Genomic DNA, 104,726 nt, shown 5'->3' on the forward strand with positions numbered 1-104,726 from the left:
GACACTTTTATACAAAGCGGTACACACAAATAATGGACAGAAGAATGAGTTATTCATCTTTTTCTTGAAGCAGACTAGCATTGTGCAGTCCAGAGTGCATGTGTATATTCCAACTTACAGTCCAGTCGCATACTTCATTTGTTTCAAACGTGTTTTTCAGACACTTACTAGAATGTCTGCCTCTTATCTATTTATGTTTACTAAACCCAGAGAGCAGAGAGAATGACCCCCCAGGGCTGTGGTATGGTCAGAGCTCTGTAGCCAGAGTTAGTAGAACTGGTTAGCCACAAGTGTCTTTCATAAGGATGAAAGTATGGTTCTCCTGTAACAGGATCTCTTTGGAGTTGCTGTCCCGGGGAAGAACAGCATGGACTTCACTTTAACTCGGGGGCAACGTTGCGATGGATAGGACCCTGACACGCGAGCTTAAATATGCAGACACACACATACGCACACACACACACTGATGTTACATGCTATTCCTTTTCAAATTCTTTTGTATGTATTTGTATTGTTTTGGCGTGGAGAACCAGGGAAGCACAGTTGCTCTGTGTCTTGAGTGTTCAAATAGTCCTGTCCCAGAGAACGAGGACACTAACCAGGAGGGCAGACAAGCCTCAGGATCAAAGACTGTTCCTTATCTATAGGTTCGCAGGTCTTAGTCTGTCCACAGTCAGAATGCAATGTCAGCGTGGCCTGCGAGGGATAGGGGTGAGATATAATGGGTTCACACGCACAAAGACACATAAAAATATGTATGTGTGTATGTGTCTAACCTATCACAGCCTGGCTCTCTCTCTCTCTCTTTCTCCCTATGCCCCCTGTGTCCCCATGGCAATGCGCCATCGCCATGTTAACACTGGTCCTGAGGAGGTCCGCAGGAGGCCATTGAGGTGCGGCGGGTGATAGAACTCGGCAGGGCCAGGGGTGAGAGGTGAGGGTCAGCGGTCAGCCGTATTCCAGCTGGCAGGCAGGGACTCAGTGGTATCCAGTGATGAGCTATTCACATACCAGATGAAAGGGGGGAAGAAAGGGGGGCTGGGGGGGGGGAAGTAAGGGAGAGAGAAAGAGGGGCGCTGTTTTTCTCCCTCCGTTCCTCTCGCTTTGTTTCTCGTCTTTCGGTTCTTCCGAAATGTTGCGCTCCTCGGACGCGATCGCCTCGCGATTCTTGTTCCACGGCCCTTCTGTCTGTCAGCCATGGGAACAGAGAGACCTCAGGCTCAAACAGACCTACGCCCACGGACAAATCATGCCAGGCCTCACGCAGAAAGAGTCGGATAGTGTTGGCTTCTCACTTAGATACTCACTTGGGATATCAGTCCATTCACCTCATTTAAGTGTACTACTAGTACTGGCTTAGAAAAAATGTACTATCCTTTATATTTGCCAGATGCACTGTTCCGTGTTGGCGGTTGAGTTTAAGTGCAGAACAGGATTGCCTGTAGTTCTCCCACTGCCCTGTGGAGGGCAGAGCTTCAGAGGGAGGGTCTTTCTCCTTACTGTATTCAAATTGAATTCCGTCACATCATTCCCCTAGTTCCCCTAGATTCCCCAATCCATGACACCCTCACACACCCCCACACACACACACACACACACACACACTGACATGTTCACCCTCACCCAGCAGAGTTGATGTTGGGCTTAGGTCATTACTGGAGATCACCTTCCTCACAGCTGCAGTGATCCATGCTATCATCTGTTTGTGTGCGTGTGTGCACATGTGGGTGTGTGAGTGAGTGAGCATGCTAAATGTTGGCATGATAACTAGTTCATTTAAGAGGGTTTTCTGAAACATTAGCAATCTCAGAGTGGAAAATGTGTTTTAATGAAAAGCCTAGAGAACACAGTAAATAGCTATTAAACTCACTTTAACTGCTGCCACATGTTTACTAAGTGTATGAGGGGAATGATTGAGAGAGGGAAGTGGGGCATTTATGAGTGTATATGTGCACGCGTGCGAGCGTCCATGCGTGTGTGTGTGTGTGTATGACGGAAAGGGAGAGAGAAAACGCGAGAGCGTGTCTGTGTCGGAGAGAGCGCTCCGAGTGTGAGAGAGACATGGAGCAGGAAATATACACCAGTTTCTTCCAACTATCCATCCATCTCTCCCCCTTGTCACGGCCCACCCCCCACCCTCCTTCTCTCATGTCTTGAGCTGATTCACAGACAGACATCCACCAGAGTGGTCCCTGTGTTCTTCAGTCTCATATCACATGGCTAATGCTGCTAATGCTGCTAGACTAATGCTCATCTCTCACACTGCCGCTAACAGATAGGGCGGATTAAGTCGGCTAGACAAAAGGGCCAATCACATTGCCTGGAGAGACGGGAGTAGGGAGGAAAGGTTTTGGGGGGGGGGGGGGCATGATCATCTCCCCTTCCTCTCCGTCTCCTCTCTCACACAAAGGCCTCCACATCCCCCGAGAGAAGTGGTCTGGGGTCTCCATTACATAACAGGCAGAGTGAAAGTTTCATAATTCCGTCTGGCTTCTGTGTTTGTCAGTACCGATCCTAGTTGGTACTCTTTCTCTCAACCGGACCTGTCATCAGGGTCATTGTTCCTGGGCTTATAAAATACAGGTCATTTAGCCCCCTCCCCCTTCTTCCTCGCTTAACATCCTTTCCCCTCCCCCTACTCCCTCGTCTCCAACCGCTACCTGGCATGGCTTGTGTTCTTTTCGAATTGTGTTGTAATAGTCTTCGTCATTCGTTTCATATGAGTGTGCGTGTGTACGCGTGCGTGTGTGCATTAGAATGCGTGTGTGTCTGTGCATGCACGCACTCTATGAATTATGACCAACTGTTGAGCAGATGTCAGACTAATTCCCTCTCGAGCAGCTCAATAACGCTGACAGCTTCCACCAAACATCAAAACAACACAAAGCAACATCACAACAACATTAAAGCAACATTACATTCACATCATCCCCAGTCCTTCAGGGAGGTCCCTGCAGCAAGCCTGTAATTCACGTGGTTGGGCTCCACTCTGAAGAAGTCTAATGTGTGTTTAATGGGTGTTGGTGAAATATCAATTATGTTAATTGTAGATCATTGAGTTAATTTTAGTTATTTAGAAAACCCCAGATTTCCTCAACGTTAGGAACTGAGGGGATTGTGGCGGATGAGCTGAGAGGGCGGTTAGGCTCAGATAGGCCTCCCTGCTTCGAGGCAACATCTTGACGAGTTATTAACCGAGCAACGACAATGAAGATGACGTCATCCCAATGTACTGTGTGCGTTCATTGCACACATCACACATCTCTGGTATCTACACTCTCAACAGTCAGCTAAACATAATCAGTTCAAACTAGTTTAAAGCCAGAGGGACCCAATTCCCCAGTCTGATTTGGTTCCTCTGTAGCTGGTTATTGTCTCTCCTCTATTTGTTTCTCCAACGACAAAAGAGGACATATACAGATGCAAGTTTGACTTTCATGCACAAACATGCCGACAGCATTCCTCTCTGGGTTGTTCTGACGGCTGGAGTAACGATCCTGTGCTGCTGTAGGGCAGGAGCCAGCAGAGTAGTTCCTGTGGTGGGACATCAATTACACTCAACCCGAATCTATACTCATCAACAAATGATGGGCGTCAGGATTCTTCTTATCTCTACTATCAAACTGAACACTGAGGCTCTGTTGCATAAACCACTGAAAGAGACACACAAGGAAAACAGATACACACTGGTACACACTAACAGACACACACTCAATGCACACATACTGTATAAGGTACACACTGACATACACACGCTCAAATACATATCAAGTACACACTGACAGACACACACTCAAATAAACACACACACTAAGGCTGTTGGAGAAACTTTTTTGGATTAGATGTATCATTCAGAACAGTTTGTTCTCTTAGATATGTTTCTAAAGATCCCCCTCACGTCACCCCGTTGAGCCATCTTCATCTGCATTGATAAATCGACAGAGCAAATGTGAATCTCACAGATGTGGACTCGCATTAAAACGTCTATTACCCGGCAAAATCAGCCCCTGCCACTGTTAGTCGTCCATCATTAGACAACAAACACAATAAATGTTGATGGCGAGGCCCACAGTCCACAGCCAATCATTATCCTGGCTTCCTCTGTCTGTGTGACTGACATCTGCTGAACAAATGTGGAGGACTGGAAGTTCTGCAGGCTGAACATGGCTCAGACTACAACATCACCCACACCCCTTTGGAGGGGTTGGGGTGGAATGCCAGTACAGAGCATGGAGTCCAATGGGTACAGGGCAAGTTTGCTACTGGTTTACCCCTCTATGCATAAAGAAACCTACATGTTTTTTTTTTATTCCCCAGGACCCAGCTGTCATCATTGGTGGTGTCAAGTCAGGTGACATCTTTCATTCAAATAAAAAAGTTTAAATTCTTCCAAAAAGATGTAAGGGGTGGGAGCCCACGAACACTTACAGTATACACATATTATCACACAAATACACACACATAAATCCAAGTGTGTAGCGGGCCCTTTTAGTCAAGTGTAACCATTTAATCCTACCATTCCGATATTGGAACCTATTCAAATATTCATCATGGTGGTTTTCCCCCATATAAGTTAAATTGCTCCAAGATGCACCACTTGGAGCATGTTCTCTCCAATAATGCCATATTTCTGGGAATAAATCACATCTTAATGCTGCACTTAAATACTTACAGACAGGCAATTTATTCTTGGCTTCCTATGCGCAATACCCTGGCCAGTTTGTAAGAGTGTGTGTGTGTGCGCGTGTCAAGGTTCATTGCCAACAGTCATTTTTTGCTGACAGCTCACAGTCACTCTAGTCTTTATTGTTCCCTTTACACGTTCTAAAACTCTCGACCCACACACACACACCCTCACACACACCGACACTTGCCCAGGCGTTAGCTTACCTCGGGGCAGTGGTATGGGAGGGGGAGAAGGGAGCTTAGTTGCTCATGTTTTGGCAGACTTCACCAAACTTCATACAGCTTCTAGGTGTCAGGGCACACCACATATCATAATCAAATTACCCTCCTATCAATCCCGGCCAAAAAGACAATTCCTTTTTTTTTTTTGGTGAACTTGTTTCTTAGGAACATTCCACCACTGAGGCCTGTGTTGTTTCCAAATCTTTGGAGAGAAAATAAGATGATGGTTGGGCTTAAGCTCTGTGTGCTAACACTGTTTGGAAGGACCCAGATAAACCTTTGACAAAATAACACTGTCCCAGAGTTAGTTCTTTAAAGACCCCCTTCAAGTGAGGGTTAGACACATTTTGCCTCAAATATTGACTTATTTGATTGTCCAGATCAGCTGTGTTTCCATTCGGTAGGTGTGCTTACTTTGGTGTGTTTATTTAGAGGGTTCAGAGAGGCCAGAACTTTTATCACATTTTATCACACCTTAATGTCACATTTTCATTTGAGCTTATTCAGTATCACAGTGAGGAGGTTTTCTTCAACCACAGACCACGATGTTGGCGTCGCGTTTGGTTTCAAAATCCACTGAATATCCTTCACCCTGTTGCATGACAGCCTAGATACCAGACCAACTTCCATCCTCAAACAGTTGATCATCCGTGGGTTTCCCCCAGTTTTGAACCCTCTCACCAATGGACTGACCAGAACACTAAGCAGGAAGGCCTAAGGCCAGCTCCTCACAGACCTGTTCTACCATAGAGACACATGTTCTGCTGCAGGACCTAATGGGGATCATTAGTGCCTGGGCGGAGATGGGGGCGCGGTGGTGAGTCACTGTGGTTTAGTGTTGGGCCACTCGGCTACAGATGAAAGTAACTGCTAGTGATTTATCTGCCTATCAGAGGGCTACTAGCCAACATGGCCACAAGAGGGATGGAGAGAGCGATGGAGGGAGAGTGGGTTTAGGTCAAGGCCCTTTCACACTTTATCCATCAGACTTCACTTTCAGGTCAGGAATTCCAGATTTTTTTTTCTTTTCTGCTTTGTGGTTTCTGGGAGAAATGAGGAACATTCCCACGATGACTCTCCACTTTTCTCTGGCAGACTGTGTGTAAGACCAGTGTGTCTTTAGACCAAGACAGACATCCAAACCCAGTCTATGCCTCTTCCTGTGGTGTGTGCATTGTTTTTCATATGTCTAATGAGTGGCATCTGTCTCTGGGAATCAATTATTTTCCCATCAGTTCACATAGTGTCCTGCAGGGGTCAGTGTGCCAGTCAGTCAGTGTGTGTCTGCAGGATTGAATAGAGGTAGTATGTAGTGCTCTCCTAGTACCAGCACATATGGATCTGATATAGAGGCCAGATAGCAGTAGACGCTATGGAGCCATCCCTCCAACAGGGCAGGAAGTGTGTGGTGTATGTCTGTCTGCCCTTGGTCTGTTCATACCCACTGCGTGAGAGAGGGAGGGGGAGTGTGTGCGTGAGCGAGAAAGTGTTTTGGGTTCTAGATGGGGTGGGGGGTTGGGGGGGGGGGGTGGTCATAATGTAGGAGCAGACTGAGATGATTCATTTGATACTCGACTTCTAATTGAGACAAGCTCACATTCTTGTTTCATGCGGCCAACCAAAATAACTGCATAAGAGTTGAGAGCAAAGGTGAGTTTCGGTTCTTCTTCTTTCACAGCAGACTTCCCCTAGGTATTTCATTTGGATTCACATCCATATCCATTGAATACTGATGAACCTTTTATATTCATAAACAATTCTATTTAAGTGTGAAATTGGGAGCTTGTGACTTAACAGAACTGTGAAAATAAGTTGTCTTTTCATAACTCCTTTATTTAATTATTGAATCACTGTCTCACTACTCTTTTCAGCTGTCCGTGGTTCATCCAGTTATAGACTTACAGCTTACTTAGTGAAAGTTCAAAGGTTCAAACAGAACATGGTTTATGAGCCTACCTTTGCCCTATGGTGCCGTGTGTCATGACTGGTATGTTTAAAAGAAGTCTGTGTGTCAGATCCACATACACTCCAAGACTCAACAAACACAATCACAATGTTCAGGTAAGATCATACTTCTTCGATTTGATTACACTAGTCTGACTGAATTGTATGTGGGTACAAATGAGTTCTGTGGTACAGGAAGGTGCCCGCTTTGACATACAGTAGGAATAATTTGTATGAAATATTTACAGGTTATCACTGTTGGTTTGTACCTCTCTACTATTGTATGGAATCACAGCAAAGCCATTCAAACTGTCTGTAAGTACGACACAGTAAAAGTTATAAGGCCCAAATTCTAATCTTGTAATAATCACGTTTACATGTTTTGATCTTGGTGTGTCAACCTAACCAACTCTCTATGTTTGACTGGTGCTGACAGGGTAAAGTGGCTGATGCAGCGTTCCAGGAAACTCTGATGTGAGTCATCTGTTTTCAGAGTAATAAACATCGATGAACATGGATCTGACAATGACGATATACTCATAAATAGTCATGATAAAACTGAGTCATTGAGTCGGTTGAGTCAAAACTGAGTCACATACAATGTGTTTGATATGTCTGGGATCCCCTTTTCACTTCCCCTCTTCTTCTCCCAGGGACTTGACTGAAGGGAAGATGCCTTTGGGACTGAGAGAGGTGGAGCCTCCAGAGGACATGGATGTCACTGACTATGACATTAACCCCGACATGGCCATCTGGAAGAACATGAGAGGCAATGGACAGGAGGAGAAATACCTGAAGGCCGAGAAGGACAGTGACGATCTCTACCACCCCTCCATGGAACAGAGCCAGATGGCAGACATCCTCGGAGCCTGGCCCCAGCCAGAGGACACCTTCTCCAGGGAGGATGTCCAGGCAGAACCCCTGGAGGAGGGAGACAACCTCGAGTACTACCAGGAAGCAGAGGTAGATCAAGACGCCATGTCACACACATTCTCAGACGAGGTGGACCCAAAGGAGCCTGAGGTAGACTGGGATGAGGTGTACCACCCTGGGACCAAGGAGGGGGGAGACGGAGCGTACCAAGTGGTTGTGCCTTTACAGGAAGAGCTCATCCCACGAGGTGGTGATTTCCATAGAGTTCATACTGTTCCAGAGGAAGATATGGATGACATTTATCATGGGGACAGGTCTACACATACCCAGGTGGACCTCCTTCCGAAGGCGGCAGAAGTCCAGGATCAAAGCAAGGTCATCAAGAACAAGCAACCGGAAGAGGACCGAGATGACATCTACCATGCCGACCCGCCTGCATCAGTTCCTCACCACAGGGTGGCTGACACTCCAGTAGCTGCTCTGCTGCCTTATGATCAGGCAGTACAGAGGAAGCACACCCAACCAGAGGAAGACCTGGATCACCTCTACCACCACTAACTGCCTTTGAGCTTCACCTTGATGTCTCACCCATCTCACACACATCCAGGTTGACAGCCCAACCATTCAAATCAGAGTAATTTGTTCTGTATGAACCTGTTTTTGAATGATGATCTATCTGTCTTCTGGAACAATAAAGACACAGTAAGGCTAACACAGAAAGGCTTAGCAGAAACAAAACGTATGTTGTCCTTTGGCATTTAGTAGTGTCATAAGGGCAATTACATTGTCTTGTAGAAAGGAACTTTGCAGGAACCCCTGTGGCTCAGTGGTGTAAGCATGTGTACCATCGAGTCAAACTTGGTACTCCTGGTTCAAATCTTGCTCTAACCAATGATAATTCATTTAACTGATATCAGTTAAGTAATATAAATGTTATTATTGAGCTGTAAGAAGATCCTTCAGACAGATTTGAACACACAACCCCTCACACGGTAGCCCACATCCTTAACCAATGAGCTATCAAGGATCATAACAATCTCCACTCAACATTTAAATTTGACATTGAACTATCTAGTTGTAACAACCTGCAGAGTTGGGGTGTCAGAAAACCAGAAGACAGTAGGGCTGTTAGCTCCCTGGGTTAGTGTGCATGCTTTTTCAGATGTGCTGGGGTACCGCAACAGCCTGGGTCCAAATTTTTAATTGTTTATTTTAACTTAAAAGTTACATTGTGGTCATGTGAGATGTGGGACTTCACCTTCACATAGTTTCATAAATGCAGCCAGCGTTTCTGGAAATTAATGAGGGTAAAACCATTTTTAGACCTAACTAAATGAAATTTAAGACCGGATGAAAAACTTTTTTTAAGACGTTTTAAGGCCTTAAATTTAAAGTTCAGAATTTTAGACTTTTTAAGACCCCGCGGGAACCCTGTTCTAAACATACTTGCACACTTTTCAGTCTCTAAGCCACAAACACAAGGAGAGAATCTTGCTTTTCAAATGCCCTTACTTACTACTTCATTGTTTAGAAGTGACCCAGTAAACAGAACAATTTACAGTATGTGTAAATTATGTAATTGACATGATTTACAAAAACTGCAATTTTTTGAAGTAACATAATTTAAGCAATTTACATAAATTATTAAAACAATTAGTTGACATTACTTAATTCACATAAGTGATTTGCATAAATTGTGCAATTTGTAAATTCTTTTAAATTGTGTAAGTTACATAATTCACAAACTAGGGAAAATTTAAACTGAAAAATGTCATATAGCAATACAAATTGAATAACATTACAAACAAAATTCAAAAATGTTTATTTACAAGCTGTAGATCTATGTATGAATTACTGATATACTACGTGAGTGTGTGCGTGTGTCTGTCACTGCAGTAGCTCAGCAGGGATGACCCCCTTCTTCAGTATCAGGTTCCCATACAGAGCCGTCTCCCTGTCAATAGAACCAAACAACCAACACTTACACAGTGGGGGTTGTGAAAACACACAATAACTATCACCAAGCACAGAGCAGCTCACACAGTGATACCGGATATGACGTTATGCAGGAGACCTAGACCTCCTAAAGCTGGTACATCTTACCCCGTAGCCACAACAGCAAAGGCTTTCTTTGCCCGTTCATAGAAGGCAAACCTCTCCACCTTTTCCAGAGGAGCCTATGTATAAACACAAATACACACTCAGCGGAGAAGTCAATCAGTATACACCTGGGCCTGTCTTCACCCCTGTACCTAGGCCCATAACCTAGGCCCAGCATCTGAGATTTGGTCCAACCAGAAGTGTAGAACATAGATCTGGGGCATTTTAAAATTTGTTTATTTTGCTCTGAGGTCCAAACATCAGGTTCCTCATATGTAGTTATGGCCATGCCTGTACCCCTGGTGTTTTAGGTCTCTCACTTGCAGTTGTTGGTAAGTGTACAGTATGTGTGTTTCTGTGTGTGAGTACCACCTTCCTCCCACCTGTGACCCTGCATCAGATAGAAGCTGTGTGAAGGTGTCCCATACAGGTACAGTCAGACCTTTCAGTTTGTCACTTGCCACAAGCTCCATCACGGCAGCCTACAACACCACAACCTCATTTCAAAAGGGGCTCCCATACAATAGTAGAAAACAAATATATTATCATATTAACACAATGTTTACATCCAGAATGAATCCAGCGTTACTCATTGTGTTGAGAGAAACAACTGTAAGTCACTTGTTTGACCTACCGCACTGTGGGTGTATGTATCCAAGGGAAATAACTTCAAAATGGCAGCCAAAAGCTCTGGGACCTGTAACCCTGCAGGACAGATGAAAATGTGATACCTGACAAGTGGTTTCAATCATGGCAGAAATGGCTATGGAAAGAATTGTTGGTAAAACATTTACAAACCATCAGCTCGAATCTCAGTAGGACCACAGGCACAAACAGAGGAAGTAGGAAAGTTTGCATCAGCAAGAACTGAAGGAGAAGTTTAATGACAAAGTTATCAACCTTCAGTTTGTACGTGGATTAATGCTGCTAACTGAGAGTTTGATTGTTGACCTCCATTTATCACTTTAGGTATCTTCACGAGACTAGTAAATATTATGCTACTGAAATGCATTTTATGTATTTTACTTTTTGTGTCGCTGTTTAATCCCATTAGTGCTGAAAGTGACGTGGCATAACGCAAAGCACGTTTGTTAGTTTCAAAATGTGATAGCTTTTAGCAGAGCTGGAGAAGATAAACAACAAGAACAATCTCGGCAACTGTATCCCGGCTGAACAGAGCCAGTCGAAAGAATCTTAAGAAACATACCCAGTTCATCTCCATGGCCCATTTTTGCTAGAGCATAAAGCAATTCTGGAGATAAAATATGGGGAATTCCTTTCAACACAACCATGGCTACAACCTCATCTCAGTTTATCTCAGCACACGGACGCAGTGCAAGAGTCAATAAGGAAGTGAGTCACGGGATCCAGTCAGCAGTTTGATTGGTCGAACAAAGAGAGCTCACACCTCACGCTCCTGTCTGCACACCAGACAAAGTTGCACCGGCCTGTGAGTAGTGAGTGAATAGATTAGAATATAATAAAATAGAATTCACTTTACTGCAACAGGAAATATTAGGAGATTATTCATTTGGATTTATGAGCTTTTTCATAAAATTTTAAAGTTTTTCTTGTCAGTTCATGACAAGAGACATTTACAGAAATATTAGCCTAATAGCCTACTAAAATGTTAAAGTAAACTACAATTATTGCATCTTCGTATTTTAAGTAATTATAATGAGTGTTTATTCGGTGCGTAATGCGTGCATAATAGGCTGCTCCGCTCTTTTTCATGTATAATTTTCTTTGAAAACCTACTGGATGGATACACTTATTAGCTTAATAGCAAATACCTGAATTCAAATAATTATGTTTTGGGACTTTATATGCTAAATATATAGACTCTGTAGACTCATTCGAAAACAACCATCAGTTGAGGGACTGCAATGGGACTGTGGTTGTCTTTGGATAGCCTACTCCTGCACTGTCGCCTAATCTCAACTAGTCCACACGCTCGTCATCATTAGGCTAACTTTTCATTTGACTTCTTCTCCACTCAGTCTATTCTCTGCTTCGAGTCATGCATCTGTTTCAAACTGAGCGCTGGAATCTGACCAGTCGTTTACTAAACAACCCTCCAGACTTATTACATTAGTTCAGCAGAGGGAATTTAGGCCCTATGTTGTTTCTGACACCCTCGGGTGGGCAAAATTCAAAGCAAAAACTTCTGAACGTGTTATTCCGACATGGCCATCGGTGCCAAGAATGCGAGATAATGAAAATATTTGTCAGATGAAAACCATTCCACCCTATAGCCGCGTTTCATCCGAACCACGGCAACCTTCAACCGGACCGCAAAACACCGAGGAAACTTCTGCATGGCTATCAGATATATCTTGCTCTGTATAAGCATGAGATCTGCATGAAAAAGCTTTTAGAGAGGGACCCAAAGCATCTCGCATAAATAAAGCTCGAGTCCGTGGTAAAGAATAACAGACCGAACGTGCAGCTGCTACTAATGTAGAGGTCGACTCTTTTTTGTCTTCCTCTTTTTCTCTCTCCAGATCAGGTTGTAATTTAGAGGAAATTTCTATTAGCGTGGTGTGAATGGGTGTGTGGAGGCTTCGCAGCTGGGAGAGGACAGAGAGGAGAGGAGAGAGAGACGGACGGAGACTGATGGGTAGAAGAAAAGGGCCTTCGCTGGAGCCAGGCCTGTCTGTTGGTTTGAAAGCTATTTTCTCTTTCTGTGGACTCATGCTGCTCCCTCTTTAGTTCGGCTTCTTTAAATGAGTTTATCACGCTATGAGGGACTGCGCTGCCAAAATGTAACGTTTTGCCCTCATTGTCTGCAAGGAGAGCCTCAATTGGGTCTACATTTATTATTTTGACCTTTCGGTAGCAGGGGAGAGACTTCAAAGGGGTGCTTCTTTTCGACTTTCTCTGCAAACCTTTGTGCGTCCCTGCGGTGTAAGGAGACGAGTTTTCTCTCTCCTTTTATAAGTTTTGTTCCAGGGGCTGACAAGAAAGCAAGCTCCAGGGGAATATTGAATGAAAATAAAAATCAATTAGGCCACGGCCTTGTGAAGATATGGGGCGCCGTCGTGTGAAGAAACCGAGATCAGAGACGTAAAGTGCCTTCAGATGATCGGAGAGTGACTAAAGAAAGTGCCCCATAATCGAATCTGTTCTGGTGTTTTCGTTACGTTTGAAGTGGAATGGTGCACGTTTTTTGTTTTTGGTTAAATTGTTTAATTAAATAAGCTGGATGAATATTCATACATAATGCTTCAACACAATAGCGTCTGATTTATTTCAAACCGTCGTAACAGGTTAACAGTTTTCATCACGATAGCCCATTTAAAGCGAACTAGGCATGCCTTTCTATTATTATATAGGCCTATAAGTAAAACAAAACATAACAATTAACCAACTTTTCCGTTTAAATCCACTAATTGTAGAGTTAGTTAATAATGCTAAAATATTATACTGGGGCAAAGACAGGTGGTCTATATGGAAAAGATGCTATCGTCACAAGCAACTGTTAGGCAGGGTATACCCGAAACTTTTTTACATTATGCTAGGCCTATAATTCTAATGGTAGGCTATTAGAAAAGTTTACAAGAATAGAAAAAATACTTGAGATTAATCCGGGAATCCATTTGAACGTTCCTGGAAAAAGAAAGAAATGTTCCAAACAAATCAAAAGATGTGCCTTAATTCATGTTGACTTAAAGGTAGGCTACACATGGCTATTTGGCTATTTCGGCAATGGAAACAAAGGACATTTGGAATTTCAATAAATTCGATAGCACATGCTATATTTTAACATACGGTTCATATCAGAAGAGAGGCACAAGTGACAAATAGGCTATTACAAACAAATGACATAAATTAAAATATAAAGCCCAACAGAGACGGCCACAGTTTCGTCCTGTCATCCATCGGCAACCTAGGTGTTTCTATTTGTAATTTGTTAAACTACATGCTCTTATGTTTCTTCCCATTGGCACTTATTTGCTTTTCACAATGTATGCTTTATGTTTTGGCTACCCGCAATGTTTTGGGGGCTATCTCGTTGTTTATGATCATTGACCTATGCGCTTTTGTAAAACTGTCACTGCAGTTTTACAAAAGTCTGCGTCTGCTAAATGAATACATGTAAAGTAATGGTAAATGTTCTAAACGGCTGTAAAACATTTTCCTGCTTTTTAATTCGATTTTTTCTCTCCATAAATGCACATTTAAAAAGGTCATTTTAACTCAGAAAATAATGGATTTCAAATAGGGCCTAACACAGAACAGGTCGCGTCTCATTCGGCAACTAGCAGAAATTTAAACAATGGTGTATTTGCCTCGCCTACTGGTGAAAAATAGAACTGTCACTTCGTACACTGAGGCCTCTTCTGAACTAATTCGTGTGTGAAGTGGCCTGGCCTGCACACAAGTCCATTAGTTATTTTCGCTGCCACGTTTCGTCAAATGAGCATGAACCATCGTCCATCTTACAACACTTGGGCACAGTTACATGAAACAAGAGTTCCGATGAACTGCCACAAAGACACACTTTAAGTAATCATCACCATCAACCCAGATATTTCTGTACTAGGTTATCACTGAGACTTCCATCTCCCATACATAGGAAACAGCAATTAGGGATAATTACTTTTAGACTAAGAGAATATCTCCTGCCATCTGTCACACTAAACCTCTAAAATACAGACATGTCTCTATGCCTAATTGACTTGAAACATAATCAACTTACATGATAACAGATGGATAGGTAGACACCTTCAAGCAAAAATAGGATATTATTGGAGTTTTCAAATGTTAAGAAATTTGGAATTCAAAATGTTTGACTACCAGAAAATACATACATCCGATAGTATAATTTTAAAGTAAAGCACAAATATGACAAGATCATGCATGCACCTTGATCAAGCTTTATTTGCAAAATGTACAGGGAAAACGTGTTTATCTAGAAAATGTGGATGTTCATTTGCAGTGAAAATCAAAGGCATGGTCAGGTGTTAGTGGTCGGTATAACGCTTCCTGTTCCATCATTCATCTCAACAGGACTAATCTTTTATGTAGAGACTCTACAGACTGTATGACTGTACGTAGTATAACTGTGTATGCACATAGCGTATAATCACACTACGCTGAATTCACACGCACACACTGTTTAGAAGTTGAAAAGGCATTACCACAGTCTAGCACTCAAACAGGGCACAAGTCAAACTTCTCATCCATGTGAGTTCATTGTTGTGGTTTCTTACATTTGTGCAGGATTTATGCAGAAATCCAAGTTTTCAGCACAGAGATTGGGATCATTGGGAACTTTGCATAAACAGGACTATGTGTGTGGTGGTTCTGCTTAGCTCTACTGGTCCTGAAAGCTGGCCTTCCTCTTCTCCACGAATGCAGTCATACCCTCCTTGCGATCACCCTGAGAACACAGACACGCGTAGGCACGACACACCCACATTTAGACACAGGCCTTGATGTGTAACAAACACAAAATGGACACAGAGCCCCTTCGAAAAATGACATTGTTTTACTCACAGTAGCAAAGGTAGAGTGGAACAACCGTTTCTCTAAACGATTTCCCTCAGCCAGAGTCAATTCATAAGCTGCAACCAGAGAGAGAAAGACATGGTAAAACCAGTCCGGTATTCATAACGAATAGCGTTTTACACTATTCCTGACGACAAAAAAAAAGGAGACAGACCTGCGTTGATGGCCTCTTTGGCCATGGCAGAGATTATCTTGGAATTGCCAGCAATCTTTTCTCCACATTTAATGGCTTCTGACACCAACTGGTCTACAGGATATACCTTACTCACCAGACCTGAGACACATACACACAGAATGAGCCATGAGTGGCCAATCTGAAATATTAGTCATACAAGGTTTGGAGTGAATATCTGTATTACCTGAATACCTAATTGCTTGGCCTCCTCTGTGAATGTGTGTGTGTGTTTGTACCTGATTGCTTTGCCTCTTGTGCATTTATCCTGTCTCCTGTTAATACCATCTCCATGGCCAAGGATTTCCCTACTGCACGGGTCAGTCGCTGAGTGCCACCCGCTCCTACAGACAAACATCCCATCAGTCAGTACCACTGACAAGCTAACACAAAAAGAATGATGGGCTGACAGACAGGCCATCATTTTTGACAGACAACATATGAAACAGGAGCGGAGTGGAAACAGTCGAGAAAAAAGAGAGATGGAGAAAAAGTTTGGAGATCATGTAAAGGGAGAGGAGGATGAAGAGGAAGGGGACGGAGAGGAAGAGGCGCACCAGGGATGGTTCCCAGCAGAATCTCCGGCTGGCCAAACTGAGCCTTCTCTCCAGCATAAATGATGTCACACATCATGGCTAGCTCACAACCCCCACCCAGCTGCGGATAGATGGACATAAAGAGGGAGAGAGACTTAAGCATACAACAAAGTTCCAGGAGCAAGTTACAACATACACACTGATCTATGTTTTCTCTCAAGCACAAATTGATTAACCCTTGTGTTATCTTCGGGTCATTCTGACCCATCAGTCATTGTGACCCACCGTCGTATTGCGACAACTTTACCGCATACAAAAACAAAGTGAAGCATTTTCTTTTAACCGTTGGGCTGTCTCAGACCCCCCACATTGCAAAGGTTAAAAGAAAATTATTTTAATTTGTTTTTGTATTGGGTAAAATTGGGTAAACACAATGATGGTTCATTATGAACCTTTGGGTCATGTGACCCGAAGGCAGCACAAGGGTTAAAGAGTAAGATACTCACTGCAAATCCGTTGACAGCTGCAATGACTGGCTTCCTAGCCGTGGACACCCTGTTCCAGTGGGCCAGGAAGTTACCGCTGTAACACTCCTGGAATGTTCGGTTTTGCATCTCCTTGATGTCTGCCCCCGCTGAAGACGCACATCGATGATGATGAATTGATTAATTTGTCATTCTGGTCAGTGGCACTCCCAACTTTCATTTATGGTAAGATTCGCATCTACTCAGATGAGATTTGAAGGTCATAGACATATCTTTAAGCCTACTTATGCAAATAACCCCCTCACACACACACACACACCACTGACCTGCAAAGGCTCTCTCACTGCCAGTGATGACAATGGCTCCCACCTGCCCATCAGCCTCGAAGGCATCCAGCGCACGGCCCAACTCCAGCATCAGACCGTCACACAGAGCGTTTAGAGCCTTGGGCCGGTTCAGCTGAATAAACCCAACATCTTCCTTCTCCCCACGCTTCTCCACTACAATGTATTCATACTGACCACCTGTAAGCATTCACACACACATAACTGTTAAGGACCTTGAAATGGTTCAAAAACTGCAAGTAAGTGAGGGTGTCTCAACAAAAGGCTGACCTGTGGCACTTAAAAACACTGTTATCACAATCTGCAGGCTTTGTGTCCTTGAAAAGATACGGAATAATTCAGTAGGGTAAAGGCTAAGTTTTGTTGCAGGTACAATATATTGTTGTGGATGAACTTCCGTTCTTAAATATAAATCATCAAATAGTATTTTCACCGTTAGATCGACTACGTTCCTGCGCAAATCCAGCAGCATTGGATTGACAGCCTTGTTTAATAGTGCTAGTCTAGTTACTAGATAGTTAGCAAGCTAACGTGCAGAATCCAAGATAGTCTAATCATTTTACCAATAACAAACTACAAACCTGTAGCTTGTATAGGCTGTCACTAATAAAGTATTTCTTATGCAGAGAAATGTAGTAGTTAAACTATGACTGGCAGGTTATGACGCTGATCACTCAGTGTCGTAGCCACTTTGGCTCACAGGCTGCAATTTGCAAAGAAGTTCCATGACATTGTGGAATTGGAAAGGACAATGTAGATTTCCTCCACAGTAAGAGTTATTTGACAATGTATCCTATACGTACCTACGCTGTACTGCCGTGCAACCGAGAGACTTGCAGTGAGTGACCTAGCTGGTATCAAGAGACGGGCAGCGGTTCTGCAGAACACAGCCATGACTGCGAGGACGAAGTAGTGCTACACTGCTAGCTAGGGGCTAGCCAACAGAGACACCAGACGCACGAGTTCTCAATACTTGATCGCGCGATATTTGACATTACAAGCCAACGAGGAAAATAAAGGTGCGATTCTGTGCGCGTCTCTGCCTCCACAAAATAAAAACAATTCCTTTATGTGAACTGGAAATGTGTCTGCATTGATAAATAATATATATATATCCTAAATAAAACACAGGCAAGATGCTTCATGTATCTGATAACCTAATCTGAAAATGCAAATCGGCCTGGAGCAGAGAAAATAGGCTAAAGGTAGGCTAATGATAAATTCAGGATAATAAACATTTTACAAATTGTACTACATTTGATCCCAGACCGAAAAGAAAACACGTTTCCAATTCTCTAGCACACAAGGTAATTCAAAGTCAAGGTAGTGTTTACTTCCACAGGTTATCCTGTATGCCCACATGAGTGAAGCCTTGATGGAGCACATCAGCCACAGAGCCAAACCCCCTGCCAGTCAATCCAGAGCGTACCACCCTCTACCATCATTGGGAAGCAATCTGAGGAAGTGGTTCTTATTAAATACCCTGACAATTAATCTTTCAAATAAGTGAGGAGAGAGGAGTCACAGACAGACTCGTGTCCGTTCTTCTGTCACCCCATGAGCGTGTAAGGGGAGCGAGCATCTAAATAGGCTATTGTAGGAAAGGCTACAGAAAGGAATGAGCGTCCTCGTTCAAGCACACAGATGTTTTGAGCACGGATATGATACATTATTCAGAATTAGGGTATCGAGAGCATCTGCAAAGCTAAAGAATATTCGACTGACACAGCAAGGTAAGATTTATTTGGTAAACGATAGAGAAATTATGCAAGTTGGTTAAGATGTAGGCTACCTATGATATCGATAGCTGCAGTAATTGGTTGCACGGCTAAAGCGTAATTATGCTACCGATAATAATCATAAATAAAAATAAATCTTAATCCATCATCACGGTTTTTGAGAAAGCATGTTTATCGTACAAGATCAGCTCTCTAGTGCTTGTATGGTTATATGGTCTGGTGAATATCGCTCAGCTCACAGTTTTTTTTTATAATGGGCTATTTATGTAATATATTTATATAGGCTACTAATCTGTGGCCTATATCTTTACGATTTACCTATTTTGTGGCGAAGCTATGGTTTTTTAGAATGGCCTACAAATGTTTCCTAAGCATAAAGCCAGAATCCAGTGTCCCGTGTTGTGCTCTGTTTATATTGACCTACTTAACACGATTAGCATTTTTAACACTCAGTTCTATTATTTATTTCCTTTTCAAATAGTGCCAAGTGCTTGTCTTTTTGATCAGCGACGGCGAGTTACTACTGACAAGCTCTTGGTTTTGAACTTCCACAAAACAGGCCAGATCGATAGGCTATCGTCAGGTGAGAGATGACACTGTGGTGAGATAAATAGAACAGGCCCATAAATCATGATCATTTGCTATTGTCATTCATTTAGGTATTGATGACGGGAACGATGCGAGTATTAGCCACGTGCTGGACGTTTCTCCTGATCGCTTCGTTCATAACTGAGTCCGTGCTTGCCAAGGGCGGCCGTGGAGGCGCACGGGGGTCTGCACGAGGCACAGCTCGCGGTGGAACTGGGGGGCATTACCGAAGTGGAAGTTATGGAGGCACACGCTCGCGGTTTAGGGCGGCAGGGCGCAGCTCCCCAGTGCGCGTTGCAGCTGCAGCAGCAGCCGGTGCAGCGGTCGCACTATCGGCTGATAACTGGTATGCATCTGCCTTCCGCAACAATAAAGTGGACGACAGCTCTGAGTACGAAGGGGACTATTACAACAGGACAAACTACTTTAATGCCCAAACATCAAAAGCCACTCACAACGAACCCTCGTTTACTCAAATCTTATCTGTCTTTATCACTATAATTTTGCCTAAATATGGACATATCTGGGAGAGTATGGATTAAATGTTTTAGATTTTGATTAGGCCTTGCTGGTTTAGTGCTCTTGACCTAACCTGCATATAAAGCCATGGCTCCCCATGGCCTGAAGGTTGAAGTTAGAAAATGGAAGAAACAACCCCCCCCCCCCCCCCCCCACTGCATTTAGGCTATTAAATAGTAATAGTTTTGCCATTTCAAAACATGATTTGGAGAGGGTATTTGGTACAGAGAACTGGATTATTTAGAATACCCTATCGGAGGCCTCAGGGCTCCATAAGTTTGACTAACATTGTCACTATCACTTGTCCATAACAGGTCCTACACCACTGTCAGATCTTTAATGTCTGTAAAGCTTTACTACCATGTATGCATATATAATTGCCAACAAAACGTAGTGCCAGCAAACTCATACTAGACACTGTAACAGTTGTGAATAGGTAATATTTGTCAATAATTTAACAAGATTTGTCTGTTTAGTACCGGAATGGCTTTTATACACATGTTGTTTACAATGTATTTATCCATTGTTGGTTTGGCTGTGTTATGTAACTACAGTATGAACTACTAAAAAGAGTGTTTTAGAATTGCTCATATCCTTATTAGATTGACCTCAGTGATGATGTTGGAACCAGTTTGGTACTGTGCCTATGGTAAATGTGACTGTCTACGTGACTTGACCGTTCATCTCCTGCACTGTCTAATCAACACTGTGTTCCAAATGACTTATTTTATACTGCACTACCGATATATTCGTAATTTTGTACCACAGTATATTCATCCCCTTGGCTTCCCAGAGAACAAGGCGCATATCACAGTAGGGTCCAAATCCTAGTTGTGTTTGAATAGACTTCATCTGGTGAAAGAGATTCCTCGGTCCTGCGTCTGCTACTGCCTGAGAGAGATGAGTAGAAACTTTCTCCACTGCAGACACTCAGGAGCAATGTCTTTATCCAAGTATTTATCTACGTTTGACCACACATTATTTCCATTACTTTTTTGCATGTACATTTCTAAGTGAGCATAAATTAGGTTCATCCAACATAGGTCTCCAAACAGATGTTACTGTGCACTCATGTGGGTAAGCTTATGTGTTAAAAAACTAACAACAAAAAAATAAAGAGGTGAATGTTTTATGTTTGTCTCCATGACCTTTACAGGTCTGCAAATCACAATTTACAAAGCGTGCAACTTTTCCAGGTTTTCCATGTTATGGGGGAGCCCTAGGTATTATGCTGCCTATATTACTATACAAAAAACTGTGTAAACAAGACACTGTACTGTACATAAAAATACAGCATTTATTATTGTCACCCTGTCTTTGTGGTAATAAACATATCTTATGTACACAGATGTTATGAGAAGTCTGAGATTTCGAGACAGAAATGCTGTTTGAGATTACCCTATGATAAAGGACAGTGTGGATAATGCCTTTTGAATCCTCTTCCTTTCTTCACCAACCTGAGGAGAGGTGGCTTTGTCTCTGAACCGTGTGACTAAGGTTTGACCCAAACAGCACACCCTGAGAGTTGACTTTACAGGTGTCCTGGTTGTAGACTGTGTTCAATCTCTGTTGCTTTTGCAGGGGGTCTGTCGGGGAGAAGTCTGTTTGGGGTCAGTCTAGCATGACTCGTCCCAGCTCACCCTTCCTGAAGGTTCTGATGAAGTCATAGGCTGCAGCCGTGTAGTTGGGGATTGTGATAGTGATGTTACCTGAGGAATACAAAACACAAACTAGATCAGTCCACCAGTGTTAAGGGACATAACAAAACTCCCAAGTTTGTCATTCTCTGTAGTAATGTGTGGAAACAATATACAAACAGAGCAGTGATGAACACTAGTTCTACTGGTCTTACCAAGGCTGTAGCCATGGATTCAACATTGCGGGGGACAAATTAAATTTGTTATGATAATTTCGGACAGCGTGTGTGGTTTCCTGGTGTAGCGTAGCACATTTATATTTGTATTTAGATTTTTATATCAATATATTGGGGGGGACATTTTGACCAGATTTGAATATTGGGGGGGATGTGTATATTATGATTACGGCCTTGGGTCTTACCCACTCCAGTGAGGGCTTTAACCCGCTGAGTCTTGCCCAGCTTCACAGCGATACGTTTGAGGACCTGCTGGATGTCATCACTCGGCTCACTTAGGTCATACTTCTCTACATACCTGCAGAACACAGACACACTTTACTGTATAGGGACATGTAAGGCAAAGATGATCAATTGCACATTATGGAGATAAAAGACTTGTACCCAAACTTCTCCAGCCGGTTTAGAGAAAACAGTAAATAGTCAGCGATGACATCTTCTCCCACTAGATGGTCCAATATTGTCCCTGAGATAGAATGTGCAGAGTAATATAAGAATCGCACAGTATCTTCTGTGTGTAGTTACACCTTGTATACTGCTGTATCATGATATGAAGACAAGACAAGTTTGGGTGTCATTTTTATGCATATTTAATAATAGGCCTGGAACATACTGGCCGGTAATCAAGCTTTTGAACAGTAGGTGCCATTGCAGTACCGTATCAGTTCTGGACTCACCACAAAGTGCCAGCTTCATGCCCGTCTCCAGACTCTGGATCCGGGGAGGAAGGACTCCAGGTGTGTCCAGAAGGTGGATGATTGGTCTTTCACACACCTGGTGAAAGGCATCATGCACAAACCTTGTGAAGGAAATTATGAATAGGATGATACATAGGCCCTACTGTCTACAGCTATTACAGTCGCACCAACCTGGATTTTGGTGAGGACTGCCTTGGTTATACCTGGCTCCCCTCCCACTTTTGACGCTTTACCTGAAGGCAGAATAGTTAGGATCGGGCTGAACTCAAACCATACATCTAGCTAAGACCAAACTCAAAGATCTCCTGAAAGGAAGCAAAATTATAAGTACCTTTTTTAAGATGCATCCTCCTCAGTGCATTGATTAGTGATGACTTCCCGACATTTGGTACTCCAATCACCATCAAGCAATAATTACTATCCTGAATGGAAAAAAAACATTTTCTTGTATCACTCACAATGAGGGGATAAACCATATTTCTTTTTTTAGATAATATAAAAAAACAAATATATATATATATTGTTCCATTGCAGAAGGTCATAGCACAGGCAAGTAGACAGAAACTCACAGTGAGTCAATATAAAAGGTCTATAGAACAAATGTGTTTTTGCAGGACTAAGTGTTAGAAAATATGTTTTACTGCAGATGATGAAGAAGTTGTATAACCCTTATATGAGACAAAATCATGTTGTCATTGCACTTTCAATGACCAACATCAATCAACGTAATCGATTAAATAATCAATCACGGATAGGGATTTTAGCTCACCTCCTCTCTGTGGAACCGTGGACGGCTCTCAATCAACTCAGTCACCACAGGAACCAACTGTAACAATGCAGTTACATATATTAATTTCTCCTAAATCTCTCTACTCTTCATTTGCGTGTTTCTTTCACTCACACGCTTACCTTTTTTATGTTCTCATCTCTCTGCTTGAAGCAGTCTGTGAATAGGACATTTTTGACCCCATCTCTCTCCAGTTGCTTCAGGATACTCTACATAATCAACCACAATAACATATTCAATGGTGCACAGCATTTCAGTTATCTGGAATCTTACTCAACCAAATAGTGTTTCAGGTGTTGCAAGATTGGTGGCCAGTACCTGCTTACTGGACAGGTCTGTAAGGTCCATCTTGTTGAGCACCAACAGGTGGGGTCTGACATCCAGACTCTCCTGGAACAGAGGGTTTCTGCCTGAAAATGGGATGTGCTCTAGTTAAGGAAATTTGGCACCAAAGGAGTTTACCACACTTTAAGTCTTAGCTTTATAGCCAGCCGGGGGTCATGGAAGGATATTCTGGCGTCATGTATTTCAACGATGCAATCTACGTTCTTCACATTGGCTCTCATCTGCTTGATTCCTGAAGGGAAATGGGATGTCAGCACCAGGTCGTTAGCTAGCCTTTTCCATATCAACGCAATCAAATAACCATGTATTAAACATTTTCATCTCTCCAAACATCATAACATACATAATGCAAACATAATGAACGGTACAGTAGCTAGAACATGTTAACAAACCTTTTGCCATATGACCTGGGAACCAATGTGCCACCTCCCGCTCTCCAAAGTCAAAGACGGTTCGGAACTTCGCAGCATTGCGGAGTGCTAAATGGAGTTTCATTGCAGGTATATTTAGGTTAAACAATATGCCTTTTCAGCTTTTGTCATTGTCATTTGCAGATCGTACTTTTGCCATAGGTTAAAACCTCGAAGCCAACCTCGATAAGGAATCTAATTTCCGGTTGAGTTCTTCAATTTACTTCAAAATAAAGGTCAACAAATTCATGTGCTAACGTATCAGAAGGCATTTTTTGAATCAGTTTTTTTTTTATATACACCGTATGCACATGTTGTTATATGCTAAGTTTCCCAGTATATATCATAAATCTCACAATTTGTACACTTTTTACAACCGTTCTACATGCATTATTAACTACGATAAATTGCTCCTATTAGTCCACCATGTTTCGGCAAATTGCGGGTCAAGCTCTTATTCTGAAGGCATGGTCGCAAAACCGGAAATATTATTGAGACAAGTTTCTCGTAAATATTGTTGTGTTACACAGTTTATATGCCGACTTGAAATCGCGACACTGAATAAAATAATTGACCCAAGCACCCCACCCGCCAGCTACTCAGCTTGAAGCAAAGTCAAAGGAGAATCATTAATAAACATGGAATAACAAATTACCCACAAAATGGGGGTAACACGGGTGATACCAAGGTCTTTGTAAATAAAGTTACTATAACAAAAAATAAAAACACAAATGTATTTAATTACAAAGGGCCTATATTTAAATTCCTTAAAACTGCTATTTGGTGGTTGTTGTGGGGCTTTCGTGAACTCAGTCGACATCAAACGGGATTGGTGTATTGTTGCGTCACAATGTACAATACTCCAATATATAGATGTCATCTGAGAAACCAGATCATTTGCCATTTGACATTCCCCGTTTTAAAAGATAAGAAAAATAGCTGCTTTCTAAAAATGGTAAACTTGGTTCTTGGCTCAATTGAATAATATAATTTTCTGGAATTAAAAAGGATAATATACAAAGGTATGGATGATTAGTTGAAGCCATAAGTGCAATTGTCTCATTCTTCAACAGACTTCTAAAACTTCAACTGGATAAAAGTGAACTCTAATAGGAGTTGAGGACAAACCTTTTTTATAGAATCAATGATCTGGATTAAAATGGAATAAAGAGATAAGTGCATAAAACAAACATCTATTTATCAGATCTCAGCTTCCGTGCCTAACTGAAGATCATGAGACAACTCGGTCTGAAAAGGGCTGAGACAAGGTCCAAGTGTGCTCCACGGTGTTCTAGCAGACTGCCCCAAGGGAGCGAAGAAGACGGTGATGCCCCAGTCTTCATCTCAAGGCACTCTGCCCTCCCAATGCTGACCGTTGTCCCCCGGGCTCCCCCAACTTCTGATGTCGACACCGACAAGTTCATCATGGCAGCCCGTCAAGCAAAGCCTATGCGGCACCTCCTGGCCCCGATCCAGACTAGACGTCCTACTCTTCTGTCTGATTCTCGTCCCAGCAACCCTGGGAATATACCTCCACCTGCTGCACGATCTGGCAACCCGGTGCCTACATCTAAGCCGGTTGTGCGGCTAAACAGCCCTTTCTGGCCTACTCCTAAAGATCGACCTAGCAACCCAGCATGTCCTGTTCGACAAAGGCCTTGCCACCCAGTTGGCATCTCTGAGCCACATGGCAGCGCTGTGTGCCCCTCTCAGCCTGGGTGCCAGCCCAGCAAATCTCACCTGGTTCAGAAGGAGCTGGACCTGGCTGGAGCGCCTACCAGAGAGGTGAAGCCGGGTCCCAAGAACAAGCCCAATCCCTTAGTGCACCGAGTCCCGCTGCTGACCAGGAGGGCTGAGATGAACGAGCCCAAGGTGGTTCCTGTCCGTGAACCAGCACCTCCCTGCCTATTTCCTGCCATTGCCAAGGGAAACGTGTCTCTGGTCAAGGCTAAGAAGCGGAAGAAAGCCCAGACATCCAGCCTGGGCCCATCAGATGCCTTCTGTAAATGTAGGTTCATGCTAGAATAGGTCCAGCCGGGACCATTCCCTCTCCTCTTACCCTCCATCCCCACCCATTTTTTCTGCAACAAGGAAACAGAATTGAACTGGAGCACAGCACCAATGAACAGGACAAGTTAGCCTCTCTGGACCCAGAGAACCAGACCAGAGATCTAGACCTGACCACCCTGCTGCTAGATAACGCTGGGCTTCCTGCCCCGCCCTACGCCCCAGCCCTGATACCACCTGCACTGGTGGACACCAATGGACCTCTACATTAACCTGTGACATTAAGTTTATTACCTAACTTTAATAAAGCAAATAATATGTCACACAATGACATACTTCTGACTGAATAGTAAAAGCATGTTGGCATCAACACAAAATAAAGAGGTTTGATTTGACCAGGGTTTTGTATTACTTCCCTCTCTATCACATCTAAGGAATATCTGTCAATTTCATGATCCATACTTGTTATCATATGCAAGAGGACCATCAATAGCAAAATCTAAGTAGAAAGACAGACTTTCTGTGCTGAGCCCACCCATTACAGCACCAGGTTTGGCTGGTTGCATATGGATTATGGAACAATTTTGGTTGGTTGAACAGGATTTTTTTTTAATATGCAAAACCTTCTCGGGTCCTTTGAGGCAGGCCCATGCTGAACATATCTTAACAATCGGTTGTGCCAGATGTTATCTTATTAGGTTGTCTGCTGGGGCACACAATACATTGCACTTTTACTGTGTATACATTTATTATCACAGTTGCAAAGGAGAAGACATTACGTATTTATAAAAAAATATTTGCAAAATATGAATGTACATTATGTACATTTGATTTTGATTATTGAGAATCAATAAAATAATAAAACATTACCTATAACGGTATGATTACTAATAAGCGTCCCAAGTGGCTTAAATTCTGTTTGATTTTAACAATCACTAAAATCATTATCATCCATAAAATCTTTCAGTCAACAGATCTGCTTCATGAGTAATATTCCTTAATTTCATCACTGTCTTTAGTATGTTTACATATCGTATTCCATTGGTACAATAATTTAATTCACATTTGGCTTAGATTCAAGACATGAGGCTCAAGACTGCTCTTCTTTCTTCAAAGCTTTGATCTCATTGGCTCAGACACGTTGGGGGAGGAGTAGTGTGAGATGAGCCTGTCAGCTTCCCGCCAGCCGCTGAGCAGTGCTCCATGGACGGTGGAGAAGAAGCGGGAATGGGTTGCCTCCCCTGCAAACATAACCTGCAGGGGCTAGGGATGACAGAACAGTAAACACACCATGTGGAGCTGGAGACAGATCCTGGATACATCCCCATAGTCAAAGATGGCTACCTATTCTTTATACTGATTGGTACTTTATTATCATAGTGGTTTATGGACGTTTTCTTTTTTTTTGTTGCATGTGTGTGTTTTGAGTGCATGTGTGTGTATACAGTGCCTGCACTGCACTCATAGACTGCACTGCGTGTGTGTATGTACCTGTGACTGCCCCCCCCTGGAGGGGAGGGGTTCTGCCAGGTTGTCTATGTCCTGGCCTGAGCAGCCTTTTGCGGTGTAGCTGTAGGAGCCACACGTCCAGGGGTCCAGAAACCACTGGGAACGAAGAATCCTTCGTGGAGTGATGATAGGGTTCCCTACACACACACACACACGTAGACTTTGACTTGTGTCTTTTAAAAAGGCAAAACCACCCTTGAAATAGTTTGAAAATACAAAAAGTTCATCTGCCACAATTCCACACAGTGACAACAGTTCATCACGAACACGGGCGTAACTCGAACATATTCAGAAGTTCAGACAGACAATGATGGTATTTTCAGGTTTACCTGTGAACTTGCGGATCAGGTGTGTGATGGAGTGCGTCACCTCTTGTTCAGTCAGAGTCTCCATGTACTCGGACTCGTGACCAGCTATCCAACCACAGAGCACATGCCCATACCTGAGGACAGAACAGGACCAGGAAGGGAGGGGTGAGAGGACAGGTAGAGAGAGTGAGTGCAGAGATATGCACAGTGGAATACAGAAGCCCAACACTATATGAGCAAGACACTCATATTCCATACAGCACTATTACAGTGTGGGTCTGACTGACCTCTCAGTGGGCTTGAGCACAGTAAAGCCAAACAACTTCTTCATCCAGAACTTCTCCACATCCGACACCTGGTCTACCAGGTCCACCTTGACGCGGACATCAATGCAGTTACAGGTGTGCGTGTTTGTACAACAACATAAAGTCAAAAGCAGTGTGTCTTTGGGCGTGTGTGTGGGCTTGCATGTGTGTGTGTGTGTGTGTGTGTGTGTACTCACACACCTCATCCTCCCACACCAGATAGATGACCTCACAGTCGGCGTCCCACCAGGGAGACTCAAACTCCACAAAGATCTTGTTGTTGGTGCCAAAGCCCAGCCTCTGGACAGAGTGCTGCTTGTGGAGGGGGAGAGGGGGGCTGAGTAGGGTGGCGTGGTGCTTTTTCAGGTACCCTGTCAGCATAGAGCAAAATAGAGTCGAGTTCAACAGACTAGATGCCGCTGCCCTCATGCATATGCAACGGAACAACTAGGAACCATTTGCGGGAAAGTCCTAAAAGGTCGCCCCAACACAAGGCCACGAGATGTCGATTACAGACGTGTCTGCAAGTGTATGTATGTGTGTGTGTGACGTCACCTACCTAGAGGAACAGTGACGATGACATGGTCAGCAGGGATCCTCTCCCCGTCCTGGCACTCCACCACCACGGGGGCCTGCCCCGTGTCCCCTGTCCTGTCCCTGCCCCAGTGAACACAGTGAACAGGTCGCCTGTAGGACACTATACCGCCAGGAAGCTCCTTCATCATGTTGTCGATCAGGCCGCCGTAGCCTCTGTGAGGGGGAGCAGAAAGCAACATAACGAGGACTAGGCCATTTGTCCCAAAGACAGCGTGTGTACCATAGACCATGGCTGATAATGTATCTGAGTGTGTGGGTGTGTGTGTGTGTATGCCCACCTGGGGAATGTGCAGTCCAGGCCTGGCAGGGTCTTGTACAGTCCGAAGGCCCCCAGACCCACCAGGTCCATGGAGTGTGTCCCGCTCACACAGCACTCAGTCTTCAGCAGCGTGCTGACCATAGACAGACGCAGCGCCCTAGTGGAGGCCTGCTCCCCCTGCCACTGCTTGGCTGCCTGCCTAGGCACCTAACACACACACATTTGATTTCTTGATAAGAAAAAATAAAACGGGGAGAGACAACGAAAGAGATAGAGAGGGAGGGAGGGGGGTGACGGATGCACCTGTGCGCGTAGGAACTCTCCCACGCTGGCCCAGGTTTCTCCTCCCTGGGTGAAGTCTGTACTCTGCTCCAGCAACTCCGCAAACAGGCTCACAGCTGGAGCCATTTCGTCCACGCCGAGCTTACGCCCTAGGGCACAGGTGTACTCCTTCATAATAATTCATCTCACACCAGGATTGATCAAACCCAGGGGCAACAGACGAAACAAGACATCACTGTAAAAAGAACTGTTGCATTTTACCCAGCATTTACGAAAAAGACATGTTTGGTCTTGATCTGAATGTGAAACAAAAGCCTAGGAATGTTGTAGGCTATTAACATAAACCGTTCATGTTCAGTATTGGATAGTGCAAACCTGAGCTGCTGAACCAATTGGGCACCCATGGGGGGTGTCCTCCGATGTCCATGGCCTGATTCTCAGGGGTTAGGGCCTCAGGGTCCAGTAGGCCATACTGACGGGCCAGGCAGAACACTGGATTCTCTTCACATGGACCATGAATCCAGTTAGCTCCTACCTCTATAATGTTGTTACCTTTAAAATAAAAGTGAGTTTGTTTTATTACTTGACAGTGCATAGCGAGAGTTTTATTACATGTATATCATTAGCCAGATCTTATTGTTTCAGAGCGCCAGATAGTGTAAAAGGGTGGTAGGTTACTGTAGGTTAATAATAAAAGACTGACTTTAAAATGCATCTGAATGGAACTACATGTAACTGTATGTTTTGGTAGAACTAATCTACTGGTAAATATGGTAACAGTTCGAAACTCATAGTAAGATTAATCTAAGCGCAGTCAAAGTCCAATTCCAATGCACAATATAAGAAATAAACACGTAAAACAGCGCTGCTGCTCATTTCATACGAACCAGAGCAATCCGTTACTCACCCATTCTCCCTGTGCGAATCCTTCCCCCGCTCCTCGCAGTAGCTTCGATGATACGCACGTTGCGAAAACCATTCTTAATTAGTTTTTGAGCTGCTCCAATGCCTGATATTCCACATCCAATGATAACTATCCTGGAGTCTAAACTACAAGCCATCCTAGCCTCACTTTTCATAACAGGTCGCTGGTCCGATAAGAAACGGGGACGGGGAGCAACACACTATGTCTTCCGCGTCAGCTGGGCGCACTTCGGACACTCGTGGTAATGTTTCTAGTTCCGCAAACTGAAGGATACTGTAGTGCCATTTTCTTAGACTTAGAACAAGAAAGTTTGATCACATAACATCTACTCTTGTCTCTCTACACTGGCTCCCTATCCAAGCCAGAGCTGACTTCAAAGTTCTACTACTAACCTACAAATCTCTGTATGTATTGGCACCACTGTACCTCTCCAGTCTCCTTGCACCCTATTGCCCCGCAAGGACACTTAGATCTCAAGATGCCGGCTATCTGGTGGTTCCCAAAATTAAGAAAAAAACAGCTGGAGGTAGGGCGTTCTCATATAGAGCACCTCTTCTCTGGAACAAATTACCCGTCTCAATTGAGGAGTCTGATACTGTTTCGACATTTAAAATTAGGTTAAAAACGTTATTGTTTAGTCAATTCTACGACTGTTAAAGGTAAGTATGTTACTAGTTGGAGGCAACGGGGGACGGGTTGTTTCCATCCTTATTCTATAAGTATAACTTATTTTAGAGTTCTCTTCCCCTGGAACAGATTTCATGTTCCAAATGAGGGGGGCTGTCGCTGTCTTGGTGTGTGGGGTTGCATCAAATTCCCCTTTTTTGCTCTGTTAAATTGCTGCACCAGTCCACACTAGACCGGTGGGGATCTCATTCTATTATGACTGTAACTGTTAGCTGCTCCTGGCATTCTCTAATCCCTGCTCTCCTCTCTCTGTGTCCCCCCCACACACATCCCTTGTGGTGTGGGGGGTTTGAGTTGTCAGCACCTGCCTGGTCGTCGGTCAGCCAACGCTGGACCTGGTCGCGAGTCTCCCGGTCCTGTCCTACATCTATAAAGTTGAACAATGGATTTTGGTGTTTTAAAAACCCATCGACACTGTATGACTATGTTTAGCCTGTGTTCTGCTCCTCTCTCTCACCAACCGTCTCTGGAGGAGGGGATCCCTCTCTGAATTGCTCCTCCCAAGGTTTCTTCCATTTTTTTCTCCTGTTGAGAGTTTTTTGGGAGTTTTTCCTTGTCTTCCTTGAGGGTTTAGGTTGGTTGAGGGGCAGTTCTATGGGCATATGTGAAGCCCTCTGTGACATGCTTGCGTGTAAAAAGGGCTATACAAATAAATTTGATTTGATTTAGACTAGCATACAACTGGACAACTCTGTTTTGTTACAGTGATACAGTGATCATCACAAACTACAACCAGAAGAGGGCAGTGTGAGTGTAGGTGTGTGTGTGTGTGGTTACTCTGGTGCAGCTGAGCATGGTTGTTGCTGTTGAGGATCTGTGGGAAAGAGGAACAGCCCCCCTCTCTCAGGATACCCTCATTGTACAACCATGGTGGGAACACACACAAACACACCTACACACACACACACACACACACGTAAACACACACAGCAACTGAACTCATGAGAACTGGCTGACTGCGAGGGTCACTCACAGAACAATACTCAACTCTAGTCCAGTCACTGTGTAAATACAGGAAATAATCAAAGGTCCTGTTTTTTTATGTTACATAGTGTAATGTGTCTGTGTATGAGTGCGTGTGTCAGTGTGGATGTTTTAGTTTTTACTGTACTTATACTTTTTTGCATATGTACGTAAATAGCAACAGGTTCATTTACTAATGGATGGACAACACGACAAGGACAAGGGATTTATTGTATAAAACCATGTATTCCATGTTGTAGTATTACAAATATTGCTACTTGAGAATATTTTATTTGTACATACTGTAACAACACTACTATTAGAGTAAAAATATAAAAACAGGTAAAATAAATGCACAAGACAAGTTTATAACCTTTTCAAAGTTCATAGGTGCAGACTATGGTTTTACTGTAAGTGTAACTATAAAGGCCAACAAGTTTATAACATTCGCTACAGTAAAATACTTTAAAAACTGCTGACAAATAGTGTGCAAATGTTTCAGTAGTATAACCATCAGCATAGTTATTTTCCACACACTCTTACCACACACATATACGCTTGCATACATACTGGCACAAAAGTATGTACACACAAACACACACACACCCTCAGACCAGGTCAGCTGTGCCCGGGACACCTTCCAGCTGCTGTAATATCATGGACTTCAGAGCACTATACCTGGAGAAGAGAGAACAGACATATTAGCTGTAGGCCTCTTGCATAATTCTCTCTCTCTCATTAACTCATAAGCTTCAGCTACACACAATGAGGTTAACAGGCTTGATGGTCATCTTCCAGCATCACTCCCACTCTCACCATGCAGTGTTGTTAACTAGCTACAAAAGACAGAGACTCACTTCCTGGTTAGTCTGGAGATCTCCCTCTCCTCCTCCTCTTTTAGTTTCACAACAAAACTGTCCAAAACAGGCATCTCAAACTTGATGTACTGGGCAACCTAGAGAAAGATCAATTCAGACATGTTAACATGACACAGACAAGTACTTTCCAGTTGTTTCTATTCTAATAATAGTCTGGTCCCAACAATGACACCCTATAAATATAGAGCTTGCTGCTAGAGCCCATTGTTACAACAGACCCTAAACAGGAAGTCGCTCTTACTCAGCTTTCTAAAATTACCCTGTCTATTGCTGCAGTGTATTGTAGAATTGTCCAAATATATTCAGACAAAACAACAAAATGGAGGTGGTGTTGGTTGAGAATGCAGTGGGGTTGGAGAGTTGAAGGAGACTCACGTCGTATGTGACCTCCTCCCCCAGGTCTGACTCCATAATGAAGATCTTGGATATCTTCTCGCAGGGGCCGTATAGAACACGGGACACCAGAGGGTACCCACTCTCCCTCAGCTGGCTGCGCTCTGAAGGACCAAGTGCAAGCTATGAAATGCGACATCAACACACACACCTGTGCTTTCCGTACACATACACACTCGTGTACTGACACGGTTCACTCGGAGACAAACACACAGACACACACACATACACACACACACACAAACACACACACACACAAACACACACACACACATACTGTTTGCATAAACACGTGGAGGCATGCAGACACTAACACACAAAGAGATCTTACCTCCAGTCTCGTGCACCATGTAGAGAACAAACTCGTCAGCTTGATTTTCCACCTACCGACACAAAAAACTGTAATAATCACTTGTAGTACTCAATGTGGAATCATGTATTCCAACCATGGTGACAATACAGTACTGGCCTGACCCCTGACCCCTGGCTCACCCTGAACTTGTGTAGCAGCAGGTTGAGGACCTGGACAGTTGTCATGGTGCTATTGACCCGTACGTTTGTAACCGACCCAAAAGCTGGTGTAAACACAGATGTCTGAGGGGAATCAAGAGAACACCCCCCCCACACACACACACACACCCACACACACACCTACTTGATTAATGTCACAGGAAAGAACACATTCATTAGCAGCATCTGGTCAGAGATGCTGGGTTAGTGGATTTAAGGGCTGGAGGGGGGGGTGGGGGTGAGGGGGGCAGGACACCTTGATCATTAACTACAGGAAACCCCAGAGGCATAGGAAAAACCTGGAGCTCAGCCCTTTAGAAGCACATCTTAGTGTGTCTGATAACACACGCTCTTACACACACCCTCTCTCTCTCTCCTGCTCTCCCATACATACACATGAACATAAACACGCACACACACACAATGTCCTGGAGGGCTGGGGTCAGTGTGGGGCTGGGAGATGTACAGTACAGGACAGTAATGAGCGGACCAGAGGACAGGCTATTGTGAAGCACTCATCATTCTCCCAGTCACATCCGTACAGGAAGCCACGTTCTCTCTGCACCTGGTCATGTGTCAGCAACCAGAGAGACACACCAGCATGCGTGTGTTCAGTGCGCGCGGACAGGGTGTGTGTTACCTTGTGGTTGTAGAAGTGTCCGTTGATGGAGTATCTGTGTGTGCGGAGGCGCTGCATGTCCTTGGCGCTGTGGCTCTTGCACCTCCTCCTCAGCACTCCCACGAAGGAGGCGTCGCTCCTGGTCCGGAGCAGCTGGGGCACCTCCTCCTCCTTCTCTTCCTCTCGCTTCTCCTCCACAGCCACGCTACCCCCCACTACCAGGACACACACCCACACCGTTTTGTTTGCAGACTCACGTACTGTATCAGTTGAAACGGTTGAGGTATTTATAACCGGGTGACGTATTCCTCCGTGCTAATTTCTATGTTTCAGACAACAATGATCAAGATGATGATCAGATGACTATCAGCTGATGCCGATGGCTGACTGTCAATTCAATGCTTCCAGAGTCTGCCATCTGAAATAGAGTCGTCTATTGATGTATCACCCTTTGGTTCATTCATCAAGTGACCTATACTTGGCGTTGACCCTCTGTGTGTTTAGTAGCAGTTACATAGTACCCTCCGGTCATAGACTACAACATCTCATTTAAGGTTTTTGAAAGACATACTTTTTAGACAAAATGTTCTATGATGTCCTCTCCTGGCAGGAAATACAAAGGACAGCCTTTCTCATCAATGATCAGTAATCCAGAATTACTGATCCCAGAGGCCAGGGTATAGCTCAGGGGTTAGAGCATGTATATGAAAAGCAAGAGGTACCATGTTCAAATCCCCCCCTTTTGGATAAAAGTGTATTATTATAATCTGGATAGGATTGACCTCCTTTCAATCTGCCAGTTGACATGGGTAGCAGAGTAAGCTTCATCTGTGTGTGTGTGTGTGTGTGTGTGTGTGTGTAGGTGTGTGTGTGTGTGTAGGTGTGTGTGTGTGAGAGAGAGAGAGAGAGAGAGAGAGAGAGAGAGAGAGAGAGAGAGAGAGAGAGAGAGAGAGAGAGAGAGAGAGAGAGAGAGAGAGAGAGAGAGAGTGGGTGTGTGTGCACATGTAGGTGATTCACCTCATCTGTAATCTCAGATCTCAATAATCTGCCAGTTGTCTGGTAGTGTCTGGTGTCATGTGTGTGTGTGTGTGTGCATGTGAGTACTCACTGGTTAGGGCTGTCACGTGTGTGTGTGTGTGCATGTGAGTACTCACTGGTTAGGGCTGGCCCATTACTTCGGCCCAGTATGTTGTTGTTGGATTCTGAAGTTGGCTGCATTGACAGTAGGGATCTCTCATTCCTGAAAAAACAACACTATGTTCAGGCAGTGTCAAGATAGTCAAAAATATAGTAAAAAAGTCTAGATTTAGCCCATGTTAGGGTTTTAGGGTCAATCAGTATATATAACCTTGTATTTATAAGGTTGGGAATCCTGCCTAAACACTAAAGGTAGGACAGGTGCTGTCTCGCGGCTTGTTTTCATTCTAGATAACACTTCGGCTGTTACCTTGAATCAACCCTAATCTGATACACGTGTAGGAGGAAAGCACAAGAGGGGGAGGAGCAATACTAATAGCCTACTAATGAGGAAACACACACTTTAAAAGTAAAACCAAATTCTAACCAAAAGTCTTTCCACAAATGAAAATAACAGAGAGGCTGCGGTACAGGTATAAGGTGTGTGTGTGTGTGTGTGTGTGTGCGTGCGTGTATGTGTGTGTATGTGTATGTGAGTTGATGGTATACCTGTTGACTCCTGGGCTGCCGTAGCAGAATCGTTCATTGTCATCGTGCATCTGAAGGCGGATGGGTCTCCGAAGACCCCAGTAGATGTTCAGCAAACCCTCCAGAATCAGCTCCCCATCTTCCTACACACCCCCCCCCCACACACACACATACAGAAATTAGAATTTGCATTATACACACACAAACACACACACACAAACACACACACACCCGCACACACACAAACACACAAATTAGAATTTGCATTATACACACACAAACACACACACACACACAGTAGAATAATAATCCTCAGTGTTCCAGTATCAGGTGGATATCCTGCTGGTGGGGAGCCAGCAGCTTCAGTGTAAAGCGTACGTGCGGGGTGGGCCGCATCGCGGGCGCTAGATCAACCCTCAGGTCTGGGAGGGACGGGGCTGGGGTCTAACCTGCCCCGCCGTCCAGAGCTGAGGTCATGTCTGAGCAGAGCAGCGGCCATGACTCACGCCTCCCATGTGCTGCTGCAGGGCACGTACGAGATGCGGCTACCTCACGTACGGAACGCAGGCGTGCCTGCCGGCCAGGAACACGTCATGGGACTTTTCGTCCAGTCACAATGCAGACCAGTCCTATACCAGCTGAGGGCCCGGTACGATGGGTCTATTTATATGAACTTATATCAAGCAGTTTTATAGAGAAGGAGAGCACCAAAATGGCGGGGGCTAGGATGCTAACCCAACTGTGATTGCAGTTGGAATGACTGCAGTCTGACTGACGAACCGGAAATTGTTCCCTGAGCTAAAGTCTTGCTGTAACTACCCAGGGTGTCTCCAGAAATCTGGGGCCCTAAGAAGCAGCACTATTGCCATTAATTACCACAACCAGGGTACAACCTACACTCATATTTTATATATACAGCATATATACTTCCATTTTTGTATTTATGTTTGGAATGACAAACCAGCCATTAAAATAGCTGCTCTTGGTACTCAGCTCAGAAAACACTAGAGAGAAGGTTTGCTACAACCAGTAGCTACAACACCACCAAGCTGAGCCACAACACCACCTGGCTCTGACACGTCTCATCACAGTATCAGCTCTTTCTCATCACCACAACCCCAGATTCCACTCGTCCCAACAAACTCAACAAAAACAACCTCAGATAGTGGCTGGTTGATAGGTCGGAGCGTAGATAAACTAGTACACACACACAAACACTCACACGCACACACACTTTTACTTACAACTACCCACACACATTTATCCCAGACACACACACACAGCAGGTGGCAAAGTCAACTCCAATGTGCTTAAAGGCTAAGAGTAAGATCCTGGGTGAGTCGAGATGGAACGAGAGTCATGTGATCAGACACAGGGCCGATAACAGGTCACATAGGCTTAGATCAACGTCATAGGCTTCTGCCTGTTTCCTCCAAGGCTTGTCCATGTTCAATCCAATTAATCGAGGATGTTGGAATTTGTTATGATATTTATATCATTCCGTTGACGTGGACGCTATGGGTGACATAACATGAAAAGGTTAAAACCTATGAATAAAGCGGTATTTTCTAGAATGAATAAAATCCATTCAGAGCATCTAAAGTGTAGCACTTTGAAATTTTTCCTAAACATAAATGCATTACAAATACAATTATTATTATTATTATTATAAAGAGGCAAAAGTGTCAACTGTTATACAAGACAAGATGGCGAAGAAAAAGGTCAGGACCAAATGAAGCAATTCGTTTGCAGGGGTTTTCTGTGTGTGATTTTTTAAGACTATGTGTAATCCAGTTGTGTGTGTACGGCTGTGTGAAATGTGTGTGTGTCCATGTATGTGTGTGGATTTGTATTTTGTGTGTGCTCCCAAGGCCTCATTGTTACAAAATGTAAACAGTCAAAGCAGCTGCACCACTGAACCTTGGTAACCTACCACTCCTGAGTTTCCTGAACACACACATACACACTGTAACCCCCTCCCTCTACACACACATACCACACCCACCCACAGTTACTCCCTCAGCAAGGTCAGCAGCTATATTTAGCAGCCTCAAGCCTCAGCCTTGGCTTGCCCCTCGTCACTGTGTGTTCATATAAAAGCTCCTGCCTGTCCCCTGAGCTGAACATCCACACACAGGCACCCGGCAGAGCTGATCGTCAGCACAGAATACAGGGCGACTGCTGCTCCTGAAGACCGAGATTCAGAGAAACACAGTGGGACTGAACAGTTATCTTGACCGTTAAAACAAAAGGTGAGTACACTTTTCAGAAACTCTACAACAGACCTGTACCTCTAAAAAGCTTGACCCAGGAATCATCTTTAATTCTTTTTGACTGCAGTAGTAATGTACTAATGTTTAATGTATCGTCACAATACAGACTTATTATTAGTTTCTGTTAAACCAATAATGTTATGCTAACCCTATTAAACATGGTGTGTCAGCTACATATGTTGTCTTTAGCCTTGAATTTTAAACTACTTAATTTGACAGAGTAATATTGAGCTTGAGAGTGAACAACAGTTGAACAACAGTCCCTCTCTAACCTTGCTCTCCCTCCTCTCTCTGTTCCACAGAATGAAACACAGACGGCTGCTCCTGTCTCTGGACCTGCTGCCCACCATCACGGAGACCCTGGAGGACTCAGCTGCCTTGGGGGTCCCTACCCACCCCTCCTCCCCCCCCTCCTCCTCCTCCAGTTCACAGTCCCAGGACGAATACATGACCAGTATACAGGCTCTGGCCTCCTGCCCAGTGCTATCCTCTACCTGTGGCCCAGTCAGGTTTCAGAAAGTGCCTTCCATCCGTCTGTTCTCCAAGCCCCAGGGAAGACACTCTAATTCGGCTTCACTGCCACGCGCCAATCCCCACACACACCGGACTCCCAGAGCCTCTGGTCTCAGTTTAGCCAGGCCTGAGGAGATGACACCGTGGCAGGGCAGAGAAAGAGGCACCGGGGACCCGGTGGACTGGCTGTTTGGACAGAACCAGAACCAGACTCAGACTCTGAGAAGGACCTGTGGAGAGCCGTGTCTGAGTCCGACCCTGGCCGCTACTCTGTGGGTGCTGTGATGCAGAGCCGGGACCCGAAATCAGCATGTCCTCATAAACTGTTAGTCTGACTGGAAGTCTCTCAGCACGACATGTCCAGATATCAGGCAGGAAGGGTCTTCCTTACAAGGAGAGGCAGTTAACCTGTCACCTGTAATGGGAGGAGTTTGGTAAAGAAAATTGAGACTGGAAAATGACTGGAAGTTAGAACTGGACTTTGATGGAGCAGAGGAGCTTTAAGATCCACTATGAGCAGAAGGAGTTGTATTTATTTGTTTTGCACTAGACTTTTGTCTTCTCGTTTACATTCTTCAACAATGTTAGTTAGTGAATCTTTGTATTTTTGTAATAAAAACGTTCTGAAGTCATGCCGCTTGAGTTTTCTGTGCTGTAATTGGGTGTGCTTTGCCTTCGGCAAGGGCACAACCTTTGTTCTCTCACATATATATTTTTATTGGGTGTACTTTGCCTTCGGCAAGGGCACAACCTTTGTTCTCTCACATATATATTATTATTATTATTATTCTTTTTGCCCCCCTAAAACTCAGTCAATATTTGGCCTACATAGACAAAGTAGGTGTCAAAAGTTTCGTCTTGGTAGCGATTGAGTTGCTTCTATTGGAATTTACGTTCCGTTGCATGGTTTAGGCTGAAGTTAAGTTTTTGTGGCGAAAAGTGAAGCTAACGTGGCTAATTTGCTAGCCACAGTCACTGACGTTACTAACGTCACTAACGTCACGAAAACACGCGTGACTACCTTTGGCAGAACATTCGTTTCGCATCTGTTAACTTGGGGGATAGCTAGGCTAACTAGCTTTACTGCAAGGCAGCTGCAGAAACGCCACAAGCAAAGAGGCCAGGGTGATAACTATTTACTCATTTTACTTTGTGATATGACACACAATTGTCATGTGTAATGTACAGTATAAGCTGATATTATTAAGGAAGTACATCTACTTTCGGAAACAGTAGTCTACTATTTCACTGAAGTATTAGCATCATGACATTAGCCTGTGTTGCCCGGGCAACACATACTACAGTGGTCTATGATGTAGCGTTATCTGTTTTCAATCGTTAAAATAAACATTCCTCACATATACATTTTCGTTGTAGGGTTTATTCTGACATTAGTAAACGATTTGTTGGTGAAATTACCATTACCTGTGGTTTCAAACCAGTGTAGCTCACTGCAACGCTGTAGCTTACGTGAGACACACTACAAAAACATCTACACTACACAGCTGTTTAGGAAGTCAAACGGCGACAGAACATGTTCGGCACTCCCCTTACTTAAATCAAAAGTCTATCTAACTACTAACCTGAACTTCATTGCCACAGCCTAAACGTTGTCAATCTGTTCATGAAAATAATTAATTTCAGCTTAAACCGTACAACGGAACGTTAAATCCAATTCAACCAACGCAATCGCTACCAAGACGAACACAGCAGTAGTCTAGTACTGTACCGTAGTAGTACAATTTACCGGGGCAGCTTCTCCACACGCTATATCGCATTTTGCGTTGTTACTGACAATGATCGCTACCAGTGAGCTTTTTATGAAAGCGATTTTCCACTAAATAAATGTCAAGTTTATTTACGTTTTGGGGTCATATTTTCAGTTAGAAGATGGTACTGTTTGAATCGCGATTCAATCTTCTACTGCCGGTAACGTCGTAGAATAATCTTCAAAGGGGGTTCTTTATTCACGAATGAATGCAATATGAGTAGGCTAAATGCCTTAAAATATCACGAGAAGGGAAAAACTTAAAAGGACGTTTACGTCATAGAGATTAGGTCAATTTTTACACCGGTCTGCCAAATTTATTCGTTTTGATTCAACGATGAGGATGCCTTTTGCAGGGGAAATGAGAAGATCTATTTCATTCTACACTTCACTCGTATTTTCAGTTGTAAATGAGCAGCAAAAAAAAAAATGCTTTTAAATCTATGTAATCTTTATAAATAATAAGTATGCATTTTTATATAAAATATAGCCTACAGAAATATCAGTTTTAAAAATGTCATTCAAAAACGGACCCCTGTGCAACCGACGCAAGCAAGCACACCCTACAATTTCCCCATAAATTGTCCCCTCTCTAGTTGTAAATATAATATTTCAGCAACTATGACAGAGGACCTCATACACAACACTTGAAGGACATTAAATTAACTGTTCAAATTAACATATCATAATTGTAATAATATCTTAATTAACTTCCATGAATTAACATATTATTAAGTACCAATAACCCCTCCAACTCAACTGAACTTATTGAACAAAGATTTGGACAGAGCCTAAGCAGAATGATGGAGGTGTGGGTAGAGGAAACAAGGAACCAGAAGACAGAATTATAGTTCCATGCTGCCCTCTAGTGGTATATGGAAGTGCTTGTCACCTTGCCCTCTAGTGGTATATGGAAGTGCTTGTCATCTACTGCAGTTCTCAGAGATCACCTGAAGAGGGGGTTGCATGCCTGCATTACGCTTAGAAAATCGAATCACATAAGTTGAGGACATAGAATCGCATGGATAGAGCGATGGAATTTAGTATTCAGTTCATTTTAGAATTTAGTTCAATTGTTACTAAAAAATAGAAGTGAAAGTTTTACAGGTGAGTTTTACAGTGATGTACAGGTGTCCTAGAGAAAAGGATATCTGTGACGTGTTTGCTGCTCAGATGTGTTAAGTCCCATGAGAACCTGAAAGAGTCATCAATGCTCACACAACCTCCCATATGCACCATGGGAAGCACACCTTGTCTGTGTGTGTCTCTCCCTGTTTGTCTGTGTGTGTCTCTCTCTTTCTGTGTGTGTGTGTCTGTGTGTGTGTGTCTACATGAGTCAGTCCCATGATACTCTTGAGCGGTTGGCTGACAGACAACTTGCAGCACCAGATTCTGACAGCAGCACATCACCGGACTGACAAACTCACAAGAACATAAAGCAACAGCAGGCTGTGTAGACAGTTGGGGGGGGGGGGGTGACTGTCTTTCCTACAACTCTCTTCATCTTTCAGGGAATAATTAGCGACTAGGTCTTGTCATCGCTGCAACTGCAGAGATACGAGTTCCCAACATCAAAACTCCCACTAGCACTGGGACTGTTTAGATTTTATTGATGTCAGTCCAGTGTATGAAATATGTAGGTATTTGGTATGAATTGGTCATTTGGTATTGGAATGAACACTGTAATTATCCTGCATGTCCTAGTTTTAGTATAATTGGGTCTGACATGGTTTAAACCCAATTCAAACAGACCAAACAAACCGTGGTTCTAGTAGTGAAAGGGGTGTGATTCCCATGAGGGGGGAGGGGACATCCCTGTCTCTCTGCTGGACTGCTGGGGTCACAATGCAGGGGTCTAAGGCTCTTTTGTTCCTCATCCTGGTTCTTGCCCTTACTCTGGCATCCTGTTCTATACATCTGAGCAATATTATGAACGTATCTGTGCTCCTACACACACACACAAACCGTCGAGCATTTGGTCAGTGGTCCGAAGGCCAGTTCACCAAAGCATCTGTCAAGTTCATTGTCCAAACCAGTGGCCTGTGTTTGTGTGTTTGTGTGTGTCTGTGTCTTTGAATCTGTCTTTGTCTAACTTCAAGGTCAATGCTCTGTTCTCAAATCAGGCACACCCCTTGTTGGTGTGTGATGATGTGTGAGTGTGTGTTCATGTGCATGTGTGTGTTTGTGTAGATATGTCACATCTCTTTGGTCAGTACCCAATTCCCGGGAAGTCCCCCAGAGCCATGACCTAATATGGTGTCTGCATGCAGGAATCTGTACACACACACACACACACACACACACACATATATATTAACTACAATACTCATTCTCTATCTGGTTAACCATATTTACATGCAGTAAGGGGAAACTCCAGACCACATTGTCCAATTAAAAATAGAAGAAGCTACATTGCTCCCATATTGTTGTGCTACATAGTTAAGATTCTCAACTCCACAAGAACTGCTCATCAGAGCAGCCAGTTAAACTGCTCTTAATGTTTACTTAACTCCACTTGCAATTTCGGAACTTTCACTGTAGCTCAATTAACCTGGCACTTCCTGGTTTAGGTTACCTACACACATGTTTTTGTCACACCCTGATTCGTTTCACTTGTTGGTTTGTCTCCACCCCTCACCAGGTGTTCTCAGGTTCCCCTCTTGTCATCGGTATTTAACCTCTTTTCTCTGTTCTGGCAGTTGCCAGATCATCTTGTGCTTCACAGTCGTTTCCAGTGTTAATAGTTATTCCCGTTTCTCGTTTTCTGTCTTCACGGTTTTGATCTCTGCCTGTTTAGCCCACCGACCAACAAGCCTGCCTGCCCCAGTGTACCTCTGCCTTGCTACCTTGTTGCCAACCTTTGCTTGCCCCTGGACTACGGTATCGCTTGGTGCTATCAAATTAATTATTCTACTACAAACTACCCTGCTTCCTGTCCGCATTTGGGCCCACTATCCTGCATTGTGTCCGTTTTAGGGATCCAGAGGCTGTGTTCTAATTGCACTGTTTTATCCCAACCACTGAAATATTGTCATGGCCATTTGCTACACTTATTATATGCACTATTTGCATATTGCTTTGGATACAAGTGTCTGCTAGATGAATACAATGTCATGTTTAACCTCAGTAACAACCTTAGATGATGGGATTAAGCAGTCATGGGAGCCGAGGCACTAACCCGTTGAGAGACGCAGACACACTCACTACACCACGCACTTGTGAAACTGGCCACAGTCCTTTGTTTCATTACCACATTGGCTGGAAGCCACTGGCCGCTCTTTCACAAACTGCCAGCCAGAAAGGTTTCCAGAACATTCCATGTGCAGACTGAGGTTTTTGGGTGAGGTAGCTCTTATCCCCCCTACCTCTCTGGCTCTCAGCTGGAAGCTTTTACCCTCATGGTAACAGTTGTAGGTCCTCAGGAGACTGAGGACATCTGACCTGGACAGAAACACAGAGAACACAACATCAGCACACAAACAAGGGCACTGGGGTCACCATTCCAGAAAGTCTACAACAAATCAATGATCCTACCCCCATCCTCCACATATCTACAACCAGGGTCATCAACAAAACAGTTAGGCCCCATGAAAAGATACTCCACTGGGTCGCCTTCAAATATATGTTAAGTGGGGGCCATGTCAGCCACGTCCTTTCAGACTTCTATTACCCCCCTGAACATTTCCTCCTAGGAGGAAATGTTAGAAGTGCATTAAACATGGAGCAGTGTTAAGTAAAGATGAGCTGTTAACACTTGACAGCACCAGACTCACTTAGGAATGATCTTCTCCTGGTTTAGTTTCACAAACATCTGGCCAGCAGCCATCCCGACAGACACACAGCTGGGGAACACAACACAAGTCATTTTAAATGTTATGTCTATGCAAATGTACAGTCTACAATCAAGACAGATGGCATAAATATTCCATCCACATTCATTCCAAAATGGACACAGCCAGGACTTGTCCTGGCAGCAGTTTCACTTTGACTGTGACCCCTATCATTCAGAACCGGCAGATTGAGAAGAAATCACATGTCCCGAGAGACTCCCCCCCCCCCATAACTCCACCCCCCCCCCCCCCCCCCCACACACACACACACCCGGGACGCAATCCGGACGCATGATGTACCCCCTCAACCAGCAGCATTTCCTAGGAAGAAATCAGTATGTCTGCATTTGGCAGCTTGTTGTGCAGACAGGGGACTTTTGCTGTATTAAAAGGCACCACAAAATGGCCCATGGTGGACAATATGATGTTAGGACTTGAAGATGGGGGTGTCCGGTGACAAACTGCAATGGCCTTCAACAAAAATTGTCCTAGACAGCCATGATCCTGACATCCTGAAGAAGGACGATTCATCCTGAGGTATTTCTTAGCGGGACAGTGGGGGAATTCCGGAGAGTGGAAACTCCAGTATAGAGAGTATTGAAGAGGAGGAGCTTGTGGGTATAAAACAGAGCCATAAGCGGTTGAGCTCAGTCAGTCTCAAGCTCAGCAGTCAGTATGGAGTTCCATTTCCTCTCTCTTCTCGTTCGCTTTGCTGCCCTGAGTCTCTGCTGTCTGCTGGTCACAGGTAAGCCACTTTCGATATTTGTCTCCAATACTCTTATCTCTTTTTTATCTCTATGGATTCATTTTACACCTTCACTCTGTCACTATCTTTTACAGACCATTACTTTCTCTGAAATATCAAACTGTGTACCCATTTACCTTCTCTTGATCTTTCTCTTTCTTTTTGCCTGTCTTGATAGCCTACATTCTAAATTTCAGTCAAGTCCTTGTACAGTATAATCCAGCGTCGAAATCACATGTGAGGACCTAAGTTTTTATATTTGCTTTCCTTTGCGTTTTGTGTGTTTACAGTGGAGGATGCAGAGAGCACATTTGTGCCAGGAAGGTGTAAATGCCCAAAGACACAGATGACTGTCAGAAGACCTATGACACACCTTGCAGTCACCCTCAGTAGTCCCACCTGTGACAACGATGAAATAATGTGAGTACACATACGCACACATGCAGGTACAAAATATCCACACTATATATATTTACAGTCAAACATACTTGTGCATACACTTGCACACGTGCACACTGAAGCTGAATCTCCAAGCTGCTTGACATAGTGAACGTTCAAAAAGCCAGTGATAATGTGTGTGTGTGTCTGTGTTTCAGTGTGGTTCTGAGGAACAAAGCACAAGTTTGTGTGAATCCGACTGGACGTCTGGGGAAAAGACTGATCCGTTGCTGGAAGAGGTGAGAGACACACTATGGTTGCTGGTTGACACACACTGACACATACACACACGCTGTAGATAGACACACATACTAGATTTTAAACTTATAGAGTGTAAATAAAAAATAAAAAATACACAATGTAAATAGACTTAACCCTTGTGCTGTCTTCGGGTCACATGACCCGAAGGCAGCACAAGGGAACCATCGTTGTGTTTACCCAATTTTACCCAATACAAAACCAAATTTGTTTAATTTTCTTTTAACCTTCGCGATGTGGGGGGTCTGAGACAGCCCGATGGTTAAAAGAAAATGCTTCACTTTGTTTTTGTATGCAGTAAAGTTGTCGCAATACGACGGTGGGTCACAATGACTGATGGGTAAGAATGACCCGAAGATAACACAAGGGTTAAAGTTGATTAGATATCCAGCTAGCAGCCATGAAGACAAACACATGCAGCACAAACACTAAGTTTCCAACCCTGGTGTCTAGTTGCATTGAATGTTTTCACTTCACTTTCCCCTGCCATTACAAGGGCACTACAATCAACATACACAACAGCATGTTTTGCGTCTTTTTAATTCAGAAATACCAATATTGATCTAATATACATATTATATTCCTAATATTACATTACATTTAGTCATTTAGCAGACGCTCTTATCCAGAGCGACTTACAGTAAGTACAGGGACATTCCCCCGAGGCAAGTAGGGTGAAGTGCCTTGCCCAAGGACACAACGTCATTTGACACGGCCGGGAATCGAACTGGCAACCTTCAGATTACTAGCCCGACTCCCTCACCGCTCAGCCATCTGACTCCCTAATATCCGTCCAATATTGGTCATATGTATGTAAAATGTTCACACACTAAAAACTAGAAACAGTTTGGATGAAACTAAAAACCACGCTGTACTTTTACTTGACAAGCAGAAAAGTCATGATGTTACCTATCTGCCTACACCATTGCCTCATTGACTAATAACCGCCCCTTATCTAAAGATAAGCACGAACAATGAATTGTTGTTAAGTTTGTGTGTATGTGTGTTCTTAGGGTTACTAAGAGCGGTCTAGACAAGACGAGGTGTCTGAAGAGGAAAAGGATTCAGGGCACTGGACAGAAGAAGAAGAGAGGTCAAGCTAGAAGCCTCGCTGCATCCTGAGACTCCAAAAACTACCCCAGCCCTATCCGGCCTGAAAAACTACAACTGCCATGGGCCTATTCTGAGGGAACTATAGCTTCAATGGACAGAAAGACTAGGTACTCTAGTCTCAGGCTGGATAGGAAAGGTCCGTTAAAGTGATAAATTGTAGAGTAAGCTATCAATGACTTCCAAAGCTAAATTATGGATTCTCTTTAAATACATTGTTTGGCAGTGCCCATGCATTGAGCTCTCTCAAACAGGACTGTCAGTTTTGCACCCCAACACTAAAACACTCTGCAAATGTTACCAGTTACTTCAAATTGCTAGACCACTTAACACTTAACACTAGAACACTAAAACAACAGTAGCTTTAAAGAAACCAAGGCAATGCAAAACAAATAAAGGTCTTGATAAAAAAGCTGCTCAGCTGAGATCAGGAGACGCAATTACTGATGAATTCACTGCTGGGTGGTGAACAGAACTCATTGAGCCTGTAGTCATTTACAAAGATGACGTTGTGTGAATTTACAATTGTAAACATTTACATTTTACATTTAGTCATTTAGCAGACGCTCTTATCCAGAGCGACTTACAGTAAGGACATTCCCTCCGAGGAAAGTAGGCTGAAGTGCCTTGCCCAAGGACACAACGTCATTTGGCACAGCCGGGAATCGAACCATTAAACCTTGTTTAATGTTTGTGTATTTTTCTATCATGCAATTTTGTAATAAAACAATGTATTTTCTCAATAGTGTGTGCTCTGTCTTACTGCTTATCCAGAATGTGAGAGGTCAGACAAAAAAAACTTTACAGTGGTTAATTATCAACAGTACATGAATAAGCTAGTAGTCAGGAACAACCACTATTATCTCACAGTCATACCTCTTCATTGCTGAACAGTGTCTCTTTGTTGTTAAAACACAAAAACAGATTTGTTCCAAAATCTTTGATCTTTTGCATAGGAAATAATAGCAACCGTTTATGTTGGAAGGTATAGATGTGTGCAGTCAGCATCTTCAGGTGGTATAAAGTAGTGTGTGTGTGTGTCTTTGTGTGTGTGTGTGTGTGTGTGTGCATGTGCGAGTGCATGTGAGATGGAAAATCACTGGATAAAATATAAAAAACAAAGCAAGGTGGCGAGGTTTCCTGTAAACCATGTGACTGAGCTCTACTTAATATGGGCATAAAGGAAGCAAAGTGAATGGGAACTGGGACACACAGGGCACAGAGTAGACATCTGAGCACTCACTTCGCCCATTGTGACCCAGGCAGGTGTGTTCAGAGCATGGCTGCCTAATACGTCCGTCCTGTCCTTAACTGCTCTGAGGCTGGCAGAAAGAGAGAAACTGCCAGGAGAGTCACTGTCCATTCCATATCTGCTACTGGGTCTAAGAGGGGGAGAGGAGGACTGAGGAGATCATCAAACTGGAAACTTTCTCAAATCATACTTCATTTCCAAAGCCCTTTTTACAATCAACTGGCTGTAGCCCACAGATCAGCACCAATGACCAACATGAGCCTGAAGACAAGGAAATACTCCCAATAACTAGAAGAAATGGAAGAGAGCTCAGGGGTATAAATGAATTGAGGGATCCCCTCCTCCAGAGATGGAGGTCATGAGAAGGACAGAAGAGGGGAAGGAGACGTAGGAGGAAAGGAGGAGAGTGGAAGGAAGGAATGGAAGGCTGGTGGAGACGGGGATGAAGCAGATGAAGGGAGCAGGAACAGAGAAGTGGAGGTGAGCGGTGCGACTGGAATGAGAGGTTTGTGTGTAAAGTGAGATAACAGAACCAGAAGCTGTTCACTTAGGGGTAGAGGACTACTCGTGCGTGAGTGGTCAGAGGGTGATACTGAGGCTTTTAGTGGGGTTAGTGGAGGAACATACACACACACACACGTACACACACAATGCATGCCACCATATATTTTAACCCAGTGTGACCCTGCAGCACGCAGGTCTAGATCTAGAGAATAGTTACCTAATACTACAGCTCTCCTGTTCAGACCTGCGCTGAGGGCTAACTGACAAGAGAGTCACGGCCCATTTAATGCCAAGACCAGGCCTTACAGAGGAGGGCAGGAGGGGAGGGGAGGGAAGGAAGATTGGGGGAGATGAAGAGATAGGTTGGGGTTTTTAGAAGAGAGGGTAACAGAATGGGAGGACCTTATGTGAAGAAAAAAAGATTCCGAGCCAGAAGCTGCCTACTAAAGTGATAGGCAAATGCAACTATGGAATGACACTGTCACCTAGTGGAAAAGAGTGCTACTGTTAAATGTTTATTTCAGCTAGTAGGAGCAGGGACAAAATTCTACATGCAAATGCAATCCTAATTGGAAACTAGTTATCTTAGATTCTCTACTCATCTCTACTTGGACAGACTCAATACAATACAAGGTCAACACAATGTGAAGATACTGATTCAATAATTATTGTTATTTTAACTAGAGAATTCCTGAGCTGTGTAACCCAGCTCAGTGACGACCTAAATCACAACATTTAGCTCAGTGACCTCCGACCCCCTAGAGACAGGCTGACATTACCAGGGGAGACTGCTGAATCTGACTGCCATGCCTGGCGTGCGAGTGTAACCCAGCTTGATTCAGACAGGTCGATAACAACATAGCAGAATAATACATTTTCGTAAACAATAAGGGCAGTATGAATATTCCATAAGCACATTGGTCTGTCACCATCAATATGAATTATTTAGCCGGGCCACCTGGCCTCCAGACATAAAGCTCTAATGAAATTGCAAAAGGACAGGGTGGCACAGACCATTTGGGACTGACTGACATTCTCCTCATGAGAATGGAATAAGGAGCATCAGGCCTGAGGTTTTGGGAAGCTCTTGGTGGGCTGTGAGTCATGGTGACTACTTTAAGAGGGGATGGCAGTTCTATTCTATTCTTTTCTATTCGCTCCCTCTGTGGACAAGGACAAAGGGACCCTCGGCCAGCTTCAGATAATTTATTAGCCAATGACACCAAGATCCATACAAATTTCAAAACATCAGGTGCAGCTGCGGCCAGCTCGTCAGCATAAAGTGCTGTAAAGACGCTGTCCGAAGAGACGCAAGATACACACAACATCGAAAAATGTAATACAAGTTAAAACATGTATATTGATATGGTTCGGCAAAGTGTGTGCGTAGAAAGAGAAGAAGAGTAAGAGAAAGAATGAGAGAGAGAGAGAGAGAGAGAGAGAATGAGAGAGAGAGAGAGAGAGAGAGAGAGAGAGAGAGAGAGAGAGAGAGAGAGAGAGAGAGAGAGAGAGAGAGGGAGCGAGCAAGAGTGAGTGAGTAAGAGAGAGATAGAGAGGGAGAGAGAGAGAGCTGAAGCCTGCTCATTCTTTTGTGTAGCCCACTATTTCGGCTGAGTGGTTCAGAAAACATGAAAATGATAGGAGAGTTAGTAACAATGTTAACTATTAACATGGCCGATTCATGAACTCATTTAGGCATGAAAGGTTTTTTGTGACCGTTAACTAGGTCACTATAGACGTACAGTCCTTCCTTCCACCTTTGGTCCCAGTCAACTTTATAGGAAATTTAAAAGGCACAACGCACATTAAACAATTTCAACATTAGGCATCGGAGCACGCAATCAAAATTGAGCTCAAATCAAGATGTTAGGCTACAACGCAAAAAAAAAAGAATTTACCTATCGAACATAGAACTTACCATCACCGAGGGAGAATATAAGTAGTCGTCCCAACGTATTCTGGTGTTTGATTTGAAATCCACGTATATCAGTCTTCACGCATTCTGGACCCTGAGGGGCTGTTTCAGGAGACAGTCTTGGAACAGGGATGAGAGTGAGTGGCAGCCGATGAAGCGAACGGTGAACCTCACTGATAAGCCAAACCCAATCAGTGTGTCTGTGGGCGGGATTTATGGAGCCCGGCTGCATTTATGTTTCTCATCTAAGGGATGTGTTATTGTAACCTGCTACAGTCTCACGATAATTTTTCTTCTTACAACTTACTGAAGGAAGTTTTTTGGTTCTCTTCACGTGTGGAAGACAAGGAGGGGACGGTGTTGTGTAAGATGTAACCTTTCCATCCTGTTTTGGAACCTTGGAGGATGCCATCTCAAAACTAGCCTACCTAAAAGTTGCCAGTACAACACAACCTTAGGAAGTGTGTGTGTGTGCGTGTGTCTGCACGCCTGTGTGTGTGTGTGTTATGTAGGGCAGGAGTTGATGAACATACAGAGGAAGTCGGTTGTTCCAGCAGTCAGACTGCTTCCTCCACGGAAAACAGTTTGTTTCTGAGGATGTGACTGTGGCAGAGCACATCCTTGTGGAAGAAATACTGAGGAATGAGAATGAATGAGGAAGCAGACTGGAAATATTGAGATTGTTCTCCTCTTTCTCAAGCTACTGTCATCCTCTCGTCTCCTGTCCTCTCTGGTTAATTATAGGTCATTCAGTCAGTCATTCACAAGCCTATTCAGAGAGAACAATGTAGCCTAGGGTTGTGGGCCAACCTCATAGCCTCTCAGTAGAGCCAGGACAAAGAGACTTTGTTCAGGACCCAGAACATCATATTTTGTGATAGTGGTTTTAGGAACACTCTGGACAACCGATATGTTATAATCAGGTAGGTTAACGGTATGCTGGATGGTAATTATAATGTGTTTTTGTCAATTGCTCAGAGGTTAGAAGTAGAGAGCCTGATTGCATGCACACACACACAAGCTTCCAGTACTAGTGTGTGTGTGCGGGTGCAGTGTGTATGTGTGTTTTAAACAAAGGCTTTTCTATGCCTGGCACCAGCTCAGCTAGGTGCTGTTTGATCTATGTGTTTTTTTCCTCCAGCTATCGATTCTTTGTTTAGCTTTGATGTGGAAGAAAGATAGTCTGTTAAAGCTAGACAGTGCAGCAGAGTACTGCGCACACACTAGCCCTACAGTCTTTGTCCCAGGGGACTGGAATATTGTGTGTATGATTTGACGTGTTTGTTCAGTATTGATCCATACGTCTTAAGAAAGAGATCACCTCACTCTCTCCTCCCGTTTCTGCTGTTGGTCTCTCTCGTCTTCTCTCTGGAGATCGACTGAGGAGGGAGGTGTTTTTTCTCATCACCACGGCGACCAAGGAGAGCTATCTCCAAGCTCCGTCTCCATGGTCACCACTCATAGGTGTTTTATTACACGAGACACGACAGACCAATACACACACATGATCTCACTAATATAGATAGGGATGTACTGTAGGGTGGAGATAAATCTGTGTTTTGCCAAACAAAGAATTCAATACTGATTCAGATGAATAATGTATGAATCCTTAAGTGGATTGGTTTGCCACATGTTCCAATTAGTGTGTCTGCTCTGCTTTGTCTAACCTGTCACACATTATGCAAATACAGACAGCCAGACAAATAATTTGGCTAAATCATTTTATTTAATGTAAGTGCAAAAACTATATATAGGGTACACTATGTGCAGTTACAAGATTTTATATATACACATGTATATATAAACCTTAATCTTCCAATTGATCATTAAATAGAAAAAATTCAAACCTACATTATATTTTTTATTGTGGATTAAAAATCTATAGTGGTGTTGAATAGCAAGAAAAGGGCTTGAGCTGGCGTTCTTGGCCAGTGAAAAGCTTTCCCTCTATACATGAGTTGGCAAAATAAGTGCATTGCAATACTTCCTTAAAGGTCCAGAGCTCTTGGGATAACTATTCAGTCAGCCAGAGATCATAGGAGCTGTGTCTGAGGTTGTCTCTGGCTCTGACTCGCAGAATCCTTCCATTTCCTGCATCTCCCTCTCCCCCGAGACCTCTCGTTCTCTGAAAAAGACGTGTCTTTTTTCCTTCCCTCTCTTATCCTCCCTAACTCTCTCTGTTGATCCTCCTCTATGCTCTAGCTCTACCTCCAGCATAGCCTGGGTACTCTCTCCTCTCTCCCCCACTCCAAGACTCCTGCCCCTGGGTACAGAGGCCAGGCTTGTCCCCTTCCTTCCCGTCACCATGTAAAGTAAGGAGAAGGTGGGCTCCGAGCTTGGCCCTCTCTCTGCCACACACACACTGGACAGCCCCGACTCACTGGAGCTGTCCTCGGGACCTTTGGGAGGTGCTGTCTTGGCTTTCTTGCTCAGGATAAAATTGAAGAAAGCTGTCAGCAGAAGCATTGTCCCTTAAATCAAAGTGGACAGAAGACAGGAAGAAGTAAACTAGTAACTTAAATGCTCTGGAATGAAAAGCCTCATTAGAGGACAACACATCTCACAAATGACAGAATTATTAAAGCATGATGAAATGCTAGTTTATTGTGAGATAACGTTGATAATAATATCACATACTAATACTAAGTTGGAACAACTGGGTTAAAGCTGGAGGTACCTGGTTTGTAAAGGTAATGGAAGAAAACAAATGATGGCTTCCTGCTAGTACCTGTCAGAGTCATAGTACCTGGTATAATAGCGTGCCACACCAGGACTGGGTGCAGGAAGCAGACCACAGACATGATGGAGTAGTAAAGAAACTTCTGGAAGCCTCCGAGATGAGCCATCTTCTCCCACAACACAAACAGACACCAGTCTGGGGGACATCTGCAGAAAAGGGGGAGGGTGAAGGGGGGGGGGGAGCGGAGATAAAAAAAAAAAGAAGAGGAATAGAGGATCAACCCAACCTGAAATATGGAGATTAGAGATCACAGTGTGAGACATTCTCTGTACATCTAAAGATGAAGTGTAGCCGTGTACTTACGGCAGACACATGATGAGGAGGGCATCCAGGAAGTAGGCCATTTCAAAAAGCATCATACCAGCAGCTGACACCCTGCAGGAGACAGAGAGGAGGTCATTTTCTGTTTACCACAAGACTCAGCAGGGCTGGAATAAAAGTGATTTCCAAATACTGTCAAATACATGGAATGGGTTGGATTTGTAGGCTGGCAGACACCCCTGCCCCCACCTGCTAAAGATTCGAGTTTCTGGATGGAGTATTTGCTTGATGGGTCTCACACATCTACACACATTGTGTAACTTTCTGTTGCATTTGGGAGTCATGTTGATAAGCAAGGGTCAAGATGTGGTCTGATTGGTTGTTCTACACATAATAATAACGGTTAAAAGCATTCTTCAGGTCTGCTTTTCCTTGCTCTCCTCTTTCTGTTTCTGATTTACAATCCTCATGGTAGAGTAGGTCAGACTTAAAACTTAATTTTGTAACATGTTTGCCTTGTAATTGATTTGCAATGTAAATAAATATCAATTTAATTTTGCTTACTTCGACCATTCTTGCTCTGATTTAACCCATAGAGTCAAATAACTGCAATTCCAGCATATTTGGTTAATATTAATACACTCTCCAGTTTACCTCTCTTCCATTAGATCTAGGGACATAGTTTTGTTGGTTTGGTCAACATAGAAACCCCTACAGACTTAATCGAGAACAAAACGGTAAACACAGTAAACACAGCCAATGTGCAATTTCAATTATAATGTGTTTCGGATGCAGGTCTGCATATCTCACTACACTGTTGCTTCCTTGGCAGTGATATAATCTAAGTGGGTCCGCCATACACACATTTGAACCTCCCTCTAGATTTTTATCATAGTTAATCATCTGACCTGACTCTAAGACTGCCCCCCAAAGGACATAATATCCCCAAGTGCAACTGGTACTGTGTATGTGTGAACATCTGTATGTGAATGTACTTTGTATGGATGTTTGGATTGAAGTGGTAAACAGACTTGAATTTCTTTTTCCCCCTGGGAAGTGTCTTCCTGTGGCACTGTGGGAGTTTCTTCCTGGTGTGTGAGAGCCCCTCAGTGTGTGTTGATGTGTTTGGGGTATGTAGAAACAGTCTCTATTCTGCTAACCTACAGGATAAACATTCTTTCTTTATTAAAACTTCCAGGGGGTCTAGAGGTAAGCTACACGTGGAAAGCTACCAATCCCAGGTAGGGTCATATACCGAGGGGTCTAACGCCATTTAGAGCAACTCACACTGCCTAAAATATCCACATAAAAGGATGGCATCCCTATAAACACATCAGAACTGTTAGTGTTAGTTCTAGTTCTAGTAAGTGAAAGTGTGTGAGAGTTTGTGAAGGTAAGTGAGAATCAGTGAAGCTCAATGTGAATGAGTGAAAGTTAGTGTGAGTTAGAATAAGTTAGAGAACGTCAGTGCAAAGTTGTAAGTAAAAGTTAGTGTCAGGGTGGGAGGCTACAGTACCTGGTTACCCAGGATGTGTGGGTTGTCGTGCTTGGTAATGAGAATACTTACAGTAGATAGAGAGCCAGACTGTGGAACTCCCCCTGTCCCAAGGTTTCTACTCCCACAGCACACAGCACTGGAGGAGAGAACCAGGTTATACATTTAAGAAACGCAAACCTCCTGCATGCTCACAAATATGTACAGTGATTGCCACATAGTATTTGCAACTGGTGTCATTTACATGCACGATATATTAGTTTCCACAGTTTGCAACACATTGCCACTAGGTGTCAGGGTCAGCTCATAGTTTTCTGTGCAGAGTTCTCTTGTATACTGTGGCATTGGGAACCAGGGAGCCAAGAAACAGCAGAGAGCCAAGAACGCCGCAGGCAGTGCTACGGGCCAGCTCTGGGATAAGGGATCCAGGCCAGGTTTTGCCATAAGTGCTCCCCAGTCAACAAGAAGCTCAGTTGCGGGGGCAGCACAGTATAAAGGTTGTCTAGCACAAGACTTGGGAATCGAGTATGAAGAAGCCACATGGGTGAGAGCTGAAAAACCCTGTCCCATGCTAACCCCCCTGGCACTGTTCTCTGTTGCCAGGCCTAGAGCTATCCTGGACCTTGGTGAGCAGAAGAATTCCCTCCTTTGAGGAAGAACTTTAGTTTACCCATTTTTTAAGCCTTTTTGCGTTATTTTTTAAATAAATGCCCTTTGGTGGGCTTACCCTGTGCCTGGCTGTGAGTCTCTTTTAAGTTGCGTGAGATTGAACCCCACGTGAAACTCCTTGATTGCCACAATACCCACACAGAATTACTAGCCTATGATTGCAGTTTCTTTGACTTGAAATGTTTCACAACTAGAGTACACATAAAATCCCTTTGTTACTGTACAAACCGTTTCTTATGAACGAGAGAAGTGAATTGTTGCTGAGCAAGGATGCCTTTCATCAATGACAAAATATTGAATGGAACCAGCTGTAATTTGAACCTCCTTTTTATTTATTACAGATATGTAATCTCACATAATATTACACCAAAAGGTGAATCATTTTAACAAAACGGACACATCTTTGTAGTTATCTTTCCCCTTTCACTAGCCAGGATGTAACAAAGAGGTAAGCAAGCCAGTTAAACTACACAACACTGATCTATGCTGATACTGGATGTTTCCCTGGCCCCAAGATGACCAACTGTGGCTGATGGAATAGTGTGCAATGGTCTCCATGTCTGCCTGTCTCTCTGGAGGTTCTGAGTGCAGTGAAAAGCCACTCCGAAAGAATCACATCAAGGCCACTGATGATAGAGAAGTACCCTACATGTTGTCACTGTGGATATATTCCTTCTCTAAAGGGGTCCAAGTTACCAGATCAAAAGACATAGCCTAACTCCAAGATGTAAGATGTGATGAGGTCATAACCTCAGAAACATTATTTTATTCCGGAAAGGTGCATCCATGAACTTACCTACAGCTGTAGAGATACCCAGTATCCTGCAGGCACATTCCACCACAACCCACCACACTCTCTCCAGGCTCCCCATAGCAATACTCTGTCCTCCTTCAGTGAATCTTTCCTCCTCTGCTGTGTCCTCCAAACCTTCGCCTGCGGGTTCCCCGGGGAACCAGCTGGTTACTATAGCAGCATGGTGGTGCGGAATCACTGAGCTGGTACCTAGCAGCTGGCAGCTCCTAGCAGGGCAGGGAAGGCACTAATGGCAGATTGGAGGGAACTCTGTACTCCATAGTGTCAGGCTCTCTGAGGCTGAGGGAGTTAGTCTACAAACTAGGAAACTATGTGCCCTGTGGCTCACAGCACTGCTAATCAGCCTAATGTTAGACTGAAACACACACACACACACACTAACTCTACCTCTCTCAGCTGGTTTATACAACATTCCACATACTTTATCCCAAGGTGAGCCTGGGCAGCTCAGGGTCAAACCAGGCATCTGCTTCCATACTGGTTAAACATTGCCTGCTTACAAACACGAAAACAAGAGAGTAGTAACCCTGGAGAACAGAACATAGGTGGTATCTTAGGCTTCTTTCTCCTTAAAACCCTTGTTTTCTTCTGTGTCACAATCATTAATTCTGCTTAATTATAAATAAATAAGGGCTGGAGGAAGTAGGTCAGGTGCTGGGGGTGTCCAGTATATTGTATATGATTCTACTTCAATGTAATACAATAGAATCAGAGCAAGCTCACATCCACATCTTGACTCCTGCTGGGGATGGAGGCATGTAAATCTGATTACACTCTTACAAAGACTCCTTTGTTAACTTCCTCCAAGTTCACTTTTCTGAGTTTCCATCTTAGTCTAGTTTTTTTGTGTATCAATGTGTGTGTGTATCAATCAAACTGTGTACAACAATTAGTAGTCTTCATATTCCAAATGATAGTTTACGTGTATTACGTGTATCATGGTGTCCTTTGTAACAGGCTGTTGGAGAGGCCGACTTACTCAGGGACCCATGAAAGCTTATAGCTGGCTGTGCTCCCATGTAAAGAAGAGTGTAAGTAATCGGATGGAAGTGAATTAGGCTAAATAGCTCAACTTTGAAAGTTCTCTCTGAAGATTTTGACCTTTTTTCATTACAAAATCATACTTGTCTGCAGATAGAGGGAAATAACTCAACTCTAAACTGTTAATTGAGGTCCAACAACACAACCTAAATCTTGCTGTTAGTATCCACAATTAACTAAGTGAAATAACATAAGGGTGACAAAGGAAGGGTGTTAAGCAGCCAACTCGTGCTAGCTCAAGGCTTACGACATTGCACCTCACACAAGTATGCTTGTTGCACTTCATACTGATTTTAGAACCTTTTACTTAACCCTTGTGTTATCTTCAGGTAATTCTGACCCATCAGTGATTGTGACCCACTGTTGTATTGCGACAACTTTACCGCATACAAAAACAAAGTGAAGCATTTTCTTTTAACCGTTGGGCTGTCTCAGACCCCCCACATAGCGAAGGTTAAAAGAAAATTATTTTTATTTGTGTTTGTATTGGGTAAAATTGGGTAAACACAACGATGGTTCGTTATGAACCTTTGGGTCATGTGACCCGAAGGCAGCACAAGGGTTAAAAAGCGTAAGCAACTCCATGCCACCACCAGTGACACCTGGTGGACAAGTGACTGCACTTACAAACCACACAACGTAAAAAAAACACAAAAACAAGACTGAATCATACTGTGGAATGTAATAACTATATTTACAGTTGTTAGACAATTTAACCTAGATTAAACACATATATACATTTATTAAATTCAATCTCTGTATCACAAAATTTACACAACTAGGCTATTACATAAAACTTGCATCATTACACAAACTACATTTGTTTACCAGGAGCAACACTGAGTAGCTATAGGACCATCAGACCTTTGCAAGCGTATCAAAGTAGTGTTCCAGGATGCCTTCCACTTCCTCCTCCGAGTAGTCAAGCACTTGAAAGAGAGAGCCATCGTCAGCCCCTCTGACCATGGCAGACAGCACTGGAGGTAAGAAACATCACAGGAGGATGGTCAGGGGCCAGTGATATAGGGTGGGAAAGAAGCATGGTGCCTTTCATCAACACAGAGTGAGGAGTACCTCTTCCAGACTCGGGGCGGAACAGACAGAGGATCCTCTTGTGCATGGCCACAGCCCTGCCCAGCTCATAGCCCACTCCCAGAGACGGCTGGGTCACCTCAGCTATGATTACTGACAACACAGAAAGAATAAGTTGACCCAAGGTCCACCATATTTCAAGTACAACAGCACTTTATACACACATGGCACGGTCTTTTGAATTGTACAATCGAACAGACTTTTGAATCGTCAGCCTGCTCCAGGGATGGAATAAAGTCTGCAAATTCTGTACATTTCATGGAATGCAGGCTGACAACTAGCCTAAGCTTTACTTTCAAAATGTAAAAGGTCTCAGACTCTTTCTGAAGGGCTTTCTCACCATCAGACTGCACAAGCCATTCCAGGTCTCTGTGGTGAATAGCCTTTTCTCCACCCCCTACAGAGTCCTCACCTAAAATAAATCAAGTAATTATCATATTTGGATGACATGCAGAGGCTGCTTATCATCATCAAGTACTCGATCATACCAAACATCACTACCATTGCAATATTATCAGGTGCATGGGTGAACTTCCCACACAAGTGCAGCAAATGACAGTTGTAAATAATAAGGGCGGCACGGTAACAGGGCTCCAACCTTTTTCTGAAAGATCACCATAACCCACGTGTTCTGTCAGAACTTGCCCATATTTCTCCAACTTCTTTAGAATTCTCTGATAAACAACAATATCTTGTCTACCTCCACGAATGCTCCCACAGAAGTAAATGCGCATTGTTAGTAATGTATTTATAACCGGAATGGTTATAAAGTGAAATCAAGAGTGCGGAAAACAAGTTCCAAACTCTTCATATACAGTCTGTGGTTCCAATGTTACTTCTTGAGCTGCTGATGTTGGCGCTTAACCTGTAGACATGCGTAGTTGCGTACGTGTAAGCTCTACATCCAATATACTGACAGTACGGCTGTTGTGCCTATGTTCTTCAACGCTTCACTACCAGGTTTACCATATAAGTATAACACTGTATTAGTTAAAACAGCACAAAAGTACATTTGGCGTTATCACAAGCGCAATCCAATTAAAACATACAAACCATGTTTTCCGTTCTTTAGTTAGATAGGATTTTGACTTGACCAAAAAACGTATTCAATTAATTTTTGAAAAACTTTATTATTCACACAATTTCTGAAAAAGGGACTATGTATAATAACCAGTTGTAAAATTATACGTAAATTGCAATTGAAGGAGCATTTTCCCCGTTGATTTGGGAACATCTAAGGTCTTAATGACGTTTTTCCGTAGACTTCCGTTGCTTTTCCGTGACCGTGACGTGACGACCTAGGGGACCGACCATAACAGAAGCAAGTACTCTAAAACATCTGAGAGAATCATTGCATTTTAAGGTAAATTGAATCTCCACTTTTTCGACAGCTTCTAATTTGAATCTATACACATTTTTCAGGTTTTTATCAAATCAAGATTGTGATGTAGGTGGCAAATGTTTTCTCTCCTTGTAAACTTCCGCTACTAATGTTCAGTATCTAGCTAGCCAATTAGCTTTGTGCTAAATCAGAAAGGTTAGCAAGCACCTACGATATTTAACCTAGGGTAGCACGTCATTATAAGAAAGGAATACATCAGACAGCTGGCTTGCTATGATATTTTATCAGGGTTAGGTGCAAATGACGCCCATTGTGGCAGCATACCTAGCAAATCTGTATGTGTTAAGGAACATAAGTGTCTCATCTAGTTAACGTTCACTCTCAGCCAGGGCCTCTACTTGAGTCTGGCGTTTGTGGATGGAAGTGGCGAGGGCAATTGAGATGGGTCCTGAGAGAATCTTACCGAATTCCGAGGATGAGCTGGGTCAGGAACGTCCGTCGGATGGCACAGTGCCCGACATCGGTGGAGAATGGAGCGGAGAGGACATGGAAGAAGACGAGAGTGGTGTTGGAGACGAGGAGGACGAAAATGGAGGCTACTATTACCAGCCTTTAAACCAAGATCCGGATGGTCTACATGCTGTGCCAGTGGACCAGCCCGAGGACATGGGCTCACATGCAGAACAGATGCAAGAGGTTCAGGAAAGGATTGAGGTACACAATTCCCACTGATCATAGCCAGCACGCTGCAGAACTCTTACTGTATTCCTCAGTTGTCATATCTTCGTTCATCTTTGTAACATATTTTCTTGCCATAGGCAATGGGTCTTCACCTTCCCCAGGCGCCTCCCGCAGACAGTGAGGATGAGGTGGATCCAGAGGTGGCTGCTGTCCAGGTCAGCAACGTGTCCATTCCCATGGATGCAGGTAAGAACCCTCCTTAATAAATGTACAACTATCCACATTATATAACTACATACCCTTGATGCTGGGGGTTGTGTGTGTAAGAAAATATTCCAGGTCAAATGGCTTTTTAGACATTTATCACTTACCACAGTCCTCCAAATAAATAAGAATGGAAATTCAATCATTTGTAAGGCAGACATTTGAATACTATTTTATACAGTAGTGTATTAATTTCCTCTGTTACTCTTTACTGTTTGTACCTCTCCAGACCACGTGGAGCTAGTGAAGAGGACCATGGCAGCAGTGGCCCTGCCCTCCCTGGGAGTCCCAGCCTGGGCCCAGGAGATCTCAGACGATCAGTGGAAAGACATGGTCCAACAGACCCTCCAGACCAGGCAGAGCTCTGCAGGCCTCAGGATACAGCGCAAAAAGGAATGACCAGAAGTGTCTCAAATCCCATGTCTAGGCCCAGCTCCATGTTCAACTATACACTGAATTTTACCATCACACCTGCAAACAAGTGACTGGAGCAATGTTTCACAGATTGTGACTTTGTTGGGAATGAACTGTCAATATTATTAGGAATTTGTACTGCGTCCGTTTCTTTTTCAATTGTGTTTATGCAGTGTGATCCCCTTTATCCTGTGTTCATGTTTGTGGATTGCTATAGGTCAAATTAATTAAGTTGTATAGTGGAAGAAGCTTTTCCTTTCATTCACAATATTCGCTGTTGTTAAAAATGTCAGTTTATTGTAATGATTACAAGCTTAATGTGCTACGGGAGAAGGGAAGCCATCTGGACCTTAGTGGAGCAGAAAGAGGCACATGAACCAGGATCTCCCATATCAGTAAAAACTTTAGATCTAAAATGTTCCATGCCACCTGTTCTAACACCAGATCGCCTTTCAGTCAAATCGTGTTTTCTTCTACCAGGTGTTTATTACCTTTTGATCATTGTAATTGACTTTGTTTGCTGTCCTAATGTGTGTGTAAATATGTAAATGGACAACTTTAATAAGTAAACATAGAACCCCCATCTATTAAAATGTGACCAATGGTGCAAATTCACATGTAGGAAATGTTAACTTCAATGGATGTCAAACATGTCTACTTTATTTTTTACTTCTTATTTTGTTCTGTACATACATGAACATCTGTACAAAATATGACTTTCATACTATGTAATGCTCTACCTAATTAAAGTACAACATATGTACATATGACCTGGAAAGCAGCTTGATTAGTGTCAGAACTGGACAGGGAGCAGGGAGATATATAGGGAGGATGGATTGGAGAGACCCTTGGTTTCAAAATGCTCTCTTGAATGAACTTTTTGCTGCAGGACAAAATGAACACTGACCTCAACCACAGTATGTCACCTCTCTCTAACCAGTGACCTTAGGAGCTCTGTTCTCTTACTTGGCCTGGAATGTATTAACAGGGCATGGTCAATGGGAATGTAAATTAACCTGTTATGGTTCTTTAGGCAAAAAAATAATGTAATTGAACTGAAATAAGAATTAGGCTTATTCTTATTTCTTAGACTTATATATATACACACCGTATATACATAATGTATTCATTTAGCATACACTTTTAACCAAAGCGATGTACAGTACAGGGGGATTTGAAGCTGTAACCTCGATCTCCAGTCAAATGCTCTAACCACTGAGCTTCACCCTCCACACACACACACACATGCACACTGTCCAGGGAAATCCGAGGCAATAGGATTTTTGTTGTACTGTGATAAGAGTAGTCTTACAAACACTCTTCATGACATATGGGACAGACTTGTGCCGTTTCAGATAAGGGATCACTGTTTGGCGCATGGGAAACTAGGTGGGCCATCCTCCAACTATGACAGGGAGAAGAAGGCAGAGTCAGTGTGTCCTGCAGCCAGGAGGACCACATGTTGTTGCCCACCAATGGAATGGTCAGAGTGATTGACAGAAAGAAAGACCAATAGACACAACCGTACAAGAATATGGGACAATGTGCAAAAAGTGTGAGGAAACAAGCTAACTAAAATGGAGGGGAGGAGGGGTGAAGTGAGTGGTAAAGTGGGGAGTGTAAACACAGGACAGGGGGGAGCCTAAGCAATATACATTACACAGTACACAAATATTTGCAACAGTAACTGCAGGCAAAATGTCCCCCCCCCCCCCCCCAATATATAATGTGCCTGAATAGTAAAGCAAGTGACTTTTTTTTCTCCAGCTGTATAGACCTATAAGGAGGATTGTTTTAGCGCACTTTCATACACACTGTATGAGTTTGTTTCATCAGTTTGTTTCCTCCAAAAATATTGCTTAGGCGCTTGAAAGAAAGTGAAGAGCACAGACGAGGACATAGACCCATTGATTCGAGCAGATTTGCACAAACAGAGAACAGAAAGTAATTATTTGCAGATCATTCTCTACAAGAAAACGAAAGAGAACAGAAAGTAATTATTTGCAGATCATTCTCTACAAGAAAACGAAAATAGCCATTTTCTTTTGTGACGGAGCATGACTACAAACCAAACGTGAGAAACAAGGTGGGGGGACACAGGAAAAAGGAAGCAAATAATATAAACCAAACGTAATATTAATACTTAATTAACACATGAATAGGGGCCTGACATGGTATTGTTATTGGTAATAACTATGGCGGCGTCTGTGGAAAACACTCAAATAAAGAATATATCTGCAACCTACGGTCCAACATGGCTACAGCATGAGGAACAAACCCCTGACATCCTGTCCACCTCTGACTGAAAGGTTCTCTGAAGGTCTCATTTTGACACAGTGACATGATTCACTTTTGAGCTACCCCCTCTAATTATCAAAAATACAACATTTTTGCATGAAACTCTTCTACAGCCAAGTTGAGATTTTTTTTTTTGCAAGACTCTTTGTACGGATAATACGGACATTCGGTGTTTGGATTGTGACGTGCTTTTAAGAGTGGACTACCTTGGAGTTAACAGGACAAAAATAAATCTACTGTATTTGGCCATATCCGTTTAGTGAACAGCAAAACATTTAAAAACACAAGTCAGAAACAGACCAGAACACAAAAAACACTCCTAGAACTCCATGCGAGCACCTGCATCTGAGTGTACAGTGATTGTTTCTCATTGATTCGTACATAATCCAATCATTTAGGGTTTTACAATCATGCCGTTAGCTTACAAATAACCAACCAGGGGAGATGGTTCTTCGACAGACACTGTAAGGCCATGAGTTGGGGATGCAAAGACATGAACAATGTTAGGACACACAATGTCCTCAAATGTGAGCAACCAAAATTCACGTGAGGTATAACTGGGTCATTAATTCGTTTCAAAGGTGATAGTCTCAAATTTGTTGAGCTCTTTTCCATTGCCTTTGAGAGCTTAGGGGGCTTGTTGTCTTGAACAATTAAATCCCTGGATCTTGCTAGCTGGGTGCTATTCGGACAGAGAAGAACTGCTGCCCCATGTACAAGAAACATACATTCACCCTGCCTGTACACAAGCTAGCTAAAACAAAGGCTATGTATCTCCAGAACGTTTTGAACCCTCACGCCACTTCCACAAAGCAGAAGAACACTGACTTGCCCCTACATGGGGTGTCGGGGGTATGTCGGGGCAGTACTCTCTTTGCACAGCAAGAAACAAGGGTGGACCAACATGAGGAAAATCGGAAACAAATCCAAACTCCGACCGAAACAAAAATGAAACAAACATGCTTCACAGAGGCCTACACAATTATTTGTGGAACTGATTGCTGTCCGCGTGCAACCTAATGATCGTCCCACTGTACTCTCAGATTACAGTGTGTGTGTGTGTGTGTGTGTATGTATGTATATACGCGCGCGTGTGTGTAGGGCGGGTATTTGTTGGCATTTTACAGTTCGTGATGACCGGGTGTTCTGACGACAGGGCTCTCTCCAGCAGAGGTGGGAAACTAAGAGGGGCGCGGGTGAAAAGAAGGCGGGCGGTCAGGTGTACAGCAGGCGATTGATTGGTGGATGGATAAAAGACGGAGGAGGGGGAGGAGTTAGCAGAGGGGGCCCCCACTGTTCCCTGGTCAGAGGGCTTCCTGATTGGCCGTCAGGTACTCCTCCGCTCTCTTGTGCGCCTCCAGGGCTTTTATAGTGTACACGTCCTGCGGCAACTCGGACTTCCGTCGCATCAGCGCCTTGTCCTTCTTGATCTCCTTCATCCCCTGGGGGCGAAGAAGAGGCAGGAGAAAGAGAGGGGACACCGGTCAGCTCCACGCTAGTGTGCGTGTAAGGCAGTGTTAAACCAGTGAGTGTGTGTGTGTGTAAAAATAGTGTGTTGTACCTGAGTGTGTTTGCGTTTAAGACAGGGTGTTGTGTGTGTAAGTGTGTGAGTGTGTGTGTGCGCGTGAGAAGCGGGTTGTAGCTGTGAAAGTGTGTGTGTGTGAGCAGCGGGTTGTACCTGTGAGTGTGAGTGTGTGAGCAGCGGGTTGTACCTGTGAGTGTGAGTGTGTGTGAGCAGCGGGTTGTACCTGTCAGTGTGAGTGTGTGTGTGAGAGCAGCGGGTTGTACCTGTGAGTGTGAGTGTGTGTGTGTGTGTGAGCAGCGGGTTGTACCTGTGAGTGTGTGTGTGTGTGTGTGTGAGCAGCGGGTTGTACCTGTGAGTGTGTGTGTGTGTGTGAGCAGCGGGTTGTACCTGTGAGTGTGCTGATACCTGTGTGGCCTCGGTCTCAACAGTCTTCTTCAGCAGCTGAATGTCCTCGGCAGTGGGCGTCTCCATTTCCATAGAGTATAGGGGCACTCCTCCTGCACTCTCATTGTACATCATGTACTGCGCGCGCACACACACACACGCAGTCAAACACACATATTAGTGGGTCTGAATGGACAAATCAACAGTGATGCGCCCACGGATGTCCTCAGAGCAGAGAGAGGCAGCTTAGTGCCAAGACGGCTAATAGGAACCCACCTCTTCCTGTGGGTGGAGGCCCGGCCGCAAGGAGACCTTGGTCATCTGAAAAGAACGCAGAGTTTAGGACACAAAAGAGACACACGCACACACAAACAGTGACTCGCTGTGCAGACAGTCTACTTAATTAAAATCCTATCTGCCTGAGCCTTTGGCGCAGGAAAGCTGTCACGAGACACGATTAACTATGATTATTAGTTAAGTCTGGAACAAAAGAATGTCTAATTATGAAAAGCATGGCCCTGTTTTAAACACCCCAAAGATTCCCTCCTCCACAGCCCAACGACAAGGCAGAACCACACTGAAGTGAGTTGGTGAGGACTCGTGCGCCCATTCAGTAGTGTTAAAGGGATAGGTATGAGATATTTATAAAATAGGGGAAATTGAAAAGGGGTGTGCTGGGTGGACGGCCATTGGATTTTACCACACAAAAACAAAGCGGCGTCCAACACAAATCCATGAAACCGGCTGGTTTCCTAAGACTCCTGCTGCAACGGCTTGTAGGCTGCTGGCACCCTGCGGTGAGGAGCCTACCTGGGGATTCTGCTTGGCCAGCTCCTCGATCTTGTGCCAGATCTCCTCCCTCTCCTTAAGCTTGTACTTCTCTCTGAGGAATACAATTTAAAAAACCCCACCAACATCAAACACTTTAGACTGGTCCCACTCCGAAACCACCTGCCTTGCATTTTCCTCGGCCCAGGAACATGATCAATACTCCTGGATGAGGACAAGGGACAGTGCTGATTTAGAGGACAATCATAAAGATGTCCCCTCACAGTATGTGTGGTTTTTATGTGTGTGGGAGTTTGTGTGTGTGTGTGTGTTTGAAATAGCACTCACTTCTGTTTTTCTGCCTTGTACTGCTGAGTGCAGTCATCAAACAGTTTCTGGTTCATCTCCATGAAGAGCTTCAAAGCGTTGTAGATCAGACCATGGATTGTTCTGTCAAAGGACAGAGGAATGTCCATTATAATACCAGTCAGGCAGTAATATGACTGAGGCCAACCAGAGGTCAAAGCCCTGGTTAAGTCCTAATAGGATGTTTAGCCTAAGCGTCTGACTTTCGCAGAGTTTCGTCTGAGTAAACCTAAACACAAAATGGTGAAAAGTATCGAGGCACACATCCGGTGGATAAATACATTGACATGAATTCCCTCTCTGGCTTCAGAACACTGTGGGGTGGGCTCGTACTTGTTCCAGTGGCTCTTGGAGTTTTTGTAGAGAGCAGGGAACATGATGGGGAGGATCTTGGCTGCGTTGTCACTGATCAGACTCATGATGTACTCGTTATTCCAGTAGTACAGCGCCCTCTCTGCCACCTGCAAGACACAACAGGACTCGCTAGTTAGCCAACTCTCCTTAACCGCTCTCCTTAACCACGCTTTAAAAGTTGTTTTCCTCCTTTATACAGGAAAAACACCTCCTCCTACAATCATTGATGTTTCTGTCACATGGTTTTATTAGAAGCCAGTTCAATCTACTGGCGAGCGTACCTGGAAGTGTGGACTGGACACACACTTGGCCAGCTGTCTGAAGAGCGGCTCCATGACCTTGACAAACTCAGAGGGCTCGATGACGTCCAGGATCTCCTCCAGCTCGTTGAGGAACATCACCTCTTTCGGACTGTGGGTCTTGGGCCAGAATTTCAGCAGGCCCATTATCACCTATGGGGTAGACACATAAAGCGATGAAATAGGATTTGGTCCTAAAAATGGACATCCTTGTTTCACTCATTTGCTTTCCAACCGCAACCGAATTGTAGGTAATGTAGTCTTATCCTTGGCATTAACCACTGTAATACTGTTAGAACGGTGCACTTCTAGTCTCTGATTATCTGCTACACTCTGGATAAAAGCGACGTGCTAAAAGGAATACAAGAGAAACGTGTATATAAACATAAACCGATCTTCTGTTCTCGGTACACGCTGGAACTGAAGGCTCCAACTCAATTGAGCAGAAACTCACCGGCTCAGTCAGACTGCTGTCCTTTTCCAAGAACTGCACCACACAATAGGCCAGCTGTGTGGGGAGAGAGAGAGAGAGAGAGAGAGAGAGAGAGAGAGAGAGAGAGAGAGAGAGAGAGAGAGGTGGCCAGCAGTGAGAGAGAGAACATCAGACCGGGGGGGCCCTAATAGAGAACCTGCCCCCCCCCCCCCCTCCTGCTGGGTCGAGGAGGCCTTTCCAACAGAGCCAGCTGTGGCGTGTGCTGACCTGCGGGTGGTACACGCTGAGAGACTTGACTTTGTGGAGGGGCAGCAGCACGCGGATCAGGAACATCTTGTGCTCCTCCTTCAGTGGGAGGGCGAAGCCGTTGATGATGCTGACGAGGGGGGACAGGGGGAGGGGAGGGGGGGGGCAGGTTTGTTTAGACAGGCGAGGTCGACATGGTGGAAGCAGGAGCACGATGGTGGCCGAGGGGGGTCGCGCTTACCTTCCTAGGATTTCTAAGAGCTCTGCGATTCCGTTGTGATGCTCCGTTTCATATATAAACCTGCAGAATAACAGAAAGAATAAATACATCCTGTATCAGTCGACTTGAAGTGAGACAGGAAATACTGACGGGATCCATGCAGACGTTGTCAGACGAGTAGATATACTGTAGGTATTAAACCAGTCGATATGGCCAAAGCACCGGCAAGCCTGTATATTTTAGAACATTGTCGAGGTTGGCGTCAAACCTGTAGAAGATGTTGTTGATCTGTCTGCGGATGTAGGCCCTGAGGCCCAGGAACTTGCCGTAGATCCGATGCAGGATGGTCTTGAGGAAGTCCCTCTCCCTGGGATCTTCACTGTCGAACAGCTCCAGGAGCTGCAGGGGGAGACAGACAGGATGATCAGGCAGCACCAGCTTCTCTCACATTCCTACAACAGGCTCCTCTGGAAGCTAGCGCCAATGAATGCATTATCAAGAAGGAACATTTCAGTTTGGACTGTTACAGCAGGCCAGGTGGTTTGTGAGAGTGAAAAAAAAAACAAAAAACAAAAAAAACTGAGGAGGTCAAGTTGGGTCATGAGTTTGGTTGTTATGAGACGCCATCATCTCCACGCTGTGCCAGGATGCAATGCAAGCACGAGGGGAGGGAGCCAAGCGCCGCACTCAGAAAGTGAGTAGGCTGACTCAAGTTCTTATCAATATTCACAGAGACGCAGCCACGGAAAATTGATCTCAGATAGAGCAGAGTGATAACGTCCCTCTCAGCTCTCGTTTCTTTCCACTGTGTGTGAGAGAGAGAGAGAGAGAGAGAGAGAGAGAGAGCAACCAGGCGGAATGCCCTTTCCACAGACAGCGAAGCGCATATGCGCACATACAACACACAGGCTAGCGCACACACGAGCACACACACGCTTCCATTTACAAAGGCTAATGTCCTCGTTTAGCGAGTTCAAGGAGACGACACCATCAGCTTCTTTGATGTTTCGACAGCTGTCGAGCACATTTAGCTTGAAGGAAACGGGGGAATACTTACGGACATCACAAACTTTTGGTCAATGTATTTTTTGGCGACATTAGGCTGGAAATCAGGCGACTCCAGGAACCGTAAGAAAAACTCATACACCAGCTGAAGATAAAAAGAGGGGGGGGGGGGGGGGAGTTACGCTTTCAGCATAAGGTTAGGACACTGCTTGGGGAAACTAGTAATGTGGTCAGGTAACAATATGAATAAATGCCCGAGCGCCGGTACCTGCAGGTGGGGCCAGGCTGCCTCCAGCGTGGGCTCATCCTCCTCTGGGTCAAACTCAGCTCCTGTGGGGTTGGAGGACGGGGGCAGCGTCCTGAACAGGTTCACTGAAAACTAGACAGAGCGATGAGAGTCAGTCAGCGCCAAAACACTCCCCCCCCACACACACACGTTTCAGCTCATGGAGGAAAGCAATCCTTTCAACGACGAACAAACTATGTCTCGGACTGGAAATTAGAAACAGATCGGGGAAACGTGTCTTGTGTGTCTCAGGTGCCTAACGTCCCAAAGAAGGAGTGAAAACCTAGAGGTCGAGTCAGGGGGTAAAACAAACGACCGCAAGCCTCCAAACATCCACCCTCCCTGACAATCTCTCAATCTGAGAGGAGGGAGGGGGAGGGAGGGGGAGGGGTGAGGCTGCCATCTCTGTTACCTGAGAGATGCGGCTGAGCTGCCTAGCTATCTCCTGTCTGAACGGTGACGCAGAGCTTCCCAGGAGACTGCTTCCTGCCTGAGCCTCGAGCTACAGCCTGCAACTCCCTGACTCTGAGGAGGCTGGAAATAGCCTGGCCACGTCTCCGCGCTAACGCTTGAGCTGTGTTACTGTACCTTCTCACATGAAGTGTGGGGGGGGGGGGGGGGGGGGAGGGAGGAGAGGACAGCAGGGGGCCTCCGAGGTGTGAGGAGGCTGCTGATCGACAGAACGTGGAGAAATCGAAGCAGGAAGTGATGGCGGTTAGTCAGAGGGGAAAAAAACGAGAGGACAAAAGATGGATGGAGGGAGAGAGGGTGTCAGAGAGAGGGTGTGTGCGTGTGTGTGATAGTCAGTGAAGGAGCTAAATGAACGGAGAGGGATAAAGCAGCATGACGAGGGTGTTAGGCCTGTGCACTGACAGATAGGCAGTCCATGTAGTCCCTCCCACCAAAAACCTGGGAGGCAGACAAAAACAAATAGAACGACAGTAATGCCCGGCTTACGAGCTTCCGTAGGGATTTGCACTGATATGACTTATCCCAGCAATAAATAATGAGCTTTGGGGATCTCCCAATGTTGTGGTGCTGGTGCTCCACCCCCCCGCCCCACCCGCTCACCCCCCAACCCTGCCCTCCCTCCACCTCCCCATGGGTGGATTCCTGAGACTGGCCAGGCAGAAGTCATTAAGCCAGGATGTACTACACTGGAAAACAGGGGGGGGGGGGGGGGGGGAGAGAGAGGGAGGAGGGAGCGTTGGGGAGAAGGTGCTACAATGCAGGGGGCCTCGACAGAAAACGTCCCCCTTCAACGTGAGCTCGTACGCGGGTCAAAAGAGAGAGGGAAAGGCTCTTACGGGCCTGCTTGTGTCCTGGTGGAAATAGGATGGAGGCTTCACACACCATATCCACCTGCTGCAGACACACATCATTCAGTCTTGTCATTCTAACAAGTCTGTATTTTGTGTCACCTGTAGGAATGTATGAACAGTGTATACATGTTAACATTGTATGCAGGAAATGTGTTGTACGTGCGCACGCTCACCATGATGACAGCCTCGGGGTAGATGGACTCCGTGACCACGTCGCGGTTGTGTGTGATGTATTCGACCATCTCGTTCAGGCCGGCCCGCTTCACTTCCTTGTACTTGAGGTCGCTCAGGGGGTCCGTGATGAAGTCAAAGAGCACGCAGCACTGCCGCAGCTTCTGCACAAACAGCTCCTCCTGGTCGATAGGGGGCGCATCTGAGGAGAAGAATGAGGAGAGAGAGAGAGAGAGAGAGAGAAAAAGAGAGAGAGAGAGAGAGAGAAAAAAGAGAGAGAGAGAAAAAGAGAGAGAGAGAGAAAAAGAGAGAGAGGGTTAAAAGAAAAGTGGAGGGAGGGAGAAGGTAGACAAAGATGGCAATCATCTGTAAGAGACATTCCAGCTAGGAGATCTATCTCAAAATGAGCGGGCGGGTGAAGCCATTGTGCTGAATCACTTTATGCAACAGGTCTTTGGCTGGCCTCCCCTCGTCCTCCCTTAGACAACCAACATGAAGGTCTCCTGTAACCGTCAGCCCCCTCACAGAGCAGCTCCGACAAACACAGTGGAGGGCGCTCATGGCCCCCTTCACAAAGTAGAAAAAGGTTTTGAAGAGGCTTTATCCATCTCTCCTCATGGGATCCAGGAAGAGGTATGTGAAAGGACGCAATGCATCACTGCGCTCTTGTAGGGTTGCGATGAAACACGCGCGGAGTCATTCGCAATTTGTTGTCGTTTCGGTGGGAGACAGTCGAGAAAAGAAAGTGGTCAAGAGTTGATATGCCAGGGAGATGAGGACATGAATCCACAACTCACAAACTCAGAGCTAAAGGGGAGAGAGAAGAGAGAGAGACAGACACTGAGGAATGAAGGGAGAGACACAATGAAAACGACCGTAGAGAAACTGGGTCACAGACAAATGCTCCAGTGAATGGCTGTTGGAAAGGCATCTCAGAGACATCTCTGTGGTCCTCGACACAGCCACATTACACCAGACATCTGCATTCTTTTTCCAAAGCCATCTTAGCTTTCTGGGTTTAAAGAAACATACCAAAGACTTCCATTAAAGAAGTCGCGGCGACCGTTTGAAACAAGTTTAGCGCAATTCTGGGTAGAAAGTTCAGGAACCGTGACAGAGTTGTGTCACTGCCTGCACTGCTCTGCGCACTGACTAACTGTATACCAAGAGCTATTGTACAGAGCCTGCCCTGACCGACACTAAACAGACAATTTGACACCACACAGTCACATTTCTCATAAGGGGCCTATTTGATTATCTCATGTCGTCACACTCCTCACAAATCACCCTGGTATGTGACAGAAGGCCCTTAGGGAACGCTGCTAGCCTAGGAGCCACATACACACACCCTCCTACTGACAGGCACCCTCACAAAACACACACGTACACAAACACACACACACACACAAAGTCCCCCAACAACAATGTATTTAATCCAACAACAGCTGTACATTTTGCAAATTAGCCCATTACGCTGAGTGGCTGTACAGACAACAAGGTTACGTTTTTAATTAAGAGGGAGAAAAAAATACACAAATGCTGGGTTAGTGTTAATGGATTGGTCCTCAACTCTTTCTAGCTGCCACTGTTCTAGTAGAAACTTAAGCTGCTTAGAGGTATAATCACAGCAAGCCAGATCAGTGCGCTATGCTGCTAACCGCACAACCACTAGCTCGCTTTTCAAGTGCCTCACTCCCCTGGCCACAGATCCATTACATCAAGCTAGATTATCTTATTTCTACTCCACTCTCATGGCCTTCCATCTTGTTTCAGGGCAGAGGTGGGAGTCGTCTATGTTGCGGGTTTCTGCTGTTGGCAAGAGAGCGAAAGGGGAGCTCTGGTGGCTCACCGGGTAGGGCGCGCATCATACAAGCCAAGGCCCAAATGCAGCGGCCCGGGTTCAATTCCGGCTCGGGACATTTCTGCACGTCTTCCTTACTCTCTCCCCCCTTCATTACCCGTCTATCTCGATCCAGTAAAACCTAAACAATGCAAAAACTGATTTTCCTTAAAAGGAGAAATACATAAGTTGCCTTTCGCACAAAGTCTGTCAGTCACGTGACTGCCAGTGTAGGCTCCCTATACGTCACTGGGTCGAGGGACAGGAGTGATGGGGAGGACATGTGACTTGTGTGAGCAGTGAGGCAGGGCAGAGGCTTGTGTAGGGATGCAGCAGAGCTGCTCTCGTGAGGACTTCCAGAAGCTTCCAGAAGGGGCGGGGGGCTGTGAGTCACGACAAGCGAGGCAGTGTCCCATGAAGCCTACCGGTGACGAGGGTCTTAAAGACCGACTTATACGTCTGCTTGCATCGCCACCCCTGCCTTGTGCTCCATAAGCAGATGAGAGGATCAGGAGAGATGTTTTATAAGATTACCATCTCACACTTTAAAAGACTGTACCTTTTTTATTTCCATCCTCAGAGATCTTTCAAAGTGTTGAAGTGTGGTCAAATATTCTGGATTTGCGACCGGGCAAAAAAAAAAAACATCGGCAGCGACTGTTTACCCACGACGGTGGTTCTACCTACACCTACCCTCTTCTTCCTGGTAGAGATACAGTAGAGAAAGAGAAATAGAGAGAGAGAGAGCGCAAGATAACCTGTGGCTCCCCACGTTCTCCCTGCACCCACCTGAGAACACGGGGTTGGAACAGCGGCAGCAGCCCTGAACGTCCAGGATGACTCACCCCTGCAATTCCGCAGCAGCAGCTCCTCCATGGAGCTCCACGGAGCCTGAGCCGGTGACGCACCCCTGACACCATGCACATCAAATCTATATCTGAACCCATTTCAAAGCCTGTTTTATTCAAGCGGATTTCGAACTCGTATCGCTTTGACGTAACCAAGGCTAGGCTAGAGGTAGATGAGCACTGAAAATGCAGTTCTCTACGGAGGAATAACAAATGTGTTCCAAGGTCAAACTGAATAGCTAGTGGGGTGTTCCTGTGAAACCGGAGTAACCAAGCAGCATTTGAACATTCTATCTATATCTCCAACTAAATTTGTTTCGTTCCAGTGTTCAAAAACAGCAGGCCAACATCAGCACGTGGCCCGATCCATTCAGTTGATGTGTCATAAGACCCGGCCTTCACCCTTCCAGGCACCATCACTCCATACAGCCCTACTTCCCAAGGCCATGGTTCACTTCGCTCAACAGACTCCTATTATCTCTGTCAGATTAGTACAGCGATTCAACAAGACATACAAACAAGAGCCTCACTGTATGTGCTGGTTAGAACAAAACAGGGTTCACAAATCTCTGGTGGTCTGCTCTCTGCAGATCATTAGGGACCTCAGTCCAGCAATGGTTTACTTTCGGTAGTGTGTGGAAAGATGGGAGATATCCAGGCTATTCAGAGATATCCAGGCAATACGGAAAGGACTGTGGTATGTGTCCACGCTAGACTTGGAATTGTGACACGGCCAGTTTACATGGCTGTTTCAGTAAACACACAGTGGTGGAGGTAACATACTGTACACGCACGTAGAGGCACATGTACTCACATACTAAAACACACACAGTGTGCTGTAAGTCCAATAAGAAGGTGAGGTCACACAAAAGCAGGGAGGGGAGAATTCAAGGCTTCCTGTGTTTGTTTGAAATGAGTCCAATAAAACTGCCAATGAGGGTGGGTTGCCAGGGCCAACAGTACTAGAAACATGCTCACACTGAAACTAAACAACAATCACATATAAACAAAAGCACACTGATTAGACTTGTAAGCTGCAAACCGCTCAGTTCTGGTTTCTAGGGGAAATAACGACATCAGCACACTATCGTTTTCCTTGACCAATAACAGCAATCAAATAGACTACTGAAAATGCCATAATAAGTGTTCTCTGAAATAACATTTGAAAAATATTGTCCTTCAAAACGCTAGTGGTTACTTATGTTTTCAAAGAAAGTCTCATTTGACCTTCCCGTGAAAACAGGGCTGTCAGGGGGGGGGGTCACAGGGTCATTCACCCACAAAGTGTGCACTGGTCACCGCCACAGAGGATGAGGGACTGGTGCTAGGGTTTCAATAAACACTTCCCAACTCTGACCCACTGGACAATATCTGTGTCAACATATATCTAGGAACAAACAAAAACACAGAAAAACACAGGTGATCACACACAGTGTGTGATCACCCTTCTGGAATTGTATTGAGTGAAACCGATGCTTCAGATAAATAACAGGAATCAGCATAGATTATATAGAGCTAAATCAGCCCATGCTAGCGATTATCTGTCGGTTGGAGCCTGACTGTTTGAAGCACATAATGCACATTAGCCAGTACGTAATGTTCACAACATCATGGTGTACATTAACGGGTGTATTACTGCCAGTTGTTTTTACTAAACGACTAAAATCCTCCCCAGAGGCAGGTAAATGTGACTGCAGACTAAAGTATTTGAGGAACTGGACAATAAATATCGGAGACCCCCCCCCCCCCCCCCAAAAAAAAATAATAATCTCAAATCGACACCTAGTTTCCGTCTCATTTGTAGCTGTGAGACAGCCTAATTCAGCAGAGATGGCCCCCTCGTGGGGCCCAGGTCCGCGGGGAGTTCCAGTGAGCCTGGCATGGAGGAGTGCGAGGAAAAGGGAGTGCCCGCCTGCGCCAGGAGCCCCTAATCTGTCTGCACGGTGTGTTGTGGCGAGGCATCTCTGTTCTACTTAGTGCAGACACTTGCACTGCTGATCCAATTACTGCCTGGGATCCGTCATGTGCTCCCCCCTCTCTCTCTCTCTCTCTCTCTCGCTGTCTCTCGCTCTCTCTCACTCTCTCTCTCTCAAGCTCTCTCTCTGTCTCTCACTCTCTCCGCCTGCCTGGCCAGACAAGGGAGGACTCACAATGAGGGAGAGAGGGGGCGAGGAGGGAGAAGAGCCCTAAGCCAGAACATGAGGGAGACTGTAAAGTGAGTGAAATGGAGGGAGACAAAGAGAGAAAAGCAAACGGGATAATGAAAGTATGTCAGCACTTAAAGAAGAGAACGTTCACTTCTTATGGAGCCCCTTTGACTCACACGCCACAGTCAGCCCAGACCTTCATCGTGTCTCCAGGGGGGGATACTGCTGAGTCATTCAGAAGCATGGGAGACAACAAAACTAATCGTTTCCAATAAAATAATCTTTTCAGAAACACATGGGAAGAGGCTGATGCATTTCCATAAATTCAATTAATTCAAGTTAAGATAGGGAATCTTGTCTCTTGAGGCGTAGGATGAAAGAACAATTCTCAGTGTCATGCTGCACGACTAATGCTCCGACCCAAACTAACCCCAGTAAGTGAAATAAAACCTTGGTTTGGGTAGGTTCAATCCATGACCAAAAGACGGCCCCCAGATTGACATGGAATGTCGGGTCGCACTGTCCTACGGTTGCTGGTCCGGCGCCCCGGACGAAGGCACGGTGACCGCAGCTCACTGAGCCGTGAGTTACCTTTGAGCGCAGGCAGCTTCTGCAGCTCCCGGTTCTTGGTGAGGTTGAATCGTGACGAGCTCTGGCGGCGCTCCTTCTTGACGATCTGGGGGCCGCCAGAGTACTTGATCTTGTTTAGCTGGGTGGGCGGCGGGGTGCTGTTGCTGGGACGCTTGCTGGCTGTCTGCTGCTGCTGGGCCTAGACACACACACACACGACACACACATGCTTTACATGATGTCCAACTACGAAACTTATGCAATGTAGAATCAACAGTGCGTGTGGTCCGAACACTTGGATCTAAAATCCCTACATTGTGATCATTCTTATCTGAGTCCTGACCCGAGCCATAAATCTCAAAAAGGAAATTTTTTTCATTTAACATTTATTGTGCAATTATCTGCTCCTTTCTCATGTTACAATAGTCTCACAGCTCCAGAATCACTTCCTACGTGGTGATATACATGTATCCCAGTCTCCAAACAGAGAGCTGAGAACGATACCATAGAGACCGTCTTGGCTTTATTTAATTGAGCCCAGATATTTTCCTTCTAATAGACCACAGCAGGAGACAGCAATCATGATTACACAACATGTAATAACATAACCCTGTCCCTACTCATGCTAGCACACTGGAACACCCATAACCCCATCCCTAATCATGCTATCACATTGTGTTATGGGGACCAAGACTGGTTCCAGATTTTCTTTGAATCACTGATCTGATGTGTAGATCTTCGGTAGAGTCAGGAAGTATGGAGAACGAATAGACAAGAGGAGCCCTCGCACAAAGGAATATTTAAGGAGCTTTCAAAGAGTCAGGTGCCATCACCAAATAACACAATGGGATTCAGGGATAGGGGTAATAAGGAACAAGTCTAAGCTAAAAGCTGCTGATGGTCATATGGCAGGAGTCCACTTGTTGAAGTGCTTTGAGAGGATCTGTGTGATCGATTGGCAGCAGAAAACGACGAGCCCTTTCTTACCAGGTCACATGATCAATCTTGATGCGAATACAAACATGAAAAGGAGTCTACACAGACAACCTCACAATCCAACTGAGCACGCACGACCGTCCTTTCAGAGATCATTGAGTATGTCAGTTAGAGTTGATGTTACAATGTTCTTAGTCATTTTGATGAATTGTCATAACATTTAGGTCTAGGTCAGAAATATAGGCACAACAATGAAAACCACACCCACTGGCTTTGTTCCAGCAGTCTTTACCCTCACTACCTTCCATGACATTTGATGATGCGAGGGCTGGTACAATCGATGTTCACCACATTATCAAACCTTTGTTATCGTCTAACAAATGAGTGCTTCTAAAAAAACAACAACAACATTTGTAGTCACTCAACCATGCCATTGAATTCCTAGCTCTCGAGTGGTGAACCTGGCTAAAGCTGTGTGCATGGGCACGGTCACTTGGTTTGTACGTTCTCCTTTAAAGTCCTCAGCTCAGGGGTTCGGAAAGGCAACACGGCGATATCAGATTCAGATCTGGTCTCGTTCGGACACAGTTGTTGGGTGTTGTTGTAGGCCCATGACACCTTCCTATCAGACATGTTTAGGGCAGCCCAAGGCATGGCAGTGATGGCCTGGATAGACGAGTTTGCATGACTGAGTTGGACTTAAAATAGACCTGATCAATAGCATCCCACCCTGCGCAACGTCAAACCCAAGCACCCTGCCACTGCTGTCATTAATACCACTCTCTGAACAGTGGCATGTTTAGAAAGCCCAATTGCTAACGTTTGTTAAAGTAAACTAATACTCTCGGCCGGAGGTTAACTAACCACATTGATTGCAACACGGTCTGATGTGTTCGTCTCTCGTCAATGGCAATGAAAAAGAAGACCTTCTAGTTTCCTTTCATTTCCATCTTTGGCAGGTGCCTGTGGGTAACTGTCGCGGGGGGCTTACGTAGCACGAAATGGCGATACTGTAAATGCTCTGCTGTGAAGTGTCAGTGGACACTACATCCTAGACACCTCCCAGTAACCATCTGGTGGGCTATTTCCTCCTGAATGCAAGGCCATTTGTAACACTGAAAATATTAATACAGATAATGATCTAATGACGCAAGACTTTGGTCAATTACACATAATAACCATGGGTCTACACTGAATCAGTAAGCACTTTGTTCATGTGATTGAAATATGTTATTGCAGTAGGGCCTTTACTGTCATCATTTCGTTTATTCAGGCAATTGAAGTGAGATAAGAAAAGATGGGTAGTGGGAAATACATAGTCCTTTTCTGCATGTACAGAGAGTGGGACACTTCATGTAGTAAATGGAGAGGAGAGAGTGCAAGAGGGCTCAACAGCTGAGGTCTCGGCTAGCCACTCCTTTTCTGATAAAACATATTGGGTCTGGCTCTAATTCAAGCACAATAATGGCCCTTGTGAACAATGTTCCCGAGGAGCTGATGAGAATCCGACCAGCAGGCCGGTGTGGCTCAACAGACGTGCCATATGCCTATATAAGTGAGGGCCAAACAGATCTATTTTTTACTCTTGTTACTGAGAATGTAATTTCTGTGTCATCTTTCAATCACTAACTGCAACAAACACTGTGGCATTTGGATTTATGCAAAAGAAAATGAAATGATCTTACCTCATCTGCATTTTCAGTTCCTGTGTCTTTCCCAGTGTTGGCATTACTGTTTTTAGTGCTGCTTTTGGCAGATTTGGTTGGCTCCTGCAAAAGAAGCCACATCTTGTGTAAATGTAAAAGTAACACACATTTTACATGTTATTTTATTGTACACCCGTTTTAGTACAAGTCCTGTTGAAGACCCTGCTCTTGACAGCAAGTATAAGATTAATAAATGTATGTAGACTATTAATGACGATTGTGACATTTTCTTTTTAACAGAAAGCCAGCAGCAATAAACGAATGTGTTCAATACTCACTACATAACGAATCATCTCACACAATGTTGCAGTTTTCATTTATGACCTGCAGCTGCAGCCTATTTTAAACTCAAGTTCATAATCTTGCGTTTATGTAACAAATGTCGCTAGCTAATGCTTAAACTAGCTGTCAACTCTGCGCGACACCTATATGTAGCATGCTCGTAGACAGATTGCAGCTAAAATAATATGATGTAGTAGGCTACATGATGAAACTAGACATTGTTGTGAGCCTTGTTTTGATAAATCTGAAGAATTACAGTATAGGCTATTAATTATTTAAGAGTTAAAAATGCATTGTTGATCTGCTTCTGACCATATAGCACATTATATAATGTTAAAAATGTCCCACGTCAGATCTGTGCTATAAATTGCTAAATTACATTGTTGACCCTAGATGATGGCTAGCCATTCGGTTTGAAAATCTTGTTCTGCTAGGCCTTTGGACAAAAATACAATTTATTTTAGCCGAATAAAAACACGAAACGATAAGCGTCCAGTAAATATTTGGCTACAAAGATAAAAACCTATTTCTGTCATCTTGCAAACATTACGTTACCTTTTCCTTTTTAGTTTTATTCGGCATTTTGTGGCTGATGGTGTTTTTCACGGTGACTCCGTGACAGACTTCCCCGGGACTCGATCGCTGCCACTCAGTTACCTTCAGCTCCCTGCGCCCTTCTAGGCCAGGGAAAAATCATTGGTCACGTACGTGTAATACTGCCTAGTGACAGACCACTGTGAATTTGTTATTGGACATTTAAGAATGGGCGGGTCGACTGTAAAAGGGTGGAGGTGTTGGAATATTCTCTTTACCTAGCAACAGTGCACGCCCAAATGTCAAAACAAAGAATCTAAAAATGTTTTAATTTGTGAAAATCTTGATTTGAGAGGCCGTCTTCTGTCAGCCACTTTTTAAATCTTGCTTTAGAGTTTCAGTATTAACCGATGGACCGAAATCAACCCCGAGCCTCCCGTCCACCCCCTTCTCGGATATTGACAGCAGGACATAATTATTCCCTAGGTCGTTCATTTGCCTGAACCGTTGATAACCAGTGATGACAGTTCATGCACTCCGGGGAAGTTATCAGCAGGTTTCCTGGCTTTAAACAGATGCAGACAGTGTGTACATATTAACAATTTGTCATCACTGCCAAGTGCTAATAGAACCGGTCAGAATTTTTCAAATATCAGATATCAAAAATATATCTCCGACATTAAAGTGTTGTAAGGTTCTTCATGTCATTCCTACTTTACTAAGTTATTGGAATGCTGAATTCTCAATAAACAAATAAAATCGACTGTACATTTAAAAATAGGTTTATGGCGTAAGGGGTCATTGAATTTGCTTGAATTGGGAACACAGTTATGCTTGAATGTATACCATACAACCATCCAAAAAAAGATATACTTGCATATGCCGGTTTTTGGTGTTTGCTTTGGCTCAACCATCAGGGTTTTTTAATGTATCTGACGAGCACCATCTACTGGAAATGCTGTTCCCACCAAAGCTCTCCAAATATATCGGAACTAGCATTACTTTCAAATAGGCCTATTTTGTCATAGCTTAATTACTAGAAAGACTCCATGTTTCTATGATACCAATAGGAATATTAACATATAGCCTATTAAAAAAATCTCAATGTAGACATGGTCCAGTAAATCCTTTATTAAATACAATAATGCAAATGACTCTACATTGACAGCATACTGAATCATATTGTGCAAACAATAAACCCTGAGCAGAATTAAGACAAAAAATTGTTGTTAAATTATATGAAATTATTATTTCTCATTCTAAGAGGTCCTTCTGAAAGTGCATTAATTCCTGCCTGTCGTTGTATAATTATTATCATAATCATCCATCATCTGCATCTACTGCAAATACATTTTAAAAATACTACTGTGTACAGATTCTGTTGTCTTACCTTTTCCCATTTTGGGACTGCTTTCCCATGTGGCTTTGTTGAAAGGAGGAAGTGGTGGCTGGCCTTGACAACATAACATTACAGAATACTTCTGATAGAATTCAAATAATAAACAATTTCAACAATTCCCTTGACTAACCCATCACACTGATTATGTAGTAACACATTGGTCAATAGTGCCATGGAAATACATTAGATAACTTTTAGACTGATCATATTGCTCTAAAGTCTGAAGAAAAATAACATCAAATGTGGACAGATGCTTTTATTTAAACTACTTCAATTGTGGTTACAGGATGACATTTTTATATACGGATGTTGAGGATACAAAAGGCTAAAATTAAACAAAGATGTGTAAAAAAAAAAAAAGAAGAGAGCAACATTTATGTTCAAGAACGCTATTTCACATCTTCTTGTCAGGATGGTGCTGTAAAGAGTAATAGTTATTCTAATGCAGTTGTAAAAGAAATACTCTTCAGAGAAATCTTTTGGTCCATGAAGCACCACCATGCTGGTATGTCTTCATAATCTTGAGCACTGTTTCCTGTTTTAAAACACCTTTCAATTATCCAGTGAGGAGGAAAGATCAAGCATACTTATATATCTGAACTAAAATATAACACAAAAAAACACAAAACTTTATACAGTACATTACCTCAAAGAAGTAAAGAACAACTTTGATGTATTTCAGAACAAGAGGGTAATCAATTTCCCCAAACCAAAGGCTTGCAAAACGAAGTCTAAGTTCTCTAAATGGAAATTTCACATTCATATCCATTTACTGTTCAGCTGCCTGCAACTCCACCTTTATAGGCTTGGCAGCAGGTGTGGGAGATAACACTTATCCTCCTCTATAGCACACCATTTGACCATTACATGAAAGGGACTTCTCCATGATGGACCACTGGTGGATTTCACTCAAAGGAAAAGTTGTAATCAAAGTCTAATGTAAGGACATCAGCTGGGAGACCCAGTGCTTCTGTTGTGATTTCCATGGGCTCGGCAGAGGGATCATCATTAGCAAGGGTGTCCTTGATCTCAGACCCAAGCCCACTTTCACACTCCTTTGGGTCTCGAATGCCAATTTCAGCACTAGTACAGTTTTCGTGAGCTAACCCTGGATGTAGTTGGGGTTGTGGTTCAGGTTGAAGCTGAAGTTCAGGTTGGGGCAGAGGATGAAACTGGAGTTCACACTTGGGTTCAGGTTGAGATTGAAGTATAGACTGGGGCTCGGTTTGGGATAAAGGGGTAGACTGGGCCTCAGTTTTGGGTAGTGGGGAAGACTGGGGTTCTGTTTGAAGTTTAGCTTGAGGCTGGGCTTTTAGGGTTTTAAGGGCTACAGATTCCACGGGTTCCTTATTTTTAGAGCCAGATAATTTTGTGACCGTACTTGTGTGGGATGGGACACTGCTGCTGTAGAATATGTCAAACAAATCTTGAGCTTTTGCTGCTGCAAGGTTGGACTTAGGTTTGTCTGATTTCTGGACTTCTGGTTGGTATCTGGCCATGAGAGGAGGGGGTTGGACAAGCACTGCACGGTTCTGCTCGCACTCTGGCACACCCGGTGCACCTACATCAGACTCCATCATTATCAGCATAGACATATTTGTGGAAGGTTCATCTTTTGTGTCCATAACGTCCAAGGGAACGGAAAGAATGGGACTAACAAACTCATCTGGCGGGTTCAAAACCACCTCCTGACCACCAAAGGCTTTGGAGATTATATCTTGGGGTAGCATGGGATCAATTGTAGGCTGGTTCTCTGTAACTGACATTGGGGGCACTGTACCAGCACTGGGTGGCCTGATGGAGAGGAAAGCATTTAGAGGTGCAGGCTTGCTGAACTCCCCAACTGACTTCCTCAGGACCATTGAGGGGGCCGGAAGGTTAGGACGTATCCTGCCACGGTTAGATTGGTACGGTACCCAGGTATTAGGGATAACAGCAGTGCCTGAAAGCTTGACAGCGATACTCTTGGCTATCGCCACAGACTTTGAGTAAGGATCCTCATCTCCGTCTTGCCTTTCTGCTTCCTTGGCTTCCTCGTCTTTTAAGAACTCTGCCGCCACTCTCTCAGCTTCTTTTGCAAGTTCGCTTTCTTTTTTCTTCCAACTGAACTTCCCAAAAGCCACTGGGGCTGCTGGCACTCCTTTAGTGGCGTCTTCGCTTTTCTTGCGCAATTTCGCCCTCATTGCTGGACTCGGACCGCAGATTATTTTGGGAGGTTCACTTAGCTTCTCCGCAGGTTTCTCAGACTGCTTTTTCGATCCTGACGTCTCTTCAGGACGTGAATGCCCAGCCTTGTCTTTTTTAGACAGTCCATCCTCGTTGGGTTTCCCCTTCTCTTTTTCAAATCTATACTTCTCCTCCTCCTTCCTATCATATTTGGACCTGGACTCTTTCCCCCGATTGTATCGAACCCTTTCCTCGCTGTCATCATCCCTCCAACTGTGTTTGGGCCTCTCGTCTCCCCTACCGCATCTAGATCTCTCATCTTCCTCTCTGTGATGTTTGTACAGGTTGTCGTCCTCCCTGCGATATGGGTATCGCTCCTCCTCCTTCCCATATTTGTATCTATACTCCTCTTCTCTCTTACTGTGCTTAGACCTCTCTTCCATCTCCTTGCTATACTTGTATCTGTCTGACTCCTCCTTCGCGAAGCACTTGTTTTTATCGTCCTCATCTTTCTTATTATACAAAAGTTTCTCTTCCTCTTTCTTGCCAACATTGGGCCTTTCATCATCCTTCTTTTCCTCCTTTTTCTTGGGTTTAGATTTCTCCTCATCCTTCTTTTTGTTGTGTTTGTCTTCTTTCTCTACACTGTCTCTGTTCTGTTGCTCATGTTTCAATTTGATCTTTTTTCCACCTTCCAGATTAAGTCCAGCCTGGCGGTCCAGGTTCCTTCTCTGTTCATAGAGTGGATTCTCGTACATTTGTTTCTGGTACAAAAGGATCACACACAAATATGCAATTCAATAATGTTCCAAAATTAGCATTGAATTAAGTTACAAGAGTCATTTACTGTGTGCGTGGAAAAACATCAACTTTAACACAATACCTTGTATTTTTCATTATGCATATGGCTGGTGACATGCTCCTCTGCGCAAATTGCATCGCCATAGAACTCCTCACATAGCTGGCAGAAAAATCCCCTCACAGGCAGCAATAATTCAGACCCTATGAGGACAAAGACACAGTAAAAGAGATTAAACCAACTGATACCAACAGAGATCTGACACTGGTGTTTACCTTTGCGGTGCTCCTCAGAGAGAGTACCTGTAGTAGGAGGAGAATGTTAATAAACTTCCATTGCCTTGTAAAGCATTCCATAACATTAAGTTAACCCACACTTGATTAAAGAAATGTGGTTTCTGGTAACTCAGTTCAAATGATACAAATCCCTCGATGCATGTAAAACCTTTCTGGATCTTACTTCTTTGCATTGTTTTGCTTTCAGTGACAGAATACTGTGGCAGTGTTCCGGCTGTGAACAGAACCTAAAAGTAGAAGATTGCTAACAACGTTTAAGAGGCCATCAACTATTATTTTCATGAAATATTTATCTCTTTATATATTTAATTTACCTTTAGCAGGCTTAACCATTTTCTCTCCCGAAGAGTCGTTCTTCTCATTTTTTGTAGAACTTGGTGCCCATGGTCTGCTGTATGGATCCTGTGTCTGTAAAGTGCAAACAAAAAAAGACATCTAACTAACGCAAAAAACACATTGAATTGCACTGTTGAAATGATTAATGTTAAAATATAAGGGTGACTGAATGGGGCAGCAGGCTGGTGTCTTACAGAAGCTTAACAAATAAAATGAGTCTAATTTCTAACACTGTAGGTAGTGATCTGTCAATATTAGACGATTAATTAAGAATGATCACACCAGTCAGGACATGAATACAAGGAAAGAAATATAGCACTAAAATGATATTTACCCCAAAAGGGCACACCAACCTTTTTGTGCAATTTGCTATGCAAATGTGTGAAAAAATCGAACATGGAACCAGAGGTGACATTACAGTGTTGACACCAATGGTTTCCCGCATCATAGTATTCAAATAGGTTGTTGGGGATCACTGAAGGTGGAGCGCTGGAATTCTGCTTCTGTTTGTCTGGAAGTGCTCTTGAGGACGATGACATCTAATTAGGAACACAAGTTGAAGCGGTTAACAGTTTAAAGGTAAAAGACAATTGACAGTCTACAAGAGAATGAAGACCCTTCCCCTTCAGCATAAAAAAAAGTACAACAATTGACATACTTTACTTTTTGTTTTATCTCAACTATCTGCTACACTTGTACCATGGTACTTTCTGTTATATGGAAGATCATGCACTTCCTGGTAAAACTTTAAAGCTGAAAATGATATTGCCTATTGTGTAGAGCTGCTACGCTCATGACCACTGATGTGGACTGTAGCTAGCACACTTTTTTGCACTACTGAAGACAAATAAGACTACACCTTGCACTAGTGAATGAACAAATATAGACTCCATCAACTGGTTGAGCACTCGTTATTGCTAAAAATGCCTTTTGTCCCCAACTGTTGGAAGTTCTCAAAAACACTTACCGTGCAACTTAGATGATCTGTGTTCCAGTCTTGAGGACGATACTAAATTCTTATGTTTAGGTAAAGTTCCCACAGTCATAGAACCATAATTAAATCTAGTTCTTTATAAAACAACCTATTTTATGTGGTGAAAATAATCTCTTAGGCTCTGGGTTGTGACCACTTCATTAGCACTGTGTTGTACCCACACACACACACAAAGTATCTGAGAATAACCTAAACTAGATAGTCTCATTGCAGTTATTTATCATGGCTTAATCTTAATCTACCTTTAAAGCAATTAATAAACAGTCTCTTCAGCTAATCCAAGTTATTTTGATACATGGTAGTAATGGTGATGTGTTGCCACAGACATCTAAATAACCAAGGTATATAGCTAATGACTGTGGGGAATCGGAAACAAAAAAGTATTTTGTAATAGTCTGTCATCATGACTTAATAGATAATAGGAAACAAAACTAGAAAATTATTCAGAGAAAATTTCAGATCGTCTATACTAAACAAAATTGAGGATTATCTGTTAAAATTTACATTTAGTCATTTTTAGCAGACGCTCTTATCCAGAGCAACTTACAGTAAGTACAGGGAAATTCCCCCCGAGGCAAGTAGGGTGAAGTGCCTTGCCCAAGGACACAACGTCATTTGGCACAGCCGGGAATCGAACTGGCAACCTTCAGATTACTAGCCCGCTTCCCTAACCGCTCAGCCACCTGACTCCCTAAAATGAACATTGGACTATTTACAGAATAGTTTTACTATGATTTCTGCTCTCCCTGACTGTGTGTGGAGATGCTTATGGAATTCTACCTTAGAGGAAGTGGACTTCTCTGGGATACCAACTGGCTCCTTCTTCTCTGCAGTTACTGGTTGTTCAAGATTCCCAGCGGCCCTGCTCACTTTCTGCGGCTTGTCAGATGCACTCAGTCCCAAAATGACAGCCACCTTATCAATTTCGGAGCGCTTCTTCTCGGCTGCCTCGTGTTCTTTGCGTAGAACAGAGATCTGGGAAATGACCTCCTCCTGCAGGCGACTGATCTCTGTCAATAATGGGTCTTTGTGGCCATCTTTCTCGCGGCGCTTTTTTCGAAGAAGCTCACCTATAGTAAAAAGTAAGGTACAGGTAGAAAAAACATCCACATGATAGGAAACTTTAGCATTTACATACAGTTCTTAACCATAAAATAATGGTTACTTTTTTTGCACTTACTTGATTTAACTTGATTTATATAATATACCAACAGCAATGAAAAGCTACATCTAAATACTAAGGAAAATGTGCATGTGAGGGCATCAGCAGGGTATCATCAGTACTTGTTGGGTTGCATACCTTGCTGTTTTCTAAGTCTTTCCAGTTCCTTCATGAGATACTCTTTCTTTTTCATGCGGATGTCTCTATCTTGTCTCAGTTTTTCCCGTTCCTCTAGCACCTGGTGATGAAATGAACCAAATGTAACAAACGCATTTTGAAAATATTTTTTCCCATTGTTTTAAATGACAATTTAGCTTGTTCAGAAAATGTCCATTGCACCTTTTGTTTCTGACTTTCGTTGTTTTTCTCTTCTGAACCTCTCCGCTCATGGCTGCTCCCTGCTCTAGAACTTCCCTTTCCATTCCCTGAGAGTGTGAAAAAAAGGGATTAAAATCATACTTTAAAAAAATAAAAAAATAACTTTATTAATGGTACACTAGAATAAATCAAACTGGCCCTGCCTAAAGACGATTATTTTACAACAATCAAAGACTTTAGCTCCCACCTTTTATATCAGACTCTGAGGTCTGGACAGATTGAAGGTATGTCCTGTCAAATGGCGGGGCACTCAAGACGTCTTCATTCGGAGACTGAGGTGGAATACTCATGGATGGAGGGGGGTACAGTGGCCACTGTTGAGGCATGTAAGGCATGTAGTTCCCGTACTGACCATATCCAGGGGGTGGATAGTTTGGAGCGATCAGACCATGCGGCTGGGCTTGTGGGTAGGCAGACATGGCGTGAGCTGGGTGAGCCATCATTGCTTTTGGATCAGAAGACTGAGGCACCGATTCAGACACGGACTTCTCTTTGGAGCTTTGAGCCTTTCCATGGCCACGCCCCCTGTTAGATGGAGGCGACTTCTTCCGCTTCTTACATCCGGAGTCACTGCTCAGGCTTCGGCTTCGACTGCTGCTGCTAGAACTCCCACTCCGACTATGGGTCTTGCGCCTACGATGATACCCGCCACTGTCTGAACTGTCTGAAGAATCACGATGGCGTCTCTTCTCAGGGCGACGGGTGGGGGTCTTTGGTGGGGGCTTCTTTCCATGCAGGCGTTCCTGAGTCCTGGCAGCCATTTTGCTGATCTCAGTCACACCAAGGTCCAATCCAATGGTTTTGAGCAAGTCCTGGATCTTCTCATACTCCTCCACTTCATGTCTCTCATTCTCTTCCAGTGGGCCTGTCCCTGGTGGGTAGCCAAGGTTAGGAACTTCAATCCTGATGTTTTGGTCTGGGGTAATAGAAGATCTGCTGTGATACCTCATATCCACCTGTTGTTGATGGCCGCGGGACGCATGGTCTCCACTAGCAGCCTGGCCCAGTAGGTGTGGTTGGGCCACTCCCGGGGCACAGTATTCTTTTTTCAACACATCATGATGGGATGCAGAATCCTCGTACAGTGCATTCTCTGTATCACCATAGACCTCTGACTGTTGGGGAGCTTCTATTGGAGGTCTGGATCTCTCTGTTGAATCATCCTCATCTCCATATAGGAATTTCTCCTCATCTTCAATGTCAGTGTCCTTTTTCTCATCCTGCTGTCCAGCAACTCCTTCCAGGAGGCCAAGGATCCCGGAGAGTGCAGGGTTGAGACTAGCGCTCTGGACCATGTGAGGGTCGTCTCTCAACTCTCCCAACATGGAGGCTAACATGCTGGGTTCCATGCCTTTAACTGCAGTCAGGAAGCGCTCAGCCTCTCTGGACATAGTCGCACTATCTAAAGGGACTCTAGGAGACTCGATATTCTGTGAAGAAAAATTGAAAAATGTACGTTAAACAAATAAACCATACTTGTCCACAACCATAATACTGCTAAGTAATTTGATTACTCTCACCTGCACTGATACAGGGGAGTCCTCAGAGTCAACACGTTTCTTCAGTATGGATTTGGTGGGCCTGTTGAGCAAAGCCTCTAACTCCTTACGGCGTCGTGCCATATCCAGCTCCTTGAACTCGTCAGGCTTCTTGGCTAAACTGGAACTCCGACTACTGCTGGTGCTGCTGGTACTGACACTGCGACTGCTACTCCTTTTCCTGCCCACACTTCTCCCTCTGCTCTGGGCCCTGCTCGTACTGTGGGCTCGGCTCACACTACGTCCTCGGCTCTTTTCAAGACTCCTGCTCCTGGACCTGGACTGAGGCCGACTCCTGCTCCTTGCACGGCTCCTGGCCCTGCTACTGTCAGGGCTGCGACTGCGGCTGTGACTGCGAGGACGACTCTTGCTCCTGGCTCGGCTTCTTGCCCTGCTTCTATTAGGGCTCCCGCTGTGACTACGAGGACGACTCTTGCTCCGCCCAGCCACTGGGCTGCGACTTTGTGGTCGGCTTCTCCCTCTGCTTGGACTTCGCCTTCTTTGTCCATGGTCATCAGGCCCATCATAAGCAGGTCTAGGTGTGTAATCTCTGGAGAACAAATATAGTTAATGATGACTAGAGGTGTACCGGATCGAGGTTTAAAAAAAGGGCAGTTGTGTGTTGACGTGAACAGGGCATGTTGAATCCCAATAAATCAATTCAAGACTCTTGCAAGCAAAAAGAAAAAAAAGAAAAGGGCTAATAATGGGTTGAAAACCTGAAAATCCTCCCGCATCATTTAAAGTGCCATGTATATAGTTATAAATATTAAGAACATTCCATTAAATGGAAAGCAAAGTTCTACTTGTCTCCTCTTTTTTCTGATCCGAAAATGATCTGATCCGTTACTCAAAACATTGGTACGGTATGAACCGTTCTGAACAAATGACTTTACTAGGGGGCGGCTGTGGCTCAGGGGGTAGAGAGGGTTGTCTGTTAATCGCAAGGTTGGCGGTTCGATCCCCGACTCCTCCTAGGTCATGTGCCGAAGTATCCTTGAGCAAGACTCTGAACCCCAAGTTGCTCCCGATTGGCAGGCCGGCGCCTTGCATGGTAGCTCGCTGCCGTCGGTATGTGTGAGAGTATGAATGGGTGAATGAGAGGCAAACATTGTAAAGCGCTTTGAGTGCCGCTAAGGTAGAAAAGCGCTATATAAATGCAGTCCATTTACCATTTACTGAACAGGTTATTTTAAAACATGTCATGTAAACACGATTGTAATGCAGTGTAGGCTACATAATACTGTGTATAACAGACTGTAAAGACCGCACAACAGAAGTGTCTACAATACCTATCATAAGGTATGGAATTCCGAGGGGGCACAGTTCCAGATCCGGTCCGCTCATTCCCCACCGTAATCACCAGACTGTGGTCTATGGGGATCCTACCACGGGGAGGTGATGGGGATCTCTGCAGGCAGAAATATGTCATCAGCCATGTGAGCATACACCATTTCTAAAATCAACAAATTGGCTCCAACCATTAATTTACTATATTACTGGGTTGACTGAAAAACATAAAACAACTCAAAGATATAGCTGCAAATAGTGATTCAGTTTCTTCCTTAAGTTAGAGTACAATGGGACCATTCTTAGTACATGCTCATGGCATTGTGAGTTTAGTAATGTATTTATTTAATGAATATGATGTATAGTACCGGGGGAAATTTGAACCTGGAACTAATTTATCTTTAATCAAGTGCCCTCATCCCCAACCTATACCCTTCACTTGAAGCATGTTGAGTTTGTAGTACCTATACGTGAAACTAGGTCTGAGCAATAGATACAAATGGGGGGGGGGGGGGGGGGGGGCATTTTATTTATTTATTACTGTCTGTTGATACTTCGGGGAGACATGTATCTCACAATGCGTGCAATTTTAAGTCGTTTGGTCCAATGGGCGATTCGAATATAAAAATGTTAATGACCACTGTATAAAAAAAATTAAACATGGCGGATGTTATGGGTTGTTGATGATTATTTTTTGTTCAGTAATAGCGCATATATACACATTTTAGAAAAATCCTGACGAAGAAACTGTAATGATAAATGTACACTACATGTCTCCAAATCCACTATATCTAGCTAACCTGAAGACAAATTGAGCTGAGAGCCCCGTTACGTCTACCAGTGCCAGCTAACATGAGTAGCGAGTCAACACTTTCGCTTGGTGCGCGCGCAATACAAAATGTAGCTAGCTGGCTAAATGGCCTGTTCTATAAAGCTATGTCGGCATTTTCTGAATGAGAACTAGGCAACTCTAAATTATTACCCCGTTAGAGATCATCAACACGAAGGTTAGCAAGTTACTCACTTCTCTAGGAGGAACGCTGCCCCAATATTCACCGCCTGGACGTCTATCACTTCCTGGATCAGGAGAAGAGTACCTCCTGCGTGGCGGAGAACGTCTGTATGTGTCGGCAGATCCATGGTCATGGTATCCGTGATGTACTGGAGCCCGCGGCCTACCTCTGTCATCCCTTGTAATGGGCCGAGTATAGGGCCGCCCAGGTCCAGTATGCGAACCTCGGGGCGAGGGACCACGGCCTTTGTACGGAGGATATTCATCTCGAGGTGGAGGCCGACCTCCGTACATTTTAGCTAGCTAGCTAGCTAGCTAGCTATTCAACTTTTGGTAGTGATTGACTTACTGTAACATGTAGCAAATGATTGCAGTATGGTAAATCCACTGTTAGTGTATGACTATTTCGAATAAATCCACATGAAGCCAGATGAGAAGTATTCCTGATCCTCTCTTACATTCGTTTCGCTTTTGCAGGGCACAATCCAAGTAAGCGCGTGAATGCGTGAAACAATGGATCTATTCCATTTCAAATAGTCGGTCCCTGTTATGCGTCCTCAGTGATTATTTTCCTCCCGTGATGTTTAATGGTAGGTTTTCAGTGATTCTCCGGTTTGAGTTGTTCTTGTGACAAATTAGTGAGTATTTCCATCTTTCAGTTTTTCCTATAATTTCACTCTTTATAAAAATAAAATGTTGACGTCTGAGCCTACTCGTTGGACGTAAACTCAGCAGTGAGCGTGAACGTGGACGGAAGAGGTAACAGACGTTTGTATTCGAACGTATTCACCCCAGGACTGAAAACTAAAGCTCAAACTCGATTGGCCCTCAGATGAAGATGCTGAAAAGCAAGGAGATTTTAATAAGCAGTTTTCGTTTTAATAACCCACGTCAAAATGGAGAGTAGTCTACTCTAACACTATGTGCTGAAACCCATGTAACTTAATGGTGTCAAAATGTTCACAGGTGGATGTCAAATGCTCATTTTGCAACACTGATGCTGAAAGTCTTATACATTTATTTTTTTCTTGTCCATATACTAACAGATTCTGGAAAGATATGGAAGTTTTCATACTAAATCAAACTGGTCACTCTATTACTACCAAAGACAAAGATGTTATTGCATATTTTGACTGTACTCTAATATCCTTAAACTGGATAGTTAACCATTATGATTCCGATAGGTACATTTCATGTTCATAAAGACACATTTTCAAACTCTATTCCGTGCTTTACAGTATTTCTAATAGACTTTAATCTCTTGATAGAATATCTTAATCTGCTACAAAATAAGAAAGCCTTATATATTATTCAATATTATAAGGAACTGTTTTGAAATATGTCTCTGCTCTAATTTATATATTCAATTTTATATTTGATTGTTATCCACTGTAGGATACTTTAATCTTATTTTTATTACGTTTTTTTTTGTATTTTAGTAGTATGCTTCTGTATTTGTGACTTTGTGAAAACACTGCTGAAATATTGTGGATTCTAAAATATGATTCTGCTTATCAGAATGCAAAAACTGTAAATATGTGTACTTAATCAAAACCAATGCGCCATTATGGACCATTTGGATTTTAACAAAAACTCAGATGAAACATGTTCCAAGTGTGTCCATCAGATGAATGGGCATGTGCCTCAACTCAATTGCATACACTTAATCTCACCCATTTCTTTTGAACCAGATTACAAGTGCACAAAAGTTATTAAAAAAACTCAATATTTCATGAAAATGATCACACTTTATTTTGTGTTTAGATGCCCTGTGTGGATAGTCATGGAACCTTATGACAATCAGATAAGTGAACAACATTTTTCTGAGAGAAACTAGTAAATCAGTCTAATTCGAAAGGATCACAGAGGGTTAAATAAGATGATAGATCTCAATAACGTGAAGGAAACGTTTTACCTAGTTCTCCTGACGTCTTCGTGGCACACATTGACGTTCCATGTGGATCTACATATAATAACATGAGATTTTTAAAAATAAACTTGCATTTTGCATGAAACTGAGGCAAGAAAACATCACCCAAACACAACTTCCCAATCATCAAGTTTATTTTCTTGGCAGACAAACTAATGTGTGCTCAAATCAAAATATGCTGAATACCAGTCAGTAACCAGAAACAGTCAGGCAAATAGTGAGGAAAATATTTATAATTGATTATACTGAACGAACTGATAACTAGTTTATTAAAACATTCTAATCTACACTTACATTGATATTTTGTTGGCCTACGATGCATCTTCAGGCACATTGAATTACAATACTGCAGAAACATTTATGACCTTAAACACAACCATAAATGCATTTAATGTAATTGATGTCCCTGATAGTCAGTTGTTGATTGAATTAAGTTTAAAACTATTTTTCTCCAAGACCAAACTTGCTCAGCAGTTAGTGTCAATCAAATCATCACAGATACACAAATGTGTGCGAGTGTTCAGGTCATTATGGAACTAAGCACTGAATAAACAGAAATGATAAAAACATAGTCCAATTGAAGGACACCTAACTTTACTCAGTGGCATTATTTGCCTCCATCTCCCACTTCTCCAGAAAGTCCTGCAGGTTCAGGTTGTAGGTATCAATACCTTTCCCAGACAAATGAACTCCATCAGGCCTGTACAGGCCTGTATCAGTACCACACCTGATGTTGTCATGGGTAAGAGCAGTGCCACCTAGCTCAGCTATAATGCTGTGAACCCTGCGGTTGACGGTGGCTCTGACCAGGTCCACTTCAAGACTGTCCTCGGAGTGCCTCCAGACCCTCCGGGGCAGGATATCTGACCAGACCAACAGGCATTGTGGGAAAATACTTCTCATGGAGGTCAGGTCTTTTTTCACAGAGGCTAGAAGATCAGTAGGGCTATCAGTGCCCAGATCATTGCCACCCAGGTGCATGATGATCACATCTGGGTTAGGCCACTTGATCTTTAGCTGGAGCAGCTGGGGCAGGAGCTGTGGCCATGTCATGCCCTGCATGCCCTTCCACCACACAACCACACTGCTGGGGTCCATGCCCAGCTGCATACCTACCTCGGGTGACTTGGCCCTCATCTCTGCCCAATAAATAAGCGAGTGACCACAAATCCATATGTTCTTAGGCTCGGTGCTGATAACTTTGCCTGCAGAGATTCAACAACACAGGGTATTTGTTAGATTAGTAGCCTCTTCATGACAGATTATTTCCCATAGAGCACTGGTAGTGTGATGACTGCTCGTACACTGCTGATCCTTTTCGTTGTTCATGAATCATATAAGATACTTAACTTGATTATGGTTGTCCAGAACAAAAATTCTATCTATTCTATTGAAGTCCTAGTTAACTAGTGTCTTTAGGTTGTAAATCAATTTCTCTTATTAACTCGTATTAATTCCCAGATATTTTTATTGTTTTGTCTCTAAAGCAGTCATTGAAATCTTAAATAGATAACCATAGTTCATTTTTGTTTCCTGTCGTAATGTGCAATATTTTAGTGTGAGGGAAGTTTTATGAACTAGATATGTACAGTGAAGAGACCAAAATATCAACCTACCTTAATCATAGAATGATACATCTTTATCTATTCTACACTTACTAATGCCATGAAATTAATACTACTGTGCTTAGTAAACATTAATCTGAGATTACAAACAATACACATGACCTACATTTCAACATTGTCCATTACACAACAATACATATGTTACCATATGGGTGACAGCTACCTATCCTCAGAAAACCCTTGCCAACACTATCAACAGGACAAGTGCAATATGTATCTTCGCTAAATCAAAATGTCATTCAATTACTTTGCACACACCCTTTATGTATTATAAAAGTGCTTGACACTTCCTAAACTAAATTCTTAAAATGAAACTAGCTAACATGAACATAGAACAAGAACAGGTGTGTATTATATTCCATTAATGTGAGCATTCGATCATTCCTAATTGCTTGAGTACATTTTTCTTTTTTTAAATGCACAACTACAATTATGCAACTGTCCTGGTAATTTCTTTCCTGTGCTGTCTGTCAAAGGACTTTATAGAGATTAGAATTTACATTGACCAGCCAGATAAAGTTACAGATGTCTTCCTCTGTTGGGTCCCTTTTTCCTCCTTTCTTGTTGGGTGAAATGGACTGCTACAGTAGACTCTGCTAAAATGCTACGCGCGAAAGACGACATTAAATAACAGTGGACACCTAGTTGAAAATATACCTGAAGACAAAAAAAAGATAATCTTAAAATATATTTTCAATGCCTTGTTAAAGATTGAGAATCTGAAATAGCCTGTTGTTGAGAAAATGTTAAGTAAAGACTGCAAACAAAAAAACTTTCCATATTTAACCATGCTCAGGGTACAGTGTGCTATAGATCTTTTTGAACATTCAGAACCTGCCCTAACTCTGAAGTACAAATGCATTCAGAATGCGTGTGTAACTTACTTAAATTGATAACCTTGTGGTTAACTTCAAAAAAACATCAAATGAGGTCAAACCAAAATGATGACCTACCTTCATTCATCTCTTATCATCAGACCTTCCCTATTTTCTATTAGTTTCAAATTACCGTAATGTCAACAGCAATACTCAATTATTTAGCAATACTAGACAATCTAACTGAAACTCAACACTTTCGTGTCTCAGTAAAACTTAGAATTGGCAACCCTGGGTTTCTCTACCTGAGCGCCAGCAACATTTTCTTCGATAGCACTTGCTAAATATTCTGCAATCTACATAGAGTTCACCTTTTAATGTGTATAAAAATATGTAACCTTCTACAAATGTAACACAATTTAAATGCCAGTGCTAACTAAAAGTGAAAGTGCAATCCCAAAACTAGCTAATTTAATATACAAAACCTAACTACATAAGTTTTAGATTTTTAAAGTCACCAGGGTTGCGCAATATCACGATAGACTTCCCAAAATAGTACATGTATAAAGGGAATTATATATCTTGGTATGCCTAGCTATTTAATAATGCTGGTAAATAATACAGTAGCAGGGCTTTCTGAGCCAAGACAAAAAGTTTACTTTGTGTTGACAGGCTGTTACAAGTCGTCTTCCTTTCTTGGTCTTTTTTTCTTTGACTCCAATCTTGATAGGTGAAATGGACTGCTATTCTTTGCTAAGAAACTGACTTTAGCACACAACATACAAACTGAACTCAACATTCTAACTGAAGTCTAGCTTGAAATATATATAACTTTGCATTGTGGAAAATTATGATTTAAGATAAGTCTACATTTATCAAAGCTTGTCTAACATTGCACTATGTTCATTGTTAATCCAAAATCAGAGTTACAGTATGTGTTGACGGCGTCCACAATAAAATAATGATCAAATCTATGATCATGATGTACGACGGTGCTGTAGTTGAAAAAATTTTACGTTGACCTGTGTCGCTGAAGTCACAGGCTCATATTATCAAGACTATTTACTTTATTGACTTGCAGCCTGTCTATCTGTTAACTTGATTGGCTTTAATATATATATTGATAAACTCAACCTGGCTACAGATAGTGACTGGCTACATCACTCTTGAAAGTACTGACCAGAATATTATGAAATAAGAGCCAAACAATGTAAGCCCAAGAAGGTACTTTCAAAAGCTAATGAGTATGCAACAATATAGTACCTGGTGGGTTGTTCTGATTTTTGTTTCGAGCCCGCAAATCCTTCATTTGCTGCTTATCAATCATCCTCTGGGTAAATTGTTGCTTACTCTTCTCCATCATCCTCTGGTTAAATTGTTCCAGCTATAAGTTCATAACAGAACACAAACACATACCAGTTATTGACATAGGCATCAATTCACACATTCAACTAATCATCTACTTAATAATACAACAAAGGACAAAAGATTCATATTCAGGTCATCATAATCATCCTCTAAGCATGCATCATGTTCATAAATTGGGACTTGGCTCCAAATACAATTAGAAAACAAATGACATACCCGTTTTTTTTGTTTGGCCTCGATATCATCCTCTGATCCTGACGAGGCTTGTTTACCCACGGTTGATGCAGCATGCGGCTGTGCTGCCTCGGAGGACTGCAAATTGAACTGGACCACCTTCCCTGGTTTAGGCGACTCTTTCTGTACCGTCTTGTTTTTGACAGTTTCAATGACCTTGAGGCACCTAGAGACGGATGTGGCTACAACCGTCTGCTTGGAGTCATCACTTGTGGAAGTCATTGGCGTAACCTGTATCAAGGTATTTACTTGTTGAGGTTTTGCAAGGGAAGTAGACTGAACTATGGGAGCTAAAGAATGTAATGGATAAGGAGATACGGGGGGAGGACCTGCTGGTGGCTGCCCGTAATAATGGGTAGGCAGGCTAGATGTGTGTCCAACGTAGGAAGAGTATTGTGCTTGCTGGTACACCCCAGGTGCCTGTTGACATGAGGAGGGAGCAGCAGAGGTTGGTGGTATGGTATACTGTGTGCTAGCCCCCTGGTGCCAGCCATAGTCGGTGGTGGAATAAGAATAGCCAGGCAGTTGATCTGGGTACAGTGACGATGAGGACGTGACAGGGGTGGGGTTAGACGGAGGGGTGATGGGCATTGTCTGTTCGGGTGCGTTCCTCACAGTCTTGGTGAGGCTCTGCATCTGTCTAGCCTTCTCCAAGGCTTCCTCTTCTTTCTGGTCAAGGAACCCACTATATTCGGACGTAGGCTCGTAGCTGGAGTATGGTTTTCGACTGGACAACCTTGCAGGGGAGGTGGACCGGAGATTTTCAGAGTCGGCGGAGCGCGTACGACTCCGATGTCGATCATCTCTCCTCGATGACGAGTGTTCCCGCTCTCTCTCTGAGCGCTCTGAAGATGATTTCTCTGTTCGTCCATAGAGTCTCTCCTGGGTCCTGTCTGCCAGCTTGGAGACCTCTCCTGTGTCAAGATTCAGGCCGATGGTGCGGAGAAGGCTCTGGATCTTGTCAAAATGCTCAGATTTGCTGGTACTACCCTCCCTGGTCTGTCTAGTTGGACTCAATTTCCTGCCTTCCCTCACTGGTTTCTGCCTTTCCCTTGACCCCGAGGACCTTTTGTAGTGTTCACCATCAGCTGCAGAGCCCTTACCATGGTAGAGGAACTTCTCATCTTCATCCAAGTCGGTTGCTTTCTGGTAGGCACTGGGAGAATATTTCTCCTGCGCCATGCTCAGTATTCGAGAAAATCCACTACCATCCTGGATAGCTCTCTCATGCGGCAACAGATCATCTTGACTGTGGTCAGTAGTTTTGCAGCTGTCGTGTTCATCAGGAGATTTTAATACGTCGCGGCTGAAACTGAATGTCTTCTCCGGGTCTGCCTCTCTTACACTGTGAGGGTCGTATTTGCCAGCATTTAGCTCAGGGTGGCTCTGTGGCACTACCTGGGTGTTCTCTGCCAACACTGAAATCTCATCTTGAGCCTCCTGAACAATTGTTGAGAAAAGACTGGTGTCCACGCCTTTGTTGAGGATGTTAAGAAATCTGCTGATCTGGGTGGTCAAGTTACGTTTTTCTTCAGGGGATGACTTTTGGCTGGGAGGAGAGGAATTACGTTTACTTGATGAAGACGGGCCAGGGGAAGGTTGTTTAGGGATAATGGGATGGAGGGTGGACTGGCTGGAAAGGAGGCTTTGTGGATTCTGTTTGGAGGAAGGCTGACCAGGGGGAGATTGGCATGGAGGAGATTGGCTAGGTGGAGTTTGCTGAGGTGACAGTTGATTTGGAGTGGGTTGACTGGGATTAGGTTGACTTGGGGGAGTCTGATAAGCAGTGTGTGTGTTGACAGGAGCAGAATGTTCTTGAAGAGATTGGCTTTGATAAAAATGATCCTGTGCCGAAGTTTGTTCATATGGGGAATCGTCATAATATGACATTTTACTGGATCTCTGGGTATACAAAAGATGGCTTTGTTCTGGTGAATCGAATGACTGAATATGGTCAAGTGTAGGTGGGTTGTAGTGGTACTGGTCATGATCAGGGGGTTCATTCTGTAGGCAAATGAAATAATATCAATCATTATAGAATCATCTTGGTTAGTTGAGTTAATATATTTAGTGTCAAGAAGAATCAATGATTCATCCATGAAAACAAAACTGTGTTATTAATGTCTTAACTATTTAAACTTCAAATATTTCATAGATTACAACCATTACATACACCAGTCAACAAGATTATCTAGATAAAGAATGACAGGCGCAACAAACCTTAATTGGGAACAAAGGCCCAGAAACACTTTCAGTGCGTTTCTTCAGAATGGATTTCACTGGCTTGAATTCGGTGATTGGGACAGCGATCCTGCCATGGTCGTAGTCTATGCAGGTCTTTTCCATTGGCCTCATATCCACGATGCCTCCCCTCGGCGGCGCCATGGTCACCATGGCTTTACGGCGAGCGATCATATCATTGAGTTCCTCAAGCTCCCTTTTCTTCCTGGCGAGCTCCTGGTCCACTCCTCCGCCGTGCCTGGGTTCCCCTGGAGGCAGGCTGGAGTCCCGGCTCCTCCTCTGACCGCTGCCCTCATACTCCCTGCTGCTGCGTCCCTTGGAGCCCATTCTCTCCCTGCTCCTGCTCCGGCTCCTGCTGTGACTGCGGCTGCGTCTGCGCGACCTCTCCCTGCTCCGACTGCGCCTGGGCCGGCTGTGTCTATCTTGCTCCCGGCTCAAGCTCGGCGCTCTCCTGTGGCGGCCGAACGCGTCTTTACCGGGACTCCTGCTGCGGCTCTTGCTGCGTTCGTTTCGCCGTCGCCTGCTGTCGCTGTCTTTACGTCCCGTGCTGGGCTTGTTGTCCTTTGACCTCAGGGTTTTGACAACGGCTTTCATTTTGTCAGACTCGGTTGGAAGTTTTTTTTTCATGTCCTCTGGTTTGCCCTTGCTGGAAAATGATCAATTGGGGAAGGAACTGATTGTCTTCATTTTGTAGGTACCACATACTTGATACATAAACCAGGACACTAAGGTTTTCAAGCAAGAATACAAGTTACTTACTCATCGATATTGGTGGTAGAATCCTTCATTAGCTTGATAGTCATCTGCTTCTGAACACAGGAACGAGAAAGTTAGAATCTTATATGGTATTGTATACACTTTAATTTAGCATCACAAATACCTAATCAAACCTAATTAACCTCACAATTTTTCTACCATACCTTTATTTTTTTGGTTCCCACTCCCCCTAGCTTGGGCACAGGGAGGAAGACTCTCTCAGTCAGACGTTTGATCCTGATTGCCTGACTCCCACCTTCCGCCGTTTCATGCTTGGTAAAAAAAAAAGGAAAAAAAATAGATCACATTTACCCCAAAATGAAGTGAAATCTACCCGGTGGATGTTAAGTGCAGCATAAGCAGAACTTACTGGGATGACACTGAACTCCACCTTTTCGTTGAGCTCCAGTTTTTTAAACTCCATCACTTCAGACATGTGGAAAAAAAGCTGAGGGTTTTGCTGGCATTTAATGACCCCCGACAGGTCCTCGATCTCCACCACCATACCCTGTGAAGGTGTAGAAAATAGTTTTTTAACAGAGACGTCTCCAAACTATAGTTCAGCTTCCTTTCTTTCTAACGGCAAGGTCCAAAAGAACCACTTCTTGACTTACCGTTCGACGTTGTTCAGTTGATTCCGCAAATGTTTCTGGTGAAATATTGACGTTGACTGCCCGCTCTTTCTTGGTTTCTCTGTGGGTCGAGATGTTGAACTTGATCTTATCGCCGTCCAACATGGTGGCAGCGGTCCGAATGTCTTGTGGCTCAAACGTTAACTGCTTCTGTTCACCTGCCAGTGTCATCACCAACTTGCCCTTCTCAGACTCTTGTCCCTCTGCCTAGATGACAAGAATGTCAATTACATCAAATGTTACATACTTCTGTAGTCAACAATTAAGCTACAAAAGTGTGACGCATGTGGCACAGTTGAAGCAGACAAACGCTGCATTTGCATTCATGTTTAATGGGAATTCATGACCCACTAAAATAGAACTAATATTTAAGGTATTAATACGCAAATGGAGATTGCAAGCACAAACCCCATGACTTACTGGCAGCTGCTGAGGATTCTTGAGGATAGCTTTGAGGACTGTTCCCTCATACTGTTCCTTACTGATGTCCTCCACAACCTCAGTCATCACAGGTGGCAACTCCGAGCTCACTGGCTTCCACTGAAGACACAAGTGACAGAATACTCTATTACATAGTCACGAGAGTATCACAGTGGGAAGGTTAAGTGAGTACTGCCAATGGTATTGAGTTGAAACCAATGATCTTGTTGAAAAGCACCATATTTCAAATCACACGAGACCACCCTCAACCGTTTATTCTTCCATTGCATCGCATATAAACCCAATAGCTTTATATTGTAATACCAGGACTGAGGGTATAACGCCTTACCTTGTCTTTGGCTAGAGCAACCTCTTCTTTCTTCTTGATCTCCTCTTTTTCCTTGACCTCCTCCAGCACACTTTGGGTCTCAGAATCAAATTTCACGGATCCTCCCTTCAGCTTTCTGACTCGAATAGCCTTCTTTTTCTCTTTAACCTGAACAATCAACAAAACATTGAACATTCGAAACTCTCCCCTATATCACACAGATCCAATGATTGTAATCCCTTCACTGATTACGGTGGATAGCACTCACTGAGATGACAGTAAACTCCACTTCATCTGTGGGGCTGAACTCTGTATCACCCAGGTTTTCAGTCAGGTCAAAGGGCAGGTTAGGGTGGTCCTCTGACACAATTATACCTTCTGTGTCCTTCATGTCCAAGATAGCACCCTGTCACAAGAAGGAAGAATATTACCGTTATAGTAACTACCCAAGTATGCCTGGTTTACCTTTCTTCAGCATTTTAACAAATACTGTTAATCCTCCTTCATACCTTTTCTCTCGTCTCCTCTGTATGTTTAAACGTGGCAGGAATCTTTGGCTTGATGTTGGTGGCTCTCTTGTTCTGGGTAACTATGTCAGTTAAGAGATTGATCAGAACATGGTCCCCTGCCAACAGAGTGACCGTGCAGTCTCGTTTCTCGTAAGGCAACTTGGATTTCTCAGGACCAACATTGACTTCTATATATCCGGGTTTCTGCCTTACACCAATCTATATGGAACACACGATGGAAAACGTTGAACAAAGCAATATACATGATTCGTATATTATAGGTCAGCTTCACTACAGAAAACCAGGTCACATGACTTGTATTTATGTAGGTGTAGCAAACTAAACGAATGACATTTGTCATTGTACCTCACCTGCGCTTCAGTATAACTTTCGATGACAACTCCTTCGTATATCTCAGTGTCAACATTCTCAGTTCCACCCGGGGCCACTTTCACATCAGTGGCAATCTCATTAGACTAGTTATAATTCAAAAAGAAGCAATATAAACAAATCAAATTATACAATACTGAAATGTGGTATAATGTATTCATATATTAAGATGTAAACATCTGCTAAAGATGTGTAGATATTGACCCACCATCTCTTTGCATGCTGTAAAGTGAACTCTGACACCTGGTGCCAAGGCCTTTCGACTCCCAAAAAATGCATCAAAGCTAAAGGTGAATTTCTTTAGGTCTTCTCTTTCAATAAAACCGTAGCTTGGCTGTAGGATGGAGAAAATGATTCATGACAATAAAACATCATGATCTTCAAATGTATGTACTAACTACTGGAAACAGAAAAATGATACATTCAAGGCCAGTCAGTGACAAGTGAAATCAAAAATCCTGTTTCCATTGGGACCCCTATGAAAGATATGAGACATATTATGGTTTAAATAATAAATATATGAAATAATAATAATAACTTACCCCAATGAATGAAATGATCCCTGTGGATCTTCCAGGAGGAGGCCTAAAACATTGTAACTCATTAAAGACAGTGGTATCAAATGTGGTATCACAAGTAGACCCTACTAGACATCTTTGATCTTTTTCCTATGTGAGTAGCTGTACTGTCACAAATACACCAGTGATAAAAAAACATTACTTGTCAAAGGTTCTTGTCCCAAGTAATCCTTGTGGTTTAGCCTTCTTTGTGCTGGCCTTGGACTCATTCTTGGGCTTCTTGGACTCATCCTTGGGCTGGTTTGACTCATTCGGAGATGTGGACTCAGTGGTTTTCTCAGTGCTTTCCGGGCCAGATATCAAGGCTTTAATCTTTAAAGACAACAGTTACAATTGAGTTTCCAGCACATTCATTCATGTAAATAGTCAAAATCAGGACAAGTTTTGGTGCATACCCATGCTGGCTGGTCTGGGGCAGGGTTGACAATCACTTCTTGGTTTGATGGAACACAAGTGCTGGCCTAATGAACACAAGATGGTTACACTTGGTTTACATTTTTGCGTATTTTAACGTAATAGCAAAGAGTCAAACGCAGTAGTACATAGAGATTGCATTGAAAAGTTACATACAGTACAAAAATATGCAATAGTGTATACACATTGTTAGGAACATTGCAGCATAAACACTAAGGGATTGCTAAACCACAACAAAAATACCTCAGATGGCCACGTCGGAGGAGGGATAGTGGCATAATTGGCCACTGCACCATATTCACCCACTGGTCCATAGCCTGGCATCATGGGCATTGTTGCAAATCCTTGAGGATCTGGTGGGCCTGACATGGGTCCATAACCCATTGGGGGAATTTGAGGATTACCAGCCATTGGATTACCAACATAATTTGGATCTGGACCACCGTAGAATGCATCTGGTGGCGGCCCACCCGGTCCCCAGCCACCTGATGGTGGAGGTCCCCCTGGCACCCACCCCCCTGGTGGTCTTCCTGGTCCCCAACCTCCTGGCGGTGGTCCACCAGGCCCCCAAACATCTGGTGCTTGTGGTCCACCCGGTCCCCAACCCCCTGGTGGTGGTCCATTCGGTCCCCAACCCCCTTGAGGTGGTCCACCAGGCCCCCAACCATCCGTTGGTGATGGACCGCCCGGTCCCCAACCCCCTGGCGGTGGTCCACCAGGCCCCCAACCTCCTGGTTGTGGCCGGCCCGGTCCCCAACCCCCTGGTGGTGGTCCATCCGGTCCCCAACCCCCTGGAGGTGGTCCGCCCGGTCCCCAACCCCCTGGAAGTGGTCCGCCCGGTCCCCAACCCCCTGGAGGTGGTATACCCGGTCCCCAACCCCCTGGAGGTGGTCTACCCGGTCCCCAACCACCTGGCGGTGGTGGTCCCTCTGGTCCCCAACCTCCTGGCGGAGGACCACCCGGGCCCCAACCTCCCGGAGGAGGACCATCATACCCCCAGCCTCCGGGTGGCGGAGGTCCTGGGCCCATCCATGGCGGACGTGGTCCTGGACCCATCCCAAAAGGAGATTCATCTTCGCCGTTTTTCTTGCGCTTCTTCTGCCCTCCTCGAGTCATAATATCCACTATGAGGAGACACTTGAAAAACACGAGCAGTATCTCTTAATAGCTAGGTTAACTAGCTAGTTATTTAAAACAAACTAGCTCCACAGCAAAAGACTGACGAAAATGTAAATCAAAATTATATATCGTATCAACTCGACTAGTTACAGTGATAGTAATAATAATAATAGCTATAACTGTTCATTTCAGGCCTCTAACTATTCTCAACTTAAAAGCTTACGATTCTTGCAGGCTAGCTCGCTAGCATTAGCTATGGACTAGCTCTATGGAGAAGAGTGAAGCCAGCCTCAATG

General features: G+C 43.9%; 14 protein-coding genes across 22 annotated transcripts; 4 read left to right on the forward strand and 10 right to left on the reverse strand.

Moving 5' to 3' along the window:
* The first annotated feature begins 6,806 nt into the window (after positions 1-6,806).
* On the forward strand, positions 6,807-8,572 carry si:ch211-217g15.3 (uncharacterized protein LOC368914 homolog). 2 transcript variants are annotated; one of them, XM_062463747.1, is made up of 5 exons: positions 6,828-6,969; positions 7,101-7,167; positions 7,289-7,326; positions 7,506-7,815; positions 8,056-8,571. In XM_062463747.1, exons 1-5 carry the CDS (start codon positions 6,962-6,964, stop codon positions 8,281-8,283), a joined length of 651 nt encoding a protein of 216 aa, XP_062319731.1. In that variant the 5' UTR covers positions 6,828-6,961; the 3' UTR covers positions 8,284-8,571. The 2 variants fall into 2 exon arrangements, with proteins under 2 accessions (XP_062319730.1, XP_062319731.1); XM_062463746.1 differs by having other exon boundaries at positions 6,807-6,969; positions 7,506-8,572.
* A 959-nt stretch (positions 8,573-9,531) lies between these two features.
* Positions 9,532-11,168, reverse strand: fuom (fucose mutarotase). The gene is made up of 6 exons (XM_062463748.1): positions 11,033-11,168; positions 10,624-10,692; positions 10,460-10,530; positions 10,209-10,307; positions 9,829-9,902; positions 9,532-9,679 (listed from the first exon to the last, which is right to left on the reverse strand). Exons 1-6 carry the CDS (start codon positions 11,115-11,117, stop codon positions 9,613-9,615), a joined length of 465 nt encoding a protein of 154 aa, XP_062319732.1. The 5' UTR covers positions 11,118-11,168; the 3' UTR covers positions 9,532-9,612.
* Positions 11,169-14,691: 3,523 nt separating this feature from the next.
* Positions 14,692-17,835, reverse strand: echs1 (enoyl CoA hydratase, short chain, 1, mitochondrial). The gene is made up of 8 exons (XM_062463749.1): positions 17,680-17,835; positions 16,859-17,056; positions 16,554-16,681; positions 16,069-16,168; positions 15,751-15,855; positions 15,494-15,613; positions 15,328-15,395; positions 14,692-15,211 (listed from the first exon to the last, which is right to left on the reverse strand). The coding sequence occupies exons 1-8, from the start codon at positions 17,768-17,770 to the stop codon at positions 15,146-15,148; spliced, it is 876 nt and encodes a 291-aa protein (XP_062319733.1). The 5' UTR covers positions 17,771-17,835; the 3' UTR covers positions 14,692-15,145.
* Positions 17,836-18,641: 806 nt separating this feature from the next.
* sprn (shadow of prion protein) lies at positions 18,642-19,745 on the forward strand. The gene is made up of 2 exons (XM_062464517.1): positions 18,642-18,647; positions 19,275-19,745. Exons 1-2 carry the CDS (start codon positions 18,642-18,644, stop codon positions 19,743-19,745), a joined length of 477 nt encoding a protein of 158 aa, XP_062320501.1.
* A 907-nt stretch (positions 19,746-20,652) lies between these two features.
* Positions 20,653-24,021, reverse strand: mtg1 (mitochondrial ribosome-associated GTPase 1). The gene is made up of 11 exons (XM_062463750.1): positions 23,818-24,021; positions 23,591-23,657; positions 23,399-23,501; positions 23,203-23,289; positions 23,063-23,119; positions 22,625-22,715; positions 22,465-22,526; positions 22,273-22,369; positions 21,980-22,061; positions 21,781-21,893; positions 20,653-21,431 (listed from the first exon to the last, which is right to left on the reverse strand). The coding sequence occupies exons 1-11, from the start codon at positions 23,918-23,920 to the stop codon at positions 21,334-21,336; spliced, it is 960 nt and encodes a 319-aa protein (XP_062319734.1). The 5' UTR covers positions 23,921-24,021; the 3' UTR covers positions 20,653-21,333.
* Positions 24,022-26,630: 2,609 nt separating this feature from the next.
* Positions 26,631-30,316, reverse strand: paox (polyamine oxidase). The gene is made up of 10 exons (XM_062463757.1): positions 30,010-30,316; positions 29,478-29,654; positions 29,124-29,251; positions 28,840-29,027; positions 28,524-28,714; positions 28,166-28,335; positions 27,947-28,032; positions 27,681-27,793; positions 27,334-27,488; positions 26,631-27,105 (listed from the first exon to the last, which is right to left on the reverse strand). The coding sequence occupies exons 1-10, from the start codon at positions 30,179-30,181 to the stop codon at positions 26,953-26,955; spliced, it is 1,533 nt and encodes a 510-aa protein (XP_062319741.1). The 5' UTR covers positions 30,182-30,316; the 3' UTR covers positions 26,631-26,952.
* Positions 30,317-31,889: 1,573 nt separating this feature from the next.
* Positions 31,890-50,494, reverse strand: rassf4a (Ras association domain family member 4a). 3 transcript variants are annotated; one of them, XM_062463758.1, is made up of 11 exons: positions 50,352-50,494; positions 44,070-44,138; positions 43,662-43,737; positions 35,764-35,885; positions 35,232-35,317; positions 34,099-34,292; positions 33,441-33,542; positions 33,280-33,331; positions 32,931-33,052; positions 32,535-32,632; positions 31,890-32,355 (listed from the first exon to the last, which is right to left on the reverse strand). In XM_062463758.1, the coding sequence occupies exons 2-11, from the start codon at positions 44,120-44,122 to the stop codon at positions 32,286-32,288; spliced, it is 975 nt and encodes a 324-aa protein (XP_062319742.1). In that variant the 5' UTR covers positions 44,123-44,138; positions 50,352-50,494; the 3' UTR covers positions 31,890-32,285. The 3 variants fall into 3 exon arrangements, with proteins under 3 accessions (XP_062319742.1, XP_062319743.1, XP_062319744.1); XM_062463759.1 differs by having other exon boundaries at positions 34,099-34,282; positions 35,228-35,317; XM_062463760.1 differs by lacking the exon at positions 33,441-33,542.
* LOC134022319 (interleukin-8-like) lies at positions 44,778-47,420 on the forward strand. Of its 3 annotated transcripts, none has more exons than XM_062463754.1 (5): positions 44,801-44,871; positions 45,162-45,291; positions 45,468-45,548; positions 46,581-46,698; positions 46,758-46,773. In XM_062463754.1, exons 1-4 carry the CDS (start codon positions 44,802-44,804, stop codon positions 46,687-46,689), a joined length of 390 nt encoding a protein of 129 aa, XP_062319738.1. In that variant the 5' UTR covers position 44,801; the 3' UTR covers positions 46,690-46,698; positions 46,758-46,773. The 3 variants fall into 3 exon arrangements, with proteins under 3 accessions (XP_062319736.1, XP_062319738.1, XP_062319737.1); XM_062463753.1 differs by having other exon boundaries at positions 46,581-46,711; positions 46,761-46,772; XM_062463752.1 differs by having other exon boundaries at positions 44,778-44,871; positions 46,581-47,420.
* A 1,567-nt stretch (positions 50,495-52,061) lies between the features above and the next one.
* Positions 52,062-56,625, reverse strand: tmem72 (transmembrane protein 72). Of its 2 annotated transcripts, none has more exons than XM_062463762.1 (5): positions 56,310-56,625; positions 54,917-54,983; positions 53,392-53,463; positions 53,095-53,234; positions 52,062-52,819 (listed from the first exon to the last, which is right to left on the reverse strand). In XM_062463762.1, the coding sequence occupies exons 1-5, from the start codon at positions 56,383-56,385 to the stop codon at positions 52,371-52,373; spliced, it is 804 nt and encodes a 267-aa protein (XP_062319746.1). In that variant the 5' UTR covers positions 56,386-56,625; the 3' UTR covers positions 52,062-52,370. The 2 variants fall into 2 exon arrangements, with proteins under 2 accessions (XP_062319746.1, XP_062319745.1); XM_062463761.1 differs by having other exon boundaries at positions 53,077-53,234.
* A 1,413-nt stretch (positions 56,626-58,038) lies between these two features.
* dnph1 (2'-deoxynucleoside 5'-phosphate N-hydrolase 1) lies at positions 58,039-59,337 on the reverse strand. Its single transcript, XM_062464627.1, has 4 exons — positions 59,059-59,337; positions 58,801-58,872; positions 58,443-58,553; positions 58,039-58,345 (listed from the first exon to the last, which is right to left on the reverse strand). The coding sequence occupies exons 1-4, from the start codon at positions 59,192-59,194 to the stop codon at positions 58,227-58,229; spliced, it is 438 nt and encodes a 145-aa protein (XP_062320611.1). The 5' UTR covers positions 59,195-59,337; the 3' UTR covers positions 58,039-58,226.
* A 327-nt stretch (positions 59,338-59,664) lies between these two features.
* mea1 (male-enhanced antigen 1) lies at positions 59,665-61,931 on the forward strand. Its single transcript, XM_062463763.1, has 4 exons — positions 59,665-59,823; positions 60,188-60,516; positions 60,621-60,729; positions 60,977-61,931. Exons 2-4 carry the CDS (start codon positions 60,220-60,222, stop codon positions 61,144-61,146), a joined length of 576 nt encoding a protein of 191 aa, XP_062319747.1. The 5' UTR covers positions 59,665-59,823; positions 60,188-60,219; the 3' UTR covers positions 61,147-61,931.
* A 1,405-nt stretch (positions 61,932-63,336) lies between these two features.
* On the reverse strand, positions 63,337-79,853 carry ppp2r5d (protein phosphatase 2, regulatory subunit B', delta). Of its 2 annotated transcripts, none has more exons than XM_062463755.1 (17): positions 79,723-79,853; positions 78,865-78,948; positions 76,265-76,442; positions 70,841-71,040; positions 69,328-69,438; positions 69,112-69,204; positions 68,323-68,453; positions 68,076-68,135; positions 67,856-67,964; positions 67,610-67,663; positions 67,138-67,308; positions 66,836-66,963; positions 66,485-66,586; positions 66,179-66,251; positions 65,645-65,689; positions 65,372-65,506; positions 63,337-64,901 (listed from the first exon to the last, which is right to left on the reverse strand). In XM_062463755.1, the coding sequence occupies exons 1-17, from the start codon at positions 79,747-79,749 to the stop codon at positions 64,764-64,766; spliced, it is 1,839 nt and encodes a 612-aa protein (XP_062319739.1). In that variant the 5' UTR covers positions 79,750-79,853; the 3' UTR covers positions 63,337-64,763. The 2 variants fall into 2 exon arrangements, with proteins under 2 accessions (XP_062319739.1, XP_062319740.1); XM_062463756.1 differs by having other exon boundaries at positions 65,390-65,506; positions 79,723-79,803.
* Positions 79,854-80,817: 964 nt separating this feature from the next.
* Positions 80,818-91,757, reverse strand: znf318 (zinc finger protein 318). 2 transcript variants are annotated; one of them, XR_009930635.1, is made up of 12 exons: positions 91,084-91,757; positions 90,062-90,180; positions 88,752-89,319; positions 87,419-88,661; positions 87,193-87,278; positions 86,992-87,091; positions 86,472-86,761; positions 85,051-85,236; positions 84,676-84,769; positions 84,150-84,268; positions 81,747-84,030; positions 80,818-81,635 (listed from the first exon to the last, which is right to left on the reverse strand). XR_009930635.1 is itself a non-coding variant. In XM_062463765.1 (11 exons), the coding sequence occupies exons 1-11, from the start codon at positions 91,363-91,365 to the stop codon at positions 82,006-82,008; spliced, it is 5,112 nt and encodes a 1,703-aa protein (XP_062319749.1). In that variant the 5' UTR covers positions 91,366-91,757; the 3' UTR covers positions 80,818-82,005. The 2 variants fall into 2 exon arrangements, 1 of the variants encoding a protein (XP_062319749.1); XM_062463765.1 differs by having other exon boundaries at positions 80,818-84,030.
* Positions 91,758-93,117: 1,360 nt separating this feature from the next.
* Positions 93,118-103,979, reverse strand: si:dkeyp-121d4.3 (uncharacterized). The gene is made up of 19 exons (XM_062464518.1): positions 103,970-103,979; positions 103,555-103,919; positions 103,293-103,358; positions 103,040-103,209; positions 102,862-102,904; positions 102,528-102,653; positions 102,301-102,405; positions 101,930-102,148; positions 101,689-101,826; positions 101,442-101,588; positions 101,093-101,212; positions 100,655-100,879; positions 100,411-100,548; positions 100,205-100,312; positions 100,044-100,093; positions 99,264-99,930; positions 97,026-99,047; positions 96,705-96,825; positions 93,118-94,206 (listed from the first exon to the last, which is right to left on the reverse strand). The coding sequence occupies exons 1-19, from the start codon at positions 103,977-103,979 to the stop codon at positions 93,596-93,598; spliced, it is 5,451 nt and encodes a 1,816-aa protein (XP_062320502.1). The 3' UTR covers positions 93,118-93,595.
* Positions 103,980-104,726: the final 747 nt, after the last annotated feature.

The sequence above is a fragment of the Osmerus eperlanus genome, chromosome 6 (genome assembly GCF_963692335.1).
Source record: "Osmerus eperlanus chromosome 6, fOsmEpe2.1, whole genome shotgun sequence".
Lineage (NCBI taxonomy): Eukaryota > Metazoa > Chordata > Actinopteri > Osmeriformes > Osmeridae > Osmerus > Osmerus eperlanus.

Excerpts from the sequence above, each read along its gene's own strand:
- si:ch211-217g15.3 (XM_062463746.1), top strand. Across the intron at positions 7,168-7,288 it reads CAAAGCCATTCAAACTGTCT|GGTAAAGTGGCTGATGCAGC; the intron begins GTAAGTACGACA and ends TGGTGCTGACAG. Across the intron at positions 7,327-7,505 it reads GCGTTCCAGGAAACTCTGAT|GGACTTGACTGAAGGGAAGA; the intron begins GTGAGTCATCTG and ends TTCTTCTCCCAG.
- fuom (XM_062463748.1), bottom strand. The coding sequence starts at position 11,117 with ATGGTTGTGTTGAAAGGAATTCCCCATATTTTATCTCCAGAATTGCTT. Across the intron at positions 9,903-10,208 it reads TATCTGATGCAGGGTCACAG|GCTCCTCTGGAAAAGGTGGA; the intron begins GTGGGAGGAAGG and ends GTTTATACATAG. Across the intron at positions 9,680-9,828 it reads TTTGCTGTTGTGGCTACGGG|GGAGACGGCTCTGTATGGGA; the intron begins GTAAGATGTACC and ends TTCTATTGACAG.
- echs1 (XM_062463749.1), bottom strand. The coding sequence starts at position 17,770 with ATGGCTGTGTTCTGCAGAACCGCTGCCCGTCTCTTGATACCAGCTAGG. Across the intron at positions 15,396-15,493 it reads CAAAGAGGCCATCAACGCAG|CTTATGAATTGACTCTGGCT; the intron begins GTCTGTCTCCTT and ends CTCTGGTTGCAG. Across the intron at positions 15,212-15,327 it reads TCCACTCTACCTTTGCTACT|GGTGATCGCAAGGAGGGTAT; the intron begins GTGAGTAAAACA and ends CTGTGTTCTCAG.
- mtg1 (XM_062463750.1), bottom strand. The coding sequence starts at position 23,920 with ATGAAACTCCATTTAGCACTCCGCAATGCTGCGAAGTTCCGAACCGTC. Across the intron at positions 23,290-23,398 it reads CAGACCTGTCCAGTAAGCAG|AGTATCCTGAAGCAACTGGA; the intron begins GTACTGGCCACC and ends TTGATTATGTAG. Across the intron at positions 23,120-23,202 it reads GAGATGAGAACATAAAAAAG|TTGGTTCCTGTGGTGACTGA; the intron begins GTAAGCGTGTGA and ends GCATTGTTACAG.
- paox (XM_062463757.1), bottom strand. The coding sequence starts at position 30,181 with ATGAAAAGTGAGGCTAGGATGGCTTGTAGTTTAGACTCCAGGATAGTT. Across the intron at positions 28,336-28,523 it reads CATCGTCACTGTTCCTCTAG|GGTACCTGAAAAAGCACCAC; the intron begins GTAGGTGACGTC and ends CTATGCTGACAG. Across the intron at positions 27,794-27,946 it reads GTGCTCAAGCCCACTGAGAG|GTATGGGCATGTGCTCTGTG; the intron begins GTCAGTCAGACC and ends TTCTGTCCTCAG.
- rassf4a (XM_062463758.1), bottom strand. The coding sequence starts at position 44,122 with ATGGCTGCTGGCCAGATGTTTGTGAAACTAAACCAGGAGAAGATCATT. Across the intron at positions 33,332-33,440 it reads TGCTGCTACACAAGTTCAGG|GTGGAAAATCAAGCTGACGA; the intron begins GTGAGCCAGGGG and ends TTGTGTCGGTAG. Across the intron at positions 32,356-32,534 it reads ATCTCCAGACTAACCAGGAA|GTATAGTGCTCTGAAGTCCA; the intron begins GTGAGTCTCTGT and ends TCTCTTCTCCAG.
- LOC134022319 (XM_062463752.1), top strand. The coding sequence starts at position 44,802 with ATGGAGTTCCATTTCCTCTCTCTTCTCGTTCGCTTTGCTGCCCTGAGT. Across the intron at positions 44,872-45,161 it reads CTGCTGTCTGCTGGTCACAG|TGGAGGATGCAGAGAGCACA; the intron begins GTAAGCCACTTT and ends GTGTGTTTACAG. Across the intron at positions 45,549-46,580 it reads CTGATCCGTTGCTGGAAGAG|GGTTACTAAGAGCGGTCTAG; the intron begins GTGAGAGACACA and ends GTGTGTTCTTAG.
- tmem72 (XM_062463761.1), bottom strand. The coding sequence starts at position 56,385 with ATGGGGAGCCTGGAGAGAGTGTGGTGGGTTGTGGTGGAATGTGCCTGC. Across the intron at positions 53,464-54,916 it reads AGTCTGGCTCTCTATCTACT|GGTGTCAGCTGCTGGTATGA; the intron begins GTAAGTATTCTC and ends TGTCTCCTGCAG. Across the intron at positions 52,820-53,076 it reads AGGTACTATGACTCTGACAG|GGACAATGCTTCTGCTGACA; the intron begins GTACTAGCAGGA and ends CTTTGATTTAAG.
- dnph1 (XM_062464627.1), bottom strand. The coding sequence starts at position 59,194 with ATGCGCATTTACTTCTGTGGGAGCATTCGTGGAGGTAGACAAGATATT. Across the intron at positions 58,873-59,058 it reads TGGTGATCTTTCAGAAAAAG|GTGAGGACTCTGTAGGGGGT; the intron begins GTTGGAGCCCTG and ends GATTTATTTTAG. Across the intron at positions 58,346-58,442 it reads CCGCCCCGAGTCTGGAAGAG|TGCTGTCTGCCATGGTCAGA; the intron begins GTACTCCTCACT and ends TCTTACCTCCAG.
- mea1 (XM_062463763.1), top strand. The coding sequence starts at position 60,220 with ATGGAAGTGGCGAGGGCAATTGAGATGGGTCCTGAGAGAATCTTACCG. Across the intron at positions 60,517-60,620 it reads AGGTTCAGGAAAGGATTGAG|GCAATGGGTCTTCACCTTCC; the intron begins GTACACAATTCC and ends TTCTTGCCATAG. Across the intron at positions 60,730-60,976 it reads GTCCATTCCCATGGATGCAG|ACCACGTGGAGCTAGTGAAG; the intron begins GTAAGAACCCTC and ends GTACCTCTCCAG.
- ppp2r5d (XM_062463755.1), bottom strand. The coding sequence starts at position 79,749 with ATGCCGAATAAAACTAAAAAGGAAAAG. Across the intron at positions 66,587-66,835 it reads TCCAAGAGCCACTGGAACAA|AACAATCCATGGTCTGATCT; the intron begins GTACGAGCCCAC and ends GTCCTTTGACAG. Across the intron at positions 64,902-65,371 it reads AGGTATCAGCACACTCACAG|GGGATGAAGGAGATCAAGAA; the intron begins GTACAACCCGCT and ends CTTCGCCCCCAG.
- znf318 (XM_062463765.1), bottom strand. The coding sequence starts at position 91,365 with ATGTACGGAGGTCGGCCTCCACCTCGAGATGAATATCCTCCGTACAAA. Across the intron at positions 87,092-87,192 it reads ACGAAAGTCAGAAACAAAAG|GTGCTAGAGGAACGGGAAAA; the intron begins GTGCAATGGACA and ends TTTCATCACCAG. Across the intron at positions 86,762-86,991 it reads AAGACTTAGAAAACAGCAAG|GTGAGCTTCTTCGAAAAAAG; the intron begins GTATGCAACCCA and ends TTTTTACTATAG.
- si:dkeyp-121d4.3 (XM_062464518.1), bottom strand. Across the intron at positions 101,827-101,929 it reads CAGAGGAGACGAGAGAAAAG|GGTGCTATCTTGGACATGAA; the intron begins GTATGAAGGAGG and ends TTCTTGTGACAG. Across the intron at positions 99,048-99,263 it reads GGCCTTTGTTCCCAATTAAG|AATGAACCCCCTGATCATGA; the intron begins GTTTGTTGCGCC and ends ATTTGCCTACAG.